The sequence below is a fragment of the Lonchura striata genome, chromosome 3 (assembly GCF_050655825.1).
Source record: "Lonchura striata isolate lonStrDom1 chromosome 3, ASM5065582v1, whole genome shotgun sequence".
NCBI classification, from domain to species: domain Eukaryota; kingdom Metazoa; phylum Chordata; class Aves; order Passeriformes; family Estrildidae; genus Lonchura; species Lonchura striata.
The window spans coordinates 38,750,629-38,894,807 of record NC_140705.1 but is presented as its reverse complement, the minus strand read 5'-3'; the positions used below and the strand labels follow the sequence as shown (position 1 = coordinate 38,894,807).

At 35.3% G+C, this 144,179-nt stretch overlaps 1 protein-coding gene and 2 long non-coding RNA genes across 5 annotated transcripts; 2 read left to right on the top strand and 1 right to left on the bottom strand.

Annotated features, from left to right (window-relative positions):
- Positions 1 to 37,113: 37,113 nt before the first annotated feature.
- On the bottom strand, positions 37,114 to 54,971 carry MANEA (mannosidase endo-alpha). Of its 3 annotated transcripts, none has more exons than XM_021545278.3 (5): positions 54,859 to 54,971; positions 49,234 to 49,826; positions 45,779 to 45,888; positions 43,433 to 43,509; positions 37,114 to 42,155 (listed from the first exon to the last, which is right to left on the bottom strand). In XM_021545278.3, the coding sequence occupies exons 2-5, from the start codon at positions 49,781 to 49,783 to the stop codon at positions 41,519 to 41,521; spliced, it is 1,374 nt and encodes a 457-aa protein (XP_021400953.1). In that variant the 5' UTR covers positions 49,784 to 49,826; positions 54,859 to 54,971; the 3' UTR covers positions 37,114 to 41,518. The 3 variants fall into 3 exon arrangements, with proteins under 3 accessions (XP_021400953.1, XP_085430993.1, XP_085430994.1); XM_085574867.1 differs by lacking the exon at positions 54,859 to 54,971 and adding an exon at positions 54,402 to 54,668; XM_085574868.1 differs by lacking the exon at positions 54,859 to 54,971 and adding an exon at positions 54,447 to 54,668.
- On the top strand, positions 54,964 to 132,721 carry LOC146767866 (uncharacterized). Its single transcript, XR_014953686.1, has 2 exons — positions 54,964 to 67,864; positions 121,975 to 132,721. It is a non-coding gene; the product is annotated as an uncharacterized LOC146767866 (long non-coding RNA).
- LOC146767867 (uncharacterized) lies at positions 93,281 to 98,410 on the top strand. Its single transcript, XR_014953683.1, has 2 exons — positions 93,281 to 97,338; positions 97,441 to 98,410. It is a non-coding gene; the product is annotated as an uncharacterized LOC146767867 (long non-coding RNA).
- Positions 132,722 to 144,179: the final 11,458 nt, after the last annotated feature.

Here is a 144,179-nt window from a genome sequence, read left to right as displayed (position 1 = left end):
GAGCATGAAGCACAGGCCCTTTCCAGTGGTATCCAGTGACAGGGCCAAAGGCAGCAGGCACAAATGGTAGCTCAAGAGGTTCCCTCTGAACATCAGGAAACACTCTTGCCACTATTAGGATGACTGAGAACTGGTACAGGCTGGCTGGAGAAGTTGTGGAGTCCATTCTTGGAGATACCGAAAAGCTCTCTGGGTGTGGTCATGAGCAACTGATTCAATGTGTCCCTGCCTGTGCAGAGGAGCTGGACTTGGGTGTCTCCAGAGCATCCTTCCAGCTTAAACCAGTCTGTGATTCTGTGGTTCTGTAAAGAAATCCCGGGAAAATATGTAAGTGCATCTGTTCTTTTTACCCCATATATTTTTTGTCTGGCTCTGTACATTAGCAGTTTGCTCAGGTTACATTATTCTCTTAGTTCAAGTTCTCTTGAACCTCTGCTCAGATCACCTGTAGCTCTGGCAATAATGTTGGTTTGATAGTCCTCAGACATGACCACTTATTGGCTATCTCTGAACCTTTAGAAACTACAGACGTGTTTCTCTGCTGGCTCCCTTTGTGTCACTAAATCAAGGTCTAATACTAGAATGAAAATACTGGTATTTCCATTTTACATAATATTAAAGAAGAAAAAAAACATATTTTGTGTATTGATTACTTCCATCTTTTTTCCCTCAAGATTTCAAACAACTCTTCTAAAACTGATATTCCACAGAATTACATGGGAAAAGAATTTATTATCTTATTAATTAAGACAGAGTGATTCCCAGTAGCATTTCCTTGTTCAGATTTTCTTTTACTATTTCTGCTGCAGCTGCTCCCTATGTCAATCTTCTTCCCTGACTGAATCTGTCCACAGCCTGAACACTTTTTATTTAATACAGTAATTTAATCTCTAATGTCTATCCCCCCAAAAAAATCTACAGTAATTCATTGGTTTTTTGTCTTGCTTTAGGCTTTATGGTAGTATCAAAATTTATAAGGCATGATTTATCACTGATTTTGTTTCCATTTTATAACTACATTAGAATCTACAAACTCTGTTGTAAGCAAAAAATCCAAATGTATATTTTATTTTCTCAGTCTTATGTGTTGTGGTATCACATAGCAAAAGGCTTGGCAAAATTTGCTTGACTGGAGATGTTATTGAAGGCTGAAAGTCAATAGACAGGTAATTAGGAATGTGTACTGGTCATAAATGTTAGAAACAAACCAGAGTCCAAAAGGTTTAGAAAACTTTGAGGCTACCCTTTAAAGTTTTGACCTCTCTACATAGAAGATACAGGTAGTTGGCTTTCCTTTGTGTTTTAACTTTAATACTCAGCTGTCATTTATGAATCAGGAATCACTGGAGAAGTCTACAGCAGGGAACATTTCCACATTTCTGTCAATAGTTCACAGAAACACATAGAGAAATACACAGTCCTGATAGCTCTGTTGAGAATACACACTTCTTAACATCAACAAGTTACCCTAAAGCATCTCAAGCAAGGCTTCAATATCTGTCTTGTTTTTTAAACACTAAGCATCTGAAGATCTGAATTAAAATAAAAATATTTTATCATCTTTCTCTCTCAATTTATATGGAGAATCACATATCAGGTGGCATGTTGATACTGTCTAGCCATCAATAGCTGTGAAATGAATATTCTCATGTCTCCCAGAATCTGAGCATCAGTATTAAGTGTTTCATAGAAACATTGAGATTCTCACAAAAAGCTTGAATATCCCAGCTAAATTGAGACACACCTATATTTAGGAAATGGAACAGCAGGTATAAGGAATTATTACATTATCACTGGATATGTATTATGGTTAGTTTAACTTACATGCAAAATCCAATGCAGTTGAGAGATGCAATAAGGTAATCAGCCTTGCTCTCTTAAGACTACTCTAACCCCAGCCTGAAACAAATGTAAGACTGGAATGTTTTGTCTTGTTGGTAGTTCATACAATCACAGAAATTCGTATGATTCATGAAAATAAACAATTTTAAATTACAACACTGACATTTGTTTTTCAGATATCATCACTGCTGATGAATTGAAATGCCATTTCCAAGTGAAATCCATCAGCAAGGTAATCATCTTGTAACCAAGGAAAAAATTCTTTCCATTCATCTAGAGGTGTATGAATTTATGAAGCCTAACTTCAGCATTGATACATCTACCCACTGTCCTTGAGTAGATAATTCAACCAGATTCTTAGCACAGTTTTCAAAAAGTAACATCTCAGATATGAAACTACAGATGTTGTACAAGCTATTAATTCTGAAAATGAAGCGTGGAGAATGAAGATGTATTCTAGAGGTCTCATGCTATTCCTTCATTGTTGTCTATGCCAAGCATACAGTTGCATTGTGTAGCTTTGGTTCATAGAGGAGAAGGATAAAAGACATCTTTGGTGCTGGGATACTAAAAGCAGGCAGGTAGTCTGTTCTATCTTGTCTGAGACAACACCGTAGATCAAAATGTAAAATATAATCCAGCCTGGATTATTTTTGATAGAAGCAAGGAAATATCTGAACAGATATTTCTTCTTTGATCCATGAATCATAGTTGGGGTATTGTCTCCCTCCACTCTCTCCACACTCTACACTCCTCTGGTGCAGCCCTACCACAGATACTGTCTGTAATTTTGGGTTCTTCAATATAAGGAAAACACCAAATTGAGTGTTTCCAAAGGAGGGCAACAAAGATAGTGAAAGATCTTGAGGACAAGATTTAAGAGGAGTGATAGAAGTAATTTGGTTTATTCAGCCTGAGAAAAAGAAGTTTGAGGGTTGACCTGATTGCAGTTACTAACTTTGTCAAACAGGCAAGTAGAGCAGAGGTGTGCTGAGCTCCTTGCTCTGGTGATCAGAAATAGGACAAGAGGTAATGGGATTGAGTGTCTGGACAGTGCTCTTAGTCATAGGGTTTAGTTTCAGGTGAGAAACAGGGAGTTAGACTTAATGATCTATATAGATCCCTTCTAATTAGAGATATTCTGGGATTCTAGATCTTTCTAGATCTGTATTGCAGGCATTACAGGCTTTCTACAACACTGGAGACCAGTTTGGGAAAAACAACACTATGATGTTTCTTAATCTCTGTTTAAACTTCATAAAATTAAGTAATGGTATTTCAGGCTGCAGTACAATGAATAGCACTCTCTTCCATCTCTTTTAGTATTCAATGAATTTCACAGTGATAGTTATTAACTTCTGGATAAATGTCAGATGCTTTCGTGGATGACTTTATTCATAAGTGACTGCATAAGCTGTCATGACAAAATAATATTATCAATTTTCCAGTTCTAGCTAATGAATTTGATTAATCCTTCAGCAAGAAAGTTTATTGAGTACTGATTCAGAACTGAAGGTAGAGAATAACAAAACTTACCTGTACTTTAATATCAACTCCTGTCTGTAAAGCAGCTCCTTGTAAAACTGTGTGGATATTTCTTTTGGTTTGGCTGCTTTCAACTCTTTCTTTTGTAGCACTAGATAATCAATGTCAAATTTATCCTGGATAAAAATTATTTTTTCTTCAGTAGGAATGGATAAAATGAAACATTACTTCAAACTGACCTTCAGTTTGTGATGGATATGGTTCATGGTCAAACCTTTTATTTATCATCTTTCATGACACTTCCCAGACATATCTAGGCTTGCTGATTGTTATTAAGTGGGACTAAAAAAGATTGTTTTCAGTGAATGCAAGTAATTCAGAGCTTTTAGTCTTTTAGAACATTTGGAATCTGGATCATCCCTCTAATGATATTATTTGCCTACTTTTTTCTTCTTAATGTTTTGTTACACAAATGCTAACAACTCTTATGATAATGGACCTCAGCAAGAATGATCTGCTTTTCTGATGCAGTGAAGGACCTGTTGTTCATCTTCTTCACTGAAGTATGTCCCATTTGTGCATTGGCACGTAGCATATTACGTTTAATCAGCCCTTGGCAAGACCCTTGTCCTATCCAGTACTTTTTTCTTATGACAGATGATGCTTTCTGCCTCATTTGTCATAGATCTGCTTAGAATCTCTCACTGAATTTCTAAAAGTTGTTTTTCTTCTCAGTGTCATTGCTGTTTCACATCTTTGACATAAAACCATCCAACAGCTTCTATTATAAACAGTCTATAACATTTCCAGTGTTAGTGGATCTATAGCATCTCACACATAGTTAACAATTATATTCTTTCTTTAGCCTGACAAATTTAATGTTTGTACTTTAAGCCTGAAATAAAAAAATAAAGATATTGCAAAGAAGACCAAGAAAAAAACCGTAAAAACACCCACCAGCACCATGTGAATGAGAGCAGTGGTAGCAGATATGAAAATGAAAATGATGCTTATGTGGAAAGGTCATTGCATAAAACATAGTAGACATACAGGTAAACTGCTATCATTCACTTTTTACTACTTCTAATGGTACGATTCATTTCCTTAGCTTGTGGACGAAATGACTTAGATGACCTTTATAATAGACAAAAGTCAAAAGAGAACAGATTGTCAACTAGGGAAGAATGTGTGTATCAGCTGAAATTTCAAAACCTGTGTACAATATATCATAATGGGTCATCAATTCTACACCAAGAATGGGAAGATATACACAGTTGTTTCCCATTTGTTACCATTTTAATTTTAAAATCCAACAGATACAATTTTTAAGGTGTATTAGGAATACAGACCAAGATTTTGTACACATAGTTATTTATCTTCATTTCCATTTCATAGTACTCCAGTTCTGATGGATCTTTGAAATTTAGAAGTCCAAAATTATGTGGAAAAACAAAGCCTGATGACATAGAGTCAAGTCAAACTTTTAATCAGGAAACAAACATACAGAACTAAATCCTTTGAATCACATGATCCTGATGGCCAAAAAAAAAGACCTGGCCTTGACCTCTCCACGTGGAATTTGAAGTAACTCTTTAGGCAAAATAAGCCTAAATGTAATCCAGTATATAATAATTTGATCAGGTTTCTTTGTCCCCAAGAAATACTGCTCTCCACTGAAAGTTCAGTTTTAAACAACTCCCCAGAATTTGAGAATTTCTCAATAAGGTGTTGGTCCTGCCCTCAGGATTTACTTCATGCTGGACTATGTACCAGTATGCAGAATTTCCTATAAATCTATGCAAAAAAATGAGGTTATTTCACACAAATAACTTTGTGGAGGTCAGAAATGGTGACAATTCTTCCCTAGTCAATATGTCATGTATTGGATTGTTATTGCAAATCCAGAGCAGTCAGAAATAACAAAGGTCTCAGAATTTATTTATGGTTTCTGATAGACATGTACAAGCAAATGTCAGAGGACTCAATCTAAACTCCTAAGAACACTGGAATGAGAAAAATAATTAATAGTATAAGTGTTCTACTATTTGTAACTGGAGTGTAAGTTGAAGCTGTGACTCTTAGATTTCCAATCCAGCACAAAAGAGAGCTGCAGAAGGAAAACAGAATGAAATACAGCAAGTATTAGAATTTAGTAGTTCTGTGGCAATTATTGCATTTATCCACTTACAAGCAAGAAACATTAAGAGTGAACAATTTTTCAAAATACCTAATTTTGTCTTTTTTTTGAGCTGGGGAGAAAGTAGAGTGGAGCTCTTCTTTCTAAGGCTGGTTGCTAACCTTGATATGAAGATATCTCAATCACACCTTCTACAGAAGCTTATGCAACAGCACGATTGCAGTACATTCTCTGTATTATTTTTATGTCTGTGGGGAGACAAACTGTGCTGCTGGAACAATAAATGCCACTAGCTGCCCAGAAAGCTCACATTCCTACTGGCCTCTTCACTGTAAATTTCAGCAACATCCTAATTTAGCTTCACTGCATTTTGAAGCTAAAAATTTCTGCTGAAAATTTCTCCCAACACAGGCCTCAGGAATACGCAACAGTTGCATGGACAAGCAAGGCAAGGAAAATCTTTTCCTTTTTCAAGCTTTCATTCTTGTCATTGTCCTTTCCCTCAATTTACTACTAAATTTCAAGGTGCACTACTTTCTCCTGAACATGGGAGCGAGGGTTCCTCTGCATGGGCAGGGCAGCAGGCCATGCTCTCCTAGTCTGCAACAGAGAGTATTTGCAGAAGTGAATATCTGGGAAACAGCTTATTGCAGCTAGTGTAATAAAGAGATCTTTTTATTCTCCATCATGTGTGATGGGAGGATTTTAAGCATTGATATATTAAAATCATTAGACTCAAAAATTCATTTAAGCTGGAAAAGATTATCAAATCCAGCCATTAATCTAGGACTGTCAAGAACATGTCCCTTTGCATTCCTTAAATACTTTCAGAGATCATTTTCCTGGGCAGCTGTAGGCACATAGTTTGTGATAATTGGGAGTGGGGATGTGGCCAAGGCTCATCCCCAATGGGCTGCAGCTGTGAAAAGCAGGTGAGCAGGATTGAAAGCAATGAGCTGTGGAGTGCCCAGGTGCACTGACCAATCACCAAACGGAACAGAGGGCACACAGGTGCAATACATGAACGAGGAGGGGCATAAAAGGTTGAGATAAAGAATAAGAATGATAGATGCGTGCAGACTTTTCAATTGATGTTATTCTGCATTTGTTGAAGCTTTCTGAAATTGTATAATGATACTCTGTGTATTGTGGCTGTCTAGACTGTGACATAGGCTGTGACAGGCAGTCTGTTCCAATTCTTTACAATCCTTTTGGTGAAGATATTTTTTCTAGTATTCAATCTGGACCTCTCCTGATACCACATGAAGCTGTTCTTTCTTATGTCATCTGCGGTGACCTGGGAAAAGAGAACAACTCTTACTTCACTAACATGGCCTTTCACATAGCTGTAGAGAGATATAAAGTTTACAGCTTCTTTTCTCTTCTCCAAACAACCCCAGGTCCCTCAGCTGATCCTCATAGTACTTGTTCTCTAGACCTCTCACCAGCTCTCCTGCTCTTCTATGGACATCTTTATATAATACAGGATAGGTGGTATGACAATGGTAGGGCTTGCATAGGATATGGCCTGCTGGAACATTATTGTCTGTGTTGTTTAATAAAGTTGCCTGTAGGTAACCAGCTACCTGTTCAATGTCTTCTGTGCATTGCAATAACAACTAGAGACAATGTCCCCCCTTGCTCCAATGTTTTGAAAAGTCATCTTCCATGATTTTGATCTACTAAATTGTATCTGAATACAATTCCAGTAAAAACTTTGTTATATTTTTCTCTTCACTCTGAGTCTGCAAGGTTTTTTTATTATCCTTCCAATGCTTCTCATGGAATTGAAGCTCAAAATCTTCTTTGTCTTATTTCATTATGAGGCACAATGTGCTCTGCAGCATTACAGTTAAAATGATTATAATAAGAAAGATCAATACTAAAGAAGCTATGTTGTAAGTGCTGTGTGAGATTAAAGGTAAACCATACATGGTAAAAGATCACTCAAACATTGAATCAAAAACATGTTAGATGGCCCAGGACTACTTCTTCCAGTGAGTATTTATGCATTGTAGCATAAAACATAATTAACCTCATCGCGTCCTCACTGATCTGTAGCCAGAACTACTGACTCTTGCTCCTATGTTCTTGCATGGGATGCTGTGAACAAGATACTGATGTGAAAAGTATAGAGAACACAAGGATGACACTAGTTTGATAGGGATGCTGACAAAAGTAAGAGTTTTGAGAATGATCATATGTATACTGAAAAAGAGTCAATAAAAATGGGGACTTTGGGGAAAGAGTAAACGTGGATGAACTGTCTGGAAGGAGAATAGCATGGAAAAGGAAGAGAACTTGGAGTCAGGGCTATCTGAGTAAAGAGATATAGGTTCAGTCTAGTGGGACATTTATTATGGTGCCTGTGGATATGTGTTGTCAATTTTTTCACTTGAATGATGTATGCTCGTTTATGGAAAGCTTGTCTTTCATGAGAAGTTTGATATGCTGTGGAAGAGTACTTGAAAGCTCAGGAGAGGAGTGAGGGAGACAGAGGCAGAGAATATTCTGGATGAGTTGTCTTCCAGAATAGGCTGTATATATTTAATGATTTGATTACACAGAGTGCAGCATGAAAAAAGCTCAACTGTAGTGCATACTTCAATTTTAAACCCAATCTACATTGAAATTTACTTAGCTAACTGTTTGGTTTATGCAAGAATGTCTACTAAATGCAGAAGTGTATGGTCAGTGGGCTATGTTGTATTTTGTTTCGTTTATATTGTAGCAAGTCATGGGAATATTCAGGTCTGATTTATTTGCTTAGAAGAGTACCAATTTTTTGGTAAGCATCATCTTAAGAATAATGAAGGTAGTTTTGTCAGTGCTCTTTGCAGATCAAATGCACTGGAGTATCTGTAAATCATTATTTTTGTGGAGCGAGTTTTCCTGAGGCAAGTGTGCTGATCTTTGGTTATCCTATTTAATAATGCATAGCAACACAGACCACAGCGTTTGTGCTCACAATGAACACCTAAACAGCTCTACTCTACACTTTCATGCAGTGCACAAAACAACATCCTTGAAATTACTTGGATAAAACAACACACCCACTGTGTACTAAAAAGAATTCACACATGCAATCAATGCAGGATGTAAAAATACAGCTACCACTGGGAAAAAAATTTTCACAGGCCAGGTACTTCATCTTTGAACAATTCAGCCCAATATTCAGAGGAAACTTATAAAATACTTTTAAAAGACAAACTTGGGAACTAAGACTCATAATTCTACCAGATACTTAAAGTCATAGACCCAACACAGACCCAAAGGAATATTGTTTTGTCAATAAAAGAAATAAAAATTCTTCCTTCTCTTCTGGTCCTAAAGTAATTTCTCAATGTTTCTCATGATTTAGGTGGTGTCTTGCTCTTTTCCTAGACTGGGACCTAATGATCCTGTCACCTATTTTCTTGCAAGCTGCATGCTCTACTCCACTTGTGCTTATCAGACAATGGAAGTTCTTGCTTCCCATCTGGAGGAAAGGCTCAGGCTTTTTACAAGCTCTGTCAGCTGGTCTAAGAAAATATATTATTCCTTTTTTGCATCCTCAGAATATTCTAATATTTTCATATTTTTATTTTCTCCCAGCTTGATCTGGAAACACCTTTCAACTTCTTATAATAAAATAACTGTAACAATAATTCAAGCCCATGAGCCTGGTCATGGCAGTGCCCTCCAGAAGCTCTGAGCTTTGCTGATATCCAATTTAGTGCTGTGCCTTTTACATTTGTTTAGAAACTAAATCTTTGCATGGAGTACCAAAAAATACAGCACCAGCATGCCTGCCAGCTTATCACTGACATGAACATACCTCAGAGTAGCTAGAGCCTTCTTTTTTCACTCTAAACATAAAAAAATATATTAATATCTTTCCTGCCTTGACTGTGACTCTGAATTCCAGATAACTTAATTTATCATTCGTTCCTATTTTCCTGATACCTCTGTATGGGGAGAGGCCAAAATAATAAATTCTTCACTGGTTCAGGAATCTTTAGACAGAGAGATCATTACAGAATTAGAGCTTTGGGCCATGAGTTTTACAAGGACCTTTTAGTACGAGCACCTCTGCTAAGACCTGCACTGAAGGACAAATTGCCTAGGACAGAAGTGCTTAGAGATTTCATGGTTTTTACAGTGGCTGCCAGCTTAATGAAAAGATGCTGATTGATAAACATCTGCCAAGAAAAGCTTGTAAGATAGAAACACAGCTCTATGAACCTCCAAAAACATTAAGGCAGCAAATGCAAAGCATGCCTGTATTCCATAGTCAGAGGGCATTTTTCAAAGGGAATATTGGATAGAATATTAGTACTTTGCATCACTGGTGCTGTCAGCCAGCATGATTACCACTTTGATCTGTATGCAATTATGACTACACTTTTAATCAAGGGGATTTCTGCGCAGTAAGTCTGCTGAAAGTTGATTCTTTCTGTATGCATCGAACACAGAAGGTCCTTCTACTAAATCTCGCATATACTAGGGCTTTGCCTAATGATGGTAACTTATATAACTCACTCTGAAGTGTGAATTACAAACAGTGTTATGTCGAGACATAGGGTGAGGATATAACACAGCTTTTCTTGTCATAATTCAGAGAGAAATGCTGGAGCTGGGAGGGCAACCTGATCTGCTCCCTGTGTAACAAGGAGCACAACAAAGAAAAGGTAATGGGTAATAGTAGTAGGCAACTCTATTCCCAGAGGTGCAGAGGAGCCCATTCACTGACCTGGTGTGCCCCTAGAGAGGAGTGCTGCTTATCAGGGGCTTGTCTCACTAAGGCTGAGGTCTCATATAGTCCGCTGATTATCATGTGCTGCTGCTGTTGCTTCATGTGGACGCCAGGAATAATGCCCTGACAAGTATAAAGGATCACAGAGTCCTGAGAGCAGCAGTAAGGGACTCCAGAACACAGGCATGTTTTCCATCAATTTTCCCAATCAAAGCAAATGGGTTTGAGAGGACCAATTGAATCTGGCAGATCAACAAATGGTTACAGGAGTGGTGCCACAGCCAGGAGTTCAGCTGCTTAGATCATGGGACTAATTTTGAGAAACCTGTTCTCTGTGGGGCTGATGGGGTCCATCTGTCAGAGAAGACAAAATGTCATCTTCAGTCACAGACTTGCCAAGCTGGTCAAGAGGGCTTAAAACTAATGTTACCAAGGAAGCAGAACCTCAATTGATCCCCAGCCCAACAGTTTGATGCCAGGGCCAGAAATGGATTCCTAGAGCCTGGAGAGACCTCACACATCAGCAGGCGAGCACCTGAAGAGTAGCACAGGAATTCACAGAATCAGAAAATATTCTGAGTTATAAAAGACCCACAAGGATCAAGTCCAGCTCCTAAGTGAATTGCCCATAGATAAATCAAATCCAGGCCCTTTGAATTACTAGCACCATACTCTAACCAAGTGAGATAATCTCAGGGTCATTCCAACCACTGCAGACAGTAATTCAGCTTCACCGGGGCTGGTGTGCGAACACACACAGGGTGGGGAATAAAAAACAGGAATTACAGACGTGCACATGCCAGCAGGACTGTGATCTTTTTGGTCTCGAGGAGATGTCGTGGGATGGGTCCTATGACTGGAGTGTTGAAATAAAAGGATACAGGCTTTTTAGGAAGGACAGGAAAAGAGACAAATAGGTGTGTTACCCTTTATGTCATTGCCCAGCTGGAGTGCATGGAGCTTCACCTGGAGATGGATGAGGAGCTGAGTGAGAGCTGCTGTCCAGGATTAAAAGGAAAGCAGGGATGGGAGACATCATAGTGGGCATCTGCTGCCCACAGGCTGTCTGACCAGAAAACCCGAGTATGTGAGGCCCTCTATGGGCAGACAGGAGCCCTGTGTTCATATTCTCAAGTCCTGACCCTAAGACGGGACTTCAATCACCCCAATATGTGTTGGAGAGACAACACAGAAAGGCATAAGCAGCACTTTTGAGTCTTTTGACCTTGAGAACTTTTGACTTGTATCTCACTCTCCAAGTCAGAAGCCACTTAAACATCCTTCTTGCTGCTTGCCAAAGGGTTTTGATTATTGCCTGCCAGAAGAGATTACTGTCTAGTGAGACTGCATTTAGTGTCACCACACCCTCAAACTGCCCTTTCACTGGGATGGAAAAAACATGCCTTCATTCCTGAGAACTCTGTAATTCTACCTCAGTAACAGACTTGTTGACAGTTGTCAGCTTATTCCATGTAAAGGCTGATGGTTCCCTCCATTTGTGAGTTCACTCAGTGACAATGATTGTTAGTAAAAGAGTAAGTTAATTCTATCTACCAAGATGAATAAAATATATTATTATTATCATTATTATTATTAATCAAAATAATAGAGCAATTACACTTGTTTTACTAAATATTTAACCACAATCAACTAGTCCAATACATTGCAATGGAAAGATATTTTATGAAATGTTTCTGTCCCAATATTAGCTCTATTCATTTTTTAGCTGAATATCTTTCTACTACTGTTGATTTTGAACTTTTAAAAGCAAGGACAGTAATGCCAGCCAGATTCCTCTGCTCTCTAAGCACTTTCCCATGGAGAATGCATCTTACAGAAATGGTCAGAGGGTCTCTCAGCTTGCCAGAGTAAGGGAAGTTATTTCAGCAGATTCTCTCCAATGCTACTCATTGGACATGAACCTTCTGTAGAGAGTAAGTTCTGTTGTAAGCACATTAAAAATTTAGGTAGCTGAAAGGTTCTGGAAACATAGCAATGCAACACTGGGAGTGGGCTATGAGGAAGCATTCTCTGAAAGCAGATTTTTTCTATTATACAAAATGGTTATTTGAGATAGTGAAGTTTCAACATCCCAAGATTCCTTTCTCTTCCAGTTGCTGAAACTTGAATGCAACAATCTTTTCAGCATTGGACTTTACTTTCTCTGTCTAGGATGAAGACATAATGTAAAACAAGGAGAGAGTGATGAAATGAAACCTGACACATAACATTCTACAAGAGAACAAGGTGTTTACAGGTGCAATATCTACCTAATTTGTATGATTCAATAGATCCACCAACAAGTACTCTTAGTATTTGGAAGGCTGGTCCTCTTCTGGAGCTCTCCAAGGAGAATGAGCCAGAATATTGTTACTTGGTTTTAGCAGGGAGAATAGCTTTTCTTGGAAAGGTGAAGTACACTTCTATCATATCACACATATTGGAAGAACCTGGTCTGCTGATTCCCATGTGCTTTGATGGAAAACTGCCAGCAGAAAGCTTGGGAAAAATTTGCATGGCACATATAAGGTCCAAGAAAATTAACAGTAAACTCAAGAGCAAAGTATATAACAGAAATATTTTCATTAGCACCCTGGTCAAGGGAAGTTATCCTGCTTTAAGATAATGATGTCCAGCTCAGATCTATGCTTTCTATAGTCTCTTTCCATGCTAAAACTTTGTTTTGAAGTCTGTGCTGGAAGTATATTGAGACAGTGCTTTCTCTTGTTTGAAATTTATATCCTAAATTAACCTGAACTAGCCAGTCCATGCAGGCATAAGGTATAAAAATCTAGCAAGGTAAGGCAAGGTATTGGGTTCCTAATTTATTAGCTGATGCTTTTAAGTATTATCTGTTAATGAATATTAGAGATAGAAAAGAGTGCTTGAATGTGTAGTCTGCATCTGTGCCTAAGGCAGAACTGTGTGTATAATACTCTTATCAGAGTTTTGTCCAGCTTCCGTTCTGTTGGAAGGCAAAGATTGTAGCTAGGTAGGGTACACTTACAGCCCTGATGAGACTAACTGTGGGTGCTCCCAGCTGTGGAGGTGGAAGACACAATGAAAATCCTGTAACTGTAACTCAAATTTATTGAGAAGAATACATTTTAGTTTTAGATTCTTTTCGTTTCATGGTTGAGTTCATAATCCCTGTTATCACAGGGATCAACCATGAAACTAAAAGAATCTCAACTCATAATCCTTACAGTTTTGCCCACTTATGCAAAGACAGAGCAAAGTGAAGTTGCTAATACTCAGATTTCTTCTGAGTTCTATGCCACTGGAAAAAAATGTACCTGAGACTAAAAAGGTGACTAATCCAGCCTAGGTGGCTAATGAGTAATGATTTAGCACCTAGCTATAAACTTCTCTATAAGTATCTCAATGTGAATGGAATTTGGTAAAATTTGACAAAGATGTTCAAAGAAACCTCTTTGGTCTTGTTTTTATTTCTATTGAAATTAAAGAAACCAATAAGATTCTTTTACATAAAACAGTTGAAGATTTTAAATACAAACGCCCATTGACAGAAGATATACCATTCCTGTGTTTCTGGCAAGGGAATGTCGTTGCCACTGGCCAGGCTGTGAAGTAGAGGGCAAAACTACCAAAGCTCCCCTTCTGTTTTAAGCACCTAGATGAAATAGCTTGGTAGTGTTGAATATCCAGCAATGCCAAAATTATTTCTACAATGGCTGTTACTGCCTGAGCACTTCCAAAAGTGTATTCATAAATATAGAAGAATTCACAGGAAGCAGAGAAAACAGAATTTTAGCTTTGAAAACATAGAAAAATGCACAAATGAGATCTGACTGCTGATGACATCACATCAACGACACAGAAATACACAGATATCTCTGAGAAATGACTTTATAAATGTAAGGAAGGTATAGCAGTAATTCTCATGGAGGCGAATATTTTGAAAACATAACCTGTAGCAGCCTGAACTGCTACAAGTAAAGTCCAGGGTAAAGAAGCAGAAAGGGCCTTTGCATGGTATCCACAGATGTTTAATTCAGCCACGCAGTGAGACATTCAGAGTTCCCAGGCACACACATGGAGGGTCCTGGTTTCTCTCTCCCAAAAGACCTGGGATGACCCTGGTCTTGGAGCAATACAAAGATAAGGGCCAGTCAGGGAATAGGGAGGGCTCAGGGACATAGGAACAGACATAGGAACAGGGGAAGGAGTCAATGGAATCTTAACAGCTTTTTGAGGGAAGCTTCCTGGGTCTCTCCAACTCAGGGGATGGCCCCCAGAGTCTCCACAATATCCTGAAATCTCAGATGCCTTCCTCTTGCAGCTGAAGTAGCTTCAGCTGAGGGTAGCAAATACATGACAAAACCAATCCTCCATCATTTATTTTAGGTCCCAGTTATGTTAACCTATTTGAGTAATTACAGTGTAATGAACCCGAATTATAATTAACTAGATTTCAATTGTGTTAATATACCTTTTCATATGACATATTGTCTATAAATTACATTCAGATAGTATCTTCATTTTACAAAAAACTACCATTAATGATCCCTTCACCTTGATAGATTTATAAATCCCTTGGTGTTATGGTTCCCAGTTTGTTTTATGGGCTTGAGATTTATTTTTGGGCCTTGTGGAAATAGATGAAATTTAGGTTCTCCAATCTGAAGAAGCTTTTCTGTGCTTAGCATTATGCATAGATATATAGTTATGATCATTAGGTCAACTGAATCTAAATTCCTATACAACAGACACATTTAAATTGTCCTTGATTTAATTATGTACAAACTAGGACACAGGATTCAGAAAGAAATGACCAATCCAATCTAAAACTAAAGTTATTCTTTAAAATGGTGTACAGATACTGTCATGTAATAACAATATTCCTTGACAGAAGATATTAGTGATGACTTCATTTCATCTGTCAGGAGAAAGAAATCCCTGTTTTTCATAATCTTAGTCTCCAAAAATTTTACTTGATTCAATGTCAGCCCCAGTTTGAGCTGACATTTTCTCTCTCATGCAGACACTACCATTGTTTCTCTGTGCTGTTGTAAACTCTGAGAAACAGTGCTGTCAATACACCTGAAAAAATAGATACCTACAGAACTAGACAGGTGCAATTGCCAACTGTGATTCTCGTTCATATCATATATCTATCATCCTTGAGAAAGAAAATTAACTATTCTTGGCTCAGCCCCACTATTTAAATTCTTGGGAGGTGAAAAGCAAGATTTAGTTTTGTTTAGTTTAGTTTTTTTGTTTGTGGTTTTTTTGTTTGTTTTTGTTTGTTTTGATTTTTTTAAGAAACTGCTTGTGCGTTAGACAGTTTCTGTCTAACCCACAATTGATGGCAACCTTCCATCAATTAGAGTTTCAATTTGTCCATGAAATAAAACAGCAAAACAATACAGCAAAGTTGATGGCAAACCTCCATTAAATTCCTGATATACAAGAAATAATTATTTAATTAGTTCTTACAGAATTGGGACCTAAAAAATTCACCTGAAGAAATTATTGAAGCTGTCAGCAAGAAAATATTGAAGCAATACAGAAAAAAAAACAGGGAAAAAGCCAAACAAACCTTACGCAAATCTTTCGGTTTCAAGTCAGTAAGTCTGCAGCTTTTAACTCAATTATATGATTAGAAATTTTCTTAAAAAGGACATATAAATTAAACTACTGTTAGACTTTGACCCTGATTTGGGGCTGTGATTAGCATATAAATTTCTAGAAATTACTTTTATTGTTACCCTTACTACTTAAAGGCATGTGACTTGAATATTATCTGAGAGTGAACAGAAGACTATGGCACATCCTTGTAGATTGCTTCTTATGTTTTCATGCTTTTTGTCATACTGGTTTGACACAGGTGTGTCAGGGGTTAATTCCACTAACAGCTTCTAATCATTGTAGACCAGGGCATCTGCTTGATAACTTAGCAAACATTAACAGAAAAACTGACCCTAAATATTCCATGACACTAAAAATTCTCTACCTAGTTTATCAGGCAGTACAAAGGAGGAAGAAAATCTATTGAAATTAAGAATACAGTTTTTTTTTTTTTTAATTTTTATGTTCATGCTATTTGATAGTACATTATACATATTTCTTATAATAGAGGGTGATGCTCAATGAGCACCTTTGTGAAGAGCCCAAATTTTCTCTTAAGAAGCTGAAAACAGTTTTGAATAGGGCATTGCAATAGAATGGTCTTAATGTATGCAAGCTCTGCCCTTTTTTGGTCTTTCTCTGATCATTTGGAGAAACAGAAGTTTTCATACATCATGGATTTCTGACTTAATCTTGATTCTATTGCTGCTTTTCAGATTTTTTGTTTGTGTGGTTTTGTTTTTTGTTTTTCCTGCAAACACTTCCTTGTATTTCTACATCATTCCCTATAATAGAAATTTTTTTCAAAGCATTTAATAAACTAATGATTGTTCAATTTTCATTTTCACCCTGCTTTTAATCAGCAAATTCATGTTGTATGAAACTACAGTAAATTATATATATTTATACAAATCTGCCTGAGTAAAACATATGGACAGACCTTAGTATTGACACAAGATGAAGAATACTTTAAAATCATGCTGTAATAATTTGTATTTGCACAGTGTATCAGTCCTACATATGTTGTTCTTGCAAAAACAACAAAGTACAGTGTATATTTAAATTCTTTTTTTTTAAAAGCAAAGAAACTCAATAGTCAATGAACTTTTAAAACAACAATCACATCCAGTTCTGATGCCCCCAACACAGGAAAGATGTGCAGCTACTGCACTGAGTGCAGAGGAGGGTCACGACCATGATCAGGGCTAGAGCACCTCTCCTATGGAGACAGGCTGAGAGAGCTGGGGCTGTTCAGCCTGGAGAAGAGAGTAGAACTCATGGAAATATTCCAATATACATGCCAGGGAGAACTTATGGAAATATTCCAGTACTCAAAGGAGTTTTACAAGAAAGCTGGAGAGGGACTATTTACAAGGGTTAAGGTTAGTTATAGGTTAAGGACTATTACCTATAGTTATAGTTCAGTTTTCCTTCAAACTGAACTGGCTTTAAACTGAAAGAGAGTAGGTGTGTATTAGATATTAGGAATTCTTTTCTGTGAGGGTGGTGAGGCACTGGTACAGGTTTGCCCAAGAAGCTGTGGATACCCTATCCCTGAAAGTGTTCAAGGCCAGGTTGGATGGGGCTTTGAGTAATCTATTCCAGTGCAAGGTATCCCTGCCACAGCAGAGGGATTCAAACTAGATGACCTTTAAAATCCTTTACAATGCACATTATGCCATGATTCCATGATTCTCTGATTCCATGATTCTATGAAATGTAGTCTTGGAAGCAATTATAGACATTCTTAGTTCTACATACAGGTAGAGTTTAATATTGTCATTGTCTTTACAGCCTTATTCAGGAGAAGCTGAAGAGTATGATACTTTAGCACCCACTCTGCTTTCCTATGGAAACACTGCAGGAATTATTCTGAAATGCTACAAAATAGAAGACCACTGCAGCACTTTATGGGAGCCTCAGCAGCCTTTTTTTCCTATGCTTTGCTGGGGCCCTGAGAGCATCAGCAGACTCTCCACTGTCTCTGCCCTTCCCGGAGCTCTGGCTGTGGGTGCTCAGACCAGCTCTGAGATGATGTGGCTGGGCTGTGTAAGCAAGAGCAGTGGGAAGCCAAGGTCCCTCCACCTGGGAGCTGTGCTCCACTGGAGTTGGGCCTGTGACTCTAGCTGCACTGAGGATAAACCAAGGATTGTGCCTGGCCACGTACTTTGCTGATGCTGCATTTCTTGGCTTAGCCTCAGAGGTGCCTCAGCACACTGAACAGGAGCAGTGCTGTGCAGAGCCAGTTCTCCAGGGGTGGTCCAACACACTGGGCACACCCAGAATTTGGCCTCTCAGGTACGTAAGATGGTACCACCTCTTCTGTTCACTTAAAAGCAAATATATTTACATGGTCTTTACCTCCTGGAATATATCTCTTCTATTTTAAAAATGCAGTAAATAAACACATCTTTCATATGGGACTGTAGAGATCAAGCTTATAAGGCAAAGCAATTTTCCCATTATAACAGGAATGAAAATAAGCAATATGCAAACTCCTCAAGGATAACATTTAATTATATTGGATACTAAAGAGGCCACTCAATGCGGCTGCATGATAGATGGCAAAGCTGAATGAGCTCATATTAACTCTGATCTCTTAAGCAAATTTAGTGCAAGGATTGGCAAAGTCCATTGTGTTGCTGGAAAAGACAGCAGATGAAACAATCTTGGATTTGTAAATTAAGCAGCACAAATTTTCAAAACAATAGCTCAGTGTTATGGTAAATGAAAGGATGTATTTACTTAATTATGACTTAACCAAACAGTGAACAATAGGTTTTAAAATAAATGCACATACACAGTAACGTGGCAAATGGAAAATGGCCAGGGAACATAAAGTGTAAGAACTATGCTCCATTTAGTCAGAGTCTCACGATTTCAATGTTAGATAAGAACCTGTCACACCTGCTTTCAAGTACCCTATTGGGCATTAGGTTTGTAGGTTCACAGGCAGTACAAGGTAAGCAAGGAGGAAGAATTCAGTCCAGAAATCATTTGGAGTTTAGCTTTTCCAACAGCATTCTTGAGCCATACTTGGATATTGCAGGGGATATAGTATGAGCCACTGTTTACTCAATTACTGAGTTTCATTTGAATCAACAGTCTTGTAAATGCCTTCTCCTGAACACATTTTTAAAGAGAAAATAAAATCCTTCATGTTCAGATAACTCACATGTAGAGATCAAAAAAGGGATTGATGCTTGTCTCACTAGACTCAACTGAAAATTCACTTCTGCATATTTTACTTTTTGGTATGTGCAATGGAGCTTCAGAGGTATTCAAAGATATGCACTGACTTGAAGGCTCTGTTCTGATAACATATGTTTTTATTAAGATTTATTTAATGAACTTTTCACTGTATTTGACTGTTCAAACTACTTGATCAAATACATTACCGCACATAATTTCTGCCAGCTGCTAACAAAATAAGACCCTAACTCCCTTGGTAAATATATAGAAATAAAAAAAAAAATAAATAAATAGCAGAATATGAATCCTACTGTTAGCTGGCATTATTAAATTTCCTTTCACAGGTTTTGTAAATTAATACAGAAATCAGACAAAAAAGAGATGCATGCAGAGGCTTAAAAGAAGCCCTTCAGCTATTTGGATGATGGCTGCTGCAGAAGAACTGATAGACGGTAGAAGAATGTTGTTGTTGAAAGTGTGCTTTGTTTCCTTCCTAGGCTACTTGTTTTTATTATGGCATTCTTTTTTTTCAGTCTGAAAATATACAGCATTAATATTTTTAATGAAACACCTGTGATTTTTTTTTTTTTTTTGGCCACTCCCTGCAAGAAGGGGCATCTTTCCCTTTTGCTAATGAAAAGACACTAGATTCTGCAATTTGATTTATAGAAGAATCTCTGTGAGATTGTAGTATCTTAGGGGGCTATGACAGAGACACAAAGACCTATTCATTGCATTTCACATGTAAAAAAGTGATTGTATACATATTCATTACTTTGTATTTTTTACATAAGATAAAAAAAAATTCCATCTGTCCTCCTTGCTGCAGTTTACTTTCCCTGTTTTATAGTCTCTATTTTAAGTGAATAGTGAAAGCAACATGCCAACAGTATAACACCGCATAGATTAAAATGAAACTATGCTGCATAAACTAAACAAATATAAAAAAGAGTGTTTAGAAATAGAAAAGCATTGCTGTTCTCCCCTCCTTCAAGCATCCCATGCTGACATAGTAACATCAGCTGAATCCAGGTACAAGATTTTATGCAGGCTGCTTGGAGCACATTGTTTTTCAATTTTTATAATGTTCAAAGGTCTAACGTGGTTATCCCCTGAGTTTCCTGGTAGCTATGTTCCCACAGAGACAATGAGGATTTTACACAAAGTTTATTACAGAATTCAGAGAACTGCTGTGTGGCTGTGATGTAATTAAAGGAATGGTTCGCTAAAAATTAATACATGTGACAGCAGCCCTGAAGCACTAGACAGTTTGAATGTCTCCTAAGAATGAACTCTGACTAAGCATAAGCGTAGCACTGGTAATCCCCACAGTACCAAAACAATCACAGACAAAAAAACACTTCATGTTATTGAAAAAGTACTAAAAAATCCAGCTATTCCATATATTTTCCTTGACTGCCTCAGGACAAGAGCAAAAAAGGGTAAGAAAAACCAAATCCAACAAAACACACATCAGTCTATTTAATTGTATTTGGGGGAAGATTGGTACCTAAGGCCAAAATTACTCTCCTTAAAACTCTGCTTTGCACCTGGAATAATTTAATAGGCCTCTGACCTTTTATTAATTTAACTTTAAAGTTCAATTCTCTGATCAAAGGCATCACCTACTTCCTTTGCTTGATCAGATTGTCTGTAACATTTACCCTCCCTGCTGTCTTTGACAAAATAACCAGTTACAGAAGCAAGGACCAGTAAATGGTATGGCTGAGATGCTCCCTTGTCAATGTTCTTCCTCTCCCTCTCTTAAGTCGTTGAATCTTGATGCCTTTTTTTCACCATGATATAACATTAAGAGGAAAAGTAGAAAGTGTCCTTCCTTAATTTAAGTAACTTGTAGCACAATACTAAGAAAGTTTTCCCAGAAAGATGTATGTTACAGGACAGCAGATCTGAATCTCCTGATTTATTGCCAAATGTTTAGTAGGCTCTTTTCTGAAAGGGAGAGCAACTTTCACTCTAGACTTGCCCTCAAAAGAAGGCAGCTACCATAACCATGTTTTTGAAGAAAGACAATCCCTTTACTGTGGCTTAGGAATGCTCTGAGAAGACTGACCTCTCCTTTGATAGATCAGGACCTTGTTGGACACCAAGTCAATCTAGGCACTGAATTACTTAACTATGCAAAGGTTGTACAAAAGGGAAAACTCTATGCACCAGAGAGACTAGGAGTTACTAAAATGAAATAAAATGAGTTTATTGATTGACAACTAGGCAGCTTCCCTTTGAGTGGAGGAAGAAGAAAGGAGGTCAAATTGCAGTTTTGAATCTGGTGTCTACCTTTGATGTAAAAGCATGTGTCCTGTTTCTAGATTTTATTCAAAACCTCTGTCCACATGACAAATTTCAGGGGTGAGGACCCTGCAACCACAGTGACATACGAAGAAACCAGGCTCCATCTCTAGTTATGATCTGAATGCAGCAAAAGCTCTTCTGCCTTTTTATGCCTCTGAAATAAACTAAGAAAATAAACAAAAAAGAAGTTCACAGGAGCTGTGGCAACAGCATGATGTCAGTTTGGTGGGATGAGCTTTCCACACCCTCAGTCAATACAGCTGTCTGGGCTGACAGCAGCTCTGCTGTACAGCCTCCTTTTCTGCTTTCAATAGTCAAGATGATCTGAGCAGTGGCTCAAGACACAAAGCAGCAAGAACTGAATGGGCACAAGAAACTGCAGTGAAGTTTTTATAAAAATATGAAATAAAAATAAGATGAAGGGAAGAACCAGCCATAGTGGGGAGTGCTTCTGGTCATGCTTAAGTGATGACATGTAGCGTTGTCCTGAGCACTACCTCTGAGAGCCAAGTAGAAACGGAGAAAATCACATTGTCATTCCCCCTCCAGGCAAACAGGATTTAGGAAATCAGTGAAATTCAAATGCAAGAAAAATCCATTTCATGGTGTCCACTACAGGCATCAGAGATTAGGAAGGGCAGAGAGAAAGACAGAAATCAAGACTGACACTTTGAAAATGTATTCAGGCCATGCAGGCAGTGTGAGGAGAACTAAATGTTATCTTTAGCTAGGATGGCTTTGCAAGCTAAGCCTGAGCAGTAATTTCCAAACAGTGATCCACTGGCTGTCCCATTTTAACAGCCAGACACCTGCACACACACATGCTTGACAATGAACAGGAAAATAATTCATAACAGGGAACTGGAAACTGCAAGATCATCCTAAATCCTACAGCTGTCCAAGAAGAGGTGCAAATGGTGAATTTCTGTGATTGGAACAATAATCATGACCAGCAGTCCTGACATCTGCATTCTCTCATGCTACAGTGGGGAAAGAAGACACTGCATTTGAGCAGTAAGAATGGGACAAATGAGAAGTGACATGCTCTAGAGAATGTATGCATGTATAGACAAGGTCATGAGAGCCCTCCTGCTTATCCTTACTCAGAGCTTTGCCCCCAACAAAATTGGCTGACCCCATATTCAAAAATGGTGAAAGCAATGTGCTTATGTAGAGTAGCACTAACTTGACTTTGAAGCAGAGCACAATGGTATTTCAAATGCTATTGTAAGACTAAAAAAAGCATAAAATAACTCAGGAGCCAGCCTAAAATGTCTGGTGAATTCAAACTTTTATGCTCCTTTATGCTTTATATATCAGTCATTCCTGGGTTTAAAAATATGCTCCCCTACATATAATATGTACCATTGTCATATTAAGTTATTATACTCTTACAATTATATGTTATATTGGGATTACAAATTATTATATTACAAGGAAGCTATACATGTATCCTTAGCATCTAGGACAGACTGGATATGCTACACACATGAATTCATTTGCCTTTTCCTGCATTTGTTCTGCATTTGACTGTATTTTTTTTACAAAGTAAAAACCATCAATAGAAAATAAGTAAACAAACAAAACCACTACCTTCTAAACTTTAGGTGCAAAAGCAGACAATTTTCATTGATTCCTGCATACCAAAATTTTCTTTCTCTTTTCTCTTTCTTTTCCTTCCTTTTTCCTCTCCCCTCCCCCCTTTCTCAAACATTTGGCAGATATTGTTACACTTCAGGGGAAAAGCCCAAGTATCATACTATTATATTTAAATATATTTCAGGATTCAACTCCTATAACCCACAAATATTACTTTCATACCATGATATTTGCATTTGCAATACCCTTAAATGCTAAAGCTTCATTAAACATGATTCTGCAAATGTTGCTCAGCTTTTACCAAAGCCAAGAACAAGGCTAGGCATATACTTAAAACTAACAAAACTAATGAGGTTATACATAGAAGAGTTAACCTTCTTTGATGTAAAAGAGCATAGAAGGATTCAAAATGCTATCTGAATATTAACAAATTTATTAGTAATCTCTGGAGATAACTCAGATTTCTTGCAAAGAAAAGGGTTACTCTCAGAAACAAAGGTTTAAGTAAACAAATTCTGCATCATTGCAGATGTGCTTGAGAAATGCTGAACATGAAGTGTCTGTCTTGGTCGTGCCATTTGCTGTCTCCATCTAGTCACACTTCAGAAGGCCAGGATCCCTTGTACAGCACCTGAAACTGAAAGTATTTGTGGCCACACTTGGCCATGAATTCAGTGGTCAATACATTTTCAAAGGGATTGTGGCTCTCCTTAGTTTGAGTCAACTTCTTACTTCTCAGTGAAAAGTGATTCTCTGGTTTGAGAAATGAAGACTTCCTTGGTTAAAAAGTTCTTCAGACCATCCAAATGTATCCTCTACAGCCAGGATCCGAACACAGGGCACCACTAGCCACTATCAATGCTTGAATTCACAAGACTTAAGTTAAGTGACACGTAGCTTTGCTTTCAACCCAATCCATGCCAATAATTTGACAATCAGATCTTCCAAGGAAACACAAGAATGTGTTTGGAAACCAAATGTTTAGAAGACACTAGAGGTTTCATGTATGAATGCTGAAATTACAACACATTTAAATAACAGCTGGTATCACTTCTTCCACCTGTTCTTTGTATTAGAATGGAAAGCTCTCTCCACCAGCAAATAAAATATACTCTCTTCATCTGTTGCTGACAGAGAACATCCTGCAGCCACACTGCTAAACACTCTCACCATTGACAACAGGGGCACATCCAAACTTCTATTTGGAAATTATTGATGGTGCTGGAGTTCAAACTATACCCAGAAACTGTTGAAGACATGATATGGCTATTAGCATTGGCTAAAACTGTGCCAGGTCCATCCTAAGACATCAACAGCATAGGTTAGCAGCAGCAGCACCTAGAAATGTTACCTAATATAATTTATTTTACTTACAGAGCAAATGCTTCAAAGGCAATTTGGAAATGAGAGATTTTAGTATTTCTTTATTGTCTGTAGAGAGGGTGCAGGAAAACAAGTCTTAGTGATGTGCCTATTATAGAGAATTATGGATCCAGACTTGGCTAACTACTTTGGGACAGGGGGCAGCAGAAAAGGACATTACAGCGCACACGGGGCTTCTTAAGATGAAATACCAAAGAAATTTTGCTGGTCTAGACTGTATATTTTTAACTTCTGCTTATACTTAGAGTGACCCAAGTCACAACTGGCCCAAGCACACCACACGCTTGGATTCAGCTCATGACTGTGCTTTGTCAGATTCAGAAACTACCGTCTACCAGTGATTGGATTTGGCAGATGTTTTCTGAAACTCTGTCACATGCCCAACATATCAACCCTGCTGGCAGGTGCTGTTTTCCCTCCAGGACAGATTTTGCAGCCTATGCAGAGTTTTGTGCCAAAGCAGCCAGTCTGCAGTCCTGTGACTGCAGTGGAGATACACCTCAGGGGAGCCACAGGTAAGACGCTTTCCTCCCCAGTCTTATCCATTTATTTTACTAGACAAATGGATTAACTAACTCTGAAGTACTAAAGGTCTACTTGGGTAGCAAATTGCCCTCAACTTCACCGGTTTCTATGAGAACTGACATTGCTCAGTAATTCCCCAGTTTTGCTCAGCACCTTGCAGTACTATGTCCTAAAGGATTATCATGGATGTGAATTGAATATAAACAAAGTAAGATCCATGACATTATGAAAATTCTATCGCACATACATATCTTCTAAAAGTGTCACAGAGAAAATGCAATCCATTACAAAATATGAGAGAAAATTAGACATCTTGTCTTGACATTTGTTTCTGTCAGAAAGATCTTGCATGGGAAGGACAAATCTGTAGCTCTTATTGACTAAGTTATGAGCATTTTGTTAATTATAGATAGATGAGGTTCCTCAGAGCCACACTGTCTGGTCTTGAACACCTCCAGGGATGGGGAGTCCACAAACTCTTTGGACAAATTATTCCAGTGCCTCACCACCCTCATATTACAGATTATCTTCCTAATGTCTAATGAAAATCGACCCCCCTTCAGTTTAGGGCCATTCTCTCTTGTCCTACCACTGCAAGCCCTTTCCAGCTTGTAAAAGGTCCCTCTCCAGCCTTCCTGCAAGCTCCCTTTAGGTACCACAAGGTTGCAAGATTCACCCAGAAATTTCCCTCTGCCTTTGAGTGACAGAGAGTGATCTACATAGCAAGATCTCATATAATTATGTTTTTAGTCCCTTCACAAGGCAGGACAGCTATTAGTGTAATCTGAAGATTTATAAATAATATAATGATAGCTTGAGGAAGTTTCCCATTTATTAGATAATAATAATAATAATAATAATAATAATAATAATAATAATAATAATTTTCAGGCTAATTTTGAGGCCAAAAGCCTCAGAGTATATTAGAGAAGGATAGAATTAGTAGTGGCAAATTATCAAGAAGCAACCTCAACCTATTACTAGGATGAAATTTTAATTAAATAATCAATTTCAAATACATTAAAAAGACTTGCAAAAATTAGCCAGCAGATTAGAAAGGAAAAGATTAACACTTAGTTTAAAATCTAAACCTTTTTCTGTTTTTTTTTTTTTTTCTGTTGTTCTTGTTCTATTTTCTGTGTGTATTTTCTTTTGCCTTCATTCTCCTTATTCCATTCTTATTTCTCTACTCCTCAGCTTCAGCCAGGCCTTTTCTGGCCCAGGAAAATGCAATATATAGGGAATGACTTATTCACAGAATGTACTTTGTCCTAAACCTTCTCCTAAAGCTGTCTGCTTTCACCAGTAATCACTCAAACCATCAAGGCAACAAGGTTTTCTAGTTTCTTCATAACACCATTTTTAGATAAGTAAAATGAATATTACATGAATATTTCTTCATTATTTATCAGCTGAGCTGGGACATAAAGACCAGAAGATTTCCAAATAAGACAAAATATGGCCAATAAAGGATTCACAAAGCATTGGTTACCTGTAGATCTCACAGTGTAGTAAAAGGAACCACCAATATTAGTCTCAAACACCAGGTCAAAGCTGGAAGAACAAAGTGGGAACATGGCTTTTCAAAAGCCATGCTGAAGACTGGTGACAGGGTAAGAACAGGGTACTTGACTAAATCATCAGGCTAATTCCTCATGTCCTATATCAAATAGCCTCTCCTGACAAAAGTGCTACTTGCTTGGCAGAAAGGTTTAATATGAGTTTTATTGCCTCAAAGTATTTAAAAAAATTGAAGAATGTGGCAGCAAACATATACACATACAAGTATGTGTTGTGTATTTTTTATTATTATGTATTTCTCTCTTTCCCAAGTATTTTGAGTATTCCAGATGAAAGGAGATGACAGATCAGGAAATACCTTACATTGGGAACACAGGTTACAGCCAAGTAATGAGAAATTTCAGCATCTCATAGGTATGAAATACTGAGTACATGCATTACACAAAGGCAGCATTACAGTGAAACATCACCCTTTCTCTAATGCTACTTTGTACTGAATATATGCATTTCACAGTGAGACATCGCCCTTTCTCTAATCCTCTCTCAGCTCTTCCTCCAAATCCAAACATTGCTTCAGGAAAAGCTGGTAGAAAATCTGGAACAGTATTTGTACAACCTTCTTGTTTTGACTGTCCTGGACCATTCAATTAAATATTACTGATGATGCACTTAAACAGAAATAAATACAGTTTATTTCTGGAATAGGTTATACGTGTTTTGAATGTTTATTTGCCTTTTTGCTGATTTTCAATTTTTATCATTTGCAATGACACATTATTTTGAGAGGTTCTACTAAACTAAATTTATTCCTTTCTTTGCCTTCTATTAAATGAAAACCAATAAGACAGCTCTCAAAATATTTCATTTGTTAAAAAAAAAACCCAGTATATTTTGCCTGTAAAATGATATTAACTAATGTTCTCAAATATTTTTAATGGTCCAAGTGTTGTTTGAACTCCTATATAACTCCTGTAATTTATATCATGGGTACTCTTACTTATTTGGATAAAAGGTTATATAGACTAGCTATGCTTTATAAAATTATTTTTGTATAAATTAATAGAGAAAAGGGAATAGAAATAATTTAGCCAAAACGTTATAAATTATTGAGGCAAAAATATAATAAATTAATGGACTATTAGCAAAACATTACAAAAAATGCTCTAGGTATGGCACAATTTTGTAATTAATACTGCTGGTATTCCCCTTAACAAGGGCAATTTAATACAATGTTTAGTCTAAATAGATTGCCAATATTTGTACAGACTATAATTTAAGACATTGATTGCCAGAAGAAACGAATTAACAAATAAAAATGTTATCGCACTCACCATAAGAATGGTGTTGGAACATTTGTTCTTTAGCACAGCTGCTTTTCAGTTTGCACTGGTTTCCAGTCCTGTTCTGTACCTTCCTGGCCCAAGTCAGTGAGGCAGCCATTGGTGGTGCTGACCCCATTCTGCCTGGGGGCACCTGCAGGCACTGTTTTGGAAGTGGATATAAGAGCACCTAGCTGCCCTTTTGGATGAGTCTCAGGCCTTTCTCCTCTTGCACCCTTGGACCAGCAGAGAACTGGCATGTCCTGGGAGCTCTGGAGTTGCTGAATTTGCTGGGCTGCTTGGTGCACACCATTCACCCAGGGCAGTGCAATAGCTCAGCCCTGCACACATGTATTGCACTTGGTGCTTCTGGGGTTCACAGCTGTTTTCTTGCTCCTCTGCTCAACAGCAGTGATGCTTTCAACAGGTGACCAAATTATTGCTTGTGTAAAAGTCCATTGCCTCCTGAGTGTGCCATTTACAACATAATTTATTGTTATAAAGCCACATCTGCACTGCGCAGGTGCAGTGGACTTATCATATGGAACAAGATAACTTGCAGTATTGCAGTTCTCTCCTCTGTGATATTAAAAAATGAGCTACAGCTACAGACAAAGTTTCATCTGGACTCCGTAACAAAACTTGCAGAGCTTGTAAACCCTTCAAAATTATTTAAACTCATTTAAAACAGAAGTGAACTGATGCACTTGGCTGTCATTAGGAGGTGAATAAAGGGCACTAAGGGATGCAAATAATTAAATGCATCTCTACACCTACATAAAAGGCCTATGGGAATAAATATCTATATGTGCATAAAGCTACTCTATAGTTCCATATTAAAAACTCATTAATTTAAGAACCCCATGCGGAAATCAGCTCAACATACAACCAACGAATGTCTGCTCATGGTATGGAAAAGAGAGAAATATGCTAAGGATGTCTAAAAACACAGTACTCATCAACCAAGCCATTCATAACTTGTGCTAGGAAAGAAGAAACATACTTGAAACTGCAAGAAAGCTCCCCATTTCATACAAACTGTTCCTATTCTTGTGTAGTAGTTCTGACAGTAACGAGCAATCCACAGTGACTCATCCATTTAGCAATTCGAGCAAAAAAACATAAAAGGAAATGGAAGTCAAAGAAAATCATGTTCTTTCCAAAGTCTGTCAACGACAACCTTCTAAGGAGATATTCCCAGTTTTTATCATGCTTTTTACTTTCCACAGCACAAGTCTAGCCTGAACCTAGCTAACTCTGGATTCCTGAGTGTGTGCACTCAATAAGTTGCCCAACCATTGTTATTTTCATGAAGGGAACACCTAGATAGGTAGTAGCAGTACTTGCTATATTTGCTGTTCTGTCACTTTTCTGACAGTTCATGTCTCAACGTTATTCTGCTCTTAATCTGCTTCCTTAGATCCTTGCCACCCATATTCTGACAGACTTTCTGAATTTCACTGTGCAATTTCTTGTCTAATATATTTATCTGATTTGCTATCTTGTGTGCAAATGTGTGCAAAATGACATCTGAGGATGCAGAATGGATTCATGCTCAGAACTTTGCCCTTACTGGCAGGTTAATATCTATTCAGAAATTTTAAACTGGCAAACAATATTTTGGTTTTAAGATACTCACAGTTCAAGGTAATTTTTCATCTTGCACTTGAAACTGGATTTGTCAGTCAGCAAAGTGTTAAGAGTACAACCTCTTACTTTACATATTGGATCCACAGGATTTAGTTTTGTTAATGAACACTTGGATGCCATGGTACAGTCCAGTGCTGAGCTTACACTCTATGCCAGTACATTGCTGAATACCCCTTTTCCACCAAAGAAAATGAAAGATATTATTTTGAGTTTTTCTCAAAAATAATCTCTTTCACTCCAGCAGTCCCTCCCTTTTGCTTCTCACTAAATCAATCTTAGCTATTAGAAAACTTAGAAAATCTTAAGTGAGGGGTAACTGTGAAGTAAGCAGGAGGCAGCAAGCGTGGGAGTTGGCACAGGGCAGTGAGACAGGAATGCCAACTGCAGGAAGAATAGATGTCATAAACCCTGTGAATTATAGAAGGGCATGAACAAGAAAAGTAAGAAAAAAGCCAAGTTCTTCAGTCACCTCAAATAGTTGCTGCAGTTCTAGAGGAAGAGATTCTGGGAACCTTCTCCTCACATACTCAGCACATGCAATTTGCAGCATTCCCAGAGAACCTCAGGGTCCCTCATTTCTTTTTTGTCTAAGGTAACTGCAATATTTACATGCTATCCTCTCAACAGCCCAGATGGTATAATGATAGTATCTGATGATAAAAGAATTCTTCTGATAATATCTTTTTTTCTCCTGCTTTAGAGAAAAAAATGGTATTGGTTATAACACCAATTCTTGTGCAGCTGAATCTAAATCTAAGCTTTAACTGCTCTACTTAGAAAACAGAAACCTCCAGGAGAAATCTCTGTCTGAGATTTTAGTTTCTGAAGATAGCTTGTTTTAGCAGCAGCTAGATAAGCATGTGACACTGACAGGATACCCCCCGTGCTTTGCACACAAATTGTTGTAAGCAACTGTCTTTGTCTGAAAAAACTACTTTTGACAACTGAATAAATCAGACAGTCAGATCATAATAGATATGGAATATTTCTTCTGTTTTACACACTGGGGACTAAGGCAATTGCCTGAGGCCAGCAAGTTATTGTAACACAGCTGGGAACTGAATCTTATATCTTGGGTCTCGTGCAAATAAAAAAAAAAAAAATTACCCTTCTTCTAAGAATCTCACCCAAAGATATTACATAGCTATTTTTCTGCATCTGTGGTGCAATAAACTATGCAGCTGTGAAGATGGAGAAAGAGGGGGGAAGGAAACATTTATGAATAGCATAACATTTGTATAATGTCATGATTTAGGGTTAATAAATAAAAAAACCACAGCATTTCAAAACTACACTCAAAATTTTCCACATATCTTACAGTAACATATCTCTGGTAGAATTATATTCACATTACATATTGACATTATTGACACTGTATGTTAAATTTATGTCTCTTCTAATTTAAAATGCTTTTTAGCTGTTGCTGTCATGTTTTTATGAACACAACATGTTAAGTATTCTTATAACCCATATTCTTGCTTGTCTGTTATTTTAATAGATTTCGGTAAATCTTTTTAGAGCTTAAACCAAAGCTCAAAAAATCAAAAATAAGCCCTAAAATTCTAATATTCTGTACATGCTACAGATTAAAATTTTATGAAATATCAACTAAAGAAAATACTGAGTGCACAGAAATGAGCACATTAATTCTGTATCATGAGATATTCTTACCTTGAAGGTTTCAATTACTGGCAGAAAAAAACCCCAAAACCCCCATATTTTGCATTCTCTGCTTGTTCACTTTCTTGTCGTAAGTTTCCATTGAAGGCTGAATCTGGCAAAGGAAACAATTTTTATAATCATGTTAAGTATTAAAAATTTGCAAGCTAGGTCTAAGAAGTTTTTATATATTTCAAATAATCTTAGAATTTAAAATTTTTATGTACTTTTTCATCAGTACAGATTTGGCACAGAAATATACTTAAGATTCCAAATTACAGAAAGAAACTAAGTACCTGTGAACATAGAATCATATAATTTGGAAAAAATGTAGAGGACAACATGAATATAATTGAAAATAATTTTTTTTTTTGGTATCATGAATTGTTTATGCATTTACTGAACAGATTTGGTTGTATTTAGTAGTATATTACTGTGGAGAAATTTTGTTTAAGCATTGCATTTTCAGAGAGATAAAAGTATGAATTGACCTACATAAAATTATCAACAAGCCCTTTGTATCTCACCTATATTCTTACATATTACACATATTCAAGATGCATCTTTGGGATGTGCAATCCTTCTTTTCTTTGTGATACAAATAAAAGAAGCAATAGAGATCCCCATAAAGTTCTACTTTAAGAACTGACTACTTCACATCACATGAATAGTCTCACATTGCTTATGCAGTGTTGTGTTCCATGAAGATTTAACATATTCCTAGTCCCACTGAACTAATTTAATCCAGTTTTTCACCTCAGATGTAGCTGAAGATCATTTAAGCTGTGTTTTATTTTACACTAAAATCTTTATTGTAAGCGGTTAACTAGCAGTGAGCAGTCAAAAAGGTTTTGACATAATGATTAAAGAATTTATTTACTCAAGAATTTGGATTAATCACAGGCTAATTTGCAGAATTGCATGAATTCTGAAGAAAAGACTTTATAAAACTTCATTTTATCATGAAATAAAGTTGCAGGTGAAATTCAATATATAAACATTAATGGGTGTATAACAAAAGAGAGTCATTAACTTGTACAAAGCTCCCCACTGCTAAAATGAAAATTTTGGGGTTATATATACTACATATTTATAAAAAAAATACATATTTATCATAAATTACATATTTATCAAATTACAGTCTTCTGTGCTGGATCCCCTGGAAGCCCTATCATTAATGTTCTGGTTCTCTCCTTCCTTTACATTTATATTCAAAGTCCCCTGATGCCATGGAGTTTCTCTGCTAAACTCCAAAACTTTCTGCAATCCAACTGAATATTTCTAGCACTCACAAAGGTAGCCTGAACTTTTCTGTAACATGCAGGGTCTACCTCCAGACCCTCTGGGGTTTAGTCTTCATGACACATAAACAGTAACACCACAATCTTTTAATATCTTCGAGAATAAATGGCATTAGTTCAGCATAGCTTGAGTGGTTACTACTGTGATGGTCCAGAGTTTAAAGGCAGCAACGTTCAACTTTATAGAAAGAAGAAAACTAAAATATAATTAGTTGCCACTAAACCAGTTTCTTGCTTTCCAATATGAATATCCCTCTTAATTTCAGAAACAGATGACAATTTTGATTTTCACATGTAAGTCAAAATGTCTTGCAAAATACCTAAAACATTACATGAAATAGAACTCATGTATTTCCAAAAAAACTTTCTCTTGCTTTCTGATAATCAGTTATTTAGAGATGTTTTGATAAAAAAGTTGTATCTGGACCAACTTGCTTATGAAGTCTGATCAATGCTATTGTGATTTTGTATCTATTATACTTTCAATTTCTACAATATCCTGTAGCAGTACATTTGATAATTTTACTTTATTGAGTGAACAAAATCCAACTTCTTATTCTGTTTTAATACAGTATCTGAAAATTTAATTAGATGACCTTTCTTTGGCATAAAGAACAGAAAATGTTACTGTTCTCTATTAATTTTCTTTATGGCTTCAATGATCCACTGGCACATTCTGAGGAACAATTTTTCTTGAAGATGAGTATCTTTAATGTACACTTTCCTTGGTTCAAATCTCTCTTATTCTTATCTCTGTAATCTTTCCAGGTATATTTTTAGGTTTTTTGTTTGTGTGTTTGTTTGTTTGGTTTATTTTAGTAGATAACCAATATTCCAGACACAAATATGACACAGATTTATACAATGGTATAGTGATATTTTTAATTGTCCTTCCTAATAATATATTTGTTGTTTACTATCTTTGAGCTTAATTTTTTTACAGTACCAACAAAATGGACAGCCAAATCAATTTGAAGCAATAGACCACTACAACAGAGTACAGCTTTGTGTATGTGTAATATGTCCTGATACTATACATGCACATCATACTATGTTTTTCCAACTCTTTCATCACCCAATTTGTTACTATTACATAATTAGGTTTTTAATTTTGATTATCTTTAGAAATTGTTGAGCGCCAGTGCATATATTTCTAAAGGACTTTCTGAACAGCACAAATGCCACAACAGATGTCTTTGGGACCAAACAAGTATCTGCCTGTGTCCATGAAAATTTAATATTTCAATTATCTGTTTCTTAACTTTTAATGGCAAGTGATATACTGAAAAATTCTTTCCTCTACTGGCATAAAAATGTAGAATCCTTTGAAGGCCAAGTATTTTGCTGAAAGCTTTATCGCCTTTGACCACATTTCTAATTAAAATTTCAAAAATGTAATGGATTTTTGGTGCATGACTTTGCTTTGGAAAACTGATAGATATTGCCATATCTTGTATGTCTATTTTTACAATTTTTTTTTAAACCAAGGATGGATTTCAGACTTGTTTAGAGTTCCAAGCATCCCTCCTAGAAGTCTTTTTAAAATTGGCACCACTTCATGTGCCTACTGTTAACTTAAACAACAAAGTATACACATTTTTAAGAATTTCATACTTCAGTTCCTTGAAAACCTCTGCATGAGTACTATTGAGACAGGGTGATTTATTGCTGTTTGTTTTATTGATCCAGTCACAAAACCACTTGTATGACACTTCAACATAGGATATTTCTTGATTAATTACCAATGGATACTGGATCCAGCATGAAAATCTCTAACCTCTTCTGTAATAAACATGGATACAAGACACTTTAAACTTCTCTATTACAGAGTTATCCAAGATCTAAAGGATGTGTGAAAGATTCTTTTGCTGCCCTGCTATCTACCAGCACTACTAGCACACTATCAGCTTTCTATCTGCTTGTGATGTTTTAGAAACATGCATTAAAGAAGACTCTAGTATTTAGTTCTTAAATTTTTTTGGGGTATTTTTTTCCTTAATATTGTTATTTTGTCTTGCCTTCCATGGTTTTCTGTATTTATTTCTGGTGGATGGATGGGGGAAGCTTAATTATTGAGGGTTTTTTTTTTTTTTTTTTTTGTTTTGTTTTGTTTTGTTTTGTTTTTTTAGGTCTAGGAAGTTGTTCCTTTAAGTTTAGTATGGGATTTTTTTTTTTTTTTAATTTTTTTTTTTAGCTTTAGAATGAATGCCAGAACTTACCAACTTACCTCTTTTGTTTGATCCCTTGGACAGAATCTTCATTTAAAAGCGTCTTTTTTATTTCTAACACCTTTCTTTATTCTGTTGCTTAAGTACATGAACTTCTTCCAAGTCTCTTAAAAATCTTTTCACTGATATAGTAATCTGAATATGGTGATATTGCCTGCATGAAGTCTCCAGACAGTTTATAATTTTTACATCTCTTAACCACATTCCTCCCTTCTATACAGCTTATCTTTTTCAATGTCATGTTACTGCAATGAAGTTTTAAAATTTTGCTTTGTACTTGTTCTCCAGTGTTTTCATAAAAAAAGAAAAGTAAAAATATATGCAAAAAATTCCAAGTGAATTAGTAGATCAGGAAGCTGGTCAGCCAAAGGCTGGACCTAAATAGCAAAGTACATGTACTTTTGGTATGCTGTGAGTACAATTAATACAATTTACCACTTGTGTTTTCAGAATGTATTTTATTTTTGGAAGTAAGTTCTTCTCTCACCTGGAATAAAATTTCAAGATTCACCAAGAATCATTTATATGAGACAAAATAAGGATTGCAAAGCTTTTCACAAAGCAAATGGCTGGCTACTTCTTTCTCCCCTGAAAAATCTTAGAATTATTTCTCATTTATTAACATTGCTTCCTGAGGTCAATGCCTTTGGAAGCCCTCTTTAGCTCTTTAGAACTAAAGAAGAACTAAACTTCTTCTAGAACTAAAGAAGAATACCCTTTAAAAAGAATTATTCATTGTTATTAAAGTATTTTGAATAGTGGCAATAGTATTATGAAATACTGTCTTATTGAAAAACATACACCATATTTGAAATCATACTTCTCAAACTTTAACTGGCTATCTGATCTTAATGAGCAAGCAATCTCAACTCTATGATAAAAGTATTTTCTACCATAGTATATTAGAATTTTCCAAGAAACTTCTGTTAAAATCACAACAAACTAACATCCTAATTTTCACTACTGTTCTAAAAATCAACTGAAATTACTGCTGGTAGTTTGTTTGTTGAATCACATTGCAGTTTGAGAAATTAGTCTTGAGAGATCCTGCTGTGTTTCTATAGCAATGACTTCAAGTTATAAAACCAACACTGAAGACAGGATCCTGCTGTCAGATACATAGTGCTCATTTCCATGGACTAAAAAAAACCCAAAAAAATCTCACCCCCCTATCTCAAAAAACAAGAAACTACCTGTCATTGTGTTGGTTCTATGGAGAGCTAGCAATACACCTCATCAAGGTTTTAAAAAACAGCTATTGTAAATAAAATTATCTTAAATACTCTAAGCAGAGACCAAATTTCAAAACAAAATTGTCTTCTAAAAACAGTATATCAGCTCTTAATGCAATAGCAGGCATTGACATTATCTAATAAAACATATCTTTTTCTCCAACATGGATTTTAGTAAGCTAGTGTATATTTTTGCTATATTATAATCTATGTTCAAAAAAAATTTAACCATTCCTAAAATTCTCTACTTTAGAAAAGTTCAGTAGATTTTTACCCATATTTTTACATAAAAGACCATAAAAATGAATGTGAATACTCTGATTATTTCTAGTTAAGAACACTACTTAACTGCTAGAATCAAGAAGTGAGACACTCTGAATCACTCCATGAACATTGGTAAGACCTGGGAACTGACTGAAACTGCTCCAGACTTTTTTATCCATGTAAGGACAGTAGCATTTTTCACAAAGACGTGATGAGGAAAATATTGTGTGTGCACATATTTGCATACACATATTCTAAGACCTACATTAATTTAAAAAAATTTCCACACGTTTGAATGTGCTAAGCCAGCTCTGAATAGAAGCAAGAATGGAATATACAAAATAGAATTCTCATCTCTCCATAAAATCATCATGCTGTATGATAACTGTATGTACAGAAATACACACTACTATGCGTTTGAATTAGCTTTAATTTTTCTCATACCAGTGCAGTTTGTTAGAATGACAAAAAACATTTTTCAAACACCAAGGATGTGATTTCACACAGCCATGAAAAATAAGATGGCAATGCTTACCTTCCAAACTTTTTATATCTGAAGAGCATAATATGCTACTGGAATGCAACAAATACTTCGTTCACCCTTCTGTAGTAATCAGTTGTGAACCATTCTCCTGCAAGGCTAATTATTTGTGTGCCCATCCCTCCTAAACTTCAGTATGAACCGCAAACTTCAGTTTTACTTTGTCAACATACACTTGTACTTCAAGACTGAAGACACTTGTAACATCATGCAGTAGTAAACTCAGCAGCCTAACAAGATGTAATAAAATTAGGCCTAAAAACATCAGGAGTATTGTCTATTAAAAAAAAAAAAATTGCGATGAGCCTGTTGTTTTCAGTCTAATAAATTCTACACACACACAGTAATAGGAAAATAAAAATTAACTTTCAAAACTCATATTATGAAAAGACCCCACTATCACACATTCTTTTAAAAATCACTATTTTTGGGCATATATTTATTATTCATGAAAATATTCATAAGCAAAAAGGTTTTCTGTAAATATCAAAGGGGATTAAAACCATTGCTTACTTAAAAGTAGCAGAATAGAGTCTGTAATTTTATTACAATGACCTATCACTTTAAAAATAATGACTTCAGGTATATGCACATGTCAAAATAGACACATAAACATTTTTTATTTTTATGTAAGCAGATTCATCTCTGTCACAGCCATGTAGGGTATTAAAAGAAGGGTATTTTTTATTTGTGTTCAACTCATATAAAGACACACTATCGATTCACAACAAATTCACCTATACAATATGAAATTCACATCAGGCTTTTCTGCCATGCCGCTAACCTTGTAGATTCTCTTTACTGAATACTCCAACTATGAAATCTTAGAAATACAGTCACTTTAGAAATTTAAAGAACATTTAACATGCTGGTCAGAAGTAAAAGATAAGAAACAAAACATTGACACAATCTTAATGAAGTAGAAAGATGAAGACAAGTACTTGTAGGACTGGGAGAGAAATTTTCACCTTATATTCAGTGGCAAATAATTTGTTTATAAATTCTTTATTTTTTATTTTTGTGTTCATGAGATTCGGAATAAACAGAGCCCTAAATCACAGTAAGTCCTTATCCATGTGCCCAGAGATACATTTACTGGCAACATAGAGCTAAAAACACTCCTGAGAGATGTTTTCAACTGAATCTAAGAACCATGTGTGAAATGTGTTAATTCAAACTATGGAGAGAATACACATATCAAATTTCATAACAAAAATGCTTTCACTGAAGGACCTTCTGATTCAACAACCTCTTAAGAGACAAATCATTGGCACCTCAAAAGAAATGCACTAGACAAAGATGATGAACATCAGTGTAGAAACTATATTCACCATAATCTACAGCTTGCCACTAAAACAGTAACAGCTTCAGCACATGTTTGCCCACAAAATTCAGTACAATATTACAGATCTGACAGACATGCACTACTATACAAGATTTAATACACATTCTTATTTCAGAGTTGATGCACTATGCTTCAGTTCTGAGACAGCTCACAGAACTAAAACAATTTACTTGATCATAATTCACAGAAGCAGAAATGAACATATAGATTTTCTTTTAAAAATATGTTCTCTTTTTACCACAAGGACTTGCTCCGTTGACTAGAAACCATTTACCCCCTAGTGATACTCAGTCAGTAGTATGTGATTGATTACTTCAGGTATTTCTGTATTTGCAGAGGTGTAACATGGCACAATCTCTTTTAGAACTTCCCATATCACTTCAAGTACTAGGAAATAACGAATCAAATACATTTCACCAGCGTAAAAATATTAAAAACAGTCATTACAGTATTTTTTTCCAGCTGGCCAAGAAGTAACGCTAGTGGGACACCAAAGTGAAATAGGATCCATATATTCCTTAAATCTATTTCAAATCATAACATCATTACAAATGTTCTTCCCTGCCTCTCAATTTTGGTTGCATACTGGAGTCCCCTTTTCCCCCTAGTGTAATATTAAAGCTTGGAGTAACCACCTTCTTAAATACACTAATTTTTCTCCTCCCTTGCCTCTTTTAACTGTGCCCTTGTAATCATCTTATTCCTTGGCATTTGTACAAATCCTTTCCCACAGACCTATTTTTACTCAAATTTCAAATAAGTATCATGACTGCAGCAACAGTCCATAAGCAAAACTCTCCACTCCCTATGACAAGAAGCAGCACATTGATTTGCTTTAAGTACAGAGAAAGCATTAGTCAGGCAGCTGGGGTAGCTCTAGTAGCTGCTATTCCATAAACTTTCTTTAGGATCATCAAATTAAATTCTCAACTCTGAAATATTATGTGAGGTTGCATATTATGTTTTAAATCACATCAAGCACATAAAAATACACTGTGTTCAGGGGCAATGAATTTCTAGGCACTTAATTTTCATTCTTTTCTACAGAAATTCTGTAAATTCGTCTGAAGGTCCCATCACACTTCAGTGTGCCATGGCCCAAACTACTTCATGGCAATGGTTAAATGATACCTTTACAGCAATTCTGGAATTCTTTCAGTGTAATGGAGATCCATTACACTGTTACCATAAACTGCATTTTAAACACGACAGATCACCTGAGTTGTACAATACCATACAACAGATTTAAAATGTTTCTATACATAGCAACAAAGGAGTGGCTTTCACATTCACAAAGAAAAACTGCCACTAGGAGAAAGGAAGGGCTGAAAGATGAGTGCAAAGTTGTCAAGACAAGTAAAGTGCTCAGATAACTACAGTGAGAAAAGACCAGTGGATGACAAAAGTTTAAGCAAAAGGAAAACAAAGATACTTGTCCTTTCAAAAGGTTTGATTTCAGAAGATTTTTTAATAATATATGCAAACATTTAATTTTTCCCTTACATTTAAAATAAATATAAGGACTCTGGGCTGTAAAAGCATAAACATACAAAAAATTATAAAAATGAGCTATATATAGCTATTTAAGGGGTTTACAGTAAAATAAGTAATAACAAAAATAAGTAAAATAAAAAGGGGAGTAGTTAACTTGAAAGTGGTAGAAGACTAACAAGTGCTTTTTATGTCTCAGAAACTATTTTTTGACTGTGGTCATGCCTATGTCTATGTCAGTTTACCCACCTGAGTATGGCAAAAACAAATAAGTATCAGTAAACATTTCTTTCAGAAGCATTTCAGACCTTGCAGAAATGCAATAGGAAAGTACAAAAAAATATGAAAAGAGAGATTGTAAGACTCCAGTAAGTCTAGAGGCACACTTCAACATGCCAGGTTATATATCTGCCATTCAATTTCTGAATTTTTTCAAGCAGCTGAGGGCATTGGATGACACCTCATCACTTCAGCAAGCACAAAGAAACAACAAAAAAATGAACCATAAAAAAGTAAGAGATAAATAAACAAATCTTTTTCATAACAAAAAGACTCTAGAAATTTATAGTGGTAACTGGTTAACATTTATTTGGAATGAAAAAGATTTCTGGAAAAAAAAAAATATTAGTTTGGTTTCTGTTTTAACAGAAATCCTCATATTCACCTTACCACTTAACAGATTACAGTGAGATCTCAGTAAAGAGTGTAATTTTCATGAATTCTGCTGACATCAGTAGAATTCTAGCTGTTACTAGTGGTCACAACAGTCTGAGCATATGAACTAAAACACAGGATCAAAACCTTATATGCCAATTAAAAAAAATAAACAACTAAGAAAGAATCCACTTGGCTAGGATTAAATGTTTGACGCGAATTAACAAAACACTGCAATTTCTACTATTCCAAAGTTTACGGCTTTGTTATGAAACTCTATGAAAATCCCAAAAAAATGTATGGCTGAGGAGGTATGTCTGTGTGATTGAACCTTTCAAACCTCATAAAAAACACCAGTTAATAATCACAACATTTAACAGATGAGATTCTTAGGACTGAAAATACTCATTTCCAGCCATACCATAGTCTTACAGGTAGCATTGTTATTCAGCTTATCTGAGTAACAGCAAGATTTTAGTATTTACAATTGTGAATCCTGGAACAACTAAATGGACTAGGTGAAAAAGAGAAATCTCAGATTTCAAATTAAACAAATGGGTACTTGCTCTCATTGCTACCAAACTAGGTTGCTCCTAATTCAGAATCAAAAAAAGTATTTCCTACAATTAAGTTATTGTAGGACGAGTAAGATACTGAGTTTAGAAAGTAGACATTTAAAAAAGCACACTGTGTATGCAGTCAATTAGCAGAAAATAAGCAACAATGGAAATTTTAATAAATTTTTTGCATCTTTAGGGTTTTTTTTCCCCTCAAAAAATGTTTTCCACCGTAATCCAAACTTTTTTTTTTAAATTCAGAGTAAGAGAAAGAAAACGGTCCCAGTCAGTATCCAGTAATCTGCAAAAGTCGACACCATGTACCAAAAAGAAAAAAATATAAGCAAAGTAGAAATCTTTCAGCAGTTCTTTGAAACATTCTTTCAAATACTATTTTTTTTTTCAAACAAAACCCAGTGGTGCTGCATCACACATAACTCTTCAGTGCTTTTACCACAAGCTAGCCATATGTCAAGAACTCCATATGCAAAGCATCATAAAGCATAAATGTAGATTTTTCCACACACTATAGACATGCATCCTGCAAGAAGCTATAAGGATTTAGATTACAACATCAGTTTGATTAGAAACACAATTACAGGAATAAAAGAAGGAAGAAACTGTGCCAGTTTTTTTGTTATACTTTGGTCATGTCGCGTTATCCCATGCAGATGTTCTGAAAATTCAGCATGCAAGTTACAAAGTTAAATAAAAAAACAAACAAAAACAAATTAACAACAAAGAGCTTTCCCTGAATATTTTTGAACTAAAATATCCAGTACAACAGAATTACCAATAATCTCATAATTTTTTTACTTTTCAAAATTAAAATTCAGTAGTAGTGCATATACATTCAAAAGATACAAGAAAGATATTTAGTAACAGATTCTTCAGCTCTCAATTTCTTTCTCAATACAATCAATGCATTAGGAAACACCTGCAGCTGGGACAGCTCACATAAGCCACTGTTCTTGTTCTTTTCTGTACTTCTCAGACCACTTCTGGGTAAGCTCAAGGTAAACATTTGGTTTATGGGGTTTATAATCAAGGTAAACCACCTGTCCAGTCCGTTTTGGGACAGCTTTTTCAATCTGAGTTCCCTCGTGCCATTCATTAAAAGATGTAATGGAAATAATTTCTGGTCGCACCAGAAGGGCTGCACTGAAGGCAGTCTCATAGTACTTCCCATTGACACGGTTCCGCGTGTTGTGGTTGTTCCATGGTCGGATGCTGGTATCAATATAACCTGGCCCCACACTTGGAATAAACATTAAGTTGTTACTATCACAAAAGGCTTTTAAACTTGCCCAATTATGATGAGATGAGCCATAGGAGAAGCCATTGGTGGCAAAGTACGTATACATTCCATCGAAACCACTTCTGTGAATGTCATGCTTATGTCTTTCTTCTACAAGAAGTGCAATGAATAATGCATCATAGGGAGTATTTCGAATACTCTGGGATCCAGACATAGTTAACAGATTTGCCCATATTTCAGGAATTGTTACGTAAGAGTCATAAACATAAAACATGGGAAGAAGTCTGCCTGTGCTGGTCTTGTGCCTATAAAAGGCTGGATGGCTTCCGTATCTACAAAGCAAACAAGTATCGTTAAGATAAAATTTATCATTTGGAAAATACTGTTGTACAACCTGAGCTGAAGACTCTTCCAAAAAATGAATTTAAAAAGACAGGACATGGACTTTGAAACACAAAACATCATGTCCACAAAACTTCAGTCCAGAGCTTGCTGAAGTATCAAACAATGACTCTTCAAAAAACCTTTAAAATACTACAAATTAGCAACTGTCCTGGGTTTGGCAAGGAATAGAGTTAATATTCTTAGTAGCTGCTCCAGTGCTGTGTCTTTTTGGTTTTTTTTTTTGATTTAGCATGAGAATAAAACTGATGCTTTGTCTGCTGTTAAGTAGTGCTTATCCTAAGTCAAGGACTTCTCAGTGTCTCCTGCTCTGCCAGTGAGGAACTGCACAAAAAGCTGGGAGGAAGGAAGGCCAGGACAGCTGACCTAAGCTGGCCAAAGAGATATGCCACACTTCAGAATGTCATGCCCATATATAAACTGAGGGAGCTGCCTGGAAGGGGACGGAACATTGTCCTGGGCTGAGCTGGGTACTGTTCAGAAGGTGGTGAGCAATTTGTCTCAGATTTTGTTACTCTCTCTCCTTCTTCTTTCCATTACCATTCTATTCATTTCCATTATAATACTATTTTGTTTCAATCATTAAATTGCTCTTATCTCAATCCACAAAGTCTATATTTTCTTTCTGATTGACTTCTCCAGTGCTGAGGGATGTCAGGGGAAGCAAGGGGCACTTGGTGATATCCAGTTGCTGGCTGGTGTTAAACTGTGACAGTAACTTAGTGTCAAACTGTGCTACAGTTATCAGCTTCCTCTGAAGGGCAACTCTCTAATTCAGCATGAAATAAAGACAGTCTAAGCAGCACTGATAAGCAAAACACCTAACAAATGTATGGAAATTGTCAAGATAAATTAAAATCATTAGAGGTCAACACAATAAAGCTCTATCTGCTAGTTTATCATTATCAAAATGTACATTTTATTTAACTATAAATCATGTTGCTAATCTGAAGTATCTAATGTATGACTTGTGACATTAAAAGACTGTAGAAAGCAATTTAAATTTGAGAATCTATGTAAAATTCACACTTGAGGATTTATAAAAAAGACTGATTTTTGCAGTGTTGAAATACGAACAAAGTTTCTTTTAGTTCTCTTCAGTCTCTGTAGGCATTATAAGCTATTTTTATAAGCTTTAGTTCATATACCAAAGTCCCCTAAACCAGCAGGTAAGAAACTCCAGGGACACCATTCTGAAAAAACTCACTTGTCAATGATGTACTTGACATTGTGGTACATGCTGCGATCATCTCTGTCTTTGTAAGGTTCGATATGAAAAGTGACCTGAAAGATGAAAACAAAGCAACAGCAACACAAACATAAAACACTACTGAATACGTGGGCACTGGGTACTATATAAAGCAAGTACCAGCCAAATATGTAATTCTTTACAGACCAAACATTTCATCAGTCTATACTAATAATAATCCAACCCTGCACTACAGACATTAGAAGTTTCCAATTCCATGAAATTTGGTATTAAATACTTAGGTTTTTTACATTAAAACAGAGCACTGTTCTTGTTTACCCTAGATTACAGCAAGTGGTAATCATGCTTCATAAAAATTAAAAAGCTACAAAACCTAAAACTTAAAACAAAATATTATCTATTTGAATGTCAAAGAACTGATAAACTAATGAAACATTTTAATATTTAATTTCTAACTAATGTATTAAAATCTGCTAAAGATAATGCTCCAAGGATAGTTTTCAGAGTCTAAATACATTTTAAGATATGCAAAATGAAAACTTAAATTTTATAGATTTATCAACAACAACAAGCTCTTGGAAATAAATATAATATAATGTACTGCTATTGCTCTGAATGTCAAGCTTGGAGCTTATGGAATTGATTAACTAGTGTGTGTGAATTCCAATGTAAAAATGAATTTGTTTTCAAATAGACAATCATGGAAGAATACATTACATTAATCACAGCAACAACTTTTTCAGAAGCAGAATGTATTTAATAAAGTCTTTGACAACTCTGCAAGAGTAGAAAAATTCCATTGCGGAGCCAGTCTCTCCTTTATTAAGTAGAAACTATAGAAAAATAGTGTTAGACTAAATCACTGACTGACAGTAGAGGCTGAAAAGCACTATAATTTCATCTTCCATTTCCAACTATGAAAATCAGACAAATCAAAAGGGTGTATTTTCTCCCAGATTTCTATTTAGCAAACGTAACAGAAATATATTTTGTATTTTGGCTTTGGTCTACAATGGACTTATTCTAATAACTTACTAGTGCAAGAATGCTTAAAAACATTACAGTGAAGGTAGCCCTTCCTGCAATATCTATACTGAATATCTGTACTCCAGTAATTCTTCCAAGTGGTAACTGCAGCTTCATTCATACTGCAATCATTAGCACACTTTTACACACTACTGTACTTTCCTTGGTAGCTTATTTAATTTGGCCTTGACTCCTTTGAGACTTGAATGCTTAACAAATTCTTTTAGGTGAGAGCAAACTCCATTAAATGGTCTGAAAATTTTGAGGAAGGACAATACCTTTCTTCTGTCCTTTTAGAAATTTATTATTAGAGTGCAATCTATATTATATAATGCAAATCACACAGGATTTTTAACAGTTTCAAAATTACTTCTGTAAGTGATTTAATTATCCTATTTTCCTCCTGCTTGCTAAGGAATTTACAGTTACATCCAGTGACAGGAAATTTCACTGACAATCTGCAACTTGCATAACAAACTAAAACTCGAGCAGATGAACAGGCTCTGTGTTAAGTACACAGTATAGACAGCACACTCCAGAGATGAAACATATGCAGCTACTTAAAAACTCAAATTCATTACCTGGGAGAGATTAAAATGAAATACACATTTTCATTATCACAAAGGGAAATACAAGTTTTATTCTAATAATAAACAAAATCAAACCAAATTTAAGATTCTACTGATCAATTAATGTATTTTTTAAACTGACTTGATATTTCACCTATTTTAAGAATCCAATAACTTAGCCCTCCTGTCCTGTCATGCCCTGAAGTAACCTTAAAGTCTGAGTAGCATGTCTCTGACCTTATAGTCCAAAACAAGTGTTTCTGATACTTTCTGGAATAAAGACATTTATTCAAACTAGATATTCCAAATTTGTCTTTATTTCTCATAGATGATCACTCCTGACCTCTATGATCAGGTGCTAGAAAGTTATGAAATAATGCAAAATGAAGATAAGTCTTTCTCCTTTCTCAAAGTTTCTTAGTTTATAGCTCACTGTATTTCATAGTATTTTGGAATATGTAATACTTCCCTCAACTCCCAAGACTCACTGGAAAACAACATAATGTCTTATTTTAAAAACTGTTTTCTGAAAAGAAATTAGAAAAGAATAAAAATCCACAACACTATACCTCAGACTCTGCAAGCTAAAGCAGATGACAATATTTATTCTGCTTATAAAGGAATATTACTCTGGTCCTACAAAAGTTCAGTGCAATTCAAAGACTTCCATAAACAAAAAGAAGTGCAGTATAATAGCAAAGTTTACTTTCCTAATTGGTCCTATTATATGCATCTAGATATACTTTACCTTTAGGTTGTATTTGTGTGCATAGTCCAAAACAACTGGCACTAAATCATCAGTAGGCTCTCCATTTTCATCAGCCATACCTGGTGGGTACCATGAAAGAACTATTACACCTGAAAGTACAAAAATTGAGTTTTAAATCATGTTGTTTAAAATATTACAGGTATACTGTAACATTGTCATGAGTTACAATTATTGATGTGAAATCTACATAAAATAAATCAGAATCTCAAATTACTTTTTAATCAGTTACAAAATCTCAGTATTCTCAGAGTGGAATTTAACAACTCTCATTATAGGACTGCAAAACAAACAATGGTTAGATCATTTATCAGGGGATCCAATCTGTACTCAGTGTCCTAAGCCTAACACATAAGAGCTGTTCCCTCCCACTTTTCAGCACACCACTCCAACCTTCAGGATGGACAAGATGAAAAGTGTGCTCCCCTCTAAGGCATTAAAGTTACACCATGATACAGGCAGAGAATATCAAGATACATGGGTTATAGAATAGGCAAGAGATGTGAGAGCTGTGCATGTGATGAAAGACATTCTTATCTTATGGAACTTTATTCCCCATCTTATTTCTTCATTGTACCTCTGGCTCAAATATAAAACAACCATTTATTACTAGAAGCAGTGATTCAATCCCACAACCTTCTTTCTTGCTTGTACAGTTACTATGGTGTAATCCATCCTTCCAAGCATGTGAAATTAGTTTTTAAATTTATTATCTTCAAAAATGCCTGAGTAACTCAATAATTTAAGGATGTTACCAGTGCTGTGGAGAAAAAAAGACAACAAATAACGTCTTCATACTGTAAATTTTTCTGATGCTCTCCAAGAATAGCAAAAGAACACACTCTTCAGAAAGGCAAAACCCGTTCCTTCTAAAATAAAATGCAGTCAAAAAAACAGATTGTATCTTTTAAATGCACAGCTGGAAACAATATCAAAAAGAAGCTAAGTCTGAAAAAAATACATGAAATACTGATGTAGGAATATTTTCCTATCAATGATATTTAGAACATATAGAAGAATAAGTCAATGTGGTTCTTTTTAACTAGGTAATGATTTAAGTAAATGAATAAATTCACTGAGCTAGGGAAGTATATATTCTAAATTCCACCTACTTAACTAGCATTATACAATTTCTGACCAACAATTTCCAACAAACAATTTGAAAATTAGGAAAAAGAAGCCACAGATTACAGTGAGTACGTAGTCACACAATATCCAAACCAGAAATTTCGGCTCACCACACACAGAAGGGAGTTTAACTACCCTTAGGCACACTATCTCTGCATTTTATCAAAAAGAAAATCACAAATAACAGATAATCACAAGAGACAGTCTGCTCAAGGAAAGCAAAATGAAATATTTTACTGCATTTTGTCGTACTATCTTTTATTTCACACAAAAGCAAAGGACTAAATGTAAATGAGTAAGGTGTTATGGCAAGCAGAACAGCAACAAATCCAGATTATCTTGACAAGACCCTTTTTTACACCTTTAGGAAATATGTAAAAGTTCAGGAGACAGAATTATTAATCAAGGAACCTAAATTCACATTGGTCTTTTCCTGAAAAAGTCTACTACACACTTTCTTTCCTATGGTTAAAAAATAAAGTTATATACCACTTAAAGAGTCAAAAAAAAAAAAAAAAAAAAAGAGGATGGACTTGACACTAAAAACAATGTCATAAATGTTTTTAAAAGCAGAATAGTCACTAAAACAAAAAATGGACTATTGCAAAGAAAAGGCTGGTGCAAAAAAAATTTCCTTAAGCAATCTTATTAATAAAATTTACTGGTTTAATCTGTAAAATATTAGGAAATTATTATTTAAGAATTGTAAAATATAAGAAGAAGACAGGGAAGCATGAGATTTCTGTTTGTTCTGATTGTTGCCCCAATCTCTTACGCGCCTTCAATCATTAGACAATATTTGCTGAAAGAACCACTTACATTTCTCTTTTTTCGTAAGATCCTTGATAAAGCCTCAAAAATGGCTAGAAAAAATTATTATGTGACTGTAAAATACAGTCATGGATGAGACACTGGCTAAGAGAGAAAAAGTAGAAATTGTAAGTAGTCAGCCTCACAGTACGCAAAAAATGAATGAAGTATAATTAAAAAAAAAATTGATGATTTATGTTAGTCAAATCTAGATGGAAGAGGACAAATTCAATTGTACTTAAATCCTTAAGTGAGAATAGCAGCAGGAAAAAGTGACTCTTTATAAGTATCAATGTCACAGGAAGTCTGAACTACTCATTCACATTGCTGAGTTTTAACTGGAAAACTGACTGAAGTTACTAAAAAAAATGATTATGCAAAGCATTCTTCCTAGTAATTGGCACCTTTTTCACTAGGAGTTCAACTTTCTTAGACATCTGTATTAAGAGGATGAGAAACATCACATATTCTTCTAAAGCTGCAAGTGCCCCCCTTGCCTTCATTGCACTATCATAAATTATTTTGGTCTAGGTTGCTTAGTTGCTTACTGGCAACTTGTATCTGAGATTTCTCTGCAACAGTCTTGTTACTCCTGTTCATGGAGTTATGTTACTGAAGAGGGTGAGAAATTTCCTATGATTTTATTAACCCTTGTATAAAATAAAGGTTAGGTTAAAACCCACAAGATGACAACAACCAAGAAGTAGACACTACACAAGTAAACATTGCCAATCAAAATATAACAATTACATTAAACTGTAATGATTAGATGAATGAAGGACATTCAATACAAGGTGATTAGCAGTATCAATAATGCTATTAGCTTTGGTCATGCTGTTCCAACTACATTTACAGAAGCTGTTCAGAATTTAGTATTAGCCTATATGACTGCTTATTTTAAAGAAGATTAACATAAAAAGGACAATAAAGCCCAACAAGGAACAAGATCAAAAATACATTGAATGTTCTTATGTTTGCAGTTCACCTTATTTAGAAAAAGGGAACATCAATTTGCATTGAAAGAAGATACTTTTGGATAGTAAGGAATTAATACTCAATTGTTACTGCACACACACAGCATTCACAGAAAACCCCACTCATATTTGAACAGGCTGCTCCTTAAGCATGCTAGCATGATTTACTGAAACCTGTCCTTTAAACTGAAGTATTCATCTCCAAAAATAAAATACACAAACAACATATTCCAGTCAAGGTTTCTGTTTTTTCATGTATGTTATCAGTGTTTAGCAGTAAGTAATGAAAAACATGTACCTACAGTATTACAAACACCGTTCTTACATTTCTGTGCTGTTACACTCATCAGACACAGCTCTGAAGATGTAGGTTTCAGTTGAGGGTTAAAACTCAGAGATACAAAGACATTTACTAGTTTCAGACATTTCCTGAATTACACAGAAAAACAGATAGCTCAGTTGTGCTCATTCACAGATGTAAGGCTGGATAAATGAACAACATGCTGAAATGTTAACATTCATTACCAGTTGAAGCTGTACGCATTTGCATCATGTGGGCTTCTATGACAGTAGGGTCTTTGGAACTGTAAGATCCAAGTTCTGGATAAAAGTTGGCCCCAATGTCCTCAGGAGGATTATGCCTTCCCTTTGGATAATTGTTTGCAATTTTGGGATCCCAATGTGGCAACAACGGATGATTCCAGTGAATATATTTACCATCAAACTGTGGATTCCCATACCAAGTATAGTAGAATATGTGAAAGTTATAATTAGGAGAAGAAAGCTCCTCTTCCAGCTTTTTTACTGGAGACATAGATGCCTTCATAGTATTGACAGCAATACTATGCAAATTACTGACACGTGTTACAGTATCTCCTTGAGCCCTATTTAGCAAGTTCTGCTTACTGTCTAAGAGCACTGTCCGTTGTTGAAGCTCCGGCAACAAACCAAGTCCAAATGGATCCCCAAAGCCAGCTCTGTCAGGTCTCAGAGTCTTCAAAGCCATCATTATGGAGCAAATAAACAAAATAAAAAGCAACAAAATGATGCATGTTCTTCTGCGAAATCTTGCCATGATGTCATAGTTCAGAATCCCAACAGAAGGATTTTGGCCGGAACTGATCAAAAGACAAAATATTTTTAAGTCAGATTTCTTATTACCTAGTATTTAGCAGTATGAAATGCTTCATAAAATCTCTACATAATAAAAATAACAAGAGACAAATGTGACGCATACACTGACCACAGAACTAAGAGACTGTGGAGGATGAGGTACACAAACAAAATCCCATTTCCTTCTTTGAGAACATATGTCACATTTTGAGGTTCTACCACCAAAGATATATTTTATAACATATTTTACTTTTGAACTTAATTTTTATCCTAACCCAGACAAATCCCATGAAATGGAAATTCTGGTTACATTATTTCAGAACTATTATGTTTTGCAAATGCTATTCAGGTAGCAATAATAAAGAAAACAGAAGAAAAAAACAGAAGCTATGAAAGGACACTAACAGAGCAGAACAAGAGTAAAAAACAAAATGGGGTATGACAGAACTACAGCTTGTGTACAGAATGCAGGTTTCATTTACTAACCTATTTACTGGCTTGAGACCAAGCACTTTGCGTTCTGTTAACCAATGCATTAACAAAATACTCCAGCAAACTAAATTTGAAACCATGATGTTTTACAACTTTACAGATCTAAAATTTTATTTTTTTTTCTGAACCGCATAAGCAAAAAACAGCATAGCATTAAGGATGTAGATCAAACAGAAAGCTTGTAAGTTAGCTGCTGGCAGCCAGTTAGTACAATGTCACAGCTGCCTGACACTTCATGTAGTGTTCCAGGGCTAAATTAAAAACATGACCAATGGTACACAGCAAGATTTGAATCATGAAACTAGGGGGAAGAAAATCATTATAATGGAAGGCCTGGTCATTTTATTTATAACTTTAATTCCTGTACAACATTATCACAAGAGAACCAGAGAAAAGGATTAACAAAATATAGGTTACCACAGAATTCTGTGGAACAAGATTATGCATAAAATTGACAACACTAAACCAGTAAACCTAAGAATTAATTTCTGATTCAAGGGTCATTCGACATAGTATAGCTGTGATTTCTATTTCTGTCACTGACCTGCAAATTTTAGACTCTTATTTTAATTTACTGAGCTATACACAGGTAGTTTTAAAATACTTGTAAATTATTTGACCTTAGTTTCCTACCAGTGCATTAATATAGAGCTCAGTTGTCACAATATGCTGCTTACTACTGCTATGATAATTTTAGATAAGCAGTCTTAGAATATGTTTTTTAACAATACAGCCTGAATTGGAATAGCAGTATTACAGTCCCATTTCCAATATTAATCCATTCTTCTACTGTCTGTTATAATTTCTGGGATTCATTTGGTCACTCATTTACTTTAAGAGAAAAGTCCAGTTAACATTTCAAAAATAAACAACAAAATCCCAATGCACTTTCACCTTGTTAGAGAGTGAACTCAGTTAAATGAGAATCACAGCACTAAAGCCAACAAAGAACAGATGGAACAAGGCAAGACTATGATGTTCATTTTGCCCAACTGGATTCTGAAACCATACATTTGGCTACTGTCAGAGAAAATGATTTTACAGCATACATGCTTACAGGATTTCACATCGCTTTACGTCAAAATACAGGGTTCTTCTTCTGTGGCTAACAATCCATCCCCATGATTTGAGAATTCTGTCAGAGATTGTCTGGAGTATAGAACACTTACTTTAATAAGAAATTAACTTTAAATACACTCAAACTGCTCCTGCTATTTTTCATTACCTTTTCAGTCTTCTTCATAGTATATTATGCTACCTCTACCTGGTAATTTAACTCAATTTTCAGATTAGATAAACTGAAGTTTTCTGAAGGGTTAGGATTTTTGTTTTTAAGGAAACAATATTATCCATCTGACTAGTGTATTAATATATTCCATTTAATTTAAATAAAATTCCACTGATCTTCATTAAACAACATACAGGACTACCAGAGATAAACCACCTCTGCAATTATAATTTTATCTCTTCTGTGAAGAAGAATTCATGACTGCAATGTCACAAGGTTTGTCATTTGGGTTTTCCTATTCCATACCAAAGAAGCTGTTCCTTTTTATTCTTGGTTGACATATCAGCTACTCAATGCCTCCTGTTTAGATCAAGACTTCACTACCATTCAGTCATTTGTCTACAGTGTCAGGAATTGATCTTGGTGCACCACATTATTATTTCAACAAGAATTTTTTTATAGGGAACATTCACCATTGAAGTATACTAAAAAATGAGCAGCATGCCCACTAGTATTTGACTAGCATTAAGACATACCCTGGTCTACTATATCATATGATTAACTTCTGCTATGCTTATACAGAGGCTCAGCATCAAAGTGCAAAATTTCTAGAACAAGGAAGTGATATCTATGGTAAATAAAGGCTTGTGTTTTAGGGAGACATCAGTCTCAATGACAATAATGTAATTCACACCTGGCACAGATACCTATATTGTAAAAGCTGCATCAAAGAGCTACAGGTTGGCAGTGCTTCATGTGTCATTTAATCTTGCTCAGATCTACTTTTCAGAGACAGTGACAGATAAACTACCCTGATCAATGCTAGTGCCACAGCAGAATGGCAATAATGGAGGAACAGACTGAGCAAACATGCCTGTGAAACAGATACATGAAATAATGTCTATCCCTGGAAGTGGAAAAACCTTAAAAATGCATTTCTTATTCAACAGTCATTAGACAAAGAACATTCAAATTTTAGAGTCTGACTGCAATATACTGAGGTACACGTCACTCCTACAGACTTAGGAAGTATCCTGCCTTGGACTTTTGGGTGCACTTGGATCTAACAGCAATTGACGTTCTCGGTAGGAATAAGTCAGGCTGAATAACTTCAGCTTTATGAAGGTTAAGTTGTTGCATGCAGTTACCCTGACTCAGAAGCTTTTGGATTCAAACTCCATGTTTGTTCACACATATAGGTGTACCACACAAAAATGTAAGCAGTTTGGGTTCCTTCTCTTGACTACTCAACAAATTTTAAAATAAGAAAAAAACCATCTGTAACAGGTCAGAGTTTCTCCTTTAATGAATACAGATAGTAGTTTCCTTTATAATATGAGAAAAATATGACACTTTAGTAGGAAAAGTTAAAACCTGTATTTCCTCAACATCCAGTTCTTTTCTCAAAAAACCCCAGAACATCTGACACAGTTGTTTTACTTTTTAGTTTGCAAATAACTATACAGAATTGAAAAAGCACAAAATACATGTAAGTCTATCCCATTATGATCATCCCTGTTCCAAATTAATTTGGGTTTTTTTGGTAATAAGTAGCATTAAATTCATCATAGTAGGCAAAACTTCCAGATGTTCTTCTTAAAACAACTCCTACATGAAGAAAAAAAAGGGTCTATGAGAAAGTCGGAGTAATTTTCCTAACTGTTCCACATACTTAATTGAATGTCTCAAGCTCTTACTCAACAGTGATTTTTTTTCTCCCTCAATACTGCTTTTTATACCCTTAAGTTACTGTGCAAGGAAACCTTCTGTTTGTCCTTTCCACTATAGGAAGAAAAAACCATACAGATATACAGATGATGAGCTTTTCTTCCCCTGGCGTATTTCCCCAAAATGAATCTTTCTTTAGTCAGAGAAGAAAAAGCAATTTAAAAAAGTGGTTGAAAGGGACGATGGTGCTTAATTACTTGAGATAATTTTGGTAAGGCAATTCAAGTTTTAGTGCCTTGCCTAGTGGGTTGCTTTTTTTCAGTTTTACAAATTCCAAAAAAGAAATACACTATGCAAAGAAAGTAGGTTGAGATAAAACAGATTTACCTAGTTTAGCAAGAATCAGCAAATACTATAATTTATTTGCTCTGAAGTTCCTTAACCATAAAAAATGGAAATGCAACATAGGGGAGAGCTCTGAAAATCTGATTTTACTGATCAAGGGTAAGGTCATCCAGAAGCCACTGAGGCTGGTAGCTCATGGATGGGATCAAAGCTTCTCAGCTAAGTTATCTAAACTTAGTTTCTACTAGGTTTTCCCAGTTCAAAGAAGCTGAAAACTCTGACAGATCAGCTCTAGAGCTAGACCTTAAAGCCTCAATTCTGGAGCTAGAGTGCAGATGTGCACCTAGAACATTAATTCAGTTTCCAGGTGACTGACCAAGTGAGGACTGGTAAAAGTGTTAAAAGCACATTTACATAGCACATTGTGATCTGGAGATCACAAAGAGTAAAAAGCAACAGAAGCTGACTACTATATGTGTAGGTACATTGCGAGTGTTTCTAGTACTAGGAAGAACCTGGGAACTTCTCAAAAACTTTCTGTATATGAAAAGTCTTCTCCTAAAGCCTTTTTAAAAAAATAGCTTGAAAATCATTAAAGATATAAGAAAACATTAGATACGGCATGCAGACACTTCACAGCTGTGTTACATGCTAAAAAGGTATATCTTTAAACACTTCCAATAACAGATTTCTTTCACGTCTACTGAATTTAGAAAAAGGCATTTAAAATCCGACAACCAGAAAACAGAAACTGTGATTTGAATTTAAGAAAGACAGCAGTAGCAACAAAACACAATCCTTCAGGATTCTTTGCTGTAGAGGCGGTAAGAGAGCCTCCAGCACTTGCCTTCAACATGCCAGCCTTCTGTTTCGAAAGGCCATGGAAACACACCTAACTGGGCGGCTGCAGGCCACGAGAGGAGGGCACCCTTCATTCCCGGGAGCTGCCCGGGGCAGCTCGGAGCCAGGCTGCTGACAAGAGCCGAAAGCAAGGGCGGGAGCAGACCCACTCCGCCGCGCTGCTCGCACGCCCCGAGCCAGGCACAGAGCTCCGGGCGCTCTCGCTCCGCTCCCCCTCTGCGGAACCAAGGCCGGCCCCCACCCCAGCAGCCCCAGCCGCGGGCGGGGGGCGCGGCGAGGCTTCCACAGCGGGGAGGAGGCAAGGCACCGCCCGCGGGGCGCCGCGGCCCCTCTGACAGCGGCTGCGGGCGGGCGCCGTGCCGTCCCCTCGCGGCCTCTGCCAGCCCCGAGCAGCCGCTCCCGGCGCCCGGGGCCGGCCGGGCTCGGGCCGCGCCGTTACTCACCCGCGGGAGGCCGGGCCGCTGCCGGCGGGCGCGCGCGCGGGGCGCCCCTGCGGGAGCGCGCGGGCCGGGCCGGGCCGGGGCGGCGGCGCGTGCGCCAGCGGGGCGCATGCGCGGGGCGGGCGGCGGCGGGCCCCGTTGGCCCCGTTATCCTGCGGGGAGAGCCGCGCCGCGCTCCCGCCTTTCCCGCTGGGAACTGGGGACCTGCGGCTGCTGAAGGACAGGGCCTCCGCTGGGCTTTCACCTTGTGTTCGCTTCTTTCTTTCTTTCTTTCTTTCTTTTATTTTTTTTTATTATTTTTTTTCCTTACTCGAAAGGCCTAAAAAAAAAAAAAAATCTTTCAGTTCATTAAAAGCGTTTGCTGGGGTGTAGTTCACTTTTCAGCTGTGAAATGGTAGTCACAGAATCAATTTAGGATGAGATCATCGACTCCAAGCTATGGCCGAACAGCTCCCTGTCCACTAGACCATGGCACTGCATGCCACATCCAGTCTCCTTAAACACGGCCAGGGATAGTAGCTCCACCACCTCCATGGGCAGTCTGTTCCAATGTCTAATCACCCTTATGTGAAGAAATGCCTCCCAATGTCTAACCTGAATATCCCTTCCCGCAGCATAACGCTTATGTCATCTCATCCTGTCACTAGTTGCCTGGGAGAAGAAGCTGACCTTCCCACCCGGCTACAACCTCCTTTCACCCCTGAGCCTTCTCCTCCTGGCTAAACAATCCCAGCTCCCTCAGCTGCTCCTCATGGAACATGTGCTTCAGGCCCTTCACCTGCTTTGGTGCCCTCTCTAGCCTGATGCCCAAAACTGAGCAAGAAAATAAAATTCTATTGTCAGACGGCTACCGAGCCAAATTTGTTTATTCAGTGCTAGGAGTGAGGAGGATCTTTCTGCCAAAAACTCACTCAATCCTCTTTAGCTTTCAGCTACATTTTAAAAGTCCTTCCATGCAAGGTCACAATTTCAACATATCATTAGCATACTCATATTTGCATAAAGCTGTGTCATGGTTTTATACATTTTTAGCTTCTGCGCATGTGTCAGTTCCTTCTGAGGTGGTCATCAGTCTTCTAGTGGTCTTTTGATGAAGGCTTCTGTAGTCTTCCTCGCATTTGAACTTTTCACCTCTAGCACACGCCTGATGCTTCTTGTTTTTCAGTCTAACTTGTTTTTAGCTAATTTTGCAGTTTTGCAGGTTCCATTAAAACTTGCTATCTTGCTCTTGATGGTGCATGTTATCTCACTGGCTTTTTTAGCTGGTTGCTTTGCTACCTTGCTTGCTTTACTTGCACATCTTGTTGCAATGTTGCTTGTGGTTAACCTTTTGTTACCTACAATTTAGGATTCAAGAGAGAGATGTGCAAGTAACGGCTGGATAAAGCCTGGGGATTGAATCTGTGTGCAATGTTGGGTATGGCACTTCTGCACCATTAGAGTTATTTTTCAATTTTACATTAGAGTAGGGTGTTCAATACAGTGATAAATTGAGAAAGTCAGCGTGCTGGGGGAATTGCCAGTCCTTATACACTGTCAGCTATATGGGTGTAATTCAGGAAAAGAAATGTGGATAGAAGTTCAGTAAGTAATCATGTTATATAGTCATTTTGTAGTTATATATAATTGCAATGTTGTAAAAATGGTTTCACTGATCTTTCATACACTAACATTTCATGTGTACTTTATTCTTTTTTTCCTAAGCAGTGAAAATGGGCTGTGAATAGTTGTCATTATGAGATTAATAACCAACTCAATGAAACAATATATTATCATTGTCTACTGTAATAGCAGAAGTCTGAAGGACAGAAGAATGTTTGTGTTTGAACACTGCAGACTGACTCAATGCAAATTATTGCACTAGGTAAACATCACAATCTTCCCATTGAATCAAAACACTTCTTTCCTCTGCCATATGAAAAGTAACTGTAATGAATTGATCCCTGTGGTGTAGTTTGCCTGATTTTTTTGTTGAGAATATCTCTAGGCCATGAGAGAGAGTACAAACACTGATCAGAATTATGGTTTCATTAAAATCAAAGGCAAAAGTCTCATTGATTTCAACAGAGACAGGATTTCACCTCATATGTGAATGAAAAGACTTGGAATGAGTGTCTCATAGTGTAGCTATAAACAAGTAAATTCAATAGCTCCCATGGTTCTTTTGAGTTCTAAGAAAATTGAAGGAATTGTGGCATGATGTTTTCTTTATGCTGACTGATTTTATAGGGAAAAATTTGCAGTAATTCTAATTTCTAATATTTCTTCCATGTTTCTGAATAATTTCATTAACAGAATGTGTTGTAAGTGGTTCAGGAATGTCATGCTTTAATAATGGATTAGTTGGCATATGAATAATCTGGAGATCAAATTTTGATATCTGTTCTATATCCTCACAGTATCCCAAAACTTTGTATTGCTATTTTCCTTGTTGTCTTTTCCTTTCTTATTTTTTCTTTCCTTCTTTGCTTTTCTCTTTCAAAAGAAAAGGTATTGTAGGGGTGGTCTTCGCTTCTGTTTTATGGAGGATGTAATGTTAATTTTCACTTTCCTTTTACCATCTGGAAGAACTTCTTCTGGAAGTAAGAAAATTTGTTTGAAAATAAGATATTTAGAAAGTTAAAGAGTGTAAAAAGTAAATCAGAAGCATTTTATAACGTTCCATTAAGAGCATGTGTTTACTAGGCTAAAAGTATACTAATGTTAGAGAATAAGCAGGAAAAAAATATTTAATGAGAAGAAATAAATCCTAAAAGTTGTTGTTCAGGCATAGTTCCATTATGTTAGAGGATTTTTGCTGATTACACTTAATCTACTGGATAAGATTTCAGAAAGCAACAAAAGGAAACCCATATCACACAACTTCCTCGAAGCCTTTTTGCAAAGTAAGGAAATATGAAGTAATTATGTTCAGTTTAAATTTAGGTAGAACAAGGGATGTTAATATAATTGTGGTAATATTAATGATTAACTTTCTTTTTTAATGTGTTGCCATATATTTATTTTTCCTCTTTGTTTTTTTCTCCTCCTGATTGCTAATTTTTTCCTGGGTAAGGTCAAGATGTACTTTTCCCTAGCCTGCCTTCTGATATTCTTATCATTCTTGTAGCTTCCATTATTTTCGCCTCCATTATGTCCTGTGTCTTCTCACTTGTACTGTGTTTATGGCTATAATAGCTATGATGCACTGTTCTGGCTTCAGAACAAACACAGAATAGGGAATAGTCTGTGCGTGTAGCCTTTCCTTCTATTCTCAATAGTCCTATCTGTCTCCAAATCATGAATCTCTCTATTTTCCTTCCAGTAGTCATTCTTAAGCCAGACCTCCTCCTTTGAAGTTATGTGAATCTCTGCCACTTTAGCTAATACATAGCCATCTCTTTGAATTTTTCTTCACAGAGCCTTTTACTGCTGCATCCCATATTTCCTGAGCAGAAGCTAAAGACAACCTGTATTTTATGCAAAAAAACAGTTGCAAAGTGATGGTCCATTTTTCACTGGAAGTTTTCAGTAGCAGTAGAAATAGAGTAACAGTTTAGTTCAATTTGGATAACTATACTCTTGCTTCTTTAAAAATTTCCAAAGATAACTGTGAAACAGTAAAGTCTGGCTGCACAGACAATTTAGAGCAATGAAAGCTTTGATTATTTTAGTTCAATAATGCACATTGAATGAATGAATTACCTGACTGCCTCCTAGGGCAGCTATAGATCTTCAAACTGCAAATATACACAGGTTTTATTAAAGCTCAGACTCATTTTCTGTCATGTAACTAATCTCTGGATTTATTGAATGGTTTCTTGAATTGTGTTTATGTCATGGTTTAACCCAAGCCAGCAACTCAGCCCCACGCTACCACTCACCCACTTGCCCTGCGTGGGAAGGGAAAGATAATAAGAAGAGTAAAAGTGAAAAAGCTCATGGCTTGAGATAAAGCCAGTTTGACAAGTAAAGTAAAAGCCATACATGCAAGTGAAGTAAAACAAGGAATTAATTCATTACTTTAATTTGACTGGCAGGTGTTCAGCCATTGCCAGGAAAACAAGGCTCCATTGCATGAAATGGTGACTTAGGAACACAAACACCATCGCTTCAGAGGTCCCTGCTTCCTTCTACTTTCCCCAGCCTTGTATGCTGAGTGTGACACCTCGTGGTATTGGATATCCCTATAATAAATTGGGGTCAGTTCTCCCAGCTGTGTCCCCCCCAATTCCCTGTGGACCCCAGCCTCCTCACTGGTGGGTCGGGGTGAGAAGCAGAAAAGGCCTTGACTGGGTAAATGTTGTTCAGCAGTACTGGATTACAGTTACAGTACAAATCCAAAACAGCCCATACTACATGCCATTAAGAAAATTAACTATATCCTAGTCCAAACCAGCACAGTGTACTAGAGATTTGTTCCAGCCTTTCAGAAAGGAAACTATGTGTAGAAGTTATGTCATAATCTATTGTAATTCTGGTACTTATAAAACAAGGGTTTCAACTTCAAATACAGTGGGGCTTTTTAGACTTGTGTTGTGAAATTAAAAAAAAATCAGCAGGATAAACTAGAAAAAAAGAGTTGTAATTATAGCCACTGATAATGTACTGTACTCACATTAGAAAGTTCCATTTACTTTTGTATGTGAAGATAACATGTGCAAGTAGAAATTTCCGTTACTTACAAAGATAAGTAATCTAATGTAGCTAATTGTACAGGGTCAAATGTTGTATACTTTGTTAATACAGGACTGCCTACCAGGCTTATTGAACTGTGTGCTGTATTGGATTTGTATGAAGGTTATTGATTGGGCAATGAGTACAGAAAATACGTCACATCATTTATATCAGCATGTATTAGGATATGCTTTTCCTCTCTTTCATACTGTTTTAAGACCTTTCCTGGAAGGGTATGGCCACATAAAACATAGCTCTTTCTAATACTCTTTTGTTAGAAATAAAGTTATATAGCACCTTAGAGAGTAAGGGAAAAAATGTTTCCCTCTGCCCATAAAGAAAATTGTACAGGAAGAATTTATGTATTGTTTTTAAGATTTTCCCTAAAGTACCTATCTATCTGCAGATGTATTTTATTGGGATTCTCATCTCCTTCAGAAATTAGAGGCCTCTTCTTAGATTAAATGAACTGTGATGGGACAATGATGTTTCCTTATTCTTGCAAAAAAATTAATTCAGCTCAGTAGTCTTGGGCACTCATTTTTCCTTTTTCTTTTCTTTTTCTTTTTATTTTCCTTTTTTGTCTTGTTTTGTTAATTTTTTCAGCAATTGTAGAAGAAGAAATAGTTCTTTGAAGGAGGAGAGTAATTTTGAGATTAGGGGGTGATGTGTACTTTAAAAATATCTGAGTTAATTGATGAAAAAAAGGGGCCAAATCAAGGGAGAGTATAAAAAAAATATGACACACATATCCTGTGCGTTAACATATACATTTGGATTCAGAGTGTTTAAATGCTATTTAAACATCCTGAGTTGGATTAGTATTAAGAAAGGAAATTAATTATATTTCATCTCACTTCTAAGACTAAGTATTTCAAGCATTTCAGTTTCTAGTCATGTATTAATGCACACAGATTTTCAGAAGAAATAAGTACTCTTCTTGTTGAAGTGTGAGGCAGTTTACAGGTAAAATGGAAGTACACAAGCAAAGATTTCTCTTACTGTGTGTTCACAGTACTTGTTGTTTTAAGAAGTCCCCTTTTAGAGTGCCAATTAAGTTTCTCATGATACAGCAGCCTAGTGGTTTTGTAATTGTAAGGATAGCTCTGCAGGGTGAAAGAGTCCTAGTCTTGTAAGGGACCCATAACCCTCTCCAGAGTTAAAATAACTACCACTACTGTTCAAAACTCTGAGGTTTAAAGGAATCACATACTTAATTGTTGCCTTTTCAAATCAGTACTGTCATTAATAGTGTGACATTTTTTGTTTGGTGCAGGATGAAAATGTAAAAGTATCAGATAATGTACTGTACTTTCACTTCCAACTTTTTACTATCTTTTATTTTAGGAGTAAATGACTAATTAATACATTTCCTATTTAAACATGCAACTGTTATACAAAAGTGATTACATTTTCATTTTGACCACTAGGTACATGATTAATCTATAGGTGAGTGAATGGTAACAAATCTACATTTTTTTTTAATTTAAGGATTGCTTATAAGCAAATATATTTATCTTATTTCTCAGTAAAAAAGTTTAAATATTTTCATATATTTTTAATATTGGTTCAGGATAAGCCAAAGGTATGCAGTTTCTCAAACCACCCAAACATATTGCATGAGCTGATAATGGTAGTGCAGCTGCGATGGCAGAAGATTACAAAGCAGTGTATATTCTGCCTAATTAGGCTGCACTGTAAAAGATTCTGGCATTGAAGCAGTCACAAAGGAATGGGAGGAAATATGTGGAATTAAACAATGGAATGAGAGCTTCCAGTAATAGAAGCACTATGAAACACAGGTTTATCTCATAAAGTATAAAAGAAAGGTGTATTTCTGTTAAAGTATTTCTGTCTTCCATTCCAGTTAGTTTGAGCTCATAAGCTAGAATGGGAAGTGTTTTACCATTTTTATTACAGTGTTTTTCTATAAGCCAGCATTTTTTTTTTCATCTGTATGTCTGTGTGGATATAATTGAGATGCATAAAACATTAGGAGCATATTACAGACATAGAATCTTTATTGTTCTTTCAGTCATTTTTTTATTGCACTTGGAGATGTATCCTACCTACAATAATGTTTCCCTGTATTGGGGATCTTGTTTTGGAACACTGATAGAATTTGTAGTAGCAAAGAAAGGTCGTGGAGACCATTAATGAAGGCATCAGTTAAAAAAACCCCTGTTTTTACAGTATAGCTAATCATTAGTACCTGAAAAGTTGCTAAGTGAGTGCAGTAATTTCCATAATTGTTCAGTTAAAACTGTCTTCATCATGAGGGCATCTGATTAATTTGAATATCATATTATTTTATGGGGTGAGAGAGGATGATCTTCATGCAGCTTGTTAGTGTTACCTCAAGACTGTAGAAAACTTGTCATCTGATTTCTCACTATGAGAAGAGGAACCCTGGCAAAGCTAGCAAATTATTAAACACTCCAGCTCTCAGTATTATCAACACTAACAACTTTTGACATTAGATTATTAACAGTGCTTCTTTAATAATAAAAATAAGAATTCATGACTGTAGCACCTAATTGTATGAAAGTGTTTCTCAGAATAGGTGAAAAGAGAATACTACTGCCTGTCTTGAGGGCTTCTCGAGCATGATTTAAGGTAGTATTAGAATTGAGATGTAGTCATGGGTGTTGAGGTCTTTATCCTGTATAACTCTCATTTGTATATTGATATTTCCAAAAATGGAATAAGACACCAGTTTTAGTTGGCTAACTTCTTGTAGGATCTGCAAAATTAATTGGTTTGAATGAGGATCTTAGTAGCACTGCAGATCAGCTCAGAAGAAAATATATGTAGGATATTGGAAAATACAGACAATTACATCAATGAGTGTAGAAGCTGTAGAAGTAAAATACCAAATGGGAACACAGATTTTTGCCTTTTTTTGTGGTTGTTCTACTAAAGTATAGTACCAAGTTTGTAGCTGTTTATGGTTTAGTCTCAGGAAAAATACTGTCAAAAGATGACATGACACTTGGTGCTCACTTGGAAATATTTAGACTTCTTGATTTTTTTGTGGGGCATCTTTCTTTGGGGAAGAGCAACTTTCTCTGCTCTCTGTAATGAAACATATGGATTTTTCACTTTTAAGACTTATTGTAGGATTAATTTCCTGCCCACTTCTTTAAAAGCAGCTTATGTGAGCCAAGAGGTTAATTAAAATACACTTTACAATATAGATGATGAATTTAAAATAATTTTGTAGTTACTGATTTTCTATTTTAAAGATAATTAATCCTGCTTAATGATACTGTATTACGTTGCAGACAATATAGATGTTGATTGGCAGCTCTGTTGTGGAACTGAATTCCTTTTAGAACTCACTGGACATCAAACAAGAATGTTTTATGGACTAAACATATCCCTTGATTAAAGACAGTTCAATCCATTTCATAATTTTGCAATTTTTCTACAAATAAGTAGCAGATCATGAGAAATTACACTTTCTGTTTTGCTAAGTTAGAAACCATTATAAAAGGCTTTTTATCCACAGGAGTCACTAAAGGGTCAGGTATGCTATGAAAGTTAACAGCTGCAAAACTGTTCCAATAAGTTCTGAGCTGTAGGCACATTTCAGCCTCTACTCTTGGTTGAAGGACATTGCTTTACATGAACTTGTGGTATGAAGTCTGCACAGGTAATTAATTCTACTACCTTGGAGGTGTACTAGGGAGTAGAAAGCTTTTTAGTGGACATGACTGGCCATCATAATATTTATATATATTTTTTCTTTTATGTTTCAGGGATGTTTTAGTACACACTTTCAAAAAAAACTGCAAAGCAAAGACTCATTTAACTAGCACAAAAATCACTGAATCAAAGATAATAATTTATAACCTATCTTGCACTATGGTATCATGTGAAGCAAAACCAATGCAGCACAAAGAGGGAGATAAAAGGAACAGTTTAATATTAGCACTGATGCATTTCAGTTACTGCTTTCTGAAAGTTAACCTTGAGATTCTGATAGCCTTCTAGAATTCTGTTGTGTTAATTTGTCAGTACAAGCGGCAGATGCTTGGAAACAACTGTTTGCCTCAGCCTCCTGGGAAAAATGGATGAGGAGAAGAAAAGCAAATAGTAGTTCGCTGTATTTGCTTTTCTTAGTGGGGTTGAAAGTGACCTGTTCTCCAGCTGGTACTGAGAAAAGAAAATCGCAAAATACATAAAAAATATATATATGAAACATGATATATTGTATAGTGACTGATTCTTTGTATGTCTGCTGGAATCAGGGGTCAAGAACACATCCTGACCATCTTTTATGAGTGCTTAGCAATGTGCTGGCAACTAAGTTACATAATAGTGCATTAGAAAATAGCACACAGAAAAAGCCCTTCTATTTCTTCATTTAGAATTCATTATTTATTAGAAAAGCCCAGTGGACAGTGAGCATTAAAATTTTAGAAAGCAGGAATGATCTTTATGTTCTGTACATGCAAACTATGTAGAGTAAGTTGGGTTTAATTCTTGATTATAGCCTTTGCATGCTACTGAAATTAAAATAATTGTGTTATACAAACATGTATTTTCTTTCAGTATTTTCCTTCATTACTTCTGGTTTTAGTTTGAAGCAGATCATATTTAGTTCAAATCCTCAGTCATTCAGTTTTTGGAAAGTGCTTTAGTTAGTGTCTGTACTAGCTTAATTTACCTAAACACAGCCGTGACAAAAATATCACCGAAAGATTTAAAAAATTAATTCTTAGCACTCAACATTGTGATGTTATCTAAACAAAGACACTCATTGCCATCTAAGATCCACTAAATCATCATAAAACTCCCATACACTTGGAGCTGGAAGTTTCAACACAACTACAGACTTCTTTAGGAGGGGGCTAATTTCAAATTTTGAGCCTTCAGTGATCTCTCTGGGCAGTGAATCCATAATTACTTCTTTACTTGTTACTTATTTTTTATCCTTCCTTAAGGAAAGATTGTTAAGATTTTGGTCCATCACAACAGACTCTCACTGCCTCTTCCTGATAAAACATCCATGTCTCAGAATTAAACATACTGAACAAGAAGACATCATGCGACTGAGTGTGTTTAGACAACTGAATCCCTCTTGCATTGCCTCCTTAGTGTTTTGTACCTTCTACATGGACTGCAAGGTTTCAGTTCCCCCTTCCAAGGGTGATGTAGATACTTCTGCATTCTTGAAATCCAGGTGCACTTTCTGGATAAGGTTAACTATAAGGTGTGACGTGTTTCTTTCTGTATCCACAGTTCACCAGACACTTTGAACACTTCAGCAGCCCAGCTCCTGCATGCTGATGTTGCACTTGTGACATTGAATGAATATTCATATATCAATGGGTCAAAATAAAATTATTGTTTTGAGTCTAAATTTATAGTTATACATGAGCATAATTTTCATATCTGTTTCTATAAATTCATATGTCCTGTTAAAGTCCTTGGTAAATTATTTTGTTGTTTAATTGTTAAAAATTTGTGCTCTTGTTCATTATCTGTTACAGTGCCTTATATCCTAGTCTGCTGCTTTGCAGATCCTGTTACTTTTGAAATTTACATTCTTCTGGCGGTAGAGAGACTAAGTCACTCTTTTTTCTGTTGTTTGATAAGCTAAATTTTATTCATACCTCTAGAAGAGATGCCTCACATATCTTTGATCATTCTTGTGAATCATTCCCAAGTCTTCTCTGCTTATGTCTAGTGTGAACTCTAGGCATAAGAACTAGATACATTATGTTAATTGAAAGCAATTTTTTCCAGTGGCATTTTTTCCCAGGGAAAACCCATCTTATAGGGATATATTTAGAGATACATTTGATCACTGGAGTTAAAAATAGCAGTAAAAATGGTTATCTTGTCCTTGGATACATTTTGTGCATGAGGACAGAATATATTATAATTGTGTCACTCCTAAAGTCTGATTGTAAAATACTTCCTTTAACAGATTGCACAGCCTTCCTAAGCAACCTGTTCTTGTACTTCTCTGTCCTCACTCTTCAAGATATTTTCATGATTTCTAATTTAAATCTCCTTTTATGGAATTTTACCTTATTGCTTTTTGTCTTCAGACTATACAAAGATAGATGAATTTTCTTCTGTAAGACCTCCTTTTACATTATTACAAGATTATTGTGTATGTTGCAGGTCAAGATATGTATACCAATTGTCATTTCTATTTGCTTCTTTTGGACTGTCTCAAATTATTCCATATCCTTCCTAAGCTGTATTCCTTCAAAATAACACACACAAGAGAAAAAAAAAGGCCAGCAGATGTTCAAAGAGTACTGACATGACAAAAAGATATATTCTGAATGTTTTTAATGCACCACTCTTTCATAAAAGTCCCAGAATTACATTTAATCACAAGAAAATAATATTTTTAAATTTTACTCAGAAGCTGTGATCCAGTGTAGTATATAATAATTTTCTGCAGTATTGATGGCTATCTAGTCTAGTCTTGCATTCTTCCTTAACAAACTAAAAATTGCTTTTATTTTTGCTATCTGACATGAAACTATATTAATGCCACTTTTATGATGATCAGACTGAAAAATGTTTTGTTAGGCAGCACACTAATAGTAATGACAGTTTCTTTTAGGTCCTTATGTGTTTACTTTTAAGGTGAAAATTATAGGTTTAAATATATATTGTTTCTAGAGCACTCAACTTTCATCCTGCCATGTGTAAGGTAAAAATGAGTGTCACTCTTGTTCTGCATCAGGATTAGGCTTTACATAATTTCTATGTATAATGCCGAGTTCTATGACATCCTTAGAAATTTATTTCATACCTTAATAAGGAAAGAGAAATAGATCCCTTCCTCATTTGACATAAGCAGGGGCAGGGTTGTATTTTTGTATTCTACTTATTGCTCTGAATTTGATAATCTTCATTCAGCCAGTAGTCCCACAGAGGACTTGTTCTTCTTCTTGGAACACTACTATGTGGTACATACAATCACATAGAGGAATATTCAAAAGTGTCAAGAAAGAACTGAAAGAAAAATACCATAAATTAAATTTTCAGTCACTAAAAACTTAGGAGAAAATATATAAAATTAGACTGTTCAAATAATATGTTTTCCATGCTGAGAAATGCCATCTCCCAAAGGAGGGAAATTCAATTCTTCTGGTCTTTTTGTATGTGTTTATTACAGTTTGTTTTACCCAGCAGGACAATAAATCACTTTTACTGTATAACAAATCTACCTCAGGTAACTTTTAAATACCAGAAGAGATGTATCATATTGCTCTTTTCTGTCATGATAATAAATGAATGCACAATAAATTAATTTTTTTTGTTCTTATTTTTAAAGTAATATGCCAATTAGGAGAAATTTCATACAACATCCTTAGCACAGTAGAATCCACAAATCTTTTGCAGAAATAACTAAGAAAGAGGACTTCTTTTTATGTGTTTATATTGCTTTTATGTGTCTCTTCCCATCCCTAATAGTCAACAAAAATTTTTTTCTTATAAATTACAAATATTTTTTAAATGTACAGACCTACAAGTAATTTAGGCTAAAGCTTTAAGGGGGATCTGCCCATTTTTCCTGAGATTATTTACATAAAAGAGGTAGGGAGGGTTCCATGCCTAAATAATATTTTGTTAAAATAGGAAAAGATAACCTGAAAAAAACCCACTTAAAATGTGAGTTTACAAATAAATCCTTGCATGCTGCTTTGCAGAAAAATACTTTCCTTCAAGGTTGCTTCTGATAATGTGGCTCTTATCCTTTTTATGTGTTTCACCATGCTCTTGACAGTCCACTTTCAAACTATTGGATAAACTTCTGATGTGGCTTTACAATGACTGCTTCCCACCAGTATTAATAATGACAATTTTTCCCCCTTATGTTGCAGGTTGTTTTTGTTTTGAATATCTGCATTCTTTAATATTTTTGGATATCTCTATTGCTTTTCTTTGAATTCCAGATGGTGTTTGCAAATGGTCATAATCACACGCAGCACAACAAACCTCTATGTTTTAACAGCAACTTCTAGAGTTAAGTAAAATATATACAGTACAATTCAAGTTGCAAATAAATAAATAAACTAGGCATCATTATTTGTGAAGCTCTCGCATCTCCTTTTTTGGTGGCCACATAGGCAGAATTTCAAAAAGTATTTGTTGTGCCTAGGTGTTTTCAGTCTTCAGAACCAGAGATGAAGTTGGAACCTCACAGGTGAGAGAAAGCCTTGGGCAACTGTGGAAGTGGGTGGACTTGGATGGGAATTTGAAAAGTCTGTACACAAGCAGACTAGAGCAGAGAACTTGGAGGAGGGTAAAGAAGTGGGTTATGTGAATTCTCAGCTGAGATATCGCTGTTCTGAGGCAGAAAGATGCTGTTTATTGGGTAAGTCAGCTCCAAGTCTGGGAAAAACTGCATGATCATACTGCTTAGATGTTGCCACACACAAAGAGGCTTCTTGAAAGCATGTGACACATGACCAGCTAAAAAATTCAAACAAAACATGGAAATAATTACTTTAGGAGGATCAGTGGTTGAGAAGCAGCATGAAAATAATGAGGACCAAAATGAAAGGGAAACTTAATGATGTATTCAGAGATGACAGTCTATTATTTAGGATTTCTGATCAAGATAATACAGAAAGAGAAAAATAATATTATAGCAGCAAAAGAGGAAAATGGGAACTGAACTTTCCTCTCTTAATTATTTTCAGAGAAACACATCTTTAATTAATAAACAGTTATAACAGTCTTCCAATATTTTTGGCATTGCTTTTGTTACAGCTAGCTCTCCTAATGAATAGCAACCTAACCCATCACAAATTTCTCCGACTATATGTAAACGCATAATAGGGCAGAAAACTAGATAATAAAGGGACTAATGGAATAATTGTAGTAGTATAATAATAAAGGGAAGAAATAGATCACATAAGCGAGGAATAAGCATTTTTTCTCTGTAGATTCCTTTAACATGGTATTTTCTCTGACAGCTTGAAAGGTGGAAAGTACAGTATCACATTGTCTCTAATTTCCTGCAAGATAAATCTGAATACCTCTGTTGAAATTGTAACTGTAAAATTCTGCTAAGAAAAGTATCATCCAAATCTACAATTACTGTTATTTCATACAGTATTTCATAAGACTTCTGTAAAATCAAATATTTTAAGAAAGCCGTTGAAACTTCCTGAGAAGCTTCAATATCCATCAGCAGAAAATCTATTTTAGAGCAGAGTGCCGGAATGATTTTCTAAGCCATTGACTTAAGAAAGACCTTATTGTTTCCTTTAGTCTCACATGGATTGTGATAAAAATTAGCCCCAAATAAGGTGTTCTATAACTTTATGTTTTTTTTTCTTTTTGAATCAAACAATTACTATGGCATGAAATAACAATTGATTCTACCTGTTTTGCATAGGATGCTATGCTGCTTATTACTATAAGAAAAATTCTCCAGTGTTTCATTAACTTGGGGACAGCATTTGTGCTACTTGATTCCCTTTTTGTTCCTCACAGTGAAAAATTGTATGCCAGGTTTTGCCCTGTTATTAGTATTGCAGCTGTGCTACTGTTTAGTGCACATGTTGTTTTGTACTAATTTAGTGGAAAATAACTTCAGAAGGAAATACTTGTATTGCTGCCAAGTTTTGCAATTATTTTAACTCCTGGGGAAAATTGTATTTTGCACATCTGAATTGTGAATTTTGTAAACATGTATGATCCATCTGGAGGGGCAGCAAATGGTGACATCCATCTTCTCTCCAAAACTTCAGAAGAGTTTGAGGAAATGTCATCTCCTCAAGAATCAGGCATGTGATAATTTGATATTCACTTTTTTCGGCACTAGGATGGACAAAAGTTCTTTTTTCAGCCCATGTTGTTTTTTTTTTCCAGTGAAGTGTTTATTACCTGAATTGATCAAACCTATCCTGAGTCCCCTAGAACATTCGCCTTGCTTCCAGCAGTCAGCTCTGTACCAGAGACTGTCTTCACAGGCTTTTCACAATAGATTTGTCAGTTTAACTTTTGAATTGTTTTCTATCTTTTCTTTTATACAACTGACTTATGTAAATTTGTATGGTAATGTGGTTCTATGCTTCAATTGTATGTTGCATATGTTAGATGAAAATTGTTAAATTTTTGTTTAAAGAGCCTCCAACTTGCCATCTGATCATTTACAGATTTTTTTTTTCAGTCTTGCACTGTGAGAAAATGGAAAGTAGGTATTTCAGTTTCATATGATCCATGATTTTATAATACTTTATCATAGCTCCCACCAGGAGTTTCCCCTCTAGCAGGAAAGCTGTTATCAGTTTGATTCTTTGTGTAAAGAAGATCTTGTTTCCGTGTTCCTCCCTGCCATCTGTATTATTTTAATGTTTTTATTAGAACTCTACTGAGATGTGGAGATCAAGACTACACACAATATTTGTCATAGGTGCTAATTCTGAGTTTACATCATGGCATAATACTGATTTTTTTTTTGTTCTTTATTTCTTTCTAACATGCTATTTGACTTGCTGATCTCTCTTAAGCAACAAGTTAGATTTTTTGTAAAATTATCTCTGTAGCCCATTTTCTTAGCAATAAATAGCTAGTTGGTTTTGGTATTTTTTTTTTTTCCATTACTTTTTTCAGTTTGTTTTGTTTTGTTATGAATTTCTTGACATAGACTTATACATTAATATATAGTTTGATAACATTAATTACCAGTCAGCTATTATCATAGGCAATTGTTTTCATCAGCTTTTCTTTTAATAATCTATCCTCTTTTAATAATCTACCCACTTACTCTTTAAAGACTGTGTTCATATCTTGAGGTTCTTTTGCTATCAGCTTCTAAATTAATGCATTTGAATAATCTCCATACCAACAACATTTTCCTCTTTTAACCAGTTGTTTAAAATATTCTTAAAATAAATTTGTTACCATTTTTACAATTGTCACAATCTTTTTCAAAAGCTAAAATATTATTATAATGGATTTTTTTAACTTTTAAATTTGTTAGATGATAGGAAATTTGAGTATATTATGATCTTCAAGTGTTACATTCTGTACCAAATCTTATGCCAAACTGATGACAAATCTCTCTTCTGGTGGCTCCGTCATTAATCACTTAAAGGAGTCATAAATAGGAGACAAAAACTGTCACCTCCAATGGACATAACTGTTATGGAATCTACATATGCCAGCCAAATCTTCCATTAATATTGTCTCTGACTTCTTAGCAAATTGTTTTCATTGTTGCCATCATGGGTGTTTGGGCAAGATATTTTCCTTATCTATATTTCCATGTGTTTCAGTATGCTTGTTTTCTGTGTTCCTTATTGATGTAGATGATATATAGTTAACATGATTTAATGTATAGCTCCTTTCCTCTCCTGGTTTAACCTGTATTCTGTTTCTCTATAAATACCCTGTCATACCATTCATTATCACCTTCTAGTAAACATTTGAGATGCTTGACAAATATTAATTTAAAAAAACTGTTTTATGATATCTTTAAATATCTACGTGATAAAATGAATTCATAACATATGTAGGTTTCTATCTGAATGAATTGACTTCTAAACTCTTTGGAAACTGGATTTGATCACTGTAGCCTAGATTTTTCATTCTTTGCACATTTTAACTGAGGAATGACTTAAACTATATAAAGCTGAGAGACAAAAATAATTTCAGTAGCTGGTTAAAATAGCTAAATTTAACACATACACTGGCATTATCTTATAGAACTGAAGTTAGTCCCTCAAAATGAAAATCACTCAGGTAACCATAGAATCTGATGCTTATTTTGAAATGTTTCTTTGGAGGATTATCTTTAGGCAGTATTTGTCCTCTGTGTCTTGCAAGTCCCTGTGGTATGCTGCAGCTATCATCTATAACTGTAATAGTTCTCCTTTACAGAACCTCTCACATCCCCAGAACACTACACAAATACTAATAATATTCAAGAAGTCCATCTGAAGTAGAGGTATGCATTATTAAACAGTTTTCATTACATGATTAGAAGATGTTCTGACAATGCAAAGCACTATCTGAAAATTGTAAAAACTTTTTTTGTTGTGCACTTGGAGATTGTTTCAGATATTGTTTAACATTTTAACTATGAAATAACAAAGTGACTTTTTGTCTTCTTTCGAAAGCAAAAGGAAAAATATTCAACAGGCTTTCCCAAAAATATAGGAATATGCTTGATAAGGAAAAAAAATTGTTTTACTGAATCTATCAAAGAGAAAAGGACATCTTGTCATGTCAAACAGATTTTAATTTTTTTTAAAAAGGCTTACTGAAATTTCTGTTATCAGTAATATTTTTGATAAATTTATGTATTTAAATAAGTGCTGAATCCTTCTGTCTTTCATGAAAAACTAAAATTCTTCTGAAGATTGAGATAAGCCAAGAAATTCATACTATCTACAGCTGAGGAAAATAGTGCATATTTTTAAAAGTGAAAGTCAAAATGGAATGATACAGAAAAGATTATCATGGGTCCCACTCAAAGACTGCCTGCAAGTTCATGAACAGAAATGAGACTATGTCTTCCTTGAGAGCAAATGACACTACTCACCTGAAAAAACCTTCTGAAAGGCAGGTTGGCCAAAAAGAAATGAGAGAAATGGGGATGTTGGAGAGAGGAGATGTTGAACAGGAAGTGACGACGGACAGGTCTCAGAGGCTTGGAAGGGAAATATGAAGGCATGGAAAGCAAATGGATAGACAGTGTTTAATACAATATTAAAAGCCACTAAAAGGTCCTAGGATAAGGATTGAATTTCTAAACTTTCAAACAGGCCTGGAAAAATCATTTTCAAATCCCTTCTGTCTCAACTAGGGGAGTTACTTAGTCCCTTAAAAGATATCTTACTTTAATTTGTATTCTAATATGTGGGCATTAAAAATTCATAGGGCCTTTGCTGTGCTTACTTTCAGAACAAGTTGCTGGCAACTCAGCTTATACATATATCTATACATAAAATTCTTCAGGATGGAAGCTACAGCTTCTCTGTGTGATGATGTTTATTAATCTTCTCTTACAGTAAGAGTACTTTGAAACAGGCATTTCACTGTGTAAGACATAATTTCTGTCCCTGGGCCAGGTAATGGTGTTTCTTGATGGCCTTAATATTCTTAGGTGCTGTGCACTGTCACTAAGCAGATAAGTATCTAAAGTAACAGACTTTTTTCAGCACTTTTTTCATCCAGATGAATTTGTTTAAATAATGAGATTTTTTGAGAAAGAATATTGAGTTGATAAAACAGTAAGATGGATACTTTTGTTTCTTCTCTATTAAGTCAAAGTTTTTGTGCGCAAGGCCATTAATCTATTTCTACGTTTCACTCTGTTCTTACAGATTTAACATAAATTATATTCTTTCAACACTTAATGACTAGACTTGCATTATCAGCACAGGTATCAGCATCAGCAAACTTTTTTGTCATATGCTTGCTTTTGCAGTTTTTTATAAAATAGCATAAATTTTTGGAAATGTTGATTTGAAATCTCTATGTGCAATCAACTTAAAACAGCTCATGATTTTTGTTTCTCACCCTCCCTTGGATATCTTAGTATTTTTCTCTTTATGCATAAAATATTTTGTTCTTGTTGTGATTATTGTTTAGAAATTGGTGCCTGCAAGACGACAGACCTTATCAGAAAAACTAAAGCCTCTTACTATACGTTTTGTAGCAAAATACAGGTCTTTTTTGTTCCTTGTATCTGTTTTTCAAGGACTAGAAATCAACACATGGGTTTTAGAACAAATTATAAATTAAGTGATGCACACATTCTTGGAAAAATGATTGCTGTCATGCTTTGCAGTAGACATCATGCACTTTCTTCAAATTATGCTTCATTAACAAATATGGCAGAGTACATGTTAAAAGCAATGGTATTCCTTAAAGCTTTTAAAGGGTAATATGTCACTTGCTAATTCACTTGATATAATTTAGATGTTTAGAGAGGACAAAACATCAGCCTTAATACACATTACTATTGCAAATTAGAACAGTGAAGTGTTTACAGATGCATTGCAAGGGATTTTATTTAAAAAAATAACCCTAAGATTTCATTTGGGCAGTTAAACTCTGTTCATATTATTTTGTGTTTAATTACTTCCAGTAAACATTAAACTAAATCACTCTATTCTACAATATACAAAAATAGATATTTCCCTATAGTTGTAGCAAATCTAAGACAAATGTAAGTTTAATGAAAAATTTCTAGCGATAATGATGTGCTATTAAACATCATTGATATAAATTAGGATTAATTGGATTAAAGGATTAATTGGTTTCACTTGATCCAAATTTGAAATACTATTATTTAAACCCTGTAGCTTTTCTGTTTAAGATCATAGGGGCTGAAATGAAATCTTCATGTTTGTATAGGTAAACCTTGCCTCCTAGTGTTGCATTTCGCTGGTTGAGTGACACACAATATTTGGTGGAGACTGACATTCTGTTCTTGCAAACCACAGTAAAAGCTGTAAGTGGCAAGCTGTAAGCGATTTCTTTCCTACTAAATTCTTCTCACTGTAAATCTTAAAAGAAAACCTAACTTTTAACAAATGGGTGTAAAATTTTTTGATTTTAATCTGGTGCAACAGAAGCTCTCTGTAAAAGGCTATTGCTGTTATTGCCCATAAGAGAATTCTGAGTCATGAGGCATTAAGGTCACATGAGTATGAGTGCACACTGGATTAGCAGTGCAGCTAGAAAGATAATCAAAAGTCTTATATTCCTTGATCAGTGTCCTGTTCAGTGGACCACAGCCTTTTATCCTTGCTCTTTCCACATGGGAATATATTTAGGTGCATTAGGGGTTTCCTTTACTTTGTTTTTCATGTTACTCCTTGAGCCTTTGTGACAGGGGGAATTTGATGGCACTTTCCACTATCCATCTATTTTGTGTGGTGTCATTATAGTGAAAGCAGAGAAACATTGATTTATTTCTTCTCTGGACCAACAAAAGAGAAAGTATGCTGTGAAATTTTAATGGATCCCTGACAGGAGTCATTGCCAACATCACAACCCCTTCATGTTTTTTACCTGCCAGCAAAGTCAGAATTTAGGAAACCTCACTTGCATTAATGGGCTGTGTGCTTAAACTGTAGCTATGAATGCTTGAGTATTGATGCTTATTCAGACTTTTTGAAGTTATTGTCCTGGAAAAGGTTCTCCTTCCAGGAGCAGGAGTGGGTGGTAGGTGCCACTACATCTGTGCTTTGATTTCAGTGGAGAGATGGCAAATAAAAGCACATTTCCCCAAAAATCTTGTGCTTGCCTGCTTTTGGAAGAAGAGAGCCAGAAATGAGAAATGAGAGCCATATCTGCAGCAGGGATGGCAATATCAGCTAGTAAGAGCTGTTGTTTTACCTCATCGTAGTCTGACCCCAGCTAACAGGAGTTATTCTCCTTTCTCCTGGTTTTAGGAAACAGCAGTTAACAGCTTCAAAAGAACTTTTTAAACTTGCTTTTCAAAACTGTTCAGCTCACATATCCATTTGGCATGGTGGCCTGAGATGCAGGATTCCACAGAATACTCAGACTTTTCTAACAGTATACAAGTACAAGCCCAGAGTCAAACCAAGTTTGAATGTGTTTCATTTAGATGTGATTGATTGTCAATAAGACAGCACAGATACAGAAAAGGGAAGAGGCAGGGCAGTCTAGTGATTGAAATGCTATTAGTAGAGCAGGAGGGTGGCAGAGGAAATAATTCATATTTCCTCAGATGCATAAAATGACCCTGCATTTCTTATTCAGAGTGGAATATTCCTGCTTCTCCCAGCACTCAATGCTTTACAGTATAGAAATGTGAATCCTGGGGATGAAATAGACTGAGAAATCCTTGGTGAGAGGATAGGGAGGAAAACGAAGTTCAATGCTATGTATGGAAAAAAAAATGTTATACATTCATCACAAAGTAATTTCCGATGCAAAGGTTTTATTTTTGAATTCTATATTCTCTATGAATAAAGATTCATTTTAATGTCAGCAGAAAATGCTACTTTTAGGCAACAGGGCATTTTTTCCACATTCTCTGAAATTTTAAGAAATAATTGTCACTCCTGTTGAAATCATGTCTGCAATATTTTAAGTGGATATGGCATGTACATCTGACAGCATATATTTTCCAAAGGACTGAGGAACAGATATACACATCCAAACTGTCAGTGAATTGTTTTGAACTCTCTCTGCTTGTTCTGCCTGTCTCTATATCTCCTAACTTAAGAGTCTCCAATCTGTGCACACACCCCAAAAAGACACCAAACCAAACAAAAAAACCTGGCCTTCCCCTGCTCCCCCCCTCCCCCCCCCCCCCCCGCACCCCCGGCCATGTCCTCTTACCCCTCCCAGAAAAAATTAAGCAAAAGCTTTGGACAGAACTCTGTTAAGAAAAAAAAAAAACAACAACAAAAAAAAACCCACCAATGCTTACAATGCAAAGGAAAAAAAAGAGCCAAAAAAGTCTTAAAAAAACAAGAGAAAATTCTGAAATAAATTTTTAAAAAAGTACATGCCTATTCTTTTAAAATTAAGGGAGGTGATTATAAGACAAGAAAAAGATTCTCATCTGCTGTTTATGAAGGAGTATAATTTAGCACCACTTATTTTTATCTCAATGAAATATTGCTTCAATACTTTAAATTTTCTCAATACAATTCACAAAGATTATAAAATATATATATATATCACACCTTTCTCAATGGGAGCGTCTCAAAACATTTTAAGGGTCGTAAGAAATTTCCTTCTCTCCCTTCCTTCTATAGTCAGAGTGAATCCTCCAAAGAAATAAAAATGAAAACTTGTTTATAAAGCTGGACAGCAGATGAGGTTTATTTTAGGGACCTATCTTCTTTTTTTTTTGCTTTAACCTAACAGAGACACTGACATTTTAAATTTTAAATTTTATAATATCCTCATAATAAGCACTCTGATTCTGTCCACATAATTTCAGATTTTATGAACTTTTTTTTTTTTGTTTAATATATGCACACCCTTATTATGTGAACACCTTCATTTGCCTTCAAAGATGCTTGAAATGTAATGGAATTCTATATACTAGAGGGTAAAAATAATTGGATAGAATTAGCAAAGAGTATTTTAATTTCCATCAAGATAGAAAATTAAAGGGCTTCAGTTACAAGAAGCAGGTTGTGACTGTGGAAGAACAGCTGCTTGCTGTTTACTTTAATTAAAAAAGTTGGAACAGCTAATGGATAATTTAGAAATAATTAGTTTTGAAAGTGATTGAATCACTATTTTGATTATCAATAATTGAAAACAGAAATCCCAAAAGGGAAACTGGAAATTAAGTTTCCCTTCAATACTTTTTATTTTAGCTCCTAAACTAGGAAAACTATTGAATTATGCACAAAATACTGCTTGTGATTATGTTGTATGGTAACATTACTTTCTAAATACCAAAATTTCAACCACTGCAATTAGGAGCTTCTTTCTAATTATTCTAATTTTTTTCTTTAAAAATACAATTAATTCAAACAAATTAACAAAAGAGTAGCTGCATAATAATCAACCATTTTAAAAATTTAAAAAAGTACTATGATTTTCACAGGAATATATAATTTGGTTATAACCAAACTATCCTGCAAAGGCACATGTACAACATACACCAAAGGGTGAAAGTCAGGGCAAGATTCAACACTAGGAAGTTTCATATTTCTTATATATTATCCATTTTACTGGAAGATAAATTTTTATAAATAAGATAATCAAGATGTAATTTTTTTTTTTTTTGAGCCATTCTGTGCTGTGGACCACTTTCTCTTGTTATTTTCTTGTTATGGTAGAAACCCCTGGGGGTTTTGTGAGAAGACTTTCAGGTCCCTCAAAACATCTCAGAGATGTCTTTAACCTCTGGGAGCCTTCATGAAGTTCATATGTTTTGGAAGCAAAATACTTATCAGTTGAGATAGGGCAAATCTAAAGTCTCAGACAGAGTGGTTCCTGGGGGCTGCACACTGAAATTACTCAACCAGGTGCATGATTTGCCTCAGAGGCCTGGCTGGATCCAAAAGTAGCTTGAGCTTTCCATGCTGTCTTGTTTATGCAGTTAGCATCAAGGGTCTTAAAGAGATGCAAAACAATATTTTCGTGAAAAATATTTCAGATCTCTTTTTCCCCCTAAATATAATTGATGAAGGAACCTTTTTAGCAGGGAAAGTCAAGCCTGACTAGTTAGCCTCAGGTTTTCTGACTTTAACCAAATTCCATTAGAATCACTAAAGTTATTGGGTAATAGCCAGCTTATCATGGAAAACAATTAGCCTGACTTGCCTTTTTTTGGTTTCTAATGGTGGAAAACATCATTAGCCTGAAGCTATGTTTCTTGTTAAAATAAAGGCTTTCTGACTGTGACCTGACTTTTTTCCCAATTATATACGTGTATAATCACATTGCCTTTATAGATGGTTCAATTTTGTATTAACAGAAAGTAATTTAGAGATATAATAACTTTGAAGCTGCTTTTCCTGATATTCTATAAATTTGATATCAGAACATACATATGGACCATATTTCTTGTCACTGGAACTGCCTGAAGGGCTTGGAAAATGAGAGGAAGAGACATAGGAGATTATTCTTCCATATTTAAAAAAGCTTTTTTTTTTTTATTTGGTACATGTTAAATGTGATTTAATTAGTGTCACTACTATATTCTTTCTTTCCTCCTTGAATATTATTTTTTCTTTCTGCATTCTGCCTTTTGAAAATTATATGTGGCATACCAGGAGGTTGAGGTTTTTTCATAATTCTACCATGTTTATGACCAGTTTTTATTCCTTGTTGTTTAAATAATAGAGTATAAACTATAAGTTCTTTATTTCAAATTAGAAGCTTTGTCCCAGGTTTAAATGTCTAGTGTGTTGTCGTTCAAATATATTAATACTAGTAATTAGAAATGGGGAAAATAGCACTTTATTAATTATGGTGCATATGTGGCAGCTGCCATAAATGTGAGTTACTTCTGTATCACAGATGTTTTTTTTGCTTTGGAAATAACCTGTGTGCTTTCTGTGCTGTGCAACTTGACATCTTGAATTTAGTTTTAAACTTAACTACTCCTCTGGGAATAATGAGTATTGGTGAGCAGTGGTGCTGAAAATATTATATTGTCTGGCTTTAGTTGTGACACCTAAGTGCTCATAGAATCATTAAGGTTGGAAAAGACTTCCAAGATCATCAAGTCCAGCCTTCAACAAAACACCACCATGTCAATCAAACCACAGCACTAAGTGCCACACCCAGTTATTTCTTGAACTCTTCCAGGGAACACTCCACCAATTCCCTGCGCAGCCTATTCCAATGGCTGCCAACCATTTCAGTAAAGAAATTCTTCCCAATGTCCAACCTGAACCTTTCCTTGCAAAGCTTGAGGCCATTTCCTCTTGTTGCCTGGGAGAAGAGGCCAATTCCCACCTGGTTACACCCTCCTTTCTGGTAATTATAGAAAACAATAAGGTCACCCCTCGGCCTCCTCTTCCTAGGCTGAACAACCCCAGCTCACAGCTCACTCAGCTGCTCCTCACAGGACTTGTGCTCCAGACCCTTTGTCAGCTCTGTTGCCCTTCTCTGGATACTCCACAGCCCCTCAACATCTTTCTTGTCATGAGGGGCCCAGAACTGGAGACAGCACTCGAGGTGTGGCCTCATTGCTGAAAAAATAAAGCAATTTTTTTACAGATTCAATTCATTTTTAGCAGAGGTGGAGATGGTATCAAACGTGACTGATTTACCCAAAAACCAGTCTGTCAGAGAGTACAATCAGCCCATTTTCAGCCTAAATCCTAAAAGGATACAATAATTTTGTAGTACTGTAACTGTTTGGCCCACTCCATAAAACAATTTCTAGGCCAAGATACATTCTTCATATTCTTACATATCACTGTCATATAACTATCATTTGTCTCTAATTTTAAGAAAGTATGTACACTTTTGTTTCCAATTCCATAATGATTATGCCAAGAAGACAGCCATGGTTTCAGTAGGAAGCTATGATTCAGTATGGATGTTTATTATGCATGTTGTTTTTTCTTCAGTGGATGATGAAGAGAATGCTTAAACACTGGATATGGTTAAAGACCCCTAAACAGGAGAATAATACTTTGGGTTTTATGTTCTTGTGGAATTTAGGCTATATGAATTTGATCAAAGTTATCTACTTGGGTGTTGTGCGTTCCTGTCACAGCAGCGGTCTTTAAAAATAAATGTTGCTACAAGCCTGTTCATCAATCCCCACCCTGTGCACCAAGGACTTTTTTAATCTTTTCTGTGTCTTTCAAGATAATGAAGACACCCTACAGAGCTTAACGTTGAAAGACTATTGCAAATTATGTGTACTGTTGAGTTTTATAAGGTTAAAAAATCTCCCGTAAAATCCTGTTACACTGTATAGCCCTTTCTACTATGAGGTGAAAAGACAAGTTTCAGGGTCTTAGCCCCATGCTCAGTTGGAATAGCTTTGTTAAAATGTCTTGATGTATGCCATGGCATTCAAAACACCTAGGTGCAAGATTTAACATTTATATGTAATTTTTAATTGAAAATTACTCAGAATGCTAGAATTCCCTCATCACAAATTCAAAAAAATAAACTTCATTATATTAAAATTTTTTATTGACAAGTGTTAGATGATTATTTTAACTTCCTGAACTAAGAAACTGATGCTTTTTTTTTTTTTTTTTTTTTGTTAGGGCATTATGACATAAAGAGTTTGGGTTTTCTAAACTTTGTTCAGGAGATGTTCTTGTTTATAAACAATAGACAGTTACTCAGTTGAATAACTTGTCTCAGAACATAGGTAACAACCTGGGAACATAACAAAATGGCATGGGCAAGAAATAGCATATTTTTCCTTTTAAGTGGATGAAGTTAAACAGAGGGAACATTTTATTCTATTTTACTCCAGCTTTACATTCCCTAACTTTATTCTTAAGTAATTTTAGAGATTCTAAGTATCCCATGTGTTCCAGGAGAAGATACACTGAGGACCAGATGGCATTTTCCCAGGATAAAATGGGAATAAGTTTTATTCAATCAAATGGATAATCTAAACACAGAAGTTTTATTTCTGCCACAGCTCTTCAGCCTAGTACTAAGCTCGGCTCAACTTGTGAAATCTGTTATGATGTTTGTAAAGACCTTTTGATCTTTGTTATCAGAGCAAGTAAAGTAATGATCAAGCCTTTCCTTTTTGTTTGACTGGTATTTATACAGGCTGCCTTCTCCTTATAGGAACCATAATACAGACACATTCAAAAAAAGTACCCTAAAAGGATAATTTAGGGGTTGAAACACATGCATTAATAATTTTAAAGTCTTGTCAGTGGAGAAGAAAAGTGTCTGCATTTACATTGAATCTAAAGCAGGCATCCTAAATTTCCTACCATTGTAAACCTATGGTATTATAAAATTTATAATGTCTTTTTAGAAATAAATGTTATATATTTTATATATGTTTTGTAGCATTTAACAATATTACATACCTGAAACTTTCTTAGCTGTGTGGTGCTACATTGTAAAGATCCAAACCTCATTTTGACTAATACAGGTGACCTAAACTACATTGCAAATTCCAAGATATCTTAATGTGTTCTGCATTGCTTTGTCACTTTTCTATCTAACAGAATATCACTCTAATTTCTCTAATTATTTGGTTTATAGGACTTCAGAAAAAAAGAACTAAATATTGGAATCAGACTGTGATCAATTAAAGAGCACCAAAATGAAAATTGCAGGGGAAGAAAGAAAGTAGAGCAGAGGTGAAGATAATATACTATGTTTCTTATAGCAAGAACAAAAAGACTTTATCTGTCTGCCCTTGTACTTTCTTTCCTGAATAATTTAAAGCAATATAGTCTAACAGCCAAAATGTTATATTGACTAAGTTAAAGTGGCTAAAAAGAAAATCTTGGCATAGTCAATATAAGTGAACTATTAAGCTGAGAAGGGTCTTTCAAAGTCATTGTTTATTAAGCTAAAGTACTGCTCTATGTTACCTCTCTGTTTTGTATTAGTGAGGCTTATTTCATATGACATCATTTTCCAAGAATCAGATATCAGATATAGCTTAAATTCATAAATCTATCATTTATTATAGTTTAAAAAGTTAGATTTAAAAGTTCTGACATTATTGGAGAACCTGTTGATTTTAACTGATATTATTTTGCTTTGCTTCAATGGTTCTTCCAAGACTTATCTTCTACTTTTCCTAGATGAGTGTAAAATAAGCCTAAAATCCTGTATAGATACACTGCAGAAATGCTTCTTATTTCCTGGTAGTAACACAGCACTAAAACTTTTATAATTGTATTCCTCTGGAATAGGTTACGTCATGTGTTAAATTAAGTGTGACAAAAATGTTGCAGGTATATAATTAGAATATAATTGCTTCAGTGCCCACCTGTCTAAAAATGTATTTACCATAGCGATGTACATAGATGTATCTAGCCTAATAATCTGCTTTTTTCTTCATAATTGGATCTCCTGCAGCTTAAATGACAGCACATATTCTATTAACCTTTCCTAAGCTAGAAGGTAATATGGACATGCATGATGGAAGCCTATTTCCACCACTGCTTTAGATGAGGTCTGTTGCTTTTGTTGAACACTGAAAAGAACTACTACTTTGCTTTGATATTAAGATTGAAAAGTGCGTGTGGAACACAGGATAATGACCTTCAGATAGAAGGGTGTAAAAGTGTCTAAAAGACGTGAAAAGAACACTTTTGTGTTAGAGGGCAAATGAACAAAACGTTTTGAAGTGATGCAGTTCAGAACAGTTCAGACCAAATATCAAACAGTTCAGACCAAATATCAAACGATAAATGACTCCGTGTTGCTGTAGAGCACAATAGCAAAACAGGTGAGGTAGCATTTAATACTTACAACTAACACTGGAAGTGTCTATCTCTCCAATTTAGTCAGTAGTAAGGGTTTGGGAACATACACCATTTGTCACCATTGATTCCAGTTAAACTCAGGGATTCTCATTGTAAAGAATGGTGAGTAATCAATGAGCAATTAAGAGAAGAAGACCTTGAAAGTAGCTTATGGTACTATATCTGGTATGGAAATGTGCAGGCACTCTGCCATTAAACCACTTACAACAGTGATAACATGCTGCAGGTGACATCATCTGTTGCTCTTTTACCCTACACTATTGTGCAAATAGCTTTAGGTTCAACTTCTTAAATTCCTGGGACAACAAACAGTATCTGTCTGTAAAGCCTGGTCTGGAGCTTGCTGGTTTGTTCCCTGTAACCAGCCACTATGACTCCCATCTTTATTATTAGTAGCTTAGAAAAGATAAATCAGGTCCTCCAAGATCACATAAGGTTAAAGTTATTAAAGGCACAAAAGATGTCGCTACAGGGAATGCCAAAGGTGAATTTCAAGAAAACTGTAGCAGAAGGTGAAATATATTAACTTGCCCTTATGTGATGTAATTATTTTTTATTCCAGAATTAAGGAAAGGAAACAAGGTTAAATGAACTTCTGGCAAGGATCATGCATGCAAACATGATTTACATAATAATTTAAATTTTATTTGTCAAACACTATATTTTAAAAGGTGTCTTGTCACTTAAAAACATCTTTGTCATACTGCCCCTCTGTAATCTTGTTCAATTAATACATTTCTTTTTTTTTTTTTTTAATTGCTTTACTAACACCTAATTAATCTTGTTCATGATTGTTCATTTTTCTTGTTAGAATTTGTACCTATGAGGTCAGGGACTGTTTCCTCTTGAATGTGTAAATGTTTTCCCAGGCAAAATACACACATGTATGGAAAATATATCTGTATTCATCAGCATAGTTTGGATTTGTGATCTTGTCACTTTAACTATCCAAGTTAATTTAGAAAATTGTTCTGCAGACAACTTGCATGACTAGGAACTAATTAATGGCTTGAAAACCACTATGCTGTCTGTATGGCTGGACGCTTGTATCTTCTCTCTTTTCTGATCTGTATATTGTTTTTCATGTTACAGCATTGTGTATCCTTTAAATTACATGCCTGTGTATAATCTACCTGCCATAGTTGCTAAACTCATAATCTTCCTATGAACAAAAAGAAGGACATACATTAAATGTAAAACAAGGAAATGTATTGTTCATTGCCTTAAGATCCTAACAGATTTTACTAAGATGAAACAAAGATATTACTATTACTCCAGTGAAATTATAATAACAATTACTGTCCAAATTAATATCAAATAGATGCTTAATATGTTTAAAATGGTTATATCAAAGTTTGTGGTCATCCTTTTCTGCATCTTTGATCCTAAATGAGTCAGGGTGTTGTCAGGGTGTTTCAGGGTGTTGACAGTTTCAGTGAGTTCTCAGGATCCAGAATTCAAGAGAGAGGAGTTTGAAGATGGTGATGATTTTTTTCCTCCTCTTTCAAGGAGTATATATTTTTTTGTCTTGCCATTCTAATATCTGCTTGAAGTAGTTTAAATTTTTTCTAAAATTATTTACATCTTTCTTTTTTTCATTGGTCTACAACACTATGATATATCTTAATTTACAATGCATAGTGTATTACATAGAGGGGAGATACTTGTTCTTTGTTTTGAAGCTTTGCTCATTACTTGAACAGCAGTTTTTGCACATCTCTGAAGTCTGCAATTCACTGGTGACCCATGAACTGCTTAGATTCTTGGGGAACCCAATATTACTCTTTTCACCTTCTTTTTAAGATAATCTTTTTATACTTGAGAGAAAATATTTCCTTTACTTGATATTCCCAGGCCATCAAGCTACAATGACAATAAAATTTTTTCTTATGAAAAATTCTGATAATATATATCAGTGGAGTTTATCACTCTTAGTTTATATGCCTACCCAGCTGAAAGAAAAAAAATAATTTTTTTAATGATAAATATAAATACTGGGTTTTTTTTTGTTTAGGTTTCTGTTTGTTTGTTAGTCTTCATTATTTTTGTTTGTGTGTTTTGTTTTGTTCATTGATTGTGGGCTTTTTGTTTGGTCTTTTTCTTTTTCTTTTCTTTCTTTTTCTTTTTCTTTTTCTTTTTCTTTTTCTTTTTCTTTTTCTTTTTCTTTTTCTTTTTCTTTTTCTTTTTCTTTTTCTTTTTCTTTTTCTTTTTCTTTTTCTTTTTCTTTTTCTTTTTCTTTTTCTTTTTCTTTTTTTTTCTTTTTCTTTTTCTTTTTCTTTTTCTTTTTCTTTCATTTAGGTACCACAATTTCCCTGGTATCTCTGCTGCTCTCAGAATATATTTATGCTAATAGTACAGTTTCCTCTTGCACTGCAGTTTGTGTGCATGCACCAGTGTAGCTTAGCTGTGCTAAGCTCTAAGGAACACATTCAGAGGCAACTCAATTTAAGATGTAGGCCAAGAAATTTCAGGCTTAATTCAGAAATGTTTGGAGTCATCAACAGTACTAAACTTGAAATATTTATCTCTTAGGCTGTGTTACTGCACAGTCATGTGAAATGCTGTAGGTAAGATACTGACATCAGTTTTAGTCCAAATGTCTATTTTTTGATGTTATGATATCCACAGTGTAGGGGCGAAATATGTTGAATGATCTGCCACTTTGGGAACTCCAGGCTTCTTAGAGAGATGTGAGTGTTCAGAAGCTGTGAAAACAATTCGTGCAGCTTGAATAGCTTTGGGCTGGAACTGTGAGCAGGAGCACTGAGGGGGAATTATGGGTCAAGCAGATGCCAATAGTCTTGTCCTTGATGCTGGGAAATATTAAGGCCTTACCTGAGAAGTCTTCAGAACCTATAGAAACAGATTTATTTATTTTATTGTGAATGCACCAAATTTAGTCATTTCTTAGATTTCCTGTCAGGTTCAGATCTTGTAATAAAAGGTTCTTTGTTTTGGGATTGAGTGAAGTCAGGCAGAGTTGTCAGAGATGTTGACACTTCAGAAAATGCTCTCATTCTGTACAGCATAGGAGAAAAGTTTGACATAGGGAGTACTCTCCAAAGAATAGCTGTGATTGTTGTTTTTTTAACATAAAAGTGGGTAAGCATATGAGAAAGGAAAATTCTAATAGTATTTAAAGGCAGTAATGTGGATGACATATAATTCATCAGGTCATTGTTTTAAGTGTAGAAATCTCTCAACTTACTTGAAGGAAACAATTTCAAATATATCTACATTGATTTGTAGTCTAGACATGAAGATACTAGGTAATATTGAAGCTGTCAGGATGTCTTTTGTAAGAGTGTATTTTTGTTTAATAGAGTGAGGCAATGTTATTTTAAGGGTTCATTTTGTCTTGTTTTACTTGTAGCAAATAAGGAGAAACATAATTTTGCCTTATATATGTATAAATATAAATATATATATATATATATATATATATATAGTCATGCAATCTATTACCACTTTAGATTACTTGTCTATATCCTTTTCAGCTTTTAGTTTATGTGACACTATTATTTAGGAATTATGTTATGCACAAATAGCTTTTCATATTTTTAAAGGTAGGAAACCCATACATGATATGAAAAACCTAATAACTTTTGTGTATTTGTTACAAGGTACCTATATGCTGATATATAGATATAAGATAGCCAAATTGAAGGAAATAGAACTTTTCTAAGATAATAATCTGAGAGTAACACTTTCAATAGAGACAAATTCCAATATTCTTAGGCATGAGCATTCACAAACAGAATAGGGAGCTTTAAAACTCTGTGTAGAGTGCCCTTCTCAGACAGTTACCCTTTGCTGGTTCACTTTCCTCAGTTCTATCTCACTAAAATGTTGCTTACAACAGGGTCACCAACAGCACATGGTATTTTACAGGTGGTATATTTGTACCAGATGCAGGGGTAACACAATTTTTTACAAAGTGCACACCTCATTTTCATCATGTTTCCATTTTAAGATCCAGCTAGGTAGCCTGAAACCACCCTTAAGTCCAAGGGATTCTTTGCTGTTGGTACTTTGATGCAGGCTCATACTCAGATGAAGACAGACAAGATAATGTGCAGGTTTGGGACAATTTCCTTGCACTGGCTACATCTGCCATCACCTGTGCCACAGCAGATCAGTCAGCTGAGACCTTCCTAGACAGTTCTCAGCATTATGTGTTGAAATGTCAGGCTGACACTGACGTGGGCTCACCAAAGGGGACGAAGCTGTGGTTTTCTCTCTATGACAGTGTGGACTATCAAAGCCTGGGGACATGGTCTGGCCGGGGAGCATGCTGAAAGTTAACAAGCTTGCTCATGGGCTTCACTGCTTCAAAGGACATCTGGAGATGGAACAGCAGTCTTGGAGTGCCACAGTAAGCTTCATTCTTCAGGCAGACAGAGCACCTTTCACGTTTACTTGATACCAAAAAGTCTGTGATAGATTTCATCATCTTCAGACCTGCATGTTTCTACTTCTTGTGTGTATATGTATTTTTGTTCCATGGACTGTTCCAGGCAATAAGGAGTGCCAATGCTCAATGTATCTTTCTAGTTATGATAGAAGGGCAGAAGTAGTGACAAACAGAGCCAGAAGAGAGAAGCAGAGTTATTAATTCAGCTTCCTTTCTTCCTTTCTTCTGATGCAGCAATTTCTTGTCCCACAAGCCTACATCAGAGCGAGGATCTGAGCCAGTTCTGGTTGTGGGAAACATATTTTTGCAATAGATCAGATGCCTTTCTGAGGACATTGATTCAAGAAGAAATAGCAACTAAAGAAAAATAGACTGTCAGGACGTTATTTTAGAGGAGGTCTGATATAGTAGAAAAAGAAAGTAGCTGTGTGTGTCTATGTACAGGGACTGTACTTTGAATATAAGGGAACTCAGCAAGTGAAGGTTTATGGTAGCATTCAGTTGTTACTGATCCTCATGTCCTTTTGTCTTTACTATTGCAATTATTATAAACAAGACAATGAGGAATATTGGACTGAAATTTGGGAAAGAAGCCCCCCAAACAATAAAACACTTCCCTTTTGAGATATGTCTTTTGTTTTGCTCAACAACAAATTGAATAGGTTGTTACTGGAGTTTTAATGAGACCATAAAATTTCTGCTCATGTAAAATGAAGCAGTTGATTTAGATTATAATGATACAAACAAGAAAATCTACTGTAAAATATATGTGATTTTCTGAAGTATGAATTTGATTAGAAAGAATAATGCTGGGAAATACACAGCATCTGATGCAGCTAGACAAAAGAGGCAGGAGAATAATTAAAACATGGCACACTGATTTATTTAAAACTCGAGGGTCTACTTTCCAGCATAAACCAATGCATTCTGCAAAAGACCATTTTGGAAGGTAACTGAAGTTGCCAACTAATACCAGCTTCAGCCAAGGCAAAATATGTATGCCTCTTCCAGTCTCCTTGCCTGCAGGAATATGCTTTGTGCCAGTCATAGTTAATTTTGCACTGGAAATACACGTGGGACTGCTAGCTGGAAGCAGGGGGAGTGAAAACTATGCACGTAAGTGCTTCAAACTGCTAGAAATACGATTCTTGGCATTTAGATGTCAAAAAAATTTCTACTTGTTTATTGTCAAATTAAATGCCCTCAGACTAAGAGCTCATCTATAATTGAAGTTTATTTTTAAAGCAAACTTCAGCAACATCTTTTTCTGCCCTTGCCACACAGTTTTATTGTCGCTGAGATGGAAATCTCACCAAAGAGATTTAAAGTTTATGTATTTCCAAGGAACCATAGATTGTGCTTGGACATTTCATCTCATGGGATGAAGTCCAGATCAACAAGTTGAGTAGTTTTCTATTTTCACCAAAAAAAAAAAAAAAAAAAAAAAAAAGGAGCTGGGGAGCTATTAGAGAACTGTGGAGTAATTCAGTATTCAAATGACCTCTGAAGGTCATTTGGTCAAAATTCTGCTGAGAGTAGAAATTTATATTATTAGTTGAAATTGTGATTAAGATATATATGATCTAGTTGATGATTCAGTAGTGAGAGATCAAGAGATTATATCTGTTGAATGGGCTACCACCGTCCTTCATAAGGAATTCCTCTGACTTGACAGAATCTGACCCTTCCTTTGAGCTTTTATTTTATGGTCTGACAGTCCATTTCAGCTCTTAGCTCATAAGCATTCTTAGTGCGTTGTTTTAACATTCAGGTTCTAGAGCTGGGACACTCAGTAACTCCCAAGCCTGCTATAGAAATTCCAACAATAACTCTATGAAATTAAGTTTTAAAACTTCTTAGGGTTTAAAGGCTGTTTCCTAGACACCTTTGTCTCTTTGGCTGCTTCTTACAGCAGAACACTGATTTTATGTGCACAGCAGCATGGCTCAAGCAGAGCTTTTTGGGATCCAGCCCTCTCTACCAGCTTTTGGGTGTTAGAAAGAGATGAGAAAGGAAAAATGTAATACAAAACAAAGAGGAAAACTAGGTTCTAATATAATATTGTTAACTGTTAAATAAGCTAGAATTATTTTTTATTCCAATTTGGCAATCATGAAAGGATAAAATATATATTACTTTAAATCAAGGTGTTTTAAAAAGGCTTAAGTGACAGATTTAACAGCTAATTAATTTTATTTAAAGAAAACCAGACAAAAAATTATTAATTTCTGCTATAACGTCTGAACTGTAAGACTGCAATAAAGGAATTTTTTCACTACTTGCAGTTTTATAGTGCTCTAAGGCAAAGGTAGCCTGCATGGTCTAGCATATTATATTGAACCTCAGCTAAAAAAGAAAGCCCGAAAACTTCAGGCAAAGCAAAGAAGATGCATGAGAGAGACAAAAAATAGCTATATAAAGGCATGATTTATATGTAATGGGGGTGGGAGAATGAGTAAAATAGACAAGGTGTGGGAAAAAGAAGCAAATGAAGCAGCTGAAAATAGTAAAGTAACAACAGAAATTAAGAAGCAGGGAGATTCAAATGATTTCTGAACATATTTTTTTTTTCTCAGGGAACACAGTACTTTCTTGCACTCATGCTAGTGATTAGGTCTCAAAATGGTACCAGAGGATTACCAAAAATAATTGACTTTACTAAAGTCCTTGATTTTAAATTAAAGGCTTTCAGTCTGCCATACAGATCTTCTGAATGTCTTTCATAGTTTGAATGATATCAAGAATTTTTCTATATTAAGGATTTTGGAAACAAAATTAATAATTTAAATATTTATGAATTTTTTTCAGTGCACCTGGAGACATCTCTATTGTGTGAAATCTCTCCCCAAAGAAAATGAATATTTACTTACTGAGACAATTCTTAGGAAAAAAAAAGAAAAAAATTAAACCTAAATCCTACCAGAACAATTTTTAGAATATAATCCTAAAACCTCTATCATGAGTACCTGGATAAATTATATGGAGTAAGTGAAAATTATAATTTTTGTAAATTATTTCGTATGTAAATGCATTTTCTATAAGTTTTGTATCTAGTCCACTCTCACGGTTACTTGCTGAAACATTTTACTTTCCATTGCAATAGATCAGAGATTTGCATTAGCTGGGAGAATTTTTTTTTAACAGCTCTGCTGATGAGACAGAATCTGCTAAACCCTGCTACATTATTATTTTAAATCCTATGACTATGCACCATCATTTTGTTTTGCTTTATGATGATGACAGCTTGACATCCTTAACATCCTCACCTTCTCAAAAGAAGGATTTCCTAAGAATGCAGAAGAGGGTTCACCCTTTCCAGAAGAGAAAACCTTTCCATGAACAAAATACAGTGTAAAACTGTCATCAAGCTTAATTTTTGTTTCTGTGGTATGAAAGAGAAAGCCAGAATTTTCCAGCACAGAAGAGAGAAGTCATTGTCTTTATTTTTTTTTTTTTCCTTTGATGAATAGCTTGATCCAGAAATCTGGTATTTAACTTTAAATCCATTGCATCAGGATTAGACAAAGTTTCCTACTTCCTCTATCTTTCCTACAAGACACAAGCACCTTCCTTTTTGCTTTTCCTCTGTCACTATTTACGTCAATGTCCAGTGTAAAGTTAGAACTTATTATTATGTACTGTCTACTTAGTATGCACCACATCAAAGATCAAGAAAATCATTAAAGAAATGTAATTCTTTGCACTATTAATAAAGTGAAAAAACACAACTCCAAAATGTAGATGAATTGGAATAGACATTATTTGTAACATATGAAGTCATATATTTCATAAAAAATGTACAAAACACTAGAAATTTTGTTACTGTGTTGTTTGGTTTTGTTTTTGTTCTTTTTGTTTGTTTGTTTGTTTGTGGTTTTTTTTGCTGGTCCATAATGAATTTTATGAATTTACTAATTCAAAATAGGTTGATTTCACTCACTTAGTTCAAATTTTCCTTGTTGCATCTTCTCTGTCACTATATTTTTATATGTCCTTCTATGTCCTATTAATGAAGAACTATCAGCCCTTGGCATCTGTTTTTATGTATTTGGATTTTTCCTCCCAAATAATCTAATTTGATTTATTTTACAATTCTTTTAAGCTGGTAATTTCAATATAGGAATGTTACTTAAAATAATTTCCTATATATTTTAGGGCTTTGGATCCAGTTGCAAAGGGTTGTCTAAATATGTCAAGAGCACTTAATGATTCTTTTGCATTGTTTTTGATTCTTATTCAATTCCTGTTCCAAACTTCTAGCTAGAAATCACTCAGTTATTTTGTTATTGTGGAACATCTTGATTGTTTTCACTTATTGTGAGTCTTTTTTATCACCCTAAGTCAGAGGTGTAGTTATTCTGTCCCCTAAGCCTGAGTACTAAAGTGATGACAATGATTTAAGAATTTAGTCATTTTCTTGGTTCAGTAGGTATGCCTGACAGACTTTTCTTACTTTTTTCTGTTTTTCTAGAAAGTTCATTCTAGGAAAGAAAAGCTCTGACTTTCTTTGTGAGCCACTTTGTAATAATACCCAAAAGTTACTAGAGCTGTCTACTGCTGTAGATTTCTTTCTCATTACAAGCAAGATATTTTTGTTGTGTGTACAGAGCAAACTTCAATATAGGAAGGCCTAGCTAGCTTGGCTAGTGGAACAGAAAGCAATTTAAATGATTTATCATGAAGGAGCTGTATGCTGCCACGTAGTTTATTGTGCATATGCATAGATCACTGTGGGCTAGAACCCCTGACAAGCCAATGAGTGAAATTTATGAATCACTTGAGATCCTCAGATCTCTCACTTGCTGCCTAACTTAATAAAATATCTAAATTTCCTCAGAGTACTGGCCCAGGTACCGCCTAACTGTGGAAATGCTAATCCAATCTGTCAAATTGTTGAAAACATATCCATATGCCAATGTGCTAGCGGAACCCACTGAGTAGTTTCTTTACTCTGTTTATAAGATCTCAGACCATGGCCTCAAAAGAGGACTAGGACTACAAGGGAGTTCATAGATCTCTCTGATTGATGACTGCAATTGCAGAGGGCTGGAATATATTTTCATAAGTATATAAACCCCCATCTCAATAGTACTTTTATGCTCTTCCCTTGCCATTCCTTTCCTCCCCATTTCCCATAGAAAAGCTGCTTGAGGGCTTCTCCTGACTTCTCCTTGTAAGTTTATTCATAGCTGCATTTGTGCTGACAATGGTCCTCCCTTGAAGTCACTATTCTTCCTCTAGTGCCAATCTCCTGAAGTATTATAGAGAGAAGAATTATCTCTCAGACTTCATTTTGGTTTGTGAAAAAATCTAGAGGTCTTTTAGTCCTCTTTCCTGTGACAGACTTTTTTGTTGTCCTTACCAAATTAATAGTTCTTACCTAATTCTATTCCTTTTTATGAATGTCAGTCACCATACTCTGAATGATGATGTGCCAGTATTGCATTTGCCTTTCAGGCAGATGTATCACATTTATATTCCAATATCCCATTAACCTATTATTAACAAATAGGTCCTTCTGCTTTCATATGGTAGAAATAAATTTGAAATTCAAAATAAGTTTGAATATTTTCAGTTTTTACCGTACAGACGTGTATTTAGTATTGCTGAATATCCACCAACATGGTCCTTCAGTCCTTTAGCCTTGTGTTTTGCTAAAATTGCCTCCTAACTTTGTGATGAGGAGTCCTTTTCTAGCAATGGAAATTTGTAAAGAGATCAGGCCAAAAGCTATTTTTTTCTTCCCTAATTAATCTAATCCAGGAGTTTCCTGTTTAATTCTCTTTGGTGTTGTCTCCTGTTAGACCAATTCCTTGTTCAGGTTAGGTTCCTATTAATCTTTATCTGCTTAGCTAGACTACTAGATTTCAGTGTGTCACGGTGTTAGAGCCCAGATGGATAAGCTTGTAATTCATTACCCTACTGTGGAAAATAATTTCATTTTTTAAAAGCTCATATTTTTATGTTTTTGACAAACAAAATTGAGTCTATAGATAAATGGAAAATGTGCCCAAAACCCTTGCACATTATTTCAGTAATAAGAAAAAACTCTACATTTATCTGGTTATTATTTTTCTCCTGAATACAAGTATTTTTTTCTGTTTTTCAGGTATGTTCTCCTCTTATGGAAGCTATCTTAAAATATATACTGGCTGACCTACAACTTCATTTTTCGGTTCTTCCACAATTCTTGGATGGAGTTCAGCTTGTAACTATGAGCAATTAATATATGTTTAGTTCCTTGAGATCTGTTTCTGCTTCTGTTCAGTTTGTTTGTTTGTTTGTTTTATTTGCTTTACTGTTATCCACAAGGTCAATGTCATGGTCTGTTAAAAACTGAAGAAAGCTATTTATTTTGTTATTCATCATCATCATCATTATTTACTGTTATTATTATTATCACTATCACTATTATTATTATTATTATTATTATTATTATTATTAATGATAATAATAATATTAATAATAATAATAATAGTGATAATAATAATTCTGCTTTGTCTCTGCCTCTTTATGGTGTCTTTTACTTCTCATTAGAACAAGGCTATGTATCTTCACTACCCAAGGTCATTTATAGCTGCCTAGAAGAGAATGAGTTGCTGCCTCTCAGTGTAGCCCACAGAACCAAAGTTGGGTTGAGGCTGGAAAGGACCTATGGACAGCATCTGGTCCAACTCCTCTGCTCAAGCAGAGACACTGAGTCAGCTGCTCAGGGTCATGTCCAGATGGCTTTTGAGCATCTCCAAGAATGGGGACTCTACCACCTCTCTGGCCAACCTGGTTATCCTTGTGGTGAAAAAGTGTTTCCGTTTGTTCAGAAAGAACATCTGGATATTGTTTGTGCCCGTTGCCTCTGGTTCTGTCACTGGGCACCACTGAAAAGAGCCAGTCTCTGTCCTCTCTGCGCCCTCCCTTTTGGTGTTTATATACACTGATGAGATCCTCTCTGAGTCTTCCCTTTTCTAGGTTGAACAGTCCCAGCTCTCAGTCTTTCCTCATAGGAGAGATGCTCCAGTCCCTTAATCATCTTACTGACTCTCCACGGGACTCATTCCAGTAAGACTTCACCTCCCTCATACTGAGTCAAAACTGGATGCACAGTTCAACAGGCATGGCCTCAGCTGTGCTGAGTAGCAGGGAAGAATCATCTCCCTTGATCTGCTGGCAGTGCTCAGCTGACTGCAGCCCAGGATGCCATTTGCCTTCTTTGCAGAGACATGTTGTTGCTGACTCCAGCAAGACCCCAGGTACTTTTCTACAAAGCCCTCAGCACATGCTGGTAGGTGGTTCTACCTTTCAGCATCAGATTTTCCCTGTGTATTCTGTGCGATGCCTGGCCTCCCAACTCATGGCTTTAACTTGGCTGGAGAGAAAGGTGCCCAAAAGTTGAATTTGGCAATAGTTTTTGAGCTCAGTCCCAGTAAGATTTTAGTCTCAGATTTGAATGTGTCACTTGATCATAAATGCAATTTAACTATACAGCCTTAAAAAGTTGAAATGCATATTTAGTCTTATAGCTGGCCAAACCAAAATTAGTTGTAAATTAAGGTATTGCTCCTGTGAGTTTGTAGTTTTCTTTTTTCCCCCCATACTTTTGGTCAACTTGGAAGTTCAAGTTCCTGTTATTTCCATATCCTAAATCAAAGCGGCTAGTGCTGAGAACACCAAAATATTTTCAGAAAGTAGCTATTTGTAGAAGTAAGAAAGAAAAAGCAACAACTTAGATTTGACTTCATGAGAAATGACACCTAATCATCTCTTTGACAGAGTTTAAGATAAAATTGCTATATTATTAATTTATATTTTGATTAAAAGCTTCTTTTTAATTTGAGGGGTAGAGTGGTGTGAGGAGAAGAAAAGAAAAAGCTATTTCAGAGAATTTTTTCTGCTCTCTTACTGTTCTCATTCATATGCCTGGGTCACTTATTTTTTTAGCAATGGACATTTTGCCCTCTAGCGGTTTCTTTTGGTTACAAAAAATCCGGGATAAATCTGTGTGCGCTCAAATTCATCCAATTAGATTCTGGTGTGGACCTGCAAAGCAAAAGCTTTTAAGATGTGTTCTTTTTTCTTTTGTCTGTATCCATTAATTCACCTGTATGACTCTACCTTTAATTACATTGTCCTCAGAATATGAATTGTTAAGGGGAAGCTAAAAGCCACTGCATTTTAATTTTAAAGTAGTATAAAGGAAATTAACTAGCAAAGATTTGGATTTTACTTCAAAGCAGTGACACTGTATTGAAGTTATGGATAACATGATTTGTTGCTTTATATAACAAAACAAAGGAATAAAAGCTGTGTCATAACTGAAGCTGTAATATATTTGCTAGAGCAGCACCTATATGCTCTAAAGTTTTTCTTTAATTCTATACCAATGATCCAGCTGTGCTTACTTGGCACATAATTTGTGGATAGACAGAATGACACCTTTATTCTAGAGCCTTAGTCACTGCTTTGGTGCTCTGGGAGTATGAAAATGAAGTGGTACAATTTATTGTAATACTTCTGACACCAGCATACCAGCTTTCTGTTGCAGTATTTCTATGCAATTTTGTTACGTGAAGCTTTGCTAAAGTGAATGGCATGTTTGCACCCTCAATTTTTTTGAACCTGTGCCAAGGAGAAATAATACTGTATAAAATACATAATATTCTTATGAAAGATAGGAAAAATTCTAATTAACATGCTTGATGCAGCACCAATTGAGATTAAATATGCATGCTACTTAGAGTTGTTCTCTTCAAGGCAACCTAAAAATAAATATTTAGAGGTTATTTCAAAATGCCAACTTCAATACAAATTTTCATTGCATCTACAAATTCGAGTGCTTTCTAATTGGAATAAGAAATGTTAATAGAATAATGATCTTCAGTTCTCAGCTTTGTGGTTCCCAAAATATTCAGTTTAACTTGTCCCTGAAAAGAACCGCTGATGGATTGATGTTACTCAACGGTTTTAGAATTATTGGATTACAGTAAACCTGAGTTAGATGAGGCTATAAACCAACAGGAACAAAACTGCAATTGCACTCTTCCTTGCAACATAATAAAAAAAAAATTCCACAGATAAAAATATCCTGAAGAAAAAATGTATTTCATTTGTGCTTTAAGACATGGACATACTAATCCTTTCATGGTCATATTTTTACTTCAAGATATTTATTTATAAATATTTACTTTTAAAATCCTTTCCCTCTATAATAAAATTTGTAAGATTGTGTCACTGAAAACACCCCTACTTTATGAAATAAGAGTACTTTTTCCATAGAAATTCCCAATTTTATGAGAATAATGAGATTTTTAGAGAAAAGTGCTCTTTCCATGAGCAGTGTAATTTTGAGTTCTGGTCTACAAAGATAAGCTAAAAGGGCCACCAAATAAATAAAATTGTTATGAGGTTTTAGGTGCTTCAGCCCATAAGAATGAAGGCTGTGGGTCTGCTAAATTGGCATAAACAGCTATGGCATTGGGAGAAAGTTGAATTAAGGACTTGTATGGTTCAAGGGTAATCTTATGGAACCGAGAGAAATGTAGTAAAATCAGAGAAAATATCTCTATATCTTACTTTAAAAAGCAAATTTTTCAGTACCAAAATGTTCTCAAAAGGAGCAGAATTTTAAAATAAGGACCAGGAGAAGAATTGGGATAGAAGGGATGTGTATCAACATCAAAGAGAAAATAATGCAGTATTCTCCTTATTAGTTGAAAATGTTCACAGAATCATACAAAAAAAGTTGGAAAAGACTCATCAGGGTTACCAAGTCCAGCTCCTGGAGTCCCTGCAGAGGATAGCTCAAGAGTCACACAATGTGCCTGAGCATGTTGTCCAAACACTTCCTGAACTCTGTCAGGCTTTGTGCCTTCCCTGGGGAACCTGTCCCAGTGCTTAGACACACTTTGTGTGAAAAACTTTCTCCTGATATCCAGTCTAAGCGTTGACTGACTTGGCTTTATGCTGCTTCAAATCCCTTCACTAGCCAAGAGAGTGAGGAAATCAGGAGGGGTATTTTTTGTCTGTAACTGGTTCTCTGGTTTCCTGCTGTTCCTTGTTTTGTTAATTTGTGGGGTGGGGAGAACAAAGGGCTGCTATTTATATGTATTCAAGGCCACCTCTTTTCCCATGGATCTTATGATATTAAATTCTACTGCTGATGATGTTTCATATAATCTATGGTGAAGATTTCTTGCAGTCAAGTGGGCTCTGCAGTTCAAAACCATTGGGTGTTGTATGTGACCAAGGCCTCTGCCTAGAGCTGCAAGCAGATTTGGCTGCTCCAGTGTAGCCATTATTTCCCAGAACTATGTCGTGGTTTGACACGGAAAGATAATTTTTTCCGGAAGGAAGGGGTCAATTTAGATATTGACCAATTGAAAGTAGACACGCCTCTGAGAACACAGAGAGGTTAAAAGCAAAATTCCCAGGAGAACTCGCTCTTTTTGGTTCCGGTCAGCGTGCAGTGCAGACCTTCCCCCGCCCAGCCACGAGCTGGGTGGGGGAGGGGAAGCCCATGGCCTGAGAAAGGTAGGCCGAAAGCCCCAAGGGTGGTGAAAGGACTGGAACCGGGCTGGCCCCTGCGGATGGAAGGGTGGAAGAAATCTGGGATGTCTCCATTTCCCCCCCCAGAGTTCCTCTCCCGAGAGGGAGAGAGAAAGCCGCAAGGAAGGAGGAGCGGGGGGAGCTGCTGCAAGGTGCCCAGTTGTGTGGGAGTTGCTGGATGTCCGGGCATCGAGCCATCCTGGGAGTTCGGACTTTTAACCCTTCCTTGAGAAATGAAAGCTTTGTGAATTTTCCTTTCCCCTCCTCGGTTTGAAAGAGAGGAAGAGGGACACCTTGGACCCTGGGATGGGATGTTGGAAGGAAGAATTCTGGATGGCAGGGGGACAAAGAGTGGCTTTTGGCTGGACTTTTCCGTGTTAGCCACAACCTGAACCAAATCTTCTCCGTCAAGAAGGACTGTGTTTTGGGAGGATGCCAGTGAGTCAAGAGACCTGCTTCAGCTGAGAAAAAGACAAAAGTGAAGTGAACAGAGAAAAAGTTAGGGAGTTTGTGGTGGCACCCCCTTGCCCTGGAAAGAAAAGAGAAGAGAAGAAGATCTCTGTTCTTGAGCCCTCGGCCCCAGGGGAAAATGGGGGGGACTGTGGTCCCAAACAATGAAAAACTGAACTGTTATTTTCTCCCCTCTTGGCAGGGCATCCTTGAAAGGAAAAATCCTAAAGGCAGTCTGACCATCCATGCATTGGTGGTGAGAGCACTGTGCATGGAAAGAAGAAAGGTCACCATGGCAAACTTTTTCTCCGGGCGGTGCCATGTGTGACATGGAAACACAGGATGTGGAGCTGTGTTTCTTGGGGGGGTCTGTGGCACAGGAGAGACTCTGTTCCCTCGATGGACTGAGTATCGATTGCTTGGAGGGTGGAAACCTGATTGGGGTCCAGATTGTGTCTCACTGTGGTTTGTTAGAGTTGGGTGGTGGGGGGAGGAATGTTTTGCAAAGTTTTCATTTGATCTTTGTGTGGTTTTTTTCCCCCCCTTCTTTAGTTTTCTCTTTTCTTTAGTAGTAGTAGTTTAATAAAGTTTTTTTCCTGTTATTAAACTTGGGCCTGCTTTGCTCTATTCTAGATTCCACTTCACAGCATTCAAAGTAAGGATCACATTTTCATGGGGGCACTGGCATTGTGCCAGTGTCAAACCATGACAAACTACATATTCTGTCTTCCTATTCAAGGCTTCTGCCCCTGTGGCTGGAATGAATGAAGCAGCTCTGTGCCCAGCACCTCAGGTCACTGTTTTGTGGATTCCTTAAGAATTACCACTGAAAACATGTGCTAGTAGGAGGGGCTACTTAATCATAGTACTCCGAGGTGAAGAGTATTCTTACAATTTCAGCAGCTCTGGCCAAGAGCAGGGGATGTTTTGAGGCATTTGACACTCCAGCACCATTGTTTGGTCTCCCTGGAGTCAGGACTTCAAGTCTCCAAACTGCAACCTGGAGAAGATCCAATGAGCCAGAGATAGGAGCACACGCAAGCTGCCTGTGGATGCTGCATTGAAGTCAAGGTTACTATAAAAGAGGTTTCTATTGGACAGGTTGCCATCATTCTTGTGTGAATAAAAGCAATTTTTCTGAACATTATGTGAGATGTAATATGGCAAGATTTCTTATTTTAGTTTTGCTCCTCCACTATAATTGTTACCCATATCCCTAATTCCTACTTGTAATTTTGAACATTATAATTTTTTGGCTTTCTTTGGGAATATGTTTACAGCACAAAATATTGTCATTTTTCTTCCTTTACATAGAGTAAAAAAAAATAAACACTGAACCAAAAATGAAAATTGTATGTCAGTTTTATTCTTCGTGAGAGCACTGTAGATCTTATGAATTGTTGTTGTTTTATGCTCAGCAGTTGGTGATTGTTAAGTAGATTAATCAGATGATGATAATGTTCAAAAATCCTATTGCAAATAGTATAAATCACATATTGAATATTGAAAATTATATACTTATGGCCATTTAAGCTGCAATTAAAAATAATCAAATTATCCCGAGCAAAGCAGATTTAGTAAATAGAAGAACATATTAAGCTTGATTTTATTCTAGTTTTTCTTCTTTAATAAATTATGCTAGAGCATTAAAATATTCCCTGGGGAACAAGTACTCTAGGTTATTAAAGAATAAAATTATATTTCAAAGTTTCATATCCATAGCATATGAATATCTAGATGAAAGATAAACAGCTTTTGAAAAATTGCCTGAAAACAGCAATCCATCACATTTAGGGAAAGTTTTCTTCCAGTTTGCTGTGCTAGCATTTTTGCTATAGTGTCTGTGGTCTTAGGAAAAATGGAATTGCCTAGAGATATTCTTTCATCATGATATAAATTTCAGCCAATCTAAGTACTTTCAGAATAAGAGTGGAGTGTGGTTAGTTCTGAAGAAAATATTTTCTCTTCATTGCACCTGCAGCTATTATGTGGTGCTCTGTAGCTGCATTTCTGATAACTTTCTTACCTCTACCAAAGGCTGAATGTAAAAATAGGGCCTTTAAAAGTTTATATTCATTAAATTAACCAAATTAAATAAGAGGTTTTTTTTCTGTTTATGAGTCTTTAGTTCTCTCAGAACAATGCAATACTTTTGTACTTTTGTGCTGCACTCATGATCTTCCCCATCTTCTGTGGTTTAATCACTGCTTAAGATATCAGGACACCATAGTTCTCACTTTAATCAGTCTCAGATTCAATAAAGATTACTGCAAATGATACCCAACAAAGCTTAATGCACATTATCTGATCTCCAGAGAGAACTTGAGTCTTAGCTCCTCACAGTGACGTCTGCTTGTGAAGAAGGGAAATGCCGTGATGAGTATTTCTGACTTGCTTCCCTACTCTGGAGGTCAGGTTTGTAAGCCAGGCCTGCACATCTTCTCCTACCCAAGCCACAGCTCCAAAACTGGGACCTTGGGAAATAGTGGACTGTTGTGGGTTGCTTCCCTCATTAATTATTAGAGGATAAGCAAAAGATTTTCTGAAAATCCTGTTGAATGCGCTTCTCAGCTACAAAGGATTCAGATCTTGCTGCACATCATTTTAAGCATTAACTTTAAAATATTTTTGAAGGATTTGAGATGAAATGTTGTATAACAGAGTGTGAGGTGATGCACTTTAGCATTAATAACAACATTTCTGCAGTAAGCCCCTCAAAGGAAAATAAGATTGTAAAGAGTAGATCAAACTCACAGATTTGATACTGAAAGCATCTGCAGTGATTCAACCATGAAAATAGCCAACTAAAATCTAAGTTGTGTCAGAAGAGGTATTTAGAGTAAAGAAGGAAAAAGTTACTGTAATGGTGTGTTATCGTCTAGTCAGTTATGTTCAAGAAAGATAAATTGAACATCTGAGTTCAATACAGGATTGACAAATATCCCATTAGATTAGACAACTTACAAGAGGGGAGTAGAAGTTGTTTTCCTTTTTTTCTTTTAGATCAGCAAAATGCAGGTATGATATATTTGTTGCCTGCAAATGTCTTGGAACAGTATGACAAGAGGATAGAGGATTTGTTGAATTAAGGACAATATTTTCATGGAAACAGACATATGTATTTTATTTGAAATAAACTTGAATCTGTTGTTTCTTGAAAGCAGGAGATTTACACCTAGCTCAGATTATAGAAGAGATTGTATATTGGATGACCTGTCAAGCTCTGGCATCAACTTCTCAGTAGCCATCCCCAGGGGAAAAAAATGTGAAGCTTCTAAATGGTAAGAACTCACATTTTCTGATGAGTCTTACTGAGAAAGTGATTTACAGAATTAACCACCTCCTCTACTATGTGTTTCCAAAAAGTATTGCAGCTCAGTTACAGGCTGTGCATCTTGTTCTTGCTCATCTCGTTATGGTCTGAGAAACATTTCAAGTTAGATGCTTCCAGCTCTTTCAGATCACTAAGAAGGTTTCTGGGACTGCGTATTAAGGGATGTCAACTCAGCAGCTTCAAGCCCAGGTTCTTCTGATGTCCACCTACTGGAGGCCAACCCAAGAGCTTAGACTTCTGGGGCTCAGTCCAAGGCTGAACTGTTTGAGACCAAACTGTAGGAATGATAAGTGCATATTCCAGAGATATGGACATGATGATAACCCTTCTTTATATTCATCATGGGTTTGGGAGTATTTTTCTGGTCACTAGGGAGTAAAATGCTCAACTTTCATGAGCACCTATAGAAAGAGTCACTAGAGATATCTCTCTCCCCACCTGCCTTCTTTAGAAACACAGTGGATCAATAGATCACAAGTGCATAATAGGCATCATTCCTGGGCACTGAAATATGATCACCCATATTATTAAATGCTCAGAGTGTTCCTTGCATGCTTTTACCCTGCCTCAGTAGACTATACTGAGACAAAGCCAACAATCAGCTTTGTGAAAGCCCTAGTTTTGAGTGCCAGGATAGTTAGATACTGGTATAAATGCATTCAGTGCCATTTAACATTCATCAGCAGGACCCTCACTGGCCAAATTTAATTTACTAGAGCAAGCCCTAGAGATTATCTAGTAGCACCTGACACTCAAGATTAGTTAAAGGAGAGTAATTTAGTTCTCAGTTCCCTGAAAACACTAATTTGTTGTCATGTTCGTTGCTCTTAGCTGTCTGAGCCAACTCTGTGGTGCTGGTAGATATCATACAGAACCAGCAGAAGATCTGCAATGATCTGGAGTAGCAGTGGGAACCTGGGCAAGATATGCTGGGACACATTACAGGGTGTTTTGCTTAGATAACTCCGTCTCACCTTTATCACCTCTGTTCCCAATCATACCTAGGATGTAATGGTATGAAGTTTAATATTGCTGATTAGGTCAGGGATGGAACACTTTGGTAATGTCCAGGTAAATCAGAGTGATCCAGCCAGTGGTCCATGCCAAGTCTCATATATGGGCAGGGTTCCAGGACTGTATATATAATTTCTATAGCATCTGGGCAAGCTGAAGTATTTGTCTACATGAGATGCCACTAACAGCATTACTACATGCTGTGCTTATGCTCATATGTAGTATAAAACATAAAAGTTGTTGGGTCGCTCTAGGACAGGGGTTAGGAAATGTGGATTTATCTGAGAAAGAAAGTACTTTCCTGTTCACCACCCTCACACTGATTTAATCAGTGCCTCTTCCACTGTTCCCAAAATCCCTGTAAGGTATACTAATGAGAATGCTCAAGGGTTAAACATCATAAGTTAAAACTTATTTTTATAGTTACATAAGGTTTTGTTTACATAAATCCTGTTGCTTCAAGATTTATAGTAGAATGGGTGAGACATATATTAATTTGTATTTCTGTCCTTTTTCATGTTGTCACTGATGATGCAATTTCTAATCTGTGTTTTTCTAAGTTGTACAGTTGCATCGACTATAGCAGCGACACCAGCTGGTGTGCCAGGGTGAAAAATGTGTTTTCCTTTTTTGGCTTTGTCTGAGTAAGGCTATATAAGCAATTTTATTCTTGAAGCAGATTTCATAACAGCTGCTTCCAACTCTAATTCTTTTTTTTTCCATCTGTCTTCTCCTAATTCTGCTATTAGAATGGCTAACAGAACCCCAAGGGTGCTCTGAGTTTCTGAAAAAAATGGGCAATCTCTAGCAGCATCTGAACAATGAAAGCCCAAAGCTGCATTTGAATTTAACTCTATTTTCCTGCTCTAGATAAAGACCTGGGGGAAATGAGAGCTGCACAGATGCTTTGTGTGAAAAACACAGATTTAAAAGAAGTCTAAGGTTGGATTAAAAAGCCAAATAAAAGTTTATGAAACTCTGTTAAATGAAATTAACACCACCATGAACCTGACTGACTAGCCTAAAAAAAAAAATCCTGCTACTAAATTCTGTCTTCAACAGCTCTGTTTCAACTAAACTTAAAAAAAATCCTATACATAATCCTATACATAATCCTATACATTTTTTACTAAAGTCACCACACCATCTCTAGAGTAGCACTTCATAGTGCTTCAATAAGGAAAAAGTGCTATATCTTCAGAAAATACTCAAAATACCCTACAGACATTTTAAAAATGGAGGTTCTCATAAATTAACCTTTCATATAACCAGATTTACATTTTCCCCATCACTTAGAGCCTATTTTCTGTTTTTAATAGAGTAATATTTCTTAGTAATTTTACAGTGATCAATGTTTTTTACTGAGGCTGGCAGCCTTTCTAAAGTGAGATGTGTCCCCCAGAATTGATACCTAGCTCCACACTGTTCAGCACCCTCATAAATAATCTGGATGATGGGAATGAAACACGGCAAGTTTGCTGCTGACACTCAACTGGGCAGTGGATAAGACAGAAGGGAGAGACATCTTAAAGAGAGACCTGGACTGGCTGGAACGGCAGCAGAATGGTACAAAGTTAAACAAAGACAAGGGTAGTCATGCACCTGGGATGCCTTAACCAAACAGTTCAGCTCACCTGGCTGCAGAGGAGCCCTGCTGAAGGCGACCTGGAAGACAAGTATGCCAGCTGTGAGCTGCTGCAGCAGCAATGCTGTGTTGGGTGCTGGGCTGTATCCACGGGGCATTCCTGGCAGTAGAAACAAGAGCATCCCACTGACAACTGTACTCAGCACTTGTCAGGCTGCACCTGAGGTGCTGTGCCCAGTTACAGTCCCCACAATTCAAGAACAACACAGATTGGAAAGGGTCCAAAGGCAGACCTTGAAGATGACCAAAGGAGAACCTGCCCTATAAGAAAAGAGTGAAGAAATTAGAGGTTCTTTTCCCCTGGACAAGAGAAGGCCTAGACGAGGATTTAATTTATGGTATTTCAGTCCTTAAAGGGAGCTTCAAAGAGGACAGAAGCTCTCTTTTTACAAGTAGCTGCCTGGAGAAGATCTGGGGGAATAGATGCAACTTGTACTGGGACAGGTTTTATCATGATATAACAAAGGAATTTTTTACAGCAAAACCAATCATTCAATGGAAGAGCCTCCCCAGGGATGTGGTAGAGGATCCAACACTGGAGGATTTTGAGGTGTAATTGGACAGGGTACCAGATAATCTCATCTAGGTACCCTTTCCCCAAAAACTGGATCAGATGATCTTTTGAGGTCCCTTTCAGCTGGAGGAATTCTATAGTTCTGTCACATCTATGAAATGAAAGGGCAAGGAAAAAGTAGCTTTTTAGGAGACAACCTCAGGGCTTACTTCAGTAATACTAACTGTTTAACAACTGTTTCTACTGAATTATATGACTAATATCCAATATCATCTTTCTTCAGGGTGAGTAGCAAGGTACTGACAAAAGGTGACCATGGATGAGCACTACTACTGGCTTCGAGTCAGTCTTACCAGCAGAAGTAGCCTTATTTTTTTATTTACTGATACCTGAAAGGGAGTAAACATCTCTCAAAGGGAAGTATCTCACACATGCATATTTTGTTCTCTTTCTGCCTCCTGGCTGATTGTTACTATTTTTTGTGGATGAAAAGAAGTAGCAACTAGAGAAGTTTGCAATTTGAGTTTAACATAAAAATAGCCTTTTGTTCAGCCTTTCAAAATATGAGATTGACAGAGTGATCTGCTCAGATCTGTTGCCTATTTACAGATGCATGCAGTGCCTGCATCTTATCTGTTTGCAGCAAAGCCACTGAGGTATGAGAACAGTGATCTCTCAACAACTTCAATTATTTTGTGATAGGCTTGTCTTCTTTCTAAGTTGTATGTCCAAGTTACCCAAGCTTCATTCATCTCATCCTGGGCTCTTGATAAAAAAATCTGATTGTATGCATTTTTAAAACACTATAACCACAAATATTTTTTTATTTTTAATAATTTTCCCAAATTTAGTCAATAAATATATACATACTTTGCTGCAAATATAATAACTAAGACCGTTATTTATTATAATATTTTATATTAATTCTCTTCCAGATATTAAGAATATTTGATGCTGTATAATTTGAAATCTTAAACATTTGGTCCTATTCTTTTCATAAAGACTGCCTCCTTTTTATAAGTCCAACAGTATAATTATGGGCTCAAAACTGGGAAGGAAATATTTTTTTCATATGACGTTAAACACAAGGAATATAAATTATCTTGTAATAGTGCAAATAGGGAAGATCAGTCATGCTTCATGAGGGAAAAGGAAACAAGGGAGTCACATTTTAATCTATTCTCAATGGAATATTTAATATCAGACTTCAGTACTTCATAGACCTGAAATTCAGAGCATCATTTTAATTGTCTCCTGACTGTGTTGGGGAAAACTGATTCATAAATTAGATAGTACTTAACTTTCTCACAGTGAAAATTCATTCTTCTATATAAAGTGTTGACATAAATTGCATCTGGGTATTTTTTATGGAGTAATTATTCTGTTGGTTTTTTAGTAAACTGACATCAGATCTAATCTTTTAGGATGACATTCATCTTGTCTAATTTTATTAATCTAAAAACTAGATACATTTTCTAAAGAAACTGGGATTCTTGAGCAGCCAATTGACAAAGAGACATGTAGTCTCCAAAGCAGATTTATACCTGTACTTCAAGTTTGTTTAAACTGTAATTTGGAAAAAACACATTATTTTTTTAATATTAATGTAGCTGTATATAGCACTGGAAAAGCCTAAATTGAAGCTATGATCTAATCAAACTTTGTTGATGTCTGAGGTTGCATACAATTCCATCTTTGGTCTTCACACAAGCAATCATTTTATCAGCAAGACGAAAAAGACTACATTTAGTTTATGTGACTTTCCTGATATTCTCACACAATGAGATAATTTTACAGGCCTTATGTCATGAATTTTCAAAGCAGAACCCAATTTCAGTTGACAACAAAGCTTAGCATGTCTATGACTGATCTGATGCTAGATGTCTTTAATGTTTTTCTGTAAATTGGAGACAAGGTGACAGGTTGATTTACAAGAACTATTGTCATATATTTTCAATGATTCAAAAATGTCTAAAGAGGCTTTATTTATACTTGCAATACATGCTATTCTAATATGATAACAATAGAGGCCACTATGGTTCCAGAATTCAAAATCTAAAGAAGTCTATAAATTACTGTTTCCTAGAGAACAAAAACAACAATAGTGATTTTTCAGGTAATGCTTGACTTTTAAATTCTAGTAAAATATTAAGTAAATATGTCTTGATGATTGTAAATACTACTTACTTGAAAGTAGATAAAATTCAGTGGAAATAAGATTTTGTTTAAACTGGATGAGAAGTTTAAGAAATAATAAAGGGAAGAATTAGGACATTAGTATTAGAATAAATTTGCATTTGGAGGTGCTGGGGTGTCTGTACAAAGGTAGAGAAGTTAGCATCCTTGCTTCTTCCTCTATGCTATATTGAAAAATGTATTTTGACATTTATTCTAGTTAACGGTGGTTCAGAGCCTGCTAGTGGATATGTAGTAGTGGAGGCGTTATTTTATTTTGTTTTGCAATCTAACATTATTATTAGGTCTTGTAAAGAACCAATTATAGATTATTATTATAGATTAAGCTACTAAATGCATCAGTAGATATATGTTCATGTTTTCACTGATATTTTTTGACACTTACATGAAAACTCTGAAGTGTTAGGTGTGAGTTATTCTAAGCACTAAACACTGGTAGAATGAAAGATCTCTCAGGGGTTTTGTTAAACTTCGCTTATTTTCTGTTGGTTGCTGTGGGTCAGTATTACAACTCTCAGTTTCTGAGCACAGCCATGGGAAACAAGTAGAGGAGTTTGTTCAATATATGGCAGACTGCCCAGTAATTAAATATGCTCCTTTTAAAATGCATCATCACTTGAATTGTTGTTTCTTTTGGAATTTTTCTGAAAACCAGGTGTGCTAGACTTGACCTAAAATAAAAACAGATGCTTGTCCACTTGACACGCTCCATGTGGAAAAGGCTTAAATTTTCTCAGAGCTCCAATAAAGGCAGTGATGCTTGATACAGCCACAAGCAAGAGAGTAATGGGGGCATATCTGAATTGCTATAGCTTTGATGCCTATCAATTTCACCAGGCATTAGGCCTATTGCTAGAGGAGCTGTCAGAGGGAATGCAAGACATAATGGTGATACTATCAGTAAAAGTGTCGCTTATCTAGCTGAGGAAGATGCATATTTTTGTTTGGGAATTGTCCAACACTGAATTACAGTCATTTTACCCCATGCATTGAAGAGTCATGAGATAGCTGTTGGCCGCTTTCAGTTTGAGCTGGAATTAAATGTCAGTTTGAAGATGACAGATTTAAATCCTTGAAACGAATCCTGATATCACTTCTGTGTGGTACCTAATGAATACTTTTAATTTTGGAAATAACTTTAGTGAAATTCTCTCTCTGCATTGAAGTCATGACGTTATTTCACAGTTACAGTAGCAGAATCTAGAAAGAAATAGCAAGCTTATCTTTCTTTCATTGTTCAATTACAGGTGCTATGGGTAATATCAGAGAACATGAAATTAAATATGGGGCAAGTCTTAGAGTAGCTGGAAGGCTTTTCTTAATCTTTTGTGCTTTCTTTCCAGTACCTAGTGAATTCTGTATTTTTGTTTCATTCTCTCTATGTATGTCCTCTTTGTGATGGTTAGTAGGCTGTTTAAGATACTCATACCTATATCTCAGATTTTTCTTACTATTTTTGATGTCCACATGTGCTGATGGAACTCTCAAGCTGAGATATTTTGCCTGTGGCAAAATAGAGCTTTATCAAAAAAGCCACATTATCTTTGTCAGGTCACAGGCTAAGCTGAGAAAAACCTCTTGTTTACTGTATCCATTCTACAGATTTTGCCAACTTGTACCAGTAAAGCAATGCAATTTTATGTCTATAGACTTTTTCCCAACATTAGCAGAATGTGGTAGTTTTACCTACGGAGTACATCTGTTCTGCTGTGTGGCACCTGATCCAGACAGCTATTGTTCTGTAGCTCATACCTCATGAATTTATTCAAATAACCTAGGATTTGAGGATTTCACATTTTTTTCCTTTGTTTATTTCTTTCAAATCTTTTGGATAACGTCTGAAACAAAAAGTTACCTAATCCTTACTCAACAGTCATGATGATAATGGAAGGAAAAAAAAAAAAACCAACAAAAATCACCTCAGCAGAATCTAAACCTTAAACCTTTATGCAGGTCAAATAGAGCTGGAAATTCCCTCTAGGGACAAAGATTTTATTTATATAAAAGAATATATCTGCTATTTATTTTCCCTTAGGATGTCTCAGTCTTATCTGATCTTCATCCTGGCAAGTATCAGAACTAAATTCTCTCCTACTATGAATTGTTGAAAACCTGCCACAGTGTAGCAACAGCACTGTCCTAAAACAGCAGTTGCAATTTGGTGCTAACATTAAGACAATTAATCTTTCATCCCTGTGGACTGATTCTTCACCTGCCCAGACTCAAGCATGATGTGAAAGCATCATCTATAGGGCCAGGTTTGACCAACATCACATCAGTCAGTGAGAACTCTTTTAATGGCTGTCAGCAAGGGGAAAAATGGAAGAGAAAAGGCAATTACAGCAAGAAAAGTGTTGTTTGAAAAATTACTTTTCTATACTATACTTCTGTGAATGTGAAAAGTACAGTCTATAATTTGTTATGTTTAAGAATGGCCAGAAGTGGAATGATGTCTTTCAAAGTCAGCACCAGCTTAATAAGGAAGAAGATATGAATATTCTGTGCTTTCTATTAGAGATAGAAATGGCGGGGACAGAGGAAAAAGTGTTAAACAAAATTAGATGTAGCCACAGGTGGGTAAATGATACCTAAAGTATTTTTCTAGTCCTGCCGTGTGGCAGTTTCTAATGCTTATAGTAAGGCTTATAATATATGCTTATGAAAGCAAGAGTTAGAGCAGGATGGCTGTGCTGTGTGACATTACATTACAAAACAACACACCAACCAGTTTCTCTATCAGCAGGGATGTAACTCTTCAGTAGCTCAAATTAATGAGGGAAACTTCAGAAATAAAAAAAAAAAACAAGAAGAGAGGCTTTTCTGGTGGCACTGCAGCAGGAGGAGGCCTTAATTTTTCCTAGTGACTTGTTTTGAATGTGGTTCTGCCATATTTGTACTTATTTCAGCCCATATCACTGCAGGGATACCACTAATTAGTTGAGGTAGAATTCCTACTAGGGAGCTCAACTGGCTTGTAAACCTAGGACTTTGTTGCAGGGGTCTTTCATCCCTGAATGGTATTGACAGAACTGACCAGAATGCCACTCAAGAAGAGTTATAACCCTTCTCCCAAACTCTTACTGCTAAAAGTGTTGTTTGTAGGAAGAAAGGGAACTCAGAAGGAGAACAAGGAATAAGAAACCAAAAATGAATTAAAAAATATCCAGTCCAAAAATAAGGTTATTTGTGTCAGATATCCTGTTTTTGTTAGGCAGTGTGGCTGTGTTAGCAATTCTACTGCATTCTTTAGAGTGCCCTGAATATAGTAACAGAGTTAAACCTTGTCACCTTTAAATGACATAGTTCAGTTGAGTGCTTGTAAGGTGAACAGTTCATTGCAGCTCTAATGCAACATTCTGATGCTCTTGAGGCAACGATCAGTAATTTACGTTCCACTAGAGACCTTAATGGCACAATTACCATCACACATTGTTATGTTTTATAATGGCATCTCATACCACTAATAACTTATAAAAGCATAATAGTGATAATACTTGAAGGAAGAAAGTTAACCAAAAACCCCCTCAGTATCCTCCCTGCTGTTTCCCTCTTCCCAACATTGAATATCTCTGATGGGATCCTAAGGCAAAGTAAGCATTAGATAGTGGTTATGATAGAACACTAGGTAAAATAGTGTGTTGAATAAGAGAAGAAACAAGTGCACATGATGCCATGTAAAATCAGTGCAATCTCACTTAGACAGGATGCACAGTGTGCTGTCAGGTATGTTTGTATCATGCAGTCCTAACTGACTTAGGTGGATATGTCCTCGAGTGATAGGCAGGATCTCACAAGCTCGGTCATTGAACATGCAGAAAGTAATAAACCAACCAACTCATTTCTGGCACTCTTTATTTTTTTTAGGTAGCATTATGTACTTGTTTCCTTGACAACGAATTTCCATTGTATCAAATGTAGGACAGTACAGACCATTTGTCTTTAAAATTTTACCTTTACATGGAAACTTCAGTCAAATATTAGTAAGAGAATGAACAGGCTTGGTATTCACAAATTGTCACTTTAGCCCAGGGAATGAAGTACCTTTAGGCTTCCTCTGCATTTGGTGATGAGGGAGACCATGATGCAAGGAGCAGTTTTAAGTATGTAGATTTAGGCTACTGCTCTGAATCCTTTCAAAACAGGTTCTCTAGAAGTGATTCCGAGTAGAAATCTAATTTTCACTTTTTCATCCTTGCAACATATTTTTTTTTTCCACAAGTAGTCAAAATAATTTTTTAAGCCTCATTCTATCAGTTTGTTCTGAGGAGATACAATTTCAGTGGAATTTTTCAGTTGCCAGACATTCAGCAGGAATGTCTGAACTGGATGATCAGACATAAAATTTCCTTCTCTGAGGTCTTGATGTGCTCTAACCTTCCCTATGAATCCTTTTTCTTAAAGAAAATATGTTTATGTGTACAGGAGGGGATCTGCAGAGCACTGTGTGAGAGATTCTGCCAGGCATGAGGGGTAAGGACTGTGAAACATGAACACACCTTTTTCCAGTTTGGACACAGCCAATACCTCCAGTGCCTTTGCTTCCTCCCTTTTCTCTTTTGCATCCAGCCACCAATAGGAATGATGAAAATGAAAAACATATTTCTTGTACTAATGTGTTTCTGCAAGAAATTATTTCCTTTTTGTACAATTAAACCAAATAATGAATAAAAATATTCTTCATTGGTTAATTCCATCAAACGTATTATATTATACAAGCCACTTCTTATGATGGGTTAACATATTATTTCATCACACAATAAATCTAGTGAAAAACATCCCAAGCTATTCATCCTCACTGTGTTTCTCAAAAGAGGGAAATTGATAAGGTAAATTTTAATTGAGCTATTAATTAGGAAGTAACACATGGTCACCCTAATATTAGGTCACCCTAATATTGCCATTCCCAAATTAAAAAAAATGCATGTATAATAAGTTTTAATGAATGTTATTGCAGTTCTTCACAAGTTTGTTTCATTTTAAAACATTTTATTTTTCTTCTTTTGGTACAAGTAATAAAGAGTTTAAAGGCCTATCAAAATATTTTCAGGTCCTATAAGCCTGACTCCCACATTTCTGAAATATTTGGATGCTGAAACATGATATTGCCCAGGCTTCAGCACCAAGATTTGTCTTTCTCATAGCATATTGACTATGGATCTAAGTGGAATTCCTGCAAGTCTGGGATTTCATGAACTAAACATATAAGTATATTGTTGCAGAACATGGTGATCAACGTAGCTTATGTTACAGCAGGTGTGTTGGCCCAAAGATAAAAAGAAGATCTGTATTTTTGTTCTATCTTTACACAACTTTATGGTAGCATAAACAATGTAGGCTTTTGCCTGAGACACTCAATTTACAGTTATTATTGAATTGTCTTTCTCTGAAACTCTATATTATGTTTTGAATCATCATTTTTGACTATGTTCTTGCCATTTTTAAAATGCATATAATTTTATTTATGTACATCTAATTTTAATACATATATCACTATAAAATAAAAAGAGTATATTTTAATGAATCATTTAGATTATGTGATGCAACTGAATGGTAAAGGATTGGCAGGCAATGCTGGCTGTGCCTATTAGTGCTGCACTGAACATACTCATTTTTAATAGAAACTGCTGGCTAATCCACCATTAAATGCAAAAATTGGTTAGCAACTACAGTGATTAGTACAGATTATAGTGATAGATAAATTCATTTTGGGACAAAAAATAGGGATGCCAATAAAATATCACCACGCTGAAGAAGAGTCAACATACAATAGACTTGTCCCACAAATTGTAAAGAATCTGCTCAGTTCTACCTCTGCTCGACATGTTCTTACAGCAAAGCATCATCTCTTTCTCAGGCTTTGATTCAGGACTAATGCATTTTCCCCAGCCTCGGTATGTAAGAGTTCCTCTTCTATTTCAGCCCCAGCTCAGTAACCAGATGTTGGTACAATTTCTGACAATGTGCTTTGGTATCTTATATGTTGAGTAATTAAAAGAGGACCTAGCAGCACTTGGCACATATATGCTATTATGATGGAAGGAGTGGACAGAAGTCAGAGGACATCTATCTGATTTGGGGTATTTTCCTGTCAGACTGCAGGAAGAAAGAACTCAGAAATGCTGCATGAGTAAATTCAAAAAGACCCAACTATTTTCCAGTATAATCAAAATATCAGAAACAGTTTTTCCTCTCGGTCTCATTTTGCATTGCTCTAAGATAAAGAACTGGCCTAGGACTAAGTCTAAGTAACCTAGAAATCCTAAGATAGGTACTGGAATTTCTTACATAGCTGGTACAGACTTCAGAGGCCAGCAAAGTCCAACTAAATGGAAGGTGCTTATACAGGGCTTATACTATACAATAGCTTAAGAAGGCATTTTTCAAATGGCATCTAGAGTATAAATGCTATTAAGGGATATAAGAATAGATCCTTTATGACACTAGCACTAAAGAAAATGTGGGAAAAAAAACCCAGCCTCATTTCCCCTGGGTTTCTGTGTTTAACTAGGACCTTATCAGTGGCTTAATTCTATGCCTTTCCTCTTAAGAAAGCACTGATTATATAAATAATATAAAATATGAATAACTAAGGCATTGAAATTAAATACAGATTGGTAAATTCAGAAAATAAACATATTATAACAAGTGCTGAATCATCTTTCATTTTCTATAACAGGAACTGAAATATTACTTTGTTCAATATTGCTTGTTCTGAGACATCTGAAGAATGATATCTCAAGCCCTTTACCATAGTCTGGGAAACATGTTCTTTTGTTTAGTCTTAGAAATAATGTCTCTTGTTCCACTTTGATATTGGTAATGGCTTTGTTGTTGACAGTGACAATACACTTTTGTCCACCAATTTACAGTCTTTTTGTACAAACTGAAATATGAAATGTTTAAGAGTAGATGTTTGTCTAGATCCTAGATTCCTTGATTGGACAGGGTTTTAATATAAGACTAGGCAGTATCAATAATCTTCATGTAGTGAAAAGGTGGTGAATGATTTTCAAAACATCATGTAAAAGATTGCTGACATATTTCCTCAGTTTTTGGTATTAAGAGACAAGAAGAAAATAGTAATAATATAATGGAGATAAAAAGTAATACAAGTTATCTTGTCAGAAGAGAACCTATACTAAAATTGCACTTAGATGAGCAAAGTGAAAACATATGTCCTTAAATGAAAAATCTGAATGTCACTGAAGTAAAAGCTTGAACTGTGATGCAAAGTTATTGATAAAGACTTAATTTCCTGGAGGCCAGCTTGCATTCTGCTTGGGGACTGAAACTGGGAATATGACATCTACAAATAGAATTACTAAAGTTTTTTAGGCTTTCGAGTCTTGAACCTAGGGTCAAGTCTATCCAAAATTTTGCAAGAATTCAATAATTAAGCAAAAGAAAGAAGTTATGCTTTGGTCTTAATTCTATAGGCTAAATGTAGACAACTTGTACCATTTGAGATGCATGAGGATATCTCAGTCAGATACAGGACTGAAGTACAATAGTAGATGTACAGTAGATTGTTACTAATGGCCCATTCCTGGAATGTTCAAGGCCAGGCTGAATGGGGTCTCATGATTTAATGGGAAATTGTGGAAACAAAGAAACAAACAAATAAAAAACCCACTCTGGAAATTGAATGGAAAAGATCTTGTTAGGAATTGCAGATAGAGGTGAAATCACTACAAACTGTATGTTTGGAAGGGCCTGCTCTTAAATCATATTTAAGTGATTGAACTATCTGTTAGGTCCATGATGTTGATTTCATTTTGGCTCACATTTTTAATTATAGCTATAAAAGGTATAGGTGGTATTCCTTTACTTTTATAAAATATGTGATGTTAGAAAGGAAGGATAATTGACTTAATTGCATAATGGAGATAGATTGCATATTAAGATTAATCTTCTAATTGTGAGGGTAGAGAAAACTACTCAGGTGATGTCCTAGTAAAATATCTTCATATTCAGAAGATGCAGCACATTCAGATTATGTGTAAATTTATGTCAGAATATCAACTGTTCTTGAAAATCTCTTTCTTTGTATAAAGGAGATAAAAAATTTATACTTTTATTAAAGGAAATGCATAAAAATAACCTCTAAAATTTATATTTAGCCATGTATTTATATTATATGATTTTCTGGGTTTTTTCCTAGGATTGTCCTTAGAAAATATATCCCATTCTAATTTAATTTTGCAAACTAACACTTTAGGTCAGTATCTTTAAGGTAATAAATATTTCATTTAATTCTTTGGACAGACAACAAGTGGATTGTCTATGCCCTGTTTAACTTGATCTTGTTTACATTTGACCCCATTTGATGAGCAAAATTTCTTTCAAATCTAACATACAGACTTCCTCTTAGATTTAAAAAATATTGTCTGCTGCTGCTGCTGGATTTATGGTTTACTGCCACCCTAGCTGACACAGAGTAATTTAGTACACAGAAGATTTTGAATAGGAAACTAAAGAAAGAGCTTGTTTTCTTTAATTATTGAATTGATATAAATTATAATTAACATAATGCTTGGAACATAATTAGACCACCATACAATAATTTATCTTGTGTTTATATACCATGTCCAATTTGCTTGTGTTAACCCCTAACCTGCACATTATGACTTGGCATTCTGCATTTGTAATAACAGATGTTAATTTTATTTTTGTAATTACCTGAATATGAGATTTAGGGTAATTATTTCTGCAATTTCATTAATAAAGTTGAATTTCAAAACATTGCTAAAAAAAAAAAATGTATCAATTTACAAACACTTCCTATACTAAATGCATCTGTTTTCAAATTTATTTTAATCAACTGTAACCTACTGCTTGAAAAAAAACAGTGCAGACAAAATGAAATTAGAAATAAACAGGAATTCCAGCAGGGCTATTTCATGCAAAGAGAACTAGAAATATTAAATAAATAGCCAAGAGCACTGATGCAATCAGTATAAATGGATTCATGGAAGAGAAGGACAAATTAAAGCTACAGTGACAGTAGAGAAGAGGGAGAAGGAAATAAATTTAGAAACCTTGCATGCTTAGGTCAAGCAACCTGACTTATTTTAGTAATTACTTATTGATGTGTTTCCCTCACCAGGCCTGTATGTAGATTCACAGTTTTACCATCAGAATCATTTGTTAACACAATGAAAATTCAGACAGGGTCAAAACCCAGGTCCAAAAGTTCAAGCTGGCAAAGAAATCTTTTATTCTGGAGCAGATAGTGAAGTAGCTGTTGGGCGATTGGTGATTTGCTTACCATATATGCTGACCTAGGATTCTCAGTGGTGTGTTTGGAGATTTAGCAAAGGAAATAGTTCAGTTACACAGTACTACAAGGCTGCCATAGGTCATGGCTATTAGTGGTCTACTATGGTTTTTATTTGACACAACCTCATAGAGGAAAATCTTTTTGCTTATGGCAGCAAAAAAAATATTTTATCTACTGCGTTTCTTTAATTTAGAGACCCCACTTTTCAGAAGGAGTCAGCTAATAATTAAGAAAAATAAGAATGTTACTTAGGTAATTTTAGAAATATTTGAGCTTGTTTGGGATCTCATGATATAATCTAAATATCTTCAGCAATTTAATGTTGCTCTCAGAGGATGTTTTGCACACTAATTGGCAAATGCATCAACTAAGAAGCACTGGAATGGCTTATAGCATCTCCCTCATTTCTTCTGTATAGAAGAGAAACAGGCTGTGGGTTGCAGAAGGGATAGAAAAAGCTGCAGCACTGGCTGCTTTTAAAGAATTCCTGAAAAGTTACCAGAAGTTTGGAAAAAGTTGTAGCAAGAAGTATATTTTTAAAGGTTATTTGCATTTTAAGGGATGCACATGAGAAATTAATACAAGTAGCTGTTTTCTGTGATGCACTCAGGTTTTAAAATGAAGCCACTCAAAATATCTGTGTGTGTGTACACACACACACACACACACACATATATGTACAAATACACAAATATATATAAAACAATAGCTGGTTTTTGAACACTTCAGGGGTTGCACTTACTTGAAATATTTCTTTAAGCAAAAAAAATTTCATTGGCCAAATGGGAGATAATTTGTTCTCTGTTTTTCAGTCATGGAAACTAATTTTGATAGTCCTTTTTTTTTTTGTTGTTCTTTTTTGCAGCTTAGAAAATTTTAAAAAAGTATCTAACTGAATTTTTAGTCACAAGTAATGTACTAGTATTATTCTGAGTTCCATCTACAGACCACGGTGAGCCACATCTCTGTTCTCTCCACATTTGACTAAAAAAATCACCATTTTCCATTCACATGAGAAAGATAACAAAAATACAACCTTACAGAAAAAAATCTTGTTTTATCACCATTATGTCAAACCTCTGCAGTAGGTGTGGAGTCAGGTCTGCATAAGCTGATGAGAGTTAGTTATGTTCTTGTATCTCGTTTTGCATTGCCTGGGTGAGGAAGGTGCTTACACAATAGCTGTAACTGTCCTTAAATAAAAATAATATTTTTAAACTAATAAATATGCACATACTAAAGGATTTTCTGGCTTTTTTTTTTTTTTTCTGGTTTTGGTTTTTTATTTGTTTAATTTGATTGGTTTTTGGTAAATTGTTTTTGTTTATTTTTGAAAGTAATTTTAAAAAGATGGGTCAAAGTTATGATATAGGGAGAATTTTTTGGATTCAGATTTTTCCATTTTTGCAAACCTGGGCTTTATCCTTCAGTCTCTTACTAACTCTCACTATGACTTAACTCATTGCATAAAGTTGGTAATTTATTCAGATCAGGCCTTCACTGTGTGAGGTGTTTGGTCTCATAGGAAATGTTCAGTGCTTTATAACTCACAGTAGATGATTGCAATACAGGTTGAGTGACATATATGGCTGTGTGACTTTTAAATTATTTGAAGAGATGAGCTATTGATAGTTAGCTATTAAAAATCACTGCAAACAGCATAGATTGTCAAACTGGGGAACTGTTTGTTGAATAGAGCAAAAATTCCCTAATGATTGTGCTAAATCAAGAAAAATTATTTCAAACCAGTATAAGACTGCAGCAATGCTTTCTATCTTGGGATTTCATTTCAAGGCTCATATTTTTTAGCGCACTGTCACAAACCCTTCACTCACAGAATCAAGGGGTTGCATGAGAATCTGCCTGTCATACTGACAGAAGAATGCTTGAAAATGCTAATTAAATGATCCATTTAAATTGAAGAACTAAAGAAGATAGGTAAATGTAAAATTTTCTGTAAACTTTGTGATAATCAGTTTATGAGTTTTTAAAACATGAGGTATGCTTTTATGATTGTCTGAGGCTGCCAATAGACAGAAATGTGTTTCAGTCCACACAGGTTTGTCAGTGAAACCAAAATATAACCAGTGTTTCTGACAGAAATGTTCCCATTATCCACCACTTGTTTTATCAGTTTCCTTATCATCCTCGTAAGAGGATTTTCCATGTAGTCAGAATTTTAGATTTGACTGTGACACAAGTGTTGTCTGTCAATTTGCTTCCTCTTCTTCCATCATTAGCCAAGACTCAATTTAAGTAAGAGCACAGGCAAAAATAGCATCATAGGAATAGCATTGTGTTGACTAAATTGACTACTCAGTGGTTAAGAAATTCAGAAATACTTGTGCTTGTGCATTTCTAAATTCTTTCATTTCTATATTGCAGTTTTTAATTATGCTGTTACACTGTGATTTTTTTTCGCCATTAATATTTGCTTCGTTTATCACACTAGAGGGACCTCCTCTAACTGAGGCTTTACAGTTAAGAAAGCTATTGAGGTTTAGAAACATGAAGTGGCTGTATGATAGAAGTGTACCATAGGATCAGGAATGTGATACCAGATGTGAAGGCTGGGGTCAAAACTGTCTGGAGGAAGATCCTAGTTTGTGAGCTTCTGCTCGTATTGTGTATATGAAGCAGAACACAGCTTGCAGGAGGGATTTAAAATGCTTTTCACACCATCTGCTTCTAAATAATCCAGGGTCTTTCAGGATTTTGTAAAATTTGTTTTTAGCATTGCCAAATTACCCATATTAAAAAAAAAAAAAGCGCAACATATTTTTCTCAATTTTTGGGTGACTTGCTTGCAGAATAACAGAAGGCTCATCCACACCCATTAAACTCTCCTCAAGTTTGTAACTGCAAATTGCCTGCAACTCCAAATTTGCTCTGAAGTGTCAGGTCTATAGCATTTTAAAGTACAGATTTGTTTGCTTCTAAGTGAGAATATTTTTTTCTTATTCTATCTCAGCATGCCCATGACTAATATCAGTAAATATTGGCCCAAGACAATAAAAAAGAACTTTGACTTCCCTGTTTCATATTAAATGCCAAGTGTGCTTCGAGACAAAAAAAAAAAAATAACAGGTGGCAGAAAAGGGAGAATTGAAATGTGTATACAGATCACAAGGGATGTGGTACATTTTCCATCTAATCTATTTAGTTCTGCATGTATTTCCCAATTCCAGGGTACCTAAGCACAGCATGATCTATAACTTTGCACATTGCTCAAGATGCATGATCAGATCTCAGAAAACAGCAAATGCTATCAATAAAACATGAAGCAAAGTTAATTACAGGCTTCCATTCAGAGTCACCCTGCAGCTCATGGTCCATTATAATGATTCATTCCTAACATGTGGGAGAGATTGACAGACATTTTATATACTTTTTATTCTCCAAGTTTTCCCTGTGTTATAAGTGGCTGTTGTACACTAGGAAAAAGATTAACTATAAATTTCAAGTAGAATAAGGAATAAATGTTTAAAAGACTAATAAGACACTATTTTTACTGCTTGGAGTACTGTGACTAACCAATGAGTCAGACAAATGCTTCTGTCAGTTTAATTAGTCATTGGATGAATCTCTATTTTATCCTTAAACTCTAATTATTTAAAAAAATGTTTTAGAAATACACCTTTTGGGTGATGAGACCAGCTACTTCATTTTCAAAAATCCTGCTGGAATAAATGTGTTACATACTTGTCTGAAAGTAATGTAATTTTATTTTGCCAATTCCTTTTAGGACCGCATTTGTATGTCACTGTGACATCTAGGATCCACATGTTTACAAGTCTATTTCTGTCACTTAGTGTCCTAAATACCTAAATATCTGAAAAGGTTTTTTACTACTACAGTTAGTCTTCGGTCAAATATGGAAAGTGCTGGTTATCTTTTCTCCCATTTCCATAACCCATTAATTCAAGCACTTGAACAGTTGTGTCGAGTGATTTTGTTTTGTTGTCTGTAATATTAGCACTCATATCTATTTATTCAATATGCCTGAGTGGATTTAACATCTTGCACCTTTTGTATTTCTTACATACACTTTTTTAAAATAAAACTAATGAATTGCAGAAAGATAGTTGATATAGATGCCAAATTGATCGCAAGGGTAAAAATGTCAGTCAAATTTACTGAAAGCCTAGCCAGTGATGCAGCTTTGGCTTTTTCTGGACTGAAGAGGTGAATCTAGATTTAGGAGTGTAATTCAACTTCCTCCTAATGTGGGTATGCACAGAGAGAAATGAGGGGTCTTGTCCCCACTGACTACCTACCCACCATCATTGCTAAAGAAGGGGAAGTAGGGCACTGCCTGTAAAATCACATAACTCATAACAGTAGGAACTTTGTGATCCTTTTTTGTGTTTTATTAAGAGAGATGGGAGTCTGATGCAGCTACTAGCTCAAACCCTCTTGTTCTAGTTTTAGTATTCTGAATCTGCGTTTGGCATAATGGCAGGTAAGTTCCCCCCTGTGGTGCTGTTGGAGATTCATCTTTTCGTATGAATTTGCATTGTCCATTGGTTTGAACTATATCTCAGTGGCCCAAATTCTTTCCTTTTTAAGTTAAAAGCAGAAGTGAAGATTTGGGAGCAACAAAATGACAAAACTTGGATTTCTCTAGGTGGTGTCCGTAGCTCAGGAACTGACATAAAACAGTATCGACTTTTACTGCAATTTAGAGAAATGCATCTAAGCACATTATTACTGCCTTCAAATTCTGATGTGACCTTAACACAATTTGGTATCTCTAAAGAGAAAATTAAGGGTCGTCTTCTTTCCTAGACTCAAAGTTTATAATATCTGCCTTGTAGAAGTCCAGCTTTTCGATAATAAAAAAATATTAATATTTTTTATAATAATAAAAGCATTAAAAAATTTATGCATTTCTACATTTATAATTAAATAAATGCTTTCATTAATTTCAATGTCATATTTCTTAATAGATAATAAGAGAAATTTTGACATTTGTAGATTTTTAGTAGAAAGGCTATTGATATGTGTAGTGTTTGACAAACTAAGAATAATAGATCTTTTATTTCATAGTCATATTCAACAAAAATAATTCTATATTTTTCCTTGCTGCACTGCATTTCAGAATCCAGTTTAATTCAAAAGGATAGTTTTCTGCTGACATTAAAAATAGCTGTTAAGCCACAAAAATAAAGTACATTAGACTGTATAAATTAGATGTATTTAAAAAAAATAGGAAATTGTTGGACCTCAAAAAGTGTTGTCACATCTTCTAAGGGGCTGTATGTGAGACAATGTGGTATGCTTAAAGAAGTTAATACTTACTGGCCTGGAGGCCTTTATTTTCTATTTCCAAGGAGTGCAAATAAACCTGCTTGTTAGGGTGGAAATTTAAAGGTCAGTCCTCAGATGTCATAAATCATAGATCTAGGAAGAAATAGATTAAGGAAGCTTAAAATACTCAGTCAGCATCAACAACACAGCAGTGTTGCCTTAATTCTGCAACAAAGAACTGATTCCAGTTATTATTCTGTTCCTCAGGGAGCAATTTATTTCTAGTTCAGGTCTTAAGAAAAACATCACATAAGTTATAGTTCCTGAATTTTATCCAGGTTTAAGTTTTACTCTTAAGGATTCATAATAATTTTAGCCCTTTCTCTGGTTAAACAGTGTTTCATTTCATTTTTGTCAAGAGATAAATTGATGTTTCTTAATTTATTTTTAAATCAGTAAAGATTAGCTTAATTTAAATGCATGTATAATTAATAAGTGCATGTTTATTCAATTTTAATATTGTGGGTTCATAATACTGTGTGAATTTTGAGAGGTCATTTAGACTGTGTTCACCAGGGATCCATATTTATGTCATTCCTAATATATATTTCCACACGTTTGCAGTTTTGGAGACTGATGCTTTCCAGAGCAATCTAATACATTGCTCCATTACCTTTGCAAAAGATACATTTTTTCTAATATCTAATCTGAATCTTCCTTGCTGCAATGCAAAAGTGTTATTATTGTTTTGTCTCACACAGGCAAGAAAAAAAAGTGTATTTATGCATTGTGTGTTTCATGAATATCATCTTATAGTTGTCTCTTTTCTTGCAGTCTTCTCTACCCCCGGATAAGTAAACTGGATCATTCAGTTGTTCCTGAGAGGGCCTGCCAATAGACCTCTCACTGCTATTTTTTTTCCTCATGCTTTGTTTCAGCTGATAGTGACTTGAAATATGGTGCCCAGAATTTGAGACAAGGCAGCATCTGTGGCCTTACAAGGACTCGACAAAGAAGAATCTCTTTTATATACTGTGAAGCAGGCTAGGTAAGCTCAGTACTGTTCTTGGGCTAATTCCATCTATCAGGGTTGTTTTATTCTCACTCCCCGTAAAGGTTACCTTTATCATTCTAATTCTGTCAAAGAAGTGTACTTTATGTCTTTGCGTTCCCGCTGAGAAAATTATTGTTATTTTCACTAATAGACTCTTGCCAGTGGTGTCTAGTCAATTAGAGACTAGAAAAACAGAGCACAAATTGAAACACAAAGAGTTCTGTCTGAATATGAAATAGTTTTCCATTTTTTTTATTATGAGGGGGATTGAACACTGGAACAGTTTTCCCAGGGACGCTGTGCAGACTCCATCCTTGGAGACAGGTAAAACCCAACTGTACACAGCTCCAAGTAGCCTCTTCTGGCTGACCCAGCTTTGACCAAGGCAGCTGAACTGGACAGACTCCAGAGATCCCTTGAAACTATTCTGTGTTTCTATGAAACTAATACCTAAGTAAAGGTTACACATACAGGATTATACTTAGCAAAATTAGAAAAAACCAAAAATTTCTGTCATGAAGATAGTGTAAAGTCTGTTGCTTTCCTTTCTTTTCTAAATCTAAGAAGATTTATGTGTATAAAATCATAGAATCACTGAGGTTGGAATAGACCTTCAGGAACATCAAGTCCAACCTTTGACTGAACACAATCCTGTCAAATTAATCATAGCACTAAATGCCATGTCCAGGTATTTCTTGAACATTTTCAGGGATGGTGACTCTACCACTTCCCTGGGCAGCCCTTTCAAATGCTTAACAACTCTTCTAATGGAGAAATTCTTCATAATATCCCACTTGAACTTCCCCTGTACAGCTTGAGGCCATTTCCTCTTTACCTTTCACTATGATGATCTTTGTGCATGCCTTCCAACGTAGAATAAACTGTGATTCCATGATTCTGTGCTACATGCCTGGGGGAAGAGCCTGACCCCCCACTTTGCTGCAATCTCCTTTCAGGCAGTTGTAGAGGGCAATAAGGTCCCTCCCGAGACTCCTTGTCTCCAGGCTAAACACTCTCAGCTCCCTCAGCCACTGTTCTTGTGGTCTCTAAACCCTTCAATAGCTCCATTGTCCTTCTCTGGTCACTCTCCAGAACTGCAAAGTTTTGCATGCTGTGGGGGCCCAGAATTTGACAGAGGAATATTTAAGTCCCTAAAAGTTTAAAGTATCTAGAAGTTAAAGTTAGTCCTTATGAATCATTAGTATGAGCAAATGTATAAAAATTATTAGCAGACTCAAATATGTTTAATTAAATTGTATACATTTTTTATGTGAAGAAGGAAAGCTGAGTATATATTTGGAAACATCCAGGCTTATTACTCTTGAATGGGGAAAAAAGGCACATTGGTTCTAGGTGCTTTAAACAGAAGTAGACAGTTGTTCATTTTGCCAAGCATAAACCTTTTATGCACTTTTAAATAGTCACTCAGAAAATATTTTTGCATTTTGTTGTATGATCCATATCTATTGTCCATCATATTAAGTGACAATAAAATGTTCATTTCTGAAGAGGAAATAATCACTGACACACTACCTTGTCCCTTGAATATGATTCTTCACATGAAATTGTGCTTTTTCTCCTTTAATAAAAAAGATCATTATACACTTATTACAATGCCCCATTAATGCACCCTGTTAAAAAAAACCATGACAGTTGTTTTATGTGTGACTGTGGGTTAGAGTGAAGCTTAGAGAAACACATTTTTTCCCTAATATAGACCATTAAGATTTCCAGTGTTCTGGACTGGGAACTAATTACTGCACTTCCATCACTACTTTGATAATTTTGGATTTTCCACGGTTTAGTTTCAAAAGCAGTTAACTCATTTGGGTTTAAAACCAAATCAAACAGAACAAGACTTTCCTGACCTTCAAAGGTTTTGTTGTTGGACTGATTTCCAAGGTAGGATCTTATTTTTCAATGATAATATGTTACGGATATGGTGTGACTTGAACCTGATCACAGAAGGGTTTGGGAAAACTCAGTTTAGGAGTAACACTACTGCAACTGTAAGTAGACAGGCTATTTACAATAGTATCACAATATTATTTGCTGAAAATACCTTGAATTAGTAAATTATAAAAAAAAATTGCAAAATATTTTCTGATTTTGTCCTGACCAATGTTTGTAATATGAAGTTATTTTTATGAGGTTATTTTTTTTCCTTTTTCTTTTCCCTTTTTTTTCCTCCTTGAACATATTTACTTAGTCATAGTCAAATATTTTCAAGCTATCCCTTCTGTTTACAGCTGGCAGCTTGTAACAAGGGGTGTCCTCCAGGGGTCTGTATTGGGTACAGTTCTGTTTAATATCTTTATCAATGATCTGCATGAGGGTTTTGAGTGCACCCTCAGTCAGTTCACACATGACACCAGTTTGAGCAGGAGTGTTTATCTGCTAGAGGGTAGGAAAGCTCTGCAGAGTCTGGATAGACTTCCCAAAGGACTGGCTGAGTCACCATTTCTGGAGGTATTTAAAGAGAAATAGATGTGTCACTTAGGGACATGATTTAGTGGTGGGCTTGGCAGTGCTGGGTAAACTCTTTGTCTTAATAATCCTAAAGGTCTTTTCCAGTCTAAATGAGTCTATTATTCTATGGCTCTTTCCCATTGGTCAATCATTCTGCACATTCAGATCATCCCTTCTCATGCTTTTGTCAGTTTTGATGCATGTAAATTTGATGTCTGCTTCCACTTCCGTTCCAGCTTATTTTTTCCTAAGAAGGAATGATTTTTTCCATACCTGTTCACAGGTATATTGCATTCTTGTAATATACATCTCCCACAAAAAAGATGCCTGCAGAAACATATAGGAGAATATAGTTTGGTGGGAAGGAACAGTATTGGATTAGCCATTTGGTATTATAGGATACAAAGATTAGTCAAGGCATACATGTCATAAAGTGTAAGATCATGTGATCCATCTTTTATGTGCTAGAGTGATACACAATTTTTTGCTGTCATTAATAATGGTTTTATTAATGCAAACATTACAGTACTTTGGAATTTATGGTACTTACCCTTTGCTGTTAATGTTATATTTTTATTTAATAGATTTACAGTTACATCCATATTTGTTTGAGTGACTAGAATTAAAATGTATTTTTCAAAATGCAAAATTGTTTAATTTCTGTAAGCTTCAGTTAGTATTCCATGCTGTCTTCTAAGGCACTTCATTTGCTTATAGAAAGTTGGTATGTATTTTTGTTTTCTAGATGTATTTCAAGAGGTAAAAATCCTTCTGATTTTTCTGAAACAGATGTTTGTTGGAATTGAATTTCTCATTAAGATAATTCAGCTCAAATTTTAAGACAAATTATGCTTAGTTAAAGTATTTTTCTGCTGATTTCATAAAAGGTATATGATTAAAGAATTATTTTAAAAAATATATTTATATTTTATCCCTTTCTGCCTTTGGCATTGGTTGCAATTTAACATTTGATGTTAGCATGTTTTTTGTCTTGTTTTAAATGAACAAATACTTTATGTCATAGAGTGTTAAACTGGATTAAATTTTCTTCTGCAGAACTATCCATAATGGCATCAAATGAAAATTCAATTATGGAAATGGGAAATTTCCCACACTTAGGGATAGCATTTTAAAAGTAATAACTTTTGAGAAACTTAATTTTCTGTTGATGGCCTGCTATGAGCTGCTTGAAAATTCCCTAACTTTGTTTTTAGAGGACACACCAAATCCAAGCCTGTTCCTGTGTCTGGTATTATTAAAGAGATTGTTATACTGGAATTGCACTGCTACAGACACTGAACACAAAACTTGATATATGAAATTCAGCTAAATTACTTACCAAGAACAAATTAGCTATATGTAGTTTTTTGTTTGGCTTCCTATGTATCTTAGCTGCAGGTGGTTTTGGCTTTGTTTCCAAGAGAAATAGAGCATGAATAAATTAATCTGAAATTGAACAATTTCTCTTTTACAACAGCTTTTGAGCTGACAGTTGAAGTAATTTTTTGGTCTTACAGCTCAATTTTTTTTTATACGATTTTCAGGTTTTCAATGAGAGACACCTCTTCCAACAAAGATGGAAGTGGTAAATCAATGTGTACTAATATGAACCAAAGTTGACAGTGACTAGTATGACCGTGTATGACATCACTCTTTATTGCATTCATGTTTCATTGCATAGGATTTCCAGAGCTTACATATGTCAGTTTTCCTTCAGTTCTTGTTTAATGGGAACATGGAATTCAGCTTGTAACCTCTGGCTCATTTTCCTACAGCGGATCTCTATCTTCCACCATTTGCTCCAAAGCAGAAAGTGCCTTTAGTGCACACAGTTTTGGCTGTGTTCATGGTAGAGTTGTGTAAAAAAAGCTGTCTTCTTTCTTCACAGGAAATCATCCCTACTTCTTTCAGCCTTTGCTCTTCACTGCTTTCAGTCATCATCAAAACTACTTTTCATTTCAAGAGCTGTCAAAACAATCACCAGTTAGATATTCTGATTCTTTTTTTTATCTTGCTGTGTATTATGCATAAACTTCTAATATATGCACTTCTTTTTACTTACTAGATTCCCTGTTTATTAATTAATTTTATTTCTGCCTCTTAGTTTATCTGTCTTCATAAATCATAATTGTTTTAAACAAATATATAGCTGTCATACTTCACAGTTACTTCTGTTTGACTATAACTCTCTTCCACATGTGAGGATTTTATTTTACTCTATTGTTTGAAGAAGTCTCTTTTTCATAACATCAATGTTTTTCAAGCTCAGCAAATAATTGATGATGTCCTCTTATTGGCTTGCACAATTAATTTGGGTAAACACCCCACAACCAATATATCCTTCTTTGTATTGAAAGCATACAGATTGTTCTTCACTGGCTATTGATATACTCCTGCTCCCAGGGATCACAGCACTTAGTGTTTTCAGATTATTTTCCAATAATAAAGATGAAGGAAAGTAGATTGTAGGACTTTAGTGTAGGAACATAGACATATAACATGTCATAAAGAAAAACATGGATGAGTATGATTCATTGTTACCCTATCCTGCAATACTAAAGAGATTTTATTTGTCTATTTTAATGTTAAATTGACACATCTGGTAGAACAACTGAGGTAAATAGAAATCATATCCTCTTGGGTTTAGCTACATCACATACATGATGATCCACTTTCATGTCTCACAACACAACTGATAGCACAGTTGAACTATCTTTAGCACAAGCCAGGTAATTTAGTTTCTTCATGAGCTAATTGAGAAAGATCTGGTTTTTCTTAAAAAAATTAAAAAATTATGTAGGGTTAAGCTACTAATAGTCATGAAAAATAAAGTGCTGTCTATGTAACAAAGCAAATAGTTCAGTTGGATACTGAAGAGAGCTTGACAGAGGAATGGTTGTACAACAAGGGACATGATACTGTAAAATTAATCCAAATAGGGAGGGCTACGTGACTGCTGCAAAGTTCGCATGGCCCTGAAGAGTAGATGGTGTGCAGAAAGCAGGATATTGAAACTGCTTGGTATGTAGAAGTAGATAGAGAAGAACAAAGGAGTACTAAGCTGTTCTAACTGCAAGGCCAGCTGGGCAGGCATGTATCTTTCACAAAGATAGTTTTAAGATAATAGTACAAGTCACATAGCAACCAATCATGAGCTTGGCTTTTGCAATATGTATGAGCTAATTAATGAACATATATAAACTGTGTAATTTGTTACAATAAACTGAGACTTGATGATCATGATATCATGAGTCTTGTCTTCCGCGGCACCCTCCAACAACTGGCGCCCGAACAGGGACAGGATACCATACATGAGACAGTGAAGTACTTGGCACAGAGAAATGATTTCAAATAATTTCTGAGCTCTGCTCTGGTGCTCTGGAGTCAACTTATGCTAACCTTACTTTATGGATTTTTGAAATATTTATTCATGGAGTAGTATAGGACAGATTCTTCAGTCAAGAATAGGCCAAACTTCCAGACTCAGCAGATTGTTCCCATCAGCCACTTCCCAAGGGTTTCTGGGAAAAACCAAATCTTCATCTTTTAATGATCACAGAGAACATATTATGAAAATATGTGTTCTTATATATGTTTCTTAGTGTTTGTTTAATATATAAGAGAGAAAAAATAGAAGATACCATATGTAAGTAGTTTCAGACAGGGAAAAAATAGTGTTGTGAAATCTCATAATATAAAAATTCTTTAACCTCACACCTATGAAAAACTGATCAAAGGCTTGCACTTCTAAAGGAGAGGAGAGGGGATAACAACATTAAACACCTCCCTTCAGATCTTCTGCCAGAATTCCTTGTGTTTGCTATCTTACTGAACCCAGTTACTTTTTTTAGTCATCTAATTATTATCATGCTTCCCTGCCATGAACCCCTATGCTTGATGCCATATGTTATCAGCGAAGACCTACAAAACTAGCTGAAATTCACTACCTACTTATTTAATTTATATGTCTTTGTTGTAGTAGTTCTCATCAGCTTCGTGTATATTTGCTGCCTTGATGATTCATTTCATTGCAGCTTTGAGAATAGCTGCCATAATAAAAAAAAAACTAAAAAAAGATACTAATGGTATTTGTTGATTCCAGTTTATGAAAATTGTGGCTGACATTGTAATTTTTTCAACTGAGATAATGAGACACCTAAAATATTTCTAGAAAGATCAATACTCAAGTAGGTACAGCCTGCAAAGTTACTGAAGCAATTTTCAGAATTTACTTTTTACTAGATGTAAAAAATTGGAGATGAAAAAAAAAATATTATTTCCAAGTGAAATGGTAAGTTGGTTGTATCTGTTAGAGCACTAGAATGCCATATAAGTGTCTTTATAAATGTGTAGCTCACAAACTTATAATATTCTGCTAATTTGGAAAGAGGTTTTAAAGTAAAAATTATTTTTTAGTAATCACATATAAGGTTTTTTGTACTCACTTTCAGTCTTGCAAAGGCATTCAAAGGAGTAGCTGAAAAAGCATATGCCTTTGAAAGAGTAAAATCCCCATTTGATGTAGAGAAAGGGAATCTGAAGAGTTTTTAATTGTTCTTCCTGACATTACTTTTTCACAGTACATTAAATACCATCTCTTTCCTGTTATACCTCTTTATACCTAGCCTATAAAATAGATTAAATTTGTTGCACTGTGATGCTTTTCATTTCTTTGCTGCCAGACATCACGTGAAAATTCTTCATCTATTTCTTCTAGTGCATATGACAAGTGATAAAACATTGGTGCAAAGACAAAAAAAATACACAAAATAAACAAAAAATCTTAAGAAACTCAAAATGAAAAAATAAAGTACTAAATAAATTGGAAACTAACAAAATGCTTGTCAGGATGTGCAGCCTTATGATGTGCCCAAATCTGGGTTTTGTAATACAAAGTGACTTTAGAATTACCTAACAATCCAGGTAGAAAAATATATCAATGTTTTCTCCAATAGATATTATTGGCCTCTGAAAAGTCAAGAACAGAAATTCTGGTTTAAATAAAGTACGGTGGGCCTAGTACTTGTTGGGTCATTCTGCCATCTGGTGCAATAGATACCATAGCCTCTGTCTCCTTTCTTGATTTACTGCTATTTCATCAAACATCCAACAGTTTCCCACTGTCTGCTGCATGCCTGTGATCCTTAGTCCTCCATAAAGCCACTGTCTTCCAGTTATTTTCAGGATCCATGAGATTTTTAGTACTTTTCAAAACTTTTTCTTCAGCTTCTTTGTGATATTTCTCTATCAAAATGGAGACTATCAACAGTATGTTGTCTTGAACCCAAAGTTATTCTGTAACTAATCAAAAGCCAACTGAGATAGCTGGAGAAAGAGCATTATTATTTAAATATAGTGTTTTAGTTTAATTATACTTATAATAGACTTTAAAATGATAGCACAAGGACAGAAAATATTTTGTATATAGATTTAGTATATATAGAGGATCTACAATTAAGGAAGCTCTTTAGAAATTTTAGAATTTTTTTTGTTAAGAAGGACAGGAAGAATCCAAAGTGCATGGGGATGAAACAACCTCAGAAGGCATGCAGTTCTATATTATGAACATGATTAAATTCACTAGAAAGTATTCTGTCCATCATATGTACCTAACATGTATTACAGCACCAGTCTGGACACTGAAGACTGAAATATTTGCATAATATACAAATAAATATTAGTTATAAATAAATATAAATAATAATTATAATTAACAATTATAAGAGTTATTGTTTCTACTTTTTAAAAACTTACTCTTTAAAAAAGGGATCCTTTGCCCTGAATCTGTGTAGAGAAGCTTATCAACATCCTCATGAAGACTATCCAGTATTATGTAAAAATTAAAATACTCTGGGCTTGAATTAAAGAATCATAGCTCCTTAACACAGCTCCTTCAGTTCTCATTTGGTGAAAGTTCATATACTGTCGGTGTAGTTGCACTGTGCAAATAAGGGCCAGGTCTGGGATGATCTGGCCTAAAGTGCTCTACTTTGGATTAAAACAATAATGATTCTGGTACCATCTAGAATTCTTTATTATGCTATTTACAGAAGTTGCTTTCAATTAACCACAGCAACTTGGAGCAACAGAATTGAACCTGAAACTCAGGGAAAACGTGTGATTTGCTCCCCAGTTCCCCTGTCTGGGACGGCACTGGGGTCTGTAGGCTGCGTTGACAGGGCCTGCCTGTCCCTCGCTGTCTCTTTACTATGGCCTCAGCAGCGCTGCTGTTCAATGCTGCTCACTCAATTACTTGTACAGACAAAGCTAAGTCATGACGAGTCCTGCTGCCACAGTGTAATTAATCCTCTGGAGTCCCATAGGCAACAAGCAACTGCACAGACAGCTGACTAATCTGCCAAAGTATGCCCGTATCTTGATTTGCAGCACCATCGCTCTGCTGGCATCCCTTTACTTAAATGTCCTTTGTCACATAGCAGAAATGAACTCTTCTTAGCTTGCAGGTGCTTGGAAGCCACTACTTGCTGCCTGTGTATTTTTATAGCTGATTGTTTATTTCTAGCCTTTTTGACGTAGCTTCTCTTCCCTTTCAACATCACAGGGCAATACCCTCACCTCATGTTAGCGTGGAGAGAGAATTTTTTTTTTTTTAAACTGACCTCTAGAGTTTAATGTTTATTGCATTTTGTATATTACCTTCAGCAAACTTCTAAAAGTATATTCTCTAACATGAATAATTATATTGTAAAAGTCCACATTAAACACTTTGGATTGAAACAAGTCAAGTGCTAAAAAATATGATGCACAGAAAATGGATTTTCCATTTTCCTGATATAGATCTGACCTTTGATGTATAATAACCACATACTATGACAGATGACCTAAGCTGTAAACCACTACATGTAATAATGATAGATGTGTTTAGACTTCTTCTGACATTAGGCAAACTATATAACTATAAACATATTGTTAATACAGAGGGCACATTTTTACATTTTCTTGGGAAAGAATATTTTTTTCTTCTTTCATTTAGCACTAACTAAAATAAATGGTTGTTTTGTGCATATAGTAATGATTCATAAATGGGTAGTACTCATTCAAAAGTACTACTTTTTTTTCTATTTCTATTTTTCAAATAGACTACTATTTTTCTCAATTAAAATGCAATAATGTTTGTTGAATTTGATAGAATTTTGTGTGAAAAGAAAAGTATATACTTGAGGTCATAAGCAAATTCATCCTCCAGAAAAATATAAGAGCAGAACAATGATTTATTCTTAATTGATATAACAATTTTGAAAGAATTTTGATTACAATTTTCAGCAATTATAACTCCTGAGTCTACTGAAACCAGTCAACCAATGCTATAAGGAGATAAAAAGAAATTGAAATTTGATTTTAAAATATATTTTGGGAAAGACCAAATCAGCAAGAACCTGTCTTTGTAGCAGAAATAAAAGGAATAAAATCTGAACTTTAAACTGAATTGTGTTTCCTTAAGGGTATGAAAATGAATAGCTCAAAAGAAAAGCGAAAGAAAAATACAGGTAGAGTATTGGTGGTAACGGCAGAAAGAGATAATTGAGAATCATTTAGGCTGAAAAATATATTTTAGGTATCTTTAAAGCCAGTGCTGCCAAATCCATCACCAAACCATGTCCTCAGGTGTCACATCTACATGTCTTCTAAACACCTCCAGGGATGGTGACTGAACCACTTCCCTGGCAGCCTATTCCAACACTTGACAAACTTTTTGGTGAAGAATTTTTTCATTATATCAAATCTAAATGTCCACTGAAGCAATTTATATATGGATTATCAATGTTAGATTGTCATGTCAAACTAACCTGTAGGTAATTTAGTAAAACTGATTTTCTATTCAGATCATTAATAGAACTTGGAGGGTTGAACTAGTCTTTTTAGCATCAGTAAAGCTTTGAAACAGGACAGCTGGAGGTGTCTCCAAGGTGAGTGTCTTTCAGCTCTTTCCTATTAAATAAGTCTTTTTGAAACAAAATACCGTGCTGATTAAATACTTATACAAAATTGGAAGCCATTATCAAAGCAGAAGATTGCAGACTTCCTAAAATTAAATAAAAAATTAAACAAACAAACCAATTTAAAAAAAAAAAAAAAACCAAACCCAAAAAATGTTTAAAAGTGAAGTAATAAGGGATGGTATGATGAAAAATAAAATGCCAGGTCTGGCCCTTGATAATCCATAATGGAATGCTGCGTTCTAAATTCAGTGAGCTTTGTCCATATATGTCTTGTTTTCAGGTGTTCTACTTGATCCACAGGCTCAGTTAGTGCTTCTAAAAATGGCAAGGGCATTCACTTCTAAAAATGCAAAATTTGATTCTGAGTGAATAAAAAAGCTAAAAAAAGGGAAGTGGTAGAGCTGCTGCTATAAAAGACTCCTCTTGTGCAAAATCCTGATCAGATGTAGTACAGAAAGTTAAAGAGACAGAAACAGAGCAGGAGAAGGGCTATAAAGATACTTAGGAGACTCTACCTTTTAATAGAAAATATTAGCTTGATTAACCAAGCCAAGATGAGAAAAATGGCTTTGCTTACAAATATCCAAAGAATGAAGAAATGCTCTTCAAACTAAAGAATTGTTTTGGCACAAAAGCAGATTTGTCTGAACTAGATATGAATAAATCCAGGCTGAAAATTAGATTAATCTTGTTGACCATTGGAGACTTAGATTTTGGATCTGTTCTCAGAGAGTACTAGGATGAAAATATTTAGCTGTTTTTAAACTGGAGATTATAAAATGTGGTATCTATGATAGCAGGGCTTGATGCTTTCTATCAGCTAAGTCTTTTTATGTTCTATTTTTGTCAATATTTAGGAATTTAATTCATACATCTTATATTCAAGACACAAAGAATCACCTACAATTTCACACAGAGAAAATTTTCACACAGAGAAAATTTTCACACAGAGAAAATTTTCCTTCTGGAGATGTTTTTTTTCAGTTTTGGTGTTAATAATTACAGATTATTTTAGAATGAAAATAGTCATTGAGGTTCAGATCTGCAAAAATACTTAGGTATAGAAAAGGAAATTTTCTATAATTTTTTTCTAAAATTTTTCTAAAAACAGTACCAGAAATTTTAAAATATCCTGGTCTGTGTTTGTAACTTGGAAACCTGGAGGAGTTACCCAAGTAATTATAATCAAATACTGAGCCAACTCCTACACTGAAGTGCTTAAATCACTACAATTCCACTGAAGATAGAACTGTGGCTGATTCCTGAGTACACCTTTTAGGGCATTATAAGTAGATTCAACTGTTCAGAAATTGTGGCCGTCCTGAGTTTTCTCTTTCATTTACATACATGGAATTTTTTGCCAGTTCTCTGTGTAGTTAGAGGTTGCGTCTTCCAACATCTCACTCAAATCAAAGTCAGCTTCTAGGCTGTAATGTGGGATTGTCCTTCACTCAGAGGTTTGTCCATTTGAGCTCTGAAATACCTCTGAGTATGAAATTTATACAGGCTTTGTAGAGGAAACCTGCTGTTTCCTCTGCCAAAGAATATTTTCTTGTATCTAATTGCCAGGGTGACTCATGGGTCAGGATTTCCAGGCAGGACAACCAAAGGGCACCATGGGCAGAATAGAGAGGCCTGGGTCTTGTACCTACTATTCTTTAAAAAAACTAGGGACATATTTGTCTAGGGAAATTTCTTTCCATTCACTAGAGCAAATTAAAATTTTAATTTGAAGCTCTGAATTTTGACTGCTGACTTAATTGGGAATTATGCTGTGGGAAAGAAAAAATAGACTATAATTATTTAGTTATAGATGTCATTGGGATAAAGAGACTACTGAATTTAAGAGGCTATGAGACCCTCTCATAGCCTCTTACAACTCAAGAGGCTCATGATAGATATTTGTTTAGATTTTTGTTTAGAAATATATCACAATTCATTAATTTCTATATATATCTGGCTTTTTTTCCCCTCTGTTACTGAGTTTCTTTGGTTGGTTATGTTCTGTCAACCTGCCACTTTGAATCTAGTAATTCCTTTATTTGTATGTCACTTAAAGCATTGCTTTAGTGGTTAAACAATTTTTTTCTGATGTCTATTTACCTGTAAAATTTCCACACTTCAGTACATGGACCATCATCAACAGTTTTATACCACTGCTAAAACAAGTCACTTGCATTGCCATTTATTGTTATAAACTGTTATTTACACAGCAAGCTGTAACTATGATTTCCAGTGATCACATTAATTGACTATGTTTCACTGTGCACCTCAGCTGCCAGTAATTTGGCCATAATTTTTGCAGGATTTATTCTTTTTTTACAATGTGTAGAGCCTGTTGCTCTTTTGTGAAACTACACGATCAGTGGTGTTCCACTAATTGGCTGGCAGAAGTGCAAAAAAGGTAAAAAGCATTGTTCTCCACTGTAAGGACAAAGAATGAGATTCCAGCACTGTGCAAACTTTATATGAGGCACAGAAACCAAAGTTTTGTCTGGTGAAGCTGTGACCTACATATCCTTCAAGGTAGCATATGAGGCTGCAGTCTTCTGCACCACCAGCTTCTGGTAAATACATTACATAAAGCAAAGATTCAACACACAAGCATTAAGTAAGTCCACTGAGTTGTGCATTATTCTGAAAGTTGCTGAACAGCAGAAGGTAATCATTCAGTAGAGTCAAGATGAATAAAATAAAAGGCTATCTCATGTTACAATTGATTTCAATCTGCTGAAATATGCACTGCACATTTTGATTAGCTGGGTAATACAGTGTATGCTTCTGCTGGGAAGGAGAAATCCAACACTTTATTGTACTTCTTTTGGCTGCCTATCCATTCATCAAAGCTTTCCTAATTTGCATTCTATTTCCTTTGATGCAATCAATATGAACAATAGAGGGTGTTACCTTGCATTTCTATACTTTGATCTGATTTGGCGTTTGTGATCAACACAGTCTAGCAATGTTTCAGGTTAGAAAACATTTTGCTACTGCCATCAATTACATTGTTCAGTGACCTTCCTTCTCCCTGCTGTGCTTTGAAAATACATGTATATATTTCAAGATGTCTTTTTTTGCCTGCACTATTTGTTTTACAGAGCAACACACTGTGAAAATGAGAGATGGTAAACAACATCTTTAATGTTTAGGATGAAGAAGCCAATGGCTACTTATCCACTATTATATTCATGTACAGTTACTCTTACAGTGTATATAAATAATAATGCCATTAATCCTTCACGTCATAAAGAATTACATGCATAGCCTCCAGCACAGTTCCTGGACTGGAGCTTTTTACTCCCCCGAGATGTGTTTGTTGATGTGATCGCAGTTCTTGAAAATATTGAAATGCAATAAAGCAGGTAGTGCATTATGAAATAACAGTAGTTGTTCTTGGTCAATGAGGGTTTTTTTGTTGTTTTGTTTTGTTTCTTTTTTTTGTTTTTGTTTTTTTTTTTTTTGTTGTTCTAACTGGTGAAAATGAGGAGTATATGGACCTTTATTATTATTTTTATCATTATACCTAAGCAAATTTATTACTTGTATGATAATTCTACAGCATTTCTTTGGATGCCTCACTCCCATGCTGTATACCTGAGTCCTTTCACTGGGAGGATGGGATAATAAAATTAATTTGTCATTACATTAGAATTCCCCACTATAAAAGCATAATTTGTGTTTATTTTGCCAGCTCACAGGGTAAAAGAAATATTGATGATAATTAAAGTCAGAGGCAATTTCTCCATAAAGAACTGAGAGGGAAAAATAGTTCAATTAAGTCACTATACCCTCCACAAACATTAGAACATCTTAAATCTAAATATGATACTACTGTTTTAATTGTTAAGCAGACCAAAATACCTTTTGCTAATCTGGGATCAGAAATGAGGCTCTAGGCTTCCTAGTCAAATTCCATCTCTAAGACATTTCATCTTTCAAACTGTAAGTTTGCATGTGTACTCCTGCCTGCTGACATAAAACAGCTCTGTAATATTGTTCTCAATACCTTCATATTGCTGTCTGATTTTCACTCCAAGAAATACTAACAGCTGAGGGTCTGGGAAGATCAGCTAGTCCTGAAAACATCTTCTGAGCCTGGAACATCTGTTAATCCTATTTCATGTTGCCTACATAAAGGATCAAGGGATAAATAGCTGTCAGAAAGTCTTCAAGTTAAGATTAGCGAGCAGAGCAGAAATGCAGGACTTGTAAAGAAGAATAAATAAAATAAATAATCAAAAAAGAACTGTTGAAAATGCTTATGGAAAGTGGAAGTATCATGCCTGGATGTTTAATAGAGTTTTCTATATATCTAACACATTATTTTCCCAGAGAACCCCCCCAGAGATTCATTTGTCTTATTTGTAAGGAATACCTGTGTGTCCATGAGCATATGGGCATGCTAACATGAATGATACTAGCAAAATACATTTATTTTTATCTTTAAAAGAGAACAAACAGGTAAAATTTAATAAAGTGTCTGGCTTTATGTGTAGGCTAAAAAGACTTGAAAATCTAAAGGGAACATCTATCAACTGTGATGGAGAGCAGCAGGGAAAACATAAATTTCTGTAATGTAGGTTATTTATTCTACTTATTACAGCAAACACTTGCTCAGAGGTGATGTATTTAAGAATGCAAACCAGTTTGCCACCTCCTGCTTTTTCTCACAGTTAGACCTGGGGCTGAAGTTTTCCATTCTTTTCCTAAAGAAGGTGGATGTATCATTCCCTTTCTTTTACTGATTAACATTTTTCTCTAAATCCTTTCTGCTCATAGTATCACAAGCTCTCCGTTAATTTGCCTTTCTTCTTTTTGCTTCTTTCACTTTTTCTGCCTTTCTCTCTTTCTTTGACTCCTCTTCCTATTTCTAGTGTGTGTAATATTCTGACTTAAAAAAATATGTAACAATGAAAATCTATAGACACTAATATTTCACTCATTATCATTATGCTGTTCATATTTTTAGCCTGTCTCTGGTTCTTGGTATATTAGGCGTTTGTGCTCAGGTGTTGGCAGCAAGGGCTGCAGGGCAGACTCTGTGAGGAATGGCCAGGACTGTCCTGTGCTGATTCCAACAGACCCACCATGGCTGAGCTCTGCAGTCAAGGTTGTGGCACATCTGAAAAAGCATATTTAAGAAAGGAACAGGCTGTGAGAAATGAAGGGGGAAAATATGTGAGAAAAAAGCGTTCAAAAAAATAAGGAGAACTAAATATTTTTGAAATCATAGTGAAGTTGGATGAAAAATAGATCTTCCTGAAAAATTCAGTTCCTTCATACATGAATTTATCTGAATTATAATATTCTAGATGAAGGATAAAATTGAAAAGGGAGAACAGTAAGAGAGACTCTAGGGTGACTGGGGACAGTAAATTTTAGATGAACTCATGCAGTGAATCTCAAGGGAGAATGGCAAGTGGGATTTTTTGTCTGCTTGCATTAAAGAATGAAGTCATGCAGAAATGAAGTGCTAATCTCTGCATAGCTCTTACCAGGTCATGTTAGGAATTACAGGCTAAATTCAGGCATCTTGATACTAGAAATATATGGACAGCTCTAAGAGTTTTTCTAGGCAGGTAGTTCAGAGAGAGAAGTACTGACATGATTACAAACCAGGCAGATTGATTTCTGAGAAGAAAAAGAAGTATAAAAGCTATATGTGCAGGATATATAAAACAGCCACAATATGCTTGTATAAAGTTTGATTTTCCTTCGGTTATTTATTTAATTTTTTTTTTTTTAATCAAGAAAATTGTGATATATCTGCCATGATAAAAAGAAAAGCTAAACCTACCATCAGGACAAATGCTGAACAGTGACTTGACTTATGGAATAACTTCAAATAGAGGGTTGTACATTACACCTTTTGGAATTTTCACTCTAACAAGTATTGCTAGTCTCTGATGAGGGCAGAATGCTTGTGATCAGCGGAAACTTTCTCCCATTAGGTAATTATTCTTTGTAATTTTCTCTCATTGTTCTCATGTGCATAAAGTCAGAGAATCAGGCAGCAGAAATTAATGCCTCAGAAGGAAGTTCTGGTTCCTTAATGAACAAGTCCAAAGAGGGAAATGCACAGAAAACTTTTTCAATAGAAATTCTAACATATTTTGTATCCTCATTAGTTTATATCTTAAAATGAACTACTTTTGTAGTTTCCTGTTCATTCTTTAGACCTCACTCACAAGTAGCAGAGAACTTGACTCCAAGAGCAGTCTCAAGTATCAAACCAGGAGAAAAAGATGAGTTCCTTGATTCCTCATGCAATCATTTCCTCACTGTAATTTTTCTGTAGGAGTTCAAAAAGGTGTGTTTTGTGAAGTAGCATTGCAAAAGTTGAATGACAGGCATCTGTGGTTTCATTACACTGAAAGTAGGCCACCTTCAGTATATCCATCAGTTTGCATGCTATTCCTCTTGATGGTAGGTGAAACAATAATAAATAATGCACAAAGGAAGTTAATCTGTTTCCAGATTATTTTAATAAATAAAATGTAAAAAACCATTCAGACCTTGGGCTTCTTGCCAGAGCCTGATGTGAGAGAAATACCAAAAGCACATAAACTACCTCTGAAATCTGTAAAGCTGCTTGTTCCAATTTCAAATTTGCACTTATTTTTTTTTTTATACAGTATGATTTGATTTCATACAGGAAACACGCTAATAATATAATATATTTATAAGAAAAGATAAAGTAGAATATCTATACCAAGGGAAATTATTGTCGCATCAATTTCTTATTACTCCTCCTATTAACCTTTTATTTTTTTTGTGTTTATTACTGGAGAGAAAAAAAACCCAGAAAATCAGCTATGTCTTTTGTTGAGTGCTCATATTGGAATGAACTGTACATGCAGAGGAAACTGAAGCTGCACACATTAAGAGCACTAAATTAATTTTCTACTACTCAAGGAGTAGATACTGAGAAGAGATGCAAAATGTTTCCCTTCACTTGCATGGGGTTCCTTTGGGTCACTGCTTTCCCCAGACTTGTGTATTTCCTAGTGAACTGCTCTCCCATGCCACCACAGGCCTCTGCAGCCACCTTTACATTTACATATTTACATACATTTACATACATTTACATACATACACCTTTACTCATTTACAAGAGAAGGATAGATGCTTGTGTAAGGACTATAAGAAATACAGTTCTATGGAGATTCATACTTTATACCTCACTGGAAGAGGTAGAATACTCCTCCACCTGCAACTAAGATTGATACTTTCTGTGTAGGTATACATAAATAAGAGCATGAATCACATTGTTAAGGGATTTATTAATTAAAGAAAAAAAATCTGTGTATTTTTCTGCTGCTAATCAAATGCATATCATAGAATCAAAACAAGCAGTAACAGTGTCTGTAGACTACTAATCAGTGTAAACAAAAGTAAACACAAGTTAATGTGCAACTGTTTTGAAATACAATATCATATTAGCATCATTGGTTCAGCCTCAGAAAATTCTTATTCCACTTTTCCAACAGGTAGTTTATCCATTGTCTTGAATGATTTTTTTAAAGGACTCTGATAAATGGATGCATCTGTCCCAGGTTTTGTTTTTTGGTTCAGGGTACTGGAAACGTAGTATATTTATTTATATTTAACAGCTTACTAGCCCAAAAATTTCTTTCTTAGCTAATAAATGTTATCAATATAGAGTAAGATTTATCAATAATTGAGAAAAATCAGTAATAGAAACTAAATCCAGTGATTTTAAAAAAAATCTGAAAAATATGTTAGGTAATGGAAAAAACACCACAGAAACTATATGATATCATGCCATGTTTTAGGAATTGCTTAATTTTCCCAAAAATATAAAGTGCCAATGCTTAATTACAGTCTCAGAATCATGAATAAATCCTCATGGATGCTGGAGACATTATTATGGGTAAATATGCTTTAACAAAGATGGAAGAAGCAATTATTAAAAATACTGAATGTATAAACAGTGAGGGATTTATTATATTCCCTACACCTTTGATTTTTTAATGAAAGAGGCAGGGTGGGCTTCATTGTGAACTGAGAGGTCTGCTTCTGCAAAGTATGAATTGTAGAAATATTACAGTATAAATCTAAATGTGTATAACAGAATTGCATTCTTTATAAATATCTTATAAATTGACCCCGTCAACTGCTGTTGAGTATCTTCATCTTGTTACTCCTGGATGTGCATTAATATATCCAGATTTTATACAAGTTTTTTGTCCCATCATGTTGGATCCACTGTGAAAGTTTGCAAGTTTAAAAACTGGCAACAAAAAAAAAATCTCTCCCCAAACAATAAAATAATATTAAATATATTAAAAGAAAGTTTATAGTGGAAAATACAGAAAGCATCAGGTATGGCCTATGTAGCTGTAGTTCCAGTGAATGTTGTAAGGCTCTGAAATAATTTTCTGTTTCAGATGATGCCACAACTGTGGTTCTTGGGATTTTTATTAAAATATTGATTATATTTATATCTATCTATGTATTTATATATTTATATCTATCTAAAATACAGATATATATCTACATATTTATATCTATACCTATCTATATCTATATAATCTATATATTTATATCTATATCTTAATTTCTTCTCCTGTATCTCCCTGTCTCACTGTTTTTAACCTCCTTCTTTTCTGCAGAACATTGTAAGCAGTGGAGAAGAAACAAAACAAGACATTACCTGGTACCTGAGTGCAGTTTTAATGAGTTCCACTATGAGATCCTTTTAGGTTTTTCAACTAAGACAATGTTTTATAAAAATACATCTACTTGAAGGGCAGTTTTCCAACCATCTTTGTTTTAGCAATCATGACACATTAGTGATCAGTGAGGAAATAGTTCTCTCTAGTAAAAGCTCTCAAAGATTAATTGCAAACAATTCAATTTATATAATATAATTATTTTTAAATTAAGAGTGGTTTACAAATAGATCATAATTTACTTTTAGTATATTATTTCATTTTCACTATGCATTTAGGAAAAAAAATTTCAGCTGCGGACCTCATATAAATTTGGGGTTTTTTTACTCAGTAGAGGACAGCTAGTTACCTACATCATATTGCATTTTCTCTGCTTTCAATGATAAACATTCATAGTGCAGCAGAGCAAGTATCAGCTACTGAATATCATTGATGAATAATTTATATAGGCTTTTTGGAAGCATTTTCACTTACATCTATCACCATTTAGCTAAGAAAACCAAGCACTGTTCCTGTGGATAATGCAAATTGAACCTAATCTCTTGTTTTACAAACAACAAAATTTGATGGGCCTTCAGTAATGAATAGAAACATACTTTAGCTCAAATACTCGTAGAATTCTGTGTACCAATATTCTTCTAAAACTAGATTTGTCTTGAACCAAGCTTTCAAGGCTAAATGCCCTATTTTGACATTTCTAATACAAAAATATATACTTTTTTTGTCAATAGTTATGTTTGTATGCATATTTCTATATATGTTACATGGCCACTAAGACACTGAGTAGCTGTAGATTTATTTCAGGATACAAGGTGGTGCTGTTTCTTTTTAAAACTGAAAATAATGTGTTGATTTGATCCTGCACAAAGCAGTAGTCGGGACACAATATCTCATAAAGTGTAGTTCTTTTAAGAAGTCAGCTTCTTTATCTCCAGTTTATTTAATTGTTATGCATTTAAATAAGACATACATGCATATGTATATTCATATGCATATATATTCATACATTTCAATAAGCAGATTTAAAGCAATAACAGACTTTAACTTTTTACTTAATGCTGAATTTGAGTATTTTCATGCAGAGTCAGTGTCTTTCATTGAAATTAACATACATTTTATCGTGGAAGTAAAGTACTGGCAACTTAAAGAGTGTTTATTTTCTTTACACTGTACTTGAGTGAAGGATATTGGAATATTTGAAACCCTAATTTTGCATAAATATTACATTTATCTGACCTGTTTACTTATGTTTTTGTCTTTATATCAATTAAGTCCTTGCAAAACAATATCAGAGCTTATATTTTTTAAAATCAAGACTGGAAATGTGATAAGCTACTTCTCCCTAGTACTGTTACCAACATAAACTTTATACCATAAATGGCAAGACTCATTTTCTGAGCTGTATGATGACTGATGTTGTTGTATTTTAGATATTTTTTATTTTAACAAAGTTCACTAGGCTGCCAGATGTTGATAATCTTTTTCAGAAGTAGAATATATTTGGTACCAATCAGTCAGACTCTCATGCAAAGTTCATTTGGCCCTTTCATGGCCTTTCTGAAAAGAAATCAAGGAAAGAAATCTGTGAAAGAATTAGAGGAACCTTAGACCATGGGTTAATGAAATACCAGGCTAAAAGAACAAAAAGAAATATGAAATTATATACCAGTGTGATCATACTGCTTCTATTATCATAGATTTTTCAAAATGTCCATCACGTTAAGACTCATGATCCTGAGAAGAGCTTGTGTTATAGTTATACTGTACATATGTACAGTTCCACTGAAACTGATGTGATTACTTACATAAGAGACATTCATGGCTAATTCTTTGCTGAACTGCAGACCTTAACTTCTATAGATAGAGTTAAAATACATTGCTCATCTTGACAACAGCTTCTTCTTATATAACCAGGCCAAAAATAAGTATTTTCAGACACCTCCACAACATGCCCAAGTTCTTACATCCTGAATATCCTAGACAGCATCTTCTGGGACTAGAATACTTAGTATTAAGCAGACTGTTAAAATATACTATTAACATCAATGGGTTTGTTGGTTTTGTGTTTTTGTTTTTTTGGTTTATTGGTTTTTTTGCTACTTGTGGCTCCTGTTGAGCTGTAGCCCTGGTAAACGTTTTATTGGCCTGTCCCTGCAGTTACATAAAGTTTTTTCAACACAGGTGTATATGGCCACAGATATTTGATTGCCGTTTACCTCTTTTGTTTTAGAGGTTAGACCTTTAGCATCTCTTTCTAGCACTTACTTTTAACCTGTAATGTGTATAAACTTGTGCAGAAAATACTTAAATCCTTTTGTAAAATAGTCTTAGTGAATCCTAAGTATTTAGTTACCTAAGTAGGTAATGAAATCACTTCCACAATTATCAATAAACACAAATAAATATTCAGATTTCAAGATCAGTAGCTGTTTATCATAAATTGTTTAAAGAATTATTATTTAAATCATTAAGGCTGATAAAAAATATGTGTGGTTATGCCTAAATAGAGTGCAAGTAATTCTCATATTACAGAATAATAATGAGGGGAGCAGATCTTTAAGATGCACTTAGAATACGGTCTAATAAAAACTTGCAGTGAGATATATAAATTATTCTAACTTCTGATGCCATAACTGACACTTCCCAATACTTATTTTTGATAAAAATCTATGGGCTTGAGCAATTTTTTAACTTAGACTTCAATCAGTGTTAAAAAAAAATAAAAAAAGGAAACACAATAGCAGCATACCTAGATAATTCTCTGTAAAGGATCTCTCTATCTGAAGCAAATGTCAGCCTCTAAGATGGGAACTGCTCCTTCAGAGTTCTGCTGTCCGCTACTGTACATTTGCCTCTCCGTTCCACTACAAATCAGCAAAAGCTTTTGTAACCCACTACTAATTTTAAAATGTTATAGCAAACATTATAGAATTTCCCTTTTGTGACATATCTCTCTTTTCCAA

Excerpts from the sequence above, each read along its gene's own strand:
- MANEA (XM_021545278.3), bottom strand. The coding sequence starts at position 49,783 with ATGGCAAGATTTCGCAGAAGAACATGCATCATTTTGTTGCTTTTTATT. Across the intron at positions 45,889-49,233 it reads AATGCGTACAGCTTCAACTG|GTGTAATAGTTCTTTCATGG; the intron begins GTAATGAATGTT and ends TTGTACTTTCAG. Across the intron at positions 43,510-45,778 it reads CACACAAATACAACCTAAAG|GTCACTTTTCATATCGAACC; the intron begins GTAAAGTATATC and ends TTCATCTTTCAG.